At 39.6% G+C, this 122,028-nt stretch overlaps 11 protein-coding genes across 19 annotated transcripts; 4 read left to right on the top strand and 7 right to left on the bottom strand.

The window, feature by feature from the left end:
- Positions 1–6,209: 6,209 nt before the first annotated feature.
- Positions 6,210–14,308, bottom strand: LOC137804623 (circadian-associated transcriptional repressor). The gene is made up of 6 exons (XM_068603962.1): positions 14,178–14,308; positions 11,465–11,915; positions 11,085–11,160; positions 10,294–10,372; positions 8,321–8,447; positions 6,210–7,812 (listed from the first exon to the last, which is right to left on the bottom strand). Exons 2-6 carry the CDS (start codon positions 11,873–11,875, stop codon positions 7,429–7,431), a joined length of 1,077 nt encoding a protein of 358 aa, XP_068460063.1. The 5' UTR covers positions 11,876–11,915; positions 14,178–14,308; the 3' UTR covers positions 6,210–7,428.
- A 17,511-nt stretch (positions 14,309–31,819) lies between these two features.
- Positions 31,820–38,228, bottom strand: fbxl22 (F-box and leucine-rich repeat protein 22). Its single transcript, XM_068602219.1, is given in 3 exon segments — positions 31,820–34,588; positions 37,781–38,132; positions 38,135–38,228. Coding segments are annotated over 3 exon segments (795 nt in total). The 3' UTR covers positions 31,820–34,239.
- Positions 38,229–40,879: 2,651 nt separating this feature from the next.
- usp3 (ubiquitin specific peptidase 3) lies at positions 40,880–51,064 on the bottom strand. Of its 2 annotated transcripts, XM_068602192.1 has the most exons (16): positions 50,806–51,064; positions 50,369–50,496; positions 50,037–50,097; positions 49,222–49,353; positions 48,723–48,806; positions 48,404–48,485; positions 47,986–48,065; positions 46,563–46,676; positions 46,057–46,170; positions 45,721–45,870; positions 45,255–45,361; positions 44,463–44,543; positions 44,246–44,364; positions 44,004–44,117; positions 42,666–42,733; positions 40,880–41,668 (listed from the first exon to the last, which is right to left on the bottom strand). In XM_068602192.1, the coding sequence occupies exons 2-16, from the start codon at positions 50,457–50,459 to the stop codon at positions 41,206–41,208; spliced, it is 1,860 nt and encodes a 619-aa protein (XP_068458293.1). In that variant the 5' UTR covers positions 50,460–50,496; positions 50,806–51,064; the 3' UTR covers positions 40,880–41,205. The 2 variants fall into 2 exon arrangements, with proteins under 2 accessions (XP_068458293.1, XP_068458292.1); XM_068602191.1 differs by lacking the exon at positions 50,806–51,064 and having other exon boundaries at positions 50,369–50,793.
- On the top strand, positions 48,913–71,270 carry ca12 (carbonic anhydrase XII). 6 transcript variants are annotated; one of them, XM_068602197.1, is made up of 13 exons: positions 48,913–48,948; positions 50,383–50,471; positions 56,371–56,763; positions 56,979–56,999; positions 59,384–59,563; positions 60,655–60,797; positions 62,602–62,697; positions 62,776–62,839; positions 63,032–63,189; positions 63,279–63,405; positions 67,327–67,411; positions 69,670–69,796; positions 69,944–69,989. In XM_068602197.1, exons 3-13 carry the CDS (start codon positions 56,700–56,702, stop codon positions 69,950–69,952), a joined length of 1,074 nt encoding a protein of 357 aa, XP_068458298.1. In that variant the 5' UTR covers positions 48,913–48,948; positions 50,383–50,471; positions 56,371–56,699; the 3' UTR covers positions 69,953–69,989. The 6 variants fall into 6 exon arrangements, with proteins under 6 accessions (XP_068458298.1, XP_068458299.1, XP_068458294.1 ...); XM_068602198.1 differs by lacking the exon at positions 69,670–69,796 and having other exon boundaries at positions 69,944–71,270; XM_068602193.1 differs by lacking the exons at positions 67,327–67,411; positions 69,670–69,796; positions 69,944–69,989 and adding an exon at positions 64,032–65,358.
- On the bottom strand, positions 52,136–55,208 carry si:dkeyp-73b11.8 (BPTI/Kunitz domain-containing protein). Of its 2 annotated transcripts, XM_068602201.1 has the most exons (6): positions 55,142–55,208; positions 53,863–54,054; positions 52,989–53,165; positions 52,824–52,868; positions 52,557–52,629; positions 52,136–52,428 (listed from the first exon to the last, which is right to left on the bottom strand). In XM_068602201.1, the coding sequence occupies exons 1-6, from the start codon at positions 55,206–55,208 to the stop codon at positions 52,338–52,340; spliced, it is 645 nt and encodes a 214-aa protein (XP_068458302.1). In that variant the 3' UTR covers positions 52,136–52,337. The 2 variants fall into 2 exon arrangements, 1 of the variants encoding a protein (XP_068458302.1); XR_011080078.1 differs by lacking the exons at positions 53,863–54,054; positions 55,142–55,208 and having other exon boundaries at positions 52,551–52,629; positions 52,989–53,008.
- A 394-nt stretch (positions 71,271–71,664) lies between the features above and the next one.
- On the top strand, positions 71,665–78,300 carry man2c1 (mannosidase, alpha, class 2C, member 1). Its single transcript, XM_068602190.1, has 26 exons — positions 71,665–71,771; positions 72,108–72,233; positions 72,322–72,445; positions 72,525–72,595; positions 72,674–72,851; positions 72,933–73,122; positions 73,490–73,596; positions 73,695–73,805; positions 73,947–74,039; positions 74,136–74,252; positions 74,333–74,428; positions 74,518–74,663; positions 74,987–75,110; positions 75,492–75,613; positions 75,705–75,790; positions 75,873–76,013; positions 76,109–76,188; positions 76,275–76,369; positions 76,466–76,570; positions 76,662–76,818; positions 76,916–77,059; positions 77,203–77,312; positions 77,398–77,477; positions 77,554–77,696; positions 77,782–77,885; positions 77,964–78,300. Exons 1-26 carry the CDS (start codon positions 71,671–71,673, stop codon positions 78,073–78,075), a joined length of 3,063 nt encoding a protein of 1,020 aa, XP_068458291.1. The 5' UTR covers positions 71,665–71,670; the 3' UTR covers positions 78,076–78,300.
- Positions 78,299–82,058, bottom strand: neil1 (nei-like DNA glycosylase 1). 2 transcript variants are annotated; one of them, XM_068602199.1, is made up of 10 exons: positions 81,912–82,058; positions 80,732–81,210; positions 80,534–80,653; positions 79,472–79,580; positions 79,276–79,369; positions 79,049–79,170; positions 78,936–78,963; positions 78,780–78,850; positions 78,511–78,709; positions 78,299–78,406 (listed from the first exon to the last, which is right to left on the bottom strand). In XM_068602199.1, the coding sequence occupies exons 2-10, from the start codon at positions 81,184–81,186 to the stop codon at positions 78,360–78,362; spliced, it is 1,245 nt and encodes a 414-aa protein (XP_068458300.1). In that variant the 5' UTR covers positions 81,187–81,210; positions 81,912–82,058; the 3' UTR covers positions 78,299–78,359. The 2 variants fall into 2 exon arrangements, with proteins under 2 accessions (XP_068458300.1, XP_068458301.1); XM_068602200.1 differs by having other exon boundaries at positions 80,732–81,205.
- A 330-nt stretch (positions 82,059–82,388) lies between these two features.
- On the bottom strand, positions 82,389–85,144 carry commd4 (COMM domain containing 4). Its single transcript, XM_068603355.1, has 8 exons — positions 85,071–85,144; positions 84,712–84,783; positions 84,540–84,605; positions 84,411–84,450; positions 83,782–83,901; positions 83,202–83,282; positions 82,898–83,074; positions 82,389–82,781 (listed from the first exon to the last, which is right to left on the bottom strand). The coding sequence occupies exons 1-8, from the start codon at positions 85,071–85,073 to the stop codon at positions 82,741–82,743; spliced, it is 600 nt and encodes a 199-aa protein (XP_068459456.1). The 5' UTR covers positions 85,074–85,144; the 3' UTR covers positions 82,389–82,740.
- Positions 85,145–86,069: 925 nt separating this feature from the next.
- sema7a (semaphorin 7A (JohnMiltonHagen blood group)) lies at positions 86,070–94,199 on the top strand. The gene is made up of 14 exons (XM_068603616.1): positions 86,070–86,318; positions 86,637–86,770; positions 87,569–87,610; positions 87,741–87,836; positions 88,124–88,226; positions 88,434–88,544; positions 88,833–88,975; positions 90,064–90,251; positions 90,760–90,868; positions 91,441–91,636; positions 91,830–91,942; positions 92,158–92,303; positions 92,508–92,566; positions 92,655–94,199. Exons 1-14 carry the CDS (start codon positions 86,216–86,218, stop codon positions 93,077–93,079), a joined length of 1,968 nt encoding a protein of 655 aa, XP_068459717.1. The 5' UTR covers positions 86,070–86,215; the 3' UTR covers positions 93,080–94,199.
- Positions 94,200–97,114: 2,915 nt separating this feature from the next.
- islr2 (immunoglobulin superfamily containing leucine-rich repeat 2) lies at positions 97,115–101,371 on the top strand. The gene is made up of 2 exons (XM_068603831.1): positions 97,115–97,385; positions 98,088–101,371. The coding sequence occupies exon 2, from the start codon at positions 98,097–98,099 to the stop codon at positions 100,239–100,241; it is 2,145 nt and encodes a 714-aa protein (XP_068459932.1). The 5' UTR covers positions 97,115–97,385; positions 98,088–98,096; the 3' UTR covers positions 100,242–101,371.
- Positions 101,372–101,907: 536 nt separating this feature from the next.
- stra6 (signaling receptor and transporter of retinol STRA6) lies at positions 101,908–113,968 on the bottom strand. The gene is made up of 17 exons (XM_068603426.1): positions 113,894–113,968; positions 112,577–112,643; positions 111,931–112,013; positions 110,679–110,812; positions 109,941–110,107; positions 109,009–109,134; positions 108,187–108,254; positions 107,349–107,428; positions 107,199–107,260; positions 106,908–107,070; positions 106,678–106,753; positions 106,134–106,267; positions 105,652–105,769; positions 105,280–105,381; positions 105,006–105,169; positions 104,192–104,329; positions 101,908–102,863 (listed from the first exon to the last, which is right to left on the bottom strand). The coding sequence occupies exons 1-17, from the start codon at positions 113,956–113,958 to the stop codon at positions 102,625–102,627; spliced, it is 1,986 nt and encodes a 661-aa protein (XP_068459527.1). The 5' UTR covers positions 113,959–113,968; the 3' UTR covers positions 101,908–102,624.
- Positions 113,969–122,028: the final 8,060 nt, after the last annotated feature.

Genomic DNA, 122,028 nt, shown 5'->3' with positions numbered 1-122,028 from the left:
AGCAAGAAGCTAAATATATTGCTGTCAACAGTCCCAATGTTGGCTCAATGCACCTCAAGTCCTTATTAGAGCATACAGAGTAATTCAACTGTACAGTCATATGTTTCTATTCTGTGGCAACATGTGATTTACTGGCAGAAGATGAGATCAGAGAAAACATTTAAAGCTTGCTCGGGTCGCTCGCCTGTATGGACGTATCTCTCCAGGCTGGTGACTGTAAATATTTCAGCCATGTCTCACTGAAATATAACCTGAGTCCTTTGTAGCTTTGTCATTGATAGAGAGTGAGATGACATGGCTTCCAGTCAATCGCCACAGTGAGATACAGCGTCTCATGTAACAGAGTCACAGCTGGTATGTTGGGATCAATTCTCTGGTCGACCAGCGACGGGGTTATGGGATCAAGGGATTCCAGCAGACTTATGGATGATCTGATGGTTGGGTTGTGCACCCAGACAAATAAGGAGCGCTGTCAGAAATCATATGCTACATATAACACAAAACCATGTCCTTTATTGAAGGAGATACAGTTATTGTTGAGGCCGTTCTTGACACGGTGATGTGTAAGAAGGCCATTCTGTAATATGCAATGTGGTCTGCATGAAGCAGATGTAATCCAATGACTGTCATCAGAAATAATATACTGTAAATTAGTGTAAGGCACCATGGTGACTCTTAACATCATATCATAGGCATTTGACACTAACAGATAAACTGATGCAGGGGCACTCATAATCCAAGTTTACTTTTTAGAAATATAAACATTATATATATATATATATATATATATATATATATATATATATATATATATATATATATATATATATATATATATATATTAATGGCAGTTTTTGTAAAGTAAATATGTTTAAATGGTAATCCCACCCTTTTGAGACCATCGCATTGGAAAGTGAAACTTCTTCAGAGAAGAAACTTCTTCATACTTTGGGTTTCTTTCATAATTTCTTTCATAATTGTGCCACCTAGTGGCCATAACAAAGACGTCAGGAGTGAGATCAATAGTACAGGTAAAAGTGATGATTTCTTGCAAGAAAACCATGCAAATAAAAAAGCTGAATGTGAAAAGTAGAGCTATGCAAACACATATGATCATTAAACATGAATGTACCAAGAACGGTAAATGTTGACTTTAAAAGAGAAGAAAAAGACAAAAGAAACAAAAAATGTAACAAATCATATCAAATTAAATAAAAAGCCAAAGCATGCTCCACAATACAATTGCAATATTATGTCATGAAAATCTCATTAAATAGTCATAATGTAGCATACCATAAGAAATAATGACATGGTATTTTAGCGAGAGTGAGATTAACAGTATATGAATAGTCATTAAAAGTCAGCATAAAATATGCCAGAAAGAACTGTTAGTGTCCTATTTTATTCAAGTTGCCATTACAATTTAAAAGCAGTGTCAAATAAGAGCCCAGAGAGTGAGCAATATGTATATAGAGTTGTTATTTTTGCCTATTTTATTTGGCTTCTGTCGTGTAAATATCATTTTCTATCTGTTTGCTCCAATTTTGAGCTTCACAGGGTTTAATGGAGTCAACAGTTTACTCTGGATACATTTCTAAAAGTGTAAGTATATCGTAGCAGTTTATTTTTTAATATGTTGTGACATATTAACATAAATAAATGCAATGCACTTTATTGCGTCACCTTCATGGATTTTGTATGTAAGTGCTTGAACTGTGCCGTCATACCAGCATATAAAAGTAACCTGCTTTTCAAAAGATGTTTGTGTGAAATCTGGTGGTGTCTTTTTCTACCTTTAGAAAAACTAATGTCTGAAAAACTAATGCCCTTTTGAGCATTGGTGTCTGTACTAATAACTGTGTCCACACCTGTGTAATCCAAATCCCACCCCTGTAGGATACGTCCTTAGGAGCAGAGCTGAACTCTTGTGGGCTCTCAATATTACTGGGAGATGCAATAATGGTGCTCTAATTTTGGTCAATAACTTTGTTGAATAGGTCAACACAAATATATCAAATATAATACTTTTCCTTAAAGTGGCATACAAGTGAACCTCTGCATCCTAAAGAAGCAGGTTGCTGAAGAAGAAGCATGGAGGAGTGTGTGTGGGGGGGGTGGGGGGAGAGAGGGAGGGGGGTAGTCTAATCTTTAGACGTAGTCTAAATATGGCCACCCTTCATTAGGTCTCATTTCCAAGAATAGGGGGCAGCTTGTGCACTTGTAGGTATGAATAATGAAAGCAGGCTCCTGGAGCTCATTTCCAGAGAGTGATCGTCATGCTAAAGCATCGTCTAATGATCACACAGATAAAGTGAGAGGCTGGCATTCATGATTAATGCCCTCAGGTCTGTTTCCAGAATTACAGAGAACTTCTGACGGCTCTGTTCACTGAGCACACAGCCCTCGGATGCTCGCGAAAAATAAGAAACACAATGAATCACTGGAGTCAGAAGAGTTGTACTTGACATAATGTCACCATGCACACAATTTGTTGTGACATCAGACATGTCATTCTCGATACAACTGCACAATTTAAACTATATTAAGGTGACATGTGATCAATGGTAAATATATAGAACAAGTCCATTTTAGATTGCTAAACCTTCATATTGTTGCACTTATAGAGCAATCATCATACACACACATGCCTACACAGGCTCAATATAATTACATTATTTCTTTTTTTCTTTCTTTTTTCTTTTGTTGTCTATCTTATGCATTTTTCATTTCATCTTTGTAATTTTGTAACATTTTAGGCTTCAAATAAGCCCAGTTGGCTTTGTGCCTCTTCCTGCACTGTGATATTCATTTATCTCTGTTGGGATTTTATTGTTTGAATTGTGCAAAAATAAACAAAAAATACATTTACCTGCATATTTTCATCTGTATTGTAAATCTTGTTACATACAACACATACTTTGTTTTCAGAAATGTAAACAAGTCTTGACTTTGTTTATGCTGTCAATGCATGTTAAAGTCTTATAATGACTCACTTGTTGTGCTCACATGATTGTATGATGTGCTATGTGAGGGCATTTACTTTATTCAAGTTGTATTACATTTGTCATTACTGACTATATTAAGACATTAGTCACAACTATTGTTATAACATACTATATCATTATGTTTTATGAAATATTGTACAATTACTTTTATGACATTTCTATGACTCTTCTCTTGAAGTACTAGTAGTAGTAATAGTTTGGTATTAAATTAATTAATATTACTATAAGAAATGTTTTCAATGGCATGCTATGATTAGACAATTTTTATAAAATTGGATTATATATATATATATATATATATATAGATATATATATATATATATATATATATACGATTACTTTTTCTGACATACTATATCACATACATTTTCATATAATTTTAATGTTATACATTCCTTTTTATACCATACTATATCAATAAAGGTGTTAAATTATCGAGGAAGGCAATGTTTTATTTTTTTGATAACCTGCTCAGCAAAAGAGCAGATGTAATGACTGTGATTCCCTGAATTCATATCCAAAAAGCTTCAGTGACCTTAATGTTCACTCAAGTATTTGCCATTTGAGACTTGGGAGTTAATTGCAGAGTAATTAATCTTAGTCCGGGTCTGAGATACTAGCAGGTTACAATTTGCTGATAGCAAATCAGATTTGGTTGCTGCATATAATTACAGTTGATGACTTTGGTCGTGACTGCCTTTTACAATTGTAGGGTTAAAGACCACATATGAGTAGGAACACAAATTGTATCTCACTGTTAGTTATCTACCCTTTATTCACAAGACTTTTTTATAGCATGAAGAGTGTTTTATATATCTACTGATTGGGGGTGACTTCACATCTGCCTCTAGACTTGAGAAGAGAATTACATAGAAACGGTACATATAAATAACTGCAGCAGAGTGAAGCAGCACCACCTTGGCTCTGATTCAACACCACGGCACCTTGTCGTTTCACACTCAGCTGGAGCTCAAATCAAGGCCAATTTACAATGAAAGGGTAGCTGGAGAGAATGAAGCTGTATGTATTATCCTTTGCAGTTTTTTTGCAACAGAACCATGGAGCTGTCCTCCTCCCTACTCCTTTTTTCTCTCTCTCCCATTTGCTTTTGAATGCTCTCAACAAAAGGCTCTCATCTCTGCTCCTCCATAATGATGAGTCTTTGTAGTTTGTAAAGCACAACCTCTGTGAACCTTTAAAATGGAAAGCAATATGAATGCTTGTCCATTGCAATATCAGTCTATAATGCAACCAATTATATGTCCCCAGTTGAACACATAATTGATCAAATTAACATAGTTCATCATCACTTATGGGATATTATGGTTTTTCTGTGCACTTGTGAATTTCCTTTTTTTTTAGACCCAGAAGCATTCCTTATCTGGACACATTTCACAATTTTGATTAAAAAAAAGAAGAAAAAATCAATTGTGAGTATTACAAAAAAACATGTTATGTATGGAACATGTCCATATCGTCCCTCACAGCCACACATTTTGTTGAAGAAGAATTGTTTTTTAGTACATTTATAGCTTTTTGTTTTCTGTGCAATTTCCCATAGCATCACATGCTCACCATTGACAGTCTAATCACTGCACAATGTGATTTGCTCTAACTCACTTAGATAGCTTTATGAAAAAGGTCCCTTTTTGTTGCAGCAGCTCTTTCTTACATTTACATTTTAAAACAACGTGTGCCAGCTTGCCCTGTGAGAGGGGATCTAGGATGACAACGCTGACACAATGCAGTCTGGGTAATAATCCATCTACCACCTGCCAGTCACCCCTTTAATCTAGAAAAGGGGACACGTGGCTATTGTATAATACAGAGAAAAATATGGCCATCGTCTTTTAATCTCCTTACCTTCCTGACAGTTTGTTTTCCAGGCCACAAACTTCTATTTTCACCCTATGAATATGCAATGTTCTTACTGAAGAGAATTAAAAAAAAAAAAAAAGTCTGGTATAAACTATGAATGTTTAATCAAGTGCTTTAAATAAAATTCACCAAAAGCAGCATTGTATTGCACTTTTAAGGGTTTTTCAAAAGAGAACAAGGAAAAGTCTGCTTCATGACATGTTGTGTAGGATACATGTGATTCTGATTGCAGAGCAACAACAGATGAACTAATGATGTCTACCTTTTCACCTATAGATGGCAGTATTCAGTTGTATATTTGGTGACAGTTATTTTTTAATTCAAATTGGCAGAAATACTCCATGCCTATATATTTAAAGTTTATCAGAAGCAAAGCAAATGATTTTTTATTGTATCACTCAGAAAGTGTGTGTAACTGCCCGCTAAAAGGAACAAGCAGATCCCATAGTTTTAACTCGGCTGTCTGCTTTGTGAAAGTACATGTATGGGTAAAAAAACTAAACCCACACTCACTTTCTGAGGAATGTGAAATGATACTGAGCTGGTACATATCACTGCACTTTTGTGGCACAAATTGCTGTGCAAAGTACAGAAAATTGCACACTTCCTCACAAGCAATACATCTTATTATTCCTCCAGGAAGTGAGGTCCCTTTGAATATTGCCGGTCGACTCACCCTATAATTGGTCTTACTGATATAAATCAGATCTTTGGTGCTTAATTTAGCTCTGTTGAGACTCACAAGGAGCTTTTTCATAGATCCCTTTCGCTGAGTTGGTCTTTCCTCCTGTCTTAACCTTTAAAAAAATATTTTTTATGTGAAGTGCTGCTGACTATTTAAAAGTGGAAGAGCTGAATACCATGGAATAAAGAGATAGATTATATAATAAGGGGGTAGACTGTGGCTCAATGGTAGAGAAGGGTCGTCCTTCAATCAGAGGATCAGCGGTTTGATCCCCGCCTCCGCTAATTTAAGTCGATGTGTCCTTGGGCAAGACACTTAACCCCAAATTGCTCCGATAGCTGTGCCTTCGGTGTGTGAATATTGTTAGCGATAGTCCTGATAGGCAGGTGGAACTGTATATGGTAGCCAATGCCATCAGGGTGTGAATGGGTTAATGACAACAAATAAGTGTTAAAGCGCTTTGAGTGGTCGGAAGACCAGAAAAGCGCGATACAGGTACAGTCCGTTCACCATTTAATCATGAGAAATTCAATGTGGAAAATGAAACTTTAATGCTCAATCCATGAGCAATTGGTCTGTTTTTGCATTCAGTAAATTCTACCAGTCTGTATGAAGCAAATTCACAATAAAACATAAAGCCATTTTGCATCAAACAAATATAATCACATTTATTTTGAAAGTATAAAATTTCACACTATAAAGGCCACTTTTCAGGGAAAATCGACAACCTTTCTGTAAGATTTACACAGAGAAATACCTTGTCCCTCTCTGCTGGTCTAACATACTGTCCAGTTCTGTGGCAAAATAAAAGAATTGTTCTACTCCACCACAGAAAGCAGTTGACAAGATCTGAATAATTTACTTGATACAGGAAAATGGCAGGAGAGTGAGAATTCCTGATTTGTACATCCCACAGAGGAGCAAGTTTTCTGAACGCTTCTCTTTTTATCAAACTGGCTTACAGGCACAGCTTGACATTACAGGCACTGTTTGCCTTCTACTGGGAGACCCAAAAACAAAATCTGCAGTTGACATTCTTTACAATGGCACCAGTCAGGCCACGACAGCATCCCCATGGAGAGAGAATCCTCTGTTTGTACAAACAGAACGACTCGTCCTGTCAGAGGCCGTTCGGCTCGCTGCAGACGAGGTGTCCAGACTTTGAGTGTAGCGTTCACATTCCTACCCACTATCTGTGACGTGGTGCCCACTGAGGTAGAACAGTTGTACCAAAAGACTTATTTATAAAGTATACAAATGAGTAACAGTCACATCAATAAACTTAAAGAGTGGAGTCATGGGGTGGGGTGGGGAGGGAGAAAATAACATCACATTTCACCCACATTTTCAGCACAACAATATGTAGACCACTGACGTATCTGGATATCTGAAAGAAAAAAAAATCCCTTCCAACACAAACTACTGCTGCAGTTATTTCCCTTTCAGGCATAATGGCGGTTTCACAGATACTCAAATTGTATTATTGCATCTACAAGCCAGTGGGAACAGTTCAGTTGTGAAATGACTAGCTCCGGTGATCTCGGCATGTAAAATCTATCCTTCCCACTCTCACACACGCTATTCATAAGTGCAAACAAAAAACAAAGATAAGTCAACAAAATGGAACTAAAGCAGACACTTGTCATGTCAGAGAGGGCGCATTGCTATACAGAGAGTACAACATGTTCGTCGACACTCCTTCCACATTAGAGTGGTATCTGTGACGTCCCTTTCGAAGGCTCCCGTCTCCCCTGAAGGCTGGAATGGGCGAAGCGAGCTGACTGGCTCCTGGCATGGTGGGCAAGGCTATAGGCTGGGCTGTGCTGCGCTTGCAGCTGGACACCCAGCCGTCTGTGTGGACTAGGACCAGCTGCTGTCCGTCAAACCCCCCGTCCCCTTACGGACGATGATGCTTTCTGTCGACTTGAGGAGCCTCTCGAGACAGGGTGCGTTGATTTTGCCCGGCGGAGGGCCTCTGGCCACCGAGTCAGTCTTAGTGTGGCTGTCTGTGCTGGAGGACACAGCGTTGTCCTGCGTTAGGTCTCTGGGTGACAGCAGGTGCCTGGAGCCAGCCGGGGCCTGCTCTGCTACAGGGGAGCAGATTGGTGATGTGTGGGGCCACTTCAGGTTACTGGCGGAGTAGGCTCCAGAAGTGAGGTCAGTGACTCTCAGGGTTTTGACGCCTGCTGGAGGGTCACTGACACTGACGGGACTCATGACTGCAGTGATAGTCACCGGAGATAGCTGTTGGGAATGACGGAAACACAGTTTAATTTAAATAATCTCATAGCGGTTATTGAGGGACAATGTCTATTGATCAACAAGAAAACTGTAAATGAGCCAGAGTTCTCTTAGAATAATGAATGAAAAGTACTTTATTAATCCCCAAGGAGAATTTTTTTACCTCCAATACCTCCAATTCTACCAAATATTAGGCACATGAAAAAATAAAAATAATAACATCTACACTGCATGACATATAATACACCTTGTAACTCTGTTACAGGCACTGTGAGAAGGGTTTGCAAATTCCCTTAGGAACACACAAAATTGTATTTTCTCCTCTGTTATTGTTCTTAGAAAACCTGAGACTGTAATACCTCAGTAAAAAATAGCTTTTAATCCCCCCTCCCAGGACGTGATTAAATCACAATAGATATTTTAGTCCCTCTGTCACTGCGTCATCACCGTATGTTCTTGGCAGCAGGAGCAGGAGCTCTTATATAACAGTCCTGCTTGTGTACAACTTTACCTTCGGTTTCTTGGTAGGAACAGCTTCCTCTGTCTGGGTGACGGTGAGTTGGTCTTGGAGTTTTACATTAGGAAACCAGCTTTTCAGCATCTCCTCCATTTTAAGAATGATATTAACATATTTCTCCCTGGAAAAAAAAGGAAGATGAGAAAGAAGCAGGGGGTAAGTGAGAGAGAAACATTTACTCAAGCTTTCATGTCTAAATCTGGGTAAGCAACCAATAATCTTGCCAATCTCCGAAATCATATCTCTCAGTCAAGCTCACAGGAAACAGGCAACCCTGAACAGTGGGTGAACACTGACACTCACATAGAAAAGCCTGTACTCTATCTGTGTGTGTGTGTGCGCGTGTGTGTGTGTGTGTGTGTCTCACATGTTTAGAGCTCACACGTGGCCTGCTGTATAATAGCTCCTCTCGCCTCTAAATATAAAACACCAAAGCCACAACGGTCTCCAAAAGCGTCATTGTGAAAATAAACTAATCGCGGTGACGCAGTTTGCGTTGGAGGTGCGCAGCAGAGTGCTGCACCCCATTAACTACCACCCGTCAAAACCAGATGGTGGATGGGGATTAGCCTGTGTCATATGATCAGGACTTTCCTGCTATACGCCATTCAGGGCATGTTAAATTCATGTGAAAGATTATCCGCAACAGTGACTGCTAAAAAAGTCACTTTGATCCTATCTACTATTGTGTTGCTGCAGGGGCTGCCAGCTGGCAACACCGAGCAGGCACCGAGAGCGATGGGGGGAGGGAGGGGTTAGTCCACCTTCCAGCCTCTGTCCCGGCTGTCTGGACGTAAGCTGCCACACCCACTCTTTGTCTCCCATATGAGGGCAGCAGCTGGTGGGTGAGGGCTCCAATTAGTCTGTGCCAAACACAGCAGCACTTTATCTTATAGCCGTATACCTCAATGCTTTGCTTCCCAAACAGGTACCAGTAGTACTGCTGCAAAATTCGGAGGAAGATGGTACATGAAGGTACTGTTTCATGGATAGACTTTCAGTGTTATCATTGTGATTATAATGTGCTATTATGCAATAACATTTTGTCCAATTAAAAGGATCGTTTTCATGGTTTGGTTACTCATCAACAGAAAATTGTTTGACAAAAAAATGGATAATTGCTCATCACTGATTACAGATTTCTCAGATGTAATTGGGTTTTATAATATTGTAAATGAAATGACAAATAAAGCATTAAAGACGTCACATTGGACATTTCGTTACTTTCTGGCACAAGTAATACATTCCGAGAGATTAATCAATAGAAAATATAATAATGGATTGCAGCTCTAGTAAATAATGATTGATTTAAAAGGAGATATAAATAATAAAATAGCTACGTTAAGTTTCTGCTCGACAAAGGCAAAGAGTCAAATCAGAATATACCATTATAGATATTTTGATATTGATTCCAACCATATTATTTCAAGCATATCTTGTTTTCATGCTATTTCATACTGTAAAACAAATGTAGAACCTCAAAACATTTTAAAATGATTGTGTTACAGGGACTAAGACTTTCTCTTTTGAAGGGGTGATATCATACTTCATTATACCGTCTGGCCAGTGAAGAGCTAATCAAGCAGACACAAGTGTGCTGCTCCCACAGAGGAGCCTGATACATTTTTAACAAGATGCCCAGCTATAGCGAGACACAGCCATCTCTGCAGTAAATGTATCCTGAATGTGTGGGGGTGGTGGTTCATCACAGGGCAACCTGCTGTGCACCATGTGTTACCGACATGCTATAGACCACTTTGACCCACAGACCACAAGCAGCATTTACGAGAACTGTATGCTGGGTTGAGTGTATTGTAGTAACAAAGTAAAATACTAACAGGCATTACAATGTTCCTCAATGTGTTTGTAGCTACACAAACATACAGGAGATACACTGAATATTTTAAGATGAGAGAGCTCATCGTAATCTTGTATAACAGCATGTGGGTCATGCTGAGGACACTTACCCCATGCACGGGTTCTGCAGGACACCCATGATCCTCTGGATCCTGTCCATGGCCACGCTCTCCTGGAAACTGCTGAGTCCTGGAAAAGAAGAAAGTTGTACCGTGAGCCACATGAACTGTGTGGACAGCAGGGCCGAGTCTGTGGAGCAGATGGATTGTGTGAAATGTGTGTATGGGGGAACAGACTCCCTGCCTCTGTGGCCAGGAAGTGTTGGGTCACACAAGGATTGACAAAGATCCCAAACGAAGCAGTTTTCAGAGCTTGTCTGAACATGGCGCTTCCAGAGTCCTTTTAATGCCTATCAGACAACTCACAAACAACAGCTGCTTTACTGGAGACGCTGTGGTACAGTATGTTCTCACTCCCCTTTGCCAAGCAACTGATTTTTAATAAGGTCTGAAGCTTGATATTGCTCTAAACTAGCAGAAAACATATCTAAAAATATATTTAAATGTGTTTTTACGCCTTTAAAATTGACATTTTTAAACAGTGTAGTTGCTATGTGGTTTTCTTAAAGATAGACACATACACACACAAATACACAGAGGAAATAGTTGATGGTTAGTTAATTGCCCTGCAACTGTACATGTACATCTCTCAATTCGCAGAGAGACACTGGCGATATTTTGAAAAAGAGTTGCACGCTGCCTATGCAGTCTATTGTTCTTAATATTGTTGTTCTCTGAGACACAGGAAGACAGGAAATGAAATGATTGTGTTAAGACATTATTCATCTACTGAGCTTTTTCTAAAAGACAAAAACAAAACATATATCAAATGATCGACTTACGTTCTCTGTATCTCCCTGAACGAAGGCCATTCAAGATAGATGACAGTGGATGAATGTAGCATTGCAGCTCCATGCACTGAAAACAAAAAAAACGATTAATTTGTAGCTGATATCATGCCATATCATGTTAGTATGAAAGTTGCTGAACATGATTTAGATAACCCCTAACCCCCCGAGTGTTTGACTAGAATGAGTCTGGTTCTTCAGAAGAGCATGACTCATTCTGCTTCTAATTATCAGGTCATCTTTACTGGAAATGTGATGCATTAGAGGCTGTAAAACCAGCAGGCGCGTTGAACACAGTGATAGGACACGCTCTACTTTTGCTGACACTGTGAACCACCGACTGCGGAAAAGAGACAGACGTCAGAGGTGCTCACCTTTCTCCTGAAAATTCGGTTTTTCTCTGCCATGTTGGAAATGAGCTGCCGTTCCCTGCACTCCTCCCCTGTGGAGCTGTGAGGTCTCTTCAGTGCTTGCTGAGTGTTTTTGCCATTTGTTTTTTCTACTTTCTGTGTTTTACACAGTCCAATGGTGCTGGTCCATGTCTCTGTGCAGCCGGGGGGAAATCCCCGGCTGGAGGCCTGCCTGACCTCGCTACAGTTACTGTTGCCCTCCTTCACCTCGCTGCTCCGGCGGCAGCCGCTGTCAGACAGGCCCAGGTGTGGCGAGGTGCTCGGGGATGAAGGAGCCTCTGTCTGGCGGTGCTTTCCTGTACAGTCAGACTCCTGTTCGCTCTCATTGTCACTTGCCAGCCAGTCAATGGAGTTGTCCGAATCTGTAGCAGACATCCTTGGCTACAGGCTTTAAATAGCACTGACCATCACTGACCTGAAAGACAGAAATTACAGAAATCAGCAGGCAGAAGAGTGATGTAAATGATAAACTGTAGCAAAAAATGCAACAAATTTAAGCCGTGTAACAGCTTGAATATATGCAGGGTCCTTACACAAACACTGCAGGTGAGTCTGGATTTTAAAAAAGCACCTCCATCCAAGCAGACATGAATAAAGGCCCAGACACAGCAGAGCAGACGGCAGCGGTGAGAACAGAGTTGTTGAGACCACAATGACGTGTTTGTTTTGCAGATGCAACACCTGAACCACTAAACAAGGACTTGCAGTGGTTCTAAGCAAACACCAAACATTTGCGTGTCCACAATGGTCCAGCGAAGCTTTCAAGCGCTCAATTTTTGTCTCTCTCAGAATTGTTAACATAAATCTCCATATCATGACAAGAATGCATATAATCTACATTTAACAATAACCAGCTGGAGTATTTGTCCCAATTCAGGCTGCATCAGCCGGCCTGCCAGCTGCTACCACCACAATCATTCATACTCATTGTTAGCTTGTTTATTCAAAGGGGGCAGGGGTCTGCCACCATGACGACTAACGCCTCAGACTGCTGCCCTCCCGTCAAGACAAGTGACACTTGTGGGGAGAAAAGGGATTTTACGAAATGAGGAACTGGCACTGTTTGTTCACAACATGAAGAATGCCTTGTGAATAAAAGCTCCTCTGGCCAAATGCTTTTCACGGATGTTTAATTTGTTTATGGGGTCTTTAGATCCTTCCAACATGTTTCCTCAGTGATAAGATAAAAGATAGTGAAAACAGCAATTTCAGCAAAGGGATTATTTTGGTTAACGCCTGGCATGTCTCTTGCCTCCTGTGAAATTTGAGGGTAGGAGAGTTAATTGCTCCCTTGGCCTTTGTCACAGGACGACCACCTTCTGATCTTATTGTTACAGGGCCCGGTGGAGCAAAGGTTTTACAACCTCCAACAAAAAACACAAAGAGAGAAGCTGCAAACATGTATTTGGATATTTCCGATTGCAGGTTATAATATTGCACCAGGTAGACCAAAGTTGACAAATTTGAGTGAGAACTGAACGTTGTGAAAGGAAAACGTTGCAGTGCAGTGGTCAGATTACCAAACAACACAGGAAAAAGCTGAGCTGTAATAAACTGCAGAATTTATTTCATATTCAAATATAGACTAATTGGAATTAAACAGTATCAAGATTCAAGATGTCCACTATCAAATATAGCTTCTCCAGATGGCATGACACAACAGTAAAACAGCAAACTAAATGTAACAAAATGTGTATTTACACATTCACATAATGTGCTGTATATTACATCAAATATCATCGTAATATATGCAAAACTGCATTGTATTTGTGCAAGTGCAAATAGTCCATCATCGAACTTCTGTGTAATATGATACTGTAAGGTATCACATATTTTTAGCTAACATCCTATACATTTTCTCAGCCACACATTTGTGCTTTTCTATAAGGCTTTCTGCAACACACCAACACAACACCAGGGAGATATTAAGCACTAGTAAATATAAACCTGAATTCCCTCTGAGCATTAGTTTGATTTGTGTCGATAAATTTGTGCCGATAAATTTAAAAAAAAACCTTCACATAGCACACTTGTTCAAATAGGCACTTTGAATGCAAAACACAGTCCTGCAGTGTTTCCGTGTTTCAGACATAAATTCTAGTGATTTTCGACTGACAACAGCGTCTTTTATAACATCTGCTTTTAAAAGGACATTTCTTTGTTAAATAGGTCTACCTGTAAAGGTGCGGCACAGAGTGATGCCCACTTCACACATATCCACTCCGATTTAAGAAACGGCGATACAAAGGAATTATATAAGAATGTAATTTACCATGATCCCAGAGATGAAACAAGACTATCATTCTCAAAAAGAAAGCAAAAAATACATATTTAATGATCCGATCTGTCCGCCTTAAGGTTTCAAATCAGTTGGGTAACAGACACAATAGACTTCCTCATCAGACATAGTACATTTGGCAGCAAGCACTGTTTGATCGTTTGAATCCAATGCAGACAGGACTGATTATCACTGTCACACCTTCACCTGAAATACTACATCCTATTAATCATCCTTCACCACGAATGCACGTTTGCTTATTTGCATGTCTGCGCCAAATTCCTGTGGATGATTTTTTTTTTGTTGTTGTTGTTGAAATAAATAAAAACATTCTCATCTCGAGATAATAAGTGATGCTTATCGGGATGATTTAAGATGTGGATCAGAGAAGCCTCGTACCTTCGCGGGATGGAGCGGCTGGTCCGACTCTTCCGTTGTTCAGCGGTAAATCCTGCAGCAGCGTCGGGCAGAGAGCAGCTGATGTGTTGGACGTGCGGTGTGAGAGTGGGGACACGGTTCAGCCTGCGATCGGCCCGTGTTGCTTCTCCCAAGGCAACGTGTCTGGGAGGGCGGGATTAGCGGGCACCGGCTCTCCCATTTGCTCCTTAAATTGCCCCGACCGACAAATCGGCTTCGTCTCTCGGTGCAGCCGCGGAGCGATAGGCGGGAGCCGTTTGCATATGCAAATGACATGGAAATGACACAAACACGTGGACACGCGGATCGGTTTCACTTCAGCCAGCAGCTGGGCGAAAAGTCAACCCGGGGCTAGTTTTGGTTTTCTACAGGCATTCTTCCTCTTCAGTATCATCTGGATGATGATGCCTGACTGGTGACATGTCAGTAAACTGAGCAGCATGGTAAAGGCGCAATGGGCAGTTTCAGAGACAAAGTGATGGTTCATGTGAGAGTTTGCTCAAGGACACATGAGCAGAACACGCGGACTGTCTGGCCATGCTGTCTAGACAGTTCATTTCCTAAATTTAGAAAGAAAGGATTTAGGTCATTTCTCCTAATTTTGTAAAAACAGCAATACCTTTACAAAACGACCAAATGAGGCAAAAAGTAGTATTAGTCATTGTAGTCCCTTTTTTAGTAGTTTAGCATATCAATGCTTAATAGTGTATAAACGTATCATATGTTATGTACGTTTTTAATCTGAAAAGTATAGTTTTGTGGTTAAATAGTTGAGTAAAAAGTACAATATTTGCCTCTGCAACGTACTTGTTTGAAGAATACAAATACAGTCAACAGAGGTCTCTAAATTGTGAGTGAATAAGTAATAAATTACAATGAAAAAGCAAACCAGGCTGTATAAACAACGCTTTTTAAAAAGCTGCAGATTGTTTTATCTGCAGCTTTTTTCTTTGTTGGACACAGTGACGGTTAAGGCGTGACTCACAGGACCTCTGTGTGACTGCCTAAGAGGGCGGGATTAGGATGCTCTGTCAGAGGCCAGACGAGGATCCTGAGGCTGGAGCCAGTGAGTCACAAACCCTCTCGTTGCAATCATGATCACGTGTGTTTAGGAGACACCCATCCACAAAAAGCACAACCGGCCTCTCCTCCTTGTCTTCCTCACTAGACAAGGACAAGCATAAATTAACATATCTACAAAGTGAACCAGTCACATGTGGAAAAAAGCACTGTGAGACATTTACAGAGCCAAACACACTGCCCAGAACGTTTTAACAACTGGGTGTAAATCTGTCTTAAATACAATGCAGAAGGACTTCTTGGATTGTCTTCTGTGCTTTCTATAATGATGGTAATTCAATTGTAAAAGCACTTTATAGTCAGGTGATCATAGAAGAGCACATGGTTATTATTTTGTTTAATCTGCTGCTGTCAAAGTGAGACGGCTGGACAAGCAGCGCAGTGTCCTAACAGGGGGTTTACTCTTTGCTGCTGTGCCTTCAATTACATCCTACTGTGAAAGACGCACCATCACAGACACCAGAGGACCCATAAAGCCGGCTCATGGCTGGACCACGAGCCGCTCATGTTGAATTTAATACTCTTGTAAGCCGCTGCAATCTACCAAACATCCCATAAACATTCTCCTGACGCTCTGTTCCCGAGGCACAGATCCTCCGGCGACCCCAGACTTTGTGACGACCGAGAGCTTCCTACAGATTCCCAGCGAACTCTCATTTCCCTTTTTTGTCTTCAAGGCTACCATGTCACGAAGGAGTACTTTGCATCCACTTCAAAGCACAGGAAACAGACATCTTAATGTTTTTTAAAGGGACACTTTAAGTTGCACAGACACAGTAGAAAATTTAGATAAGTAATGTTTATGTAAGTAACAGATAAGAAGCGACTGCTACTCAGTTATCTTGTCTGGAAAGTTTTTCCTTTTTGGTGGGAAAGCGCAGGTTGTTCTGAATATTTCAGTTTATCTTCTGATCTGTAGGAACATTTATGTATTTACAATAATCCGGCTCCATTCCCTTGCACTGCAATTTGTCAGTCACATAAAGAACAACAGTGAAGCAATTTGCAATCTCCTCACAAAGACAACTTTTTTTTTTATCTGTGCAGTCTCCTCTCAGGATCCGGGATGAGTCACACAACACAAACTGGCACAGAAATTTTCAATTTGTCAGAGAGGCTAGCTGATTCTGTATCCCACGGAGACTGGATGTCTCCCGCTCTCATTCATAAAAAAGAAAAGCCAAATCACAGCCCCACGCCCACTTTATTATAGGGCATACACTGAACATCTGCCCGAACCAACGCTTTTAGAGAACTGCAGCACGTGTGCGTGGGCGAGCATCCGTGCCACACCTCACTCGATGGCCCCAGAAACCTTGGAAGCCTCGGGGCTTATTGAGGGTTTTATGCATGTGTGTACAATATTGCAAAATCTGTTTCTCATTTTCAGATGGGTTGACGTGTATACCACAACAGCCACAGTTAACCTTGATGCTGCATAGCGAGACAATGTGTCTTTACCTGCAAGTATGCAGCGAGCGGATACGTGTGAGAGTGTTTGGGTGCTGCTGACAGGGGCACATGCATGTTTGTGTGCGTCTCGTCTTACTAACAGCTGTCACTTGCAATGAGTTGTGCATATGACTCAGCGCGTTGGACTCTGGCTTCTGACCATGGGCTGTCCTGTACCCAAATCTGGACCCACAGTGACGTGTGTGTGTGTGTGTGTGTGTGTGTGTCTGTGTGTGTCTGTGAGCAGGTTTTACACTGTGCAGTGATTCTATAAATTGGAACACCAATCAGCAGGCTTTCCACAGCATTGCTCACATTATAACAGCTCACCACTAATAGCTGGAGTGTTACCCAGTCACGGGTTTTGGTTTGAGCTCGGAGGGCGGAGAAGACTGACTGGAATGTTCATAACTGTGCCAACGTTAAGTGAAACCACGGCAGGCAACACAAACGTAAACACAAACATGTGAACCATGACAGTGTGCATCAGACCGTGGACACATGAACTGCCTGGACACAACTGATGTCGGGACTAAATATTCAGTCTTTGCAGCGATTCATAGCTTTAAAAGAGATGACATAATACCTTCGGGTAAAGTTTATGGCCTTGAAATACTTCTCCTTTCGTTTTTAACATAAATGATACATGTCTGCCATTTCAATAGCCTATAACATTATTGCACTTATCAATATAGTGGAAACTGAAACTTTGTAGCTTGGATCTGAGACTTGGATCTCAAACATGTTCAGCACATTCCAAATGCCTTTGTTTTATGATGTTCTCCACATATGTTCTACATGACCGCAACAGAACATCTGAAATTCAAGGACAGAATATTACAGTCTAAGCAAGTGTGCTTTGTGCATAATTTGGCGAAAAGCTTCACCGAGTCTGGACCGGTATCTCTTGTTAATCTTGTTAGAAAACGTGTCCTCCACTTCTCTCTCGAGTAGCTTACTCCTCCAGCGATGTCATCCTGTTACAGTAAATGCTGGTTCAGTTAACCCCACCCACGCAGCAGGAACGCGGCTGCACGTAGTGTGGGCACGCTGCAGCAGTGTGAGAGGGCTTGTGTGTGACAGGGCGCAGCCAATAGCATTTAGAGTTTGTGTTAGAGGTTATGCAGTCAAAGCAGAAGTGATACTGGACACATTTTTTGTGACTTTAAAGGGCTGGACATCCGGCACCCCGTCACGTACCCTCCCTCTTCCTTTGTGGCTTCTTCCTGGTCCAACTCCACTCAGTCACATGCGCTCCACTCAGAAAGAAAGCTCTCTGACTATTTTCCACACACAGTTCACAGTTGAGAATGTCTGGCAGCAAATCACTCTCAAATATTTTGTCGCTCTGCATGTGTGTTTTGTGTGTGTGTGTGTGTGTGTGTGTGTGTTCATACTCTCTCTAATGTCTGAGTGGCTGCCAGAGCAGCTCCAGCGACAGTGGGATATCTATCTGCAGGACTGAATGTTACATGTGACTGGGGTGTATTTTACTGGGTTATGTAAGTGCTCCAGCCTGCGCTCTCCACGCACAGATGAGGAGGGCTGCGAATGATGCAGAGGACTGTGAGCTCACCACAAGCATTACCTTTCGCACATTGAATAATTCCTTCACTCGGCTGGAACTTGGGGTCAGTGCGCATTTTATAGGAACTGGCTTTTCAGTGTTGGTTTACACTTAAAAATAACTAGATTGGACACTGTTGTGATTCACAGCAAATGTGTTCATATTGTTTCAGATGTTGTAGCATTTGAGCTGGTAGTATAATCTAATCTCAATGTGAAGGTTAGTTATGTAAGGGGATTTGTGAGATAAAAAAAGGGAACCTTACAGAAGCACTGACTGCTCCACTCACTTGTCTGCCATTGTTAGATTCATCTGAGGGTAGGGTCACGTGGCGTGACATAAGCAGATAATTGAGTAGCCATTACATGCAGACATGAGACAGACACACAGGTTGACTAAATCTTTACTTGAAGCTCTCTGTGGAAAGCTCTTGAGAGTACTGTCAACAGGCTAGCCGCCAAATCTATGTCCAATGTAGAACTACCCACGCTCCCTCTGCTAGCACTTTTATGGGATCATTATGTGGGCGTTTTAGTGTGAGATGCTATCTAGAAGTGATGCGATATGGGCTGATAATTTCTTAGTAGGCAGTGATCCAACCTCACTTGGAGAGGAGCTGATGATCATAGCGCTTTCATAAAAGAGTTTTAACCTTAAACTTCATCACAGGCCAGCTCAGACTTCCTCACAGATGTGTCCTTTCAGAGAATAGAAGAGCTGTTTCATTAAATAACTTATCGTAGGACTATTGGGAATCTCAAATGCACAGGATAGTCTTGAAATCCATTTTCCTTCTATCTTTTTATGTTACCTAACTATTGTCTCGATTAATTGATTATTCATTAAGTCTATAGAAAACATTTTAAAAAATGGCGAAATTGGTCATTAGAAGCAAATCTTTTGCAAATGTTACTTTTTTTGTCAATCAAGCATTCAATGAATAAAAGAGAAGGATGAGACACACTTTTGAAAAGGAAAATTAAAGAATGTTTAAATCAGCTTGCTATATTATTCATCTTGAGGCAAAGTATTCTTTCATTTGTGTGCACATTCAAAATGTGTAGCTGTAAAAGTACATTACGCAGTTGTTTTCAACTAACAATAGGTAATTCTGCACAATAAAGTAAAGTATGTCATTAACATTTTCATCTGCATATTCTTGATCAGCAGTGAAGCCACACATGTTCAGAGTTATGTGAACTGGGGAGCACGGTTGTCCAGGAGGCAGAATGTCAGCGTGCAGTTTCAACTTAAGATACTATATCGTCGTGCTCACAGCTGTAGCAGAGCACCAGACATGCATTAGTCACTCATTCAGAGTTACTTTACAGTTCGGTTGAGAGTCATACCTCAGACATTTCTATCCAGAACAAAACTTTAATAGCCGTTTTTTTGTGGCTAACACGTGTCCTTGGCCCTGCCCCAGGTGTGAGGGCTCTGCTTTCCTCACCAATAGGAACAGAAAAGCTTTAACGTGGGCTTTATGCATTTTTTTGTATCATTATTATTATGCTGCTGCAGTCATACCCTTGCATAACATTGCGAGGCCCTTTTGTTTGGATGCCATCCCAACCTTTTCAAGTGAGAACAAGTACCTGGCATCTCTCCAGTCTTCTTCAGAAGATCAGTGGAGAGATTCAACAAGGGCCACAGAGAGGAGATTGCTTCTTCACCACAACCTCAGAAAAAGCAACACCAAATGGCCCTTTAAGTGTTGACAGTGCCCTATACTTAACATGGGACACATACTGCTGCTCTTATGCATGAGCTGAAAGGAGGTAGCACATGTGCAATGGCCTTCAACATACAGTACATGAACAGAAATGCTATTTGACCATGCTCACTGAGTATAGATATAGTAATTCAAAATGAGAGAAAAGCTTAAGGGGAATGAGATAAGGTTGGCGGGCTGCAGGAGGACAGGTGTCATGGTGCTACAGAAAGTACATGTGGAAGGAGCATGAAAGACCTGAGGGATTGACTTGCTGCTGCTGCTGCTGCTGCTGAATCCAGAGATCGCCGCTGTGCAGCTCTGTGCTTATTCTGGCATACACGTGACACTCTCTCACTCTCCTGCCCCCAACACACACACACACACACACACACACACACACACACACACACACACACACACACACACACACACACACACACACACACCTTCTATCACTTTACATACAGCACTAATCCTGTTCCTGCCCCCTCACTACCCTTTCTCACATTTTTACACTGCCATTCCTAATCTCTAAATCACCCCTAGTCCCGCCCCCTGCCCTCTCTTTCTCTCGTGTCATCCCGTCATGCCCACAAGTAAACACATGTGCACACATCTGCATCCCTCCTTCATGTAATCTTTAGCATGATGACTTCATACCATGAAGCCTCTGCTCTTACTTCATATTCAGTTTGCACAGGAATGCATGATTTACAGTCTTTCTTGCTACAGACATGTCTGGATACATTCTTTTAGAACTTCATTTTTTTTGATGGTAGAAAAGTGTGAGTCTTTTGTTTTTACAGTTTAGACACCATGAGGACACTAAAGAGAATTAATATAACGTGAGCTACAGTGTGCAACAGTGTTTTTTCTGTCAATACAGTATGTGCTTTAGGAACCAGTCAGTCAAGAACAAGGGTTGGCTTATTCAAACAGCAATTTCTGCTGCCACTGGCACTGTGTTTAAAATTATGGAATAAGAAGACATTTTAATCTCTGTCATCTTTATTTTGACTATAATTCCAGGCCTGTGACCCCATATTTAGGTCATCCAGAATTATGTGTTTTAAGAGACAAGATTTGTCATGTGATCTTTTGGCTGTATCGATACATATTAATAATGTAATATTTTAAATGTTTTCTCTACAACATTTTTCTAATTGATAGGAGCTGCTTTTTCTTTTCTCTCATCTCTAATGAGTTCACATGCACACAATGCAATTCATCTTTCAGTAGTACACATCTAAAATTGTATGCCTTCGAAGTTGTGTACATTTGTCCTTGTGGTATTGCGAATGGTATTGAATATTGATATTTTTCAACATGTTACATCACAAAACTTCACTGGGATAGGCAAAGAATAGAAAAGAGCATCTACACACTGTAATCACAGCTCTCTTCAACAGCGACATTTTGTACGACTACTACTTCAGACAGGCTATAAATGTAAAATACTACTTTGATACTACTTTCTGCTTACCCGCAATGCAATACATTGCTTATGAATGTCGAAATACCGGTCAGTAATAATGCAATTTACTGTTCAATATAGAGTAAACTAGTGGGTGTGTATTATTCTATCTGGAGCAATGAATGAGTTCATGAACACGTGTTTCAGACACAACTCAAGATCTTCAAACAGGCACTAATGCAGCCATGATGAGACCTGTGCTTTTCCTATCATGACACCTTTTACGCCTTTAACAATGGCTCCATTTAGTGTCATAGTAACCAATGACTGTGCAAGGGAACTGAACACATGGAAACTTTTCCAAGCCTAAAGGCACCTCGATTATTAAAATATATTAATAATAACTGAGATAACTAAGAAAACTGCTCCTTAAATTCATTTACTTAACAATACTGATTAAAAAGTGTGTGTGTGTGTGTGTGTGTGTGTGTGTGTGTGTGTATTTGTGAGTCACGTGAGTGATTGCGCTGCGTAGGACTCTGCAATGGCTCGTGGTAGAAGAAAGAGATTAGGGGATCATGGAGGCGGACGTTGGCACGTAAAGTAGTCACATCACGCAAAACTCTACAATAGTGGTGAGGCCCGGATTATTTAAAGGGGGAATGCGACACATAATGGAGGCCGCGCTTGACACACCACATGTGTATTTAAAAAGTGACTTGTGTAAGTGTGTGTACGTGTATGTGTGTTACGTAAGACAAAAAAACAAAGCGGATCTTCACTGCAGCAGTAAAGTGCAGTAACTGTAATTAAATCACACAGGAACCCAACTGGCGAACGCAGACAGGTAGCACCACAGCTGGTCCTTTAACTGATATAATACAGTCTACCGACTTTACTCATGTGGTGGATTTTAATACATCAAAGCTCAGAAGTGTGCAACATCACTACTACAACAATTATGTAACACAGCACTGAACGGGAGTCGGCAGGCTGTGATATCTACATAACACAGTTCCAATTAAAAACATCAAACAAGGTTACAAACACACTCTGACCTATCTCTGCCCAAACAAAAGCCTTTTACTAGATCACTTTGTGGTGATAAGTGTGCTTAAGTGTGGTCTTAGATTGGTTCATTTTCAGAACAATATGTAAGCAAACATCAATACATTTTCCTAGGGCCTCGTCTGCATATCAAAATTAAACAAAGTTGTAAGTTCATCACGAGAATTACTTTAATCCTGTCATACTGGCTTTATTGATGATTTCAGCGTTTGAGCAGATGTTAGAGGTTACATTTATAAAATACAGCTTACACCTTAATGGACACTTACAAAAAAGAACATAAAGTAGTTATTAAAGCAAGGACATTGTAAAATATTTTGGGCTAAAGAGATAATGTTTATGTTGATGTTTTTCTTCAGGGTTTTAGTACATTAATAAATGTCAATTTATTGCCAATAGGATGTATTTATCTGCCCTTCTTGTTCTGTTTTACTGGCTTACAACTTATGTATAGTACATGTTCACATTTGCATTCAAGGCGGGACCCAAAAGAGACACTTACCACTCTTGACAAGTGATGTGAAACTTACTTCAAGTTCATATTAGATTTATGTTTACAATATAGAGTCCGTAAACAGAAGAAATGTAATTAAAAATCATTGAAATATCACCAGAATGTATTGAAGCTCAGTCATTTAATTCGGTAAAGATAGTGACCTCATTGGATGGTGACCCCACCGGGTCTGGCGTGGTATGTTATCAAACTGCTGTCAAGTAGAAGCTCTTAACTTTCCAACAAAGTCGATTATATGCCAAAAATGTGCCCCTGTCCTGGCCTGTGAACTGGGTGTGTAAAGCATGGAAAATTCCAGGTTTTCTGGAGAGTAGCGTGTTTACTCCTCCATCTCTCCAGAGACATTAACTAGGTCAAGCGCAAATGAATCTGCCAACAGCCTAAAGAGTAGTGGTGACAGGAGGGAGGGAGGATGTGCGTAGATTCTGTAGACTTTGGGCACAAATCTCATAGTCAGGATGAAACTCAGTTATCTAATTTTAGCTCAAGCCACCCACATGGCCCATTAACTTTCCAAAGAGGTCTGTATTCACGCAGCATCGGTTGGAGCTCAGTTTAGCAGTATACTGGTTAAACTGTTTAATGGTCACACAGCAAATTATGTATAGCCACAAACTAAGACCTATTTTTTTAGGCTAATTTGTGGGTCTGTGCTTCTACATGGTCAGTAAAGTTTAGTGGCACAGATGGCTGTGTGTGTGTGTGCGTGTGTGTGTGTTTGTGTGCGTGCGTGTGTGTGTGTGTGTGTGTGTGTGTGTGTGTGTGTGTGTGTGTGTGTGAGGGGCGCAGGTCAATGAGTTTGTGTTCATCTGAGTGTATATGTGCAAAGCGTACGTGTCCAGAAAAGTGCATTAGTGTGTTTGTATTAGCTTTCCAATTCTTTTAAGAGCAATCAATTGATGGATTTGAAATTGCATAATCTCATTTACAGATGTTTGTCATCGTGGAACAACCAAATTAGGATTAATGAGCACCACCTCAAAGAGGAATGCAAGAAGCACAGCCAGAAATCCCCAGTTGTGCCAGAAATAACAGCTCATGCTGTGCATCTTAAAAACGTCTCTCTCTTGTGCCTGATTCCAAAAGCACTTGAGAAGTTGACTGTGCACCTGCTGGTGCTCAACAGACAGCGACCTTTCATTGTCTTTGGTCTTAGTAGAGCTTATGTGTTCTTCTGTTGTGTTATGAAAACACAAGCTGTGGTCTGAGCTGCCTATGGAACGATTGACATTTCCTTTCTTTTGCTGCAACTTAATGCTCACTCCACATACATGATAAGGACTCGTTCCATTTCAGTGGATATTGGTGACAGTTTTACAAGTAAATGACTGGAATAGGATAAAGTTCATGAGATGATTAAGATCAAGCATTTGCTAGAATTGTCATGTGACAGTTTCCAGCTAGTCAATATATTGTATTTAAAGAAATATTTAAACAATTTGATTGATACCACTCTCATGTCTGCATTGTAAATATACAGTGATATATATATCTATATAATGTAGCTACCACCATTAGCTGGTTAGCTTAGCTTAGCATAACAACTGGAAACAGGTGGAAACAGGTGGAACGCGACCAAACTAAATCTGCCTTTTGCATTTAGAGTACACAAACTCAGCTACTTTAAACTATCCCAGTGAAGACTATAACGCTCCTATTAATAAAAGACTAAATACACAGTAGCTTTAATTCATATGTGGACTCAACTTGTAAACAAACTGTCAGCATGACCAGACATTTGTTTATTGCACTGAATATCTTAAATCTACTCGGTGAGTAATATTAAGCTAGAAAAATATTTTTAATGTTGACACTAAATAACATCCAGTCAAACTACAAGCCTAAAAGCTGTCATTTTTCAAGTTATTGCTTTCTCCATCATGTCATTGGTAAAAAATAAATGATTGAAATCCAGTAGGGTGCAAGTGAATGCAGGGCATAAATAAGTCCCTTTATATTCCATTGAGCTTCTGCAGGAAGGCATTGACACGACCTCCTCGCCATTCTTACAGCGCCTGATCTGACCTTTAGCTTGACCGTTTGACTAAGATGTAACAAGACAGAGTAAAATGTGAGGTCGAAGGCTGCCAGAGAATATTCACGGAGTGACAGCTAAAATGTCACAGCTGAGCCACATATCATGCAGGAAATCATGTGAATGTGGTAAGAGGTCCCAGGCTTCACTATGAGAGGTGTCAGGTTCCTCCATTGTCCAGTGAAGATGAGCAGTACTGGAAAGGAACCAAGTTTCACTTCATCTACATTTCAGAGATAACTAAATGTACCTGACAGCTATTAATATTTTTATATTGTATTATCATATGCTCAGCTTCTAAAACATAATGTATTGTTCACTTACTGAAAACAATCTACCTCTTATCAAGTCATATTTATTGTAAAACAAGTCACCAAGTTTAATTTTCTATATAAAAAGTGAAAAAAGAATCAGCCTGTGTCCTACAAATATTTCACCGCTGATTTTCATCGGTTTTAACAATGACTTTTTCCATAACAAAAAGGAACTGAGGCTGCAACATGCTTCATCATTTCTTGTTTTAAGATAGAGACACTTGCTTTTAGAACTTTTTTTGAAAACAGTTTGAATTATTTGTACTGCTCTGCAAAATAAGGTTTCAGGATTAAATTACAGGCAGGAATGGCTTCATAAGACACAAGATTTTGCAGATTGCATGGCCCAGCGCTTTATAAAGTAGTTGATATCAGCACTACCTCAATGAGCAACAATGAAAAGGTTGCTCAGGTGCCATTCGGCATAATTTTACTGAAAAAAAGATCTGAATACTTCTTCAACTCCTCAAGACAACTATAACGATGATAGTGACGATGATAGTGTTGATCTGGCTGAAACAAAGCTTGCCAGAGACAATAGAGTTTACATTCAAGTTTAGAGGTCTGGACGATAATCATGTCAGACAGGCAGGTTAATGTGCCTTAAGGCTCCAATCACAAAGTTTTGGTTCGGACAGTTTCACAGCTACTTTAAAACAATTATTTTAATAGTCAAACAGTGTTGTAGGCATTGGGATAGTTGTTTTGTCAGTCTGTCTTGTGGAGTTGATTGACCTTCGTCACATGATAGAGAGCACACATGTTTAACGTTGACCTCTAATAGAAAACATTCAGGACCGTGAACTTGAGTGGCAGATTAGTCAGATGCTGCTGTATGCGACAAGGTTAGACACCATTAAGTCTCTCAAAGTTTCTCGTCCTTCCCATACATGTTTCCTCTGCAATTTGAGCGTTGACAACAAAAGAATGAACACATTATGAACTCCAACTGAAAGCCTGTCATTATAGCGCGCTCATGTGCACATGCTGTGACTCAACATCGTGCTTTATTCAACCTCCCACTCCTATCTGCACATGTCATCTGCTGTTCTGTCCTCTTTCCATGCTAACGTCAGAGGAGGCTGGCTGTCCTCCTACATCCCCTGCAGAGTGCGACCAGTTGGATAAGATTCCTGCTCCAAGTGTGCAACCTCCCTGTAAAGGCTGTGATCGACAGCAGACACAGAGGGCCCTCATACTGCCTGTCTAATTACCGGGCCACATGGGGGACAAGCAAAACAGCACACGGTGTGCGATATCAGCTCAGTGTGTTCCTTCACATCCTGCACTGCGTTCTATTACGTCCTTGCCTGAAGCTCAGCCAAGAAGCATCATCAGTGTCTTCACTGTCTTCCCCTTTGGTGCTCCTGTTACTCCCTCACATGCTCTCCGGCCGCTGTTCGGCAGCCTTTGTGGATGCTCTGACAGACGGAAACAGAAATAGCTCCACAAATAGACCCATCCTCTGGCTCACAGGGGAGCAGTAGCCCCACTTCTGTGTCCTGTGTTGCCTCATATTTCGCTTTAGGCCATAACAGTTAGCTAAGAACCACAGGGAAATCAAATTTGGAATTGTAAGATCAAAAGTATCAAGGGAGAAAGAGAAATGTGTGCATAAATACATATTGTTTAGAAAAAGGCAGAATTTTGGAAGCTCTGGTGTCTGTCAATAACACAATCTTGAAAAGTTGATCCAGTGACGTCAATCTAACAGCAGATGTAGGTGGCTGTTGTTGGGGCACTTTCATAACGCGAGGCTTTTTTAAAAATATACCTTAGTAAATAGAGAGACTAACTAGGTCTGTCAATGGGAAAACAAAAGAAGGCATTTATCTCTGGATGACGTGAGAGGGGCGATCAGATTACGTAATTAGGCCTCCCTTTTTAGTCAGAGATGTTACATGATGCTTTCTGGGTGGCAGCATCACTAAAATTACATGTGGAAACTGAGGCTGCACAATGCCAGCAAAATGTGGGAAAAGACAACAACATCTGTATTGCATTTGGTATCTCATTTCACCCATTCACCATCAAATGTTTCAAATTTAACTTCAGCACAGAGTGTAAATTCAGTGCAGCTCACAATCTTGATGCATTTTCACAGCATAGGAAAGTGGGAGGTGAGAGACTGTCAACGACGGAATCAAACCTCCGTCTGTGTACGGATCCTGTGTCTTTTTTTTCTTTCCTTTTTTTTTGGCGGGGGGCGTCATGTTGTGACTGAAACAGACATAGTTTCTTCCCTGGACTCCATGTGTCCTTGAGCCGGCCTTCTGCTTCCACCCTGCAAGCATACCGCTCCGCATCATCCCTCTTTACTTTCTCTCCTTCGGTGCTGCATCACTCATCTCATCTCACCTTACGCAACATCAGAATCTGTGTGCGGAGACAAATCTTAGCTCTGAGGTTTACGTAATAAAACCAGCACTGGTGGACTTGAATGTGCTGTGTTACCACACAAAAGTGATTTTAATTTGACTTATTCGTACTATAAATATAAAAAATAAAGCATGTGTGCATCTTGAATTTCACCAAACGTTATGGATTATATATCAACATATAACTAAAAAAGATTACAGCTCTCAAAAATTCCCAACTGAGGCTTCAAGCAGAAAGCCTTTGAGTTGCTCAAGAAAACAAGTAGGAATAAATTAGGCTGTAGGACAAGAAAGGGGCTTCAAAGGGCCTCTGCTACATTATCAAAATGGTCTCTCCATCTGCAGCAATAACTCGAAGAACACACTAACACCTGCCAGGGCAGGTGCAAAGCAGCACACACAAGCGTTGAAGTGTAAATGCAACAAGCTCAGCATCATAAGGACATTTAAAACAAGATACAACGGTCAGTATTTCTCATGAAACTCTGATTGGAAAGAAATCTGATTCTTTTATCCAGATAAGATTGATTTAAATTTCCATGTTCATATGGGCAAATCCAAACATCTGACAAATAGAAATACGGCTGCATGTGCACTGTGATATATATTGTTATTACTTCTTTTGAATTGGAATTTTTACTCTTTTACTCAAACACAAGGTAAACTACTTTATTAAAACAAAAAGTTATTGAATCACAATCTTACTCTCTGTAAAAGTATAAATGTGTCGTATTTTCATAGGTGTGTACTTAGAATATAATCATTTGATTTTTATGCACTGAGTAGTAAAGGCAAATCTAATTCGAACTACCCTTTAGTCTTTAATGATTCAGCACTTTTATAAAATAATTGTATGTTTTTGTGAAAATTATTGATCTGCAATGGAACTACAGCTTATTAATACATTTGGCGCAGTTAAAAGTACAATATTTTCCTGTTCCCATGTTAAGAAATCAAAGGTTGCAAAAAAGGAAACACTCAAGCAAAGAATAATTTCCTCTAAATATATAAGTTATGTGCTTAATAACATTCCATCACTGACAAATATCAACATAGTGATACAGAAAAGACATATAGGAAAACTTCAGAAGAAGCTATTTACAGTTACAAAGCAGCAAAAAAGTATCTTGTGAAAAATACTTTTGATACAATAATTGTTTTTTCTAAATCAGATTTCACTAATTACATTTGCCAGATCTGATCTGCTTAAGATGTACATGACCTAATGGATATATGATAATAGGTAGAAACTGAACAATGTGTAGCCTGTTTACACCATGTTATATTTAAGATGAGATCCACTGTCTAGACTGCATTCCTCATCTACATTATAGAGTTTTATGTTACAGCCGATACCCTGACTCAGACTTTTACGAGCTAAAGCTTTGGGTTATAAAAAGTAGCATGGTCACTTATTAGTTGCTTCAACCACCTGACTCAGCGTCTGATATCACACTCAGGCTCTGATCTCAGTTGTCCTCTGTAGTCAAAGTGATGGAGATCAGTTGAGCCTCTGCAGGACCTGGACAAGCGGTCCAAAAACACTTCCTCTGTTTCTTTTCCTTCTTCTCCCCCCTCCTCTCCCTCCATGAGTGCGTAATCAGTTGGTGGATACTGGAAATGCCTCTAATGGCTGACCTTATAAGGCTGTCAGGAAACTGCTGATTTCAGGTTTTAGGGCTCAAATAGCAACTCCTTTGCCTTTTAACTCCATTGCCTCGACCCCCGTCGCTCTGTTGCAGCCAGCATCCTGTCCTTATCGGCTCAAATGTCACACAGGGGGGGAAAAGCCTTCTTGCAGCATGGATCTTTAAGATGACATGCTGTATTCTTTGCCTGCTGTCATCCTGAAATCATCTATATATTATATGGCTAATGTTTTCTGCTAAAGGATTACAACTATAATGTACTGCCACAGCCCCACATTAATGTGAACTCTCTGTTGACATTTCATTAGAGCTTAAAGCCACAATCTCGCCATACAGCCAATTTAAATGTTTACCGTCATTTAAAAATGTAACTATGTAAGTTGATACACATACTAAAAATATCACCGATAATAACAGCCAACAAGTAAAAATGTAGTAACAAGTAAAATATGCTCTCGGCTTTCTAGTTTCAGAAACTCAGATAAATCTGCTTTTTGAGTACACTTAGCTTTGTTAGTCTTGACTATATACACACCAGAAGCTGGTTCAGAAATATTTTAAATGAGGTAAATAAAACCGGATATACAGCATAGTTTGTGCATTTTTTAGCAGGAACATACAAATGTAAGTCAGGGATGGTCAGTGTTCAAGGATAGAGGCTGCAGCGGAATGCATTTAAAGGTTTGAGTTATTGTGGTCCAATTTAAAATTATGGGGAAGAGCATGTTAACAAAGGATAATTTTGGATTAAGTTCAACACATGCAACTGCATGTGAAAGAGGTTGTATAAAATCTGCTGATTGTAGCTCAAGACTACATGTTTGAAAATGACATCAAGCTGGAAGTGTGAAGTCAAAAATGAGTGAGTTTAGCAGACCTCTGCAGTCCTCTACTCTTCATAAGGGTTGCAGCTCGAGACTAGAACTACATTCGCTGCTATTAGCATTACACAACAGGGACCAGAATCTTTGAACAAGTCAAGTTGCATTGTGTAAAGGTCTTTAGACAAAAAAAAAGAATAAGCTTACTGTCACCTGCTAAAAAAATTGGTGAAGCAAAATCTAAATAAATACTAATAAGTAAATCAATTACAAACACCACAGATTTCTGTGTTTTGGGATTCACATTAAAATGCAAAAAGCATAAGTTTTCCAAACTAAATGCCAAAGAAAGCCACATGATTAACATCATAGCCTCTTATCTTTCCGTATGAAGCCACTTGTGGAGAGCAGCGCAGCTAATTAAAAGGAGAAGAGAGTTAGGGAGAGTTTCCTTTGGCTTAAATTCTGTAATGAAATTTGTTATTCTGATGAAGTAAGAGTAGCAAATTTAATCAGTTCCTTAGAATTAGCATTTTACCCAATTTTCTGTCAGGGGAACAAAACTTAAAGCTTGCTGTTCATTAAGTTCAGATCTGCCCACGTGCCAGTCCAGAAGCTCCTTCTCTGTTCTTAAAGACTTGCATTTAGTCGGAAGGTAATCGAAATCTGCACATTAGTAGTATTATTAGATGTCCCCATGAAGTACAGGCGTGAGTACATTTAGTACTTTACTAGTACTGTACTAACATGCAATTTGAGGTAATTGTTGAGCTTCTTTATTGTATTACCTCTCCTTCACTGCATTTCACAGACAATTATTGTAATTTTCGCTCCCCTATATTCATTTGACAACCACAGTTATTTAGCAAATTAAGACTTGAACCTGTTGGGCGGGTTGGGTTTCTTTGGCTAAAATTTTAATATGGAAACTACAAGTTGAAGCAAAATTTAAACAATTAATATTTCAGTGGGAGGGTTTTATAATAAAACATCAAAAGGTGAAATCTGACAATGTCACATCCTATAATGCTGCGACTGAAACACTCCCCAGGCAAGTCAAACAAGTCTGTGTTTTTCTCTCTAATGTCTAAGAAGCATATCATTAAGATAAAATGTTTCATCTGGCTTCAACCAGAAACCTTTTGGCACAATATACTACTTTAGTACTTTGAAAACTTGAAGCATCTAGCAGGTTCTTTTCATAAAGGAAGCTTATAATTGAAACGTGTGGTCTGTTTGGAGCCATTAGCTTCAACCTCCTCACTCAGTCTGTTCACTTGAACTTGCTTGAACAAGTTTAAACGGCTTCGCAGTCCCTCCTGGAGACAGATTGTGTGCGTCCATATTTGATCTGAGGGGATTCATATTAAACCAGCTCTCTCATAAACTAAAAAGGATAGTGAAATACTCAACTCAACTTTATTTATACCTTCCATATCCTAAGAGCTTCTCAGATTAAAACAGCACTGACAAAAGACAATTTTGCAACACTAAAGATTACAAAAATAAACAATGAAATGTTGTTATAGAATAAACACATGACAAAAAATAGCATGACAACTAATTATTAAGACTTTAAACTAAGACAACAAAAGTCTTAAGTAAAAACCAGGCTGAAAACATAGTTTATTTAAAAAATGTCCACTGAGAGGAATACAGTTGAAGGCGGCCAACAGTTTTTTTTTTAAATGTTAAGACAAGAGAGCATTGTACTAGTCAAGATCATGATACATGAATGTATTGTTGGGTGTCATCAGTATACTTTGGCATTCAATGTTATGCGTTCTGATGACATCACCAAGTGGTATCTTACAGAGATTAAAAAACAATTGGCCCGAAAATAAAACAGAATGTTCCAGAACCCCAAAACTTAAAAAAAAACATTGACCACCACAATTTGTAATTCAATGTACTGTTCCAGAAGAGATTGAAAGAGAAAAACAGTATACGTATTTCCTGAAATGTTGAGATATGAATCTCAGACACAGTGAGCTGCGTTCATGGTGCTGCACAGTTTAATCAAATATCAATTCACACACACCGCGTAATAGGATGATCCAACGCAGTATTTTCAGATACAAACGTAACACAAACTTATCTTTTGTTCTTTACTTTTCTGGATATATTAACTGAAGGAGCTGCATAGATAAGGAGTCTTAGTACTTGCATTAGTATTGATGAGGTAACATAAAAGCTGCAGCTGCCGCAAACTGAATAGCGTGCGTAGCAATGCAGTGCTTTCAAAGACATGCATCTAGGCAGCAGGTCTTTCAAGTTTGTTATATTATTTAAAAAATGTGTCCCTGCAGTAGAAACAAACAGAGCAGTTATGTTTTTACACGTCTGGGGTTGAGTCCTCTATGCAGCAGGGTGTGCCTCAGTAGTCTCCCTATACCTGGAACTTGTATATTTCTTCATAGTAAATGATAGAGTTTGTCATCCGGCCTCAAAGCAGTGAGCCTCTGTCTCTCTGTGCAACAGCAGGGTTATATAACAGCAGAGTTATATTTATGACGTTGGTCTAGGGCTTTTTGGTATATTGTAACAGCACATGCTATACTATCGTCATCCAGCCTTGAGGCTTTTCTTTTGTCGCCATTGTGTGTTTCATTGAAGGGTAACCAGATGTTTACAAAGCTATCATGGGGAGAAAATGCATAAATAATGTGATTATATCTAATTCTAATGTGTTCTGACTGAATTTGCAAATGTTTGATGTCACTGGAAAGTACTCTTGAATGTAGTCTTGATGCTTGGTTAATGACTTAAAAGCCAAATGGAATTTGAAACCGATCTTGCAGCTGAAACTACTATAAGCACATTTCTCAGCTAATTTAGTTTCATGTAACCAAGCACCCAAACTGTTTGTCCATTACGGAGGGCCAGCAAATAGACTTCATATAGAAATTCTGTTCATTTTGCTTGATTAAGTCCCACAAATCTGAACAACTAGCAATAGAAAACAGAAATACGATATTGTTACTGAATGCAATTAAAATCATTTTGCATAAAGGTTGTGTACAAAATACACTTTACTGTCATTCTGCAATAACGGATTAACACACACCAGCTAATGGATCATTGTTGCCTCAGAAGCGGTCCTGTATTCAAGTTGATGTTTTCTTTTTGAGCGGCAACTCAACAGCATTTATGACCCATTGTATTGTAAATCTAATTAACATGATAACTATTTAAACTGAATTTTCACATTCAGATGGAACGTTTACTGACCCTCACAAAGCAATAGAAATTGTCTTCAACACATTTAATAGATAAACACACACACACACACTCACTGCTTAAATAAAACACATACACACATTAAGTATGAAACAGTCAATTAAAAAAAAAACATTATCTGATTGAAAAACGCCAGGTTTCTACAGTAGCCCGGAACAACCAACCAAACAGTGTCTACCATTACCTGTCTTATCCTAACAGACACACCTACACACCTTTTCTACTGTGTAGGTGTTCATAACTAATCTGGGAGAGATGTGTGTATTATCTTAATCAAACTGTCAAATGCTAATAAAGGAAGAGTTTGGCATTTTGAGAAATGTGATACTCACAGTCAACAGTCAATATGTAGCTGAAACCAGCAGGTGGTTAGCATAGCGTATTGCATAAAGACGGAAATGGGGGTAAACGGCAGGCCTGTGTGAAGCTTAATTTTTAACATTTAGACTGATCAAATCTCAGAAATAAAGCGAATATAGTAACAAACAAATAAAGTAACAAACTATTCCTTTAAAACTGGAATCATAAGGATTATTGATAAGGTCATCTGTGTGCGACTTAATTGTGAGTGTCTCTGAAATTCTCCCTGGTTAAGATAACATGGAATTGAGACAGCCTAAACCGTACATGTCTTTGTAAGGAGGATTCATGTTCAACATGTGTTGTATAAAAAGGTATAAAAAGGGTACAAAAGCACTTCTATTAAATACAGATACCAATCTGAACAAAGGCATCATAGTCAGGTCTTAAAAAGTCAAAATTTACAAAAATGTTGTCCCTTGTGATCCAGCATTTGCATCAGGAGAACTGCAGGATTTTCTGCATTGTCCTCCTGAGTGTCACCCTCTCCTCAGGCTTGCTGTCTGGGATCATATCAGCGCTCCTCTCTGCACTCAGCTGGATGCCTGGCCTCATCTTTCTGACAGCCTGCAGGCCTGCCTGAGTGATGTTCCTGCAGAAGTCCACCTTGACCTCCTCCAGACTGAGCCCGTGAGCCACCACACCCTCCAGGCTGCAGTCGGTGATGCGGACACAGTTCTCCAGGTGGAGGAAGCGCAGCTTCCTGCAGCGCTGCAGTACGGAGATCACATCCTGGTCAGTGATGTGTCCACAGCCAGACAGGGTTAGCCAGAGCAGGTTGGGACACCTGGAGCACAGACAGCAGTCAGTTACATCAGTGACAGGTTAGCACACACATGATGTCGTACAACCAGTGCATCAGCTGTTTTGTGTCATCTTTACTCATCACGCCATAGGGCATATTGTATAATAGAGAGGGATTAGTTTCGTAAGTCTTCGGTAAGTTTTAAAGAGGCGATGCGGTTTGGCACGTGCGTTGTCTCTTGAATAGAATTAGATAACAGATGAGAACATAAAGATTGGGGCCTGATCTGAACCGTGCGTGACTAAGATCAACCGTAAACAACTTCGCTGTGAGGCAGCACATGGTCTGTTTAACAATGGAGCAGCCTAATGCAGAGACCAAGCTATCTTCTCTTTACACACTGTCCTACTGGGCATGTGTTTCCATTCTGTAAAAAGCTTTTGTGACTAAACAAAGTATGTTGAACGAGGATGGTGATGATAAATTACAGCAACGAAAGTGCATTTTCTCATGCTCAATTTTACAGGAATAGGTGATTTACTCCTGTGAAAAAATGCATGTTTACTGCATGTGTCAGGAACTGCAACCTACTGGCAGGCCAGGACCACACAGAGCTTGCAGACAAACACTCTAGTGGCAACAGATCGAGGATCTCATTCACGTTCACTGATGCAGATTACATAAAGTCTTACATAATCTTACCACATGTGAGCCGAACATTTTCCAGTTGCCTGCAAGTGTTGAGGGGGCTGCCCCACTAACCTCTGAACATGGGGTAGCACAGTCAATCCACGTGCCTCGTTGCATTGCTACACGAGGCCAATGTTGGTCTTTATCAGCGGATGTGACGGCACGGGAATGACTTTACCAAGAAAAAAGAAAAAAGAAGGGGTGGGGCTGTGGAACAACAGCTCAAAGCCAGCTGTATTTAGAGATTCAGCAGTCTCTAACAACTGTCTGTCTGTCTGTCTGTCTGTGTCTGTCTGTCTGTCTTATATGTCATTTTATACGTTCACATTAAAGCAAACAGCATGAAGGGCAGTCTGGTCGGAGCACAAGCAGAACACCACACTGCTATCCTGTAATCACCAATTTAATGACCGGTTTGTTATTTTGTCTGGTCAAATTATCCAGTGGACTATAAAAGGAACTGAAGGCATACATTTAACATTATAATGCTTTCGGTCTCTCGAGTTTGTATCAACTATGCTAAACTGAATTTTTGGACATCTCACAACCAACAGTTATTTTCAAAAGCATATCAGCTGAAACTGTGAGCAGAAGTCTAACTTATAACTTAAATATTAGCCCAAGACATGGACTCATTTTGAGAGAGAAAGCTTTCAAATGGTGTATATGACATTTTGGAATGAAACTACTCAAAACTATGTACCCGTGCCAAAGCTTCTTGTGATACCAACACTGGCATGTCGAGCATGTTAATTTATGTTGTATAACTCTTCTTATATAACTGTGACCTCAAGATAATCAAGTCTGAGTTCTTGATTTAATGTAGTCATCTGGCGCTGACTATATTAGTGGAGCTTAACACAGTTAACCCCACTATAAAGAGGCCCGAGCTTGGCGTCAGAGTTTGCTCGGAGTCTCATCGAGGAAGAGGCAGGCAGAGACAGACGCACATGTTCATTCCTCGAACAGCAACAAAGAGCCAATTGTAGACTCCACCTGCCTGCATAAACCTCCAGTCTGCAGCTGACTGGGAGGGAGGGTCAGTGGCCAAATCACTCTTTATCACCCCCACAGCGTCTCCTCGTCCCCTCCTACTTTGTCACGTGCACTTGCTCTCTACCGCCTGAGACAATTTGGGAGGGTTTATCAGTATGCAATGAGTGCGCCTTAAGGGCGTTGAGATACAGCACCCAGAAAAAGAAGGTGGTTCTAGTTTTGAGTGGCCTAACAGCTCTCGTGTCTCGCGTCTCAAATTTCACAATACAGGAAATCCTCACAGGGTCATACACTGAGCCAGTGAGCCAGCCCCTCGTTCCCTCCTCTTGTCCCGGCCAGCTGCGGTGGCCGGACTCCCTCACATCAACGGTTATTACTGCTTCCTTGCAGAAATGATTCAGAGACCTCCTTATGCCTCTCCAGGCCAAGTCCTGTAGGCAGCCAGCCTCGCACACAAGTCCAAAAGCCAATAGAGCTACGTTTCAGGGACACATCAAATCCAACGCCACATTATTTAATAGAGTTTTATATTTGACCACAGTTGTGTTAGAATCAGTCTCATGTCCCACAGATGTGTCCCCTTTCTGCCTCTAGTCGGCTCCAGATACTCCATCTGTTTCTCATGATTTTCTTCCCTGCTTCCTAAAACTGAACATGGTAGTTTCAGTAAGCCAGGTGCCTCTTAATGAAAACCATTTTGTGCCCTGAAGTGGTGTGAATGACCCCAAAAAACCCGGACATTATGTGATTATTCTCAAAACACTCTTCCCAAAATCTTCCCAAAATCTATTCAGATCATTTACTTAAGTACATGTGGCAATTGACTACAAAGTGAAAATACTCAACAAGTAAAAGTTCTGCATTCAAAACTAAGTCAAAGTATCAGTATTATTGTTTTCTTAAATTAGCAAAAGTAAATGTAAAAATGGTTACTGATGTCTGTAAAAAGTTCATAACAATTGTATATTTAGTTTAAGAAGTAGGAGAATGTTCTCAATCCCTAAAGGGACACTTAATCCTTCAGTTCAAAGGCACCAAATCCGAGGTAGATTTAATGTCAAGAGTAACTAAAGTGCTCAGACAAATGTAGTGGAATAAAACATATTAGATTTGCCTCTGAGATGTGATGGTCGTGGTAAAAAGTTGCATGAAATGGAAATACTAGTACCTCTATTTTGCACTTAAGTACAGTACTTGAGTAAATGTACTTTAACACAGAGGCCAAGTCCCACAAGAGAGCTACTGAAAGAGTTAAAGCAGAAAAAACTTTCTTTTTTTCTCAATGTTCTGCTTACTTTTTAGTGAATTAGGAGAGCAGTTTACTATTTGGAGACTCCAAAAGTTTTTTTAGTTTCCAGTAACTAACTAATTAGTTTAACTGGAAGGATGTTATTAAGTATACATTGTTTTGTTTTAAGGTGTCACAAGCCAAAAAGCCGCTGCTTTAGATTAGATAAAATACAAGAGATGTTTTGTTCACCCTCTGGTGGTCTATTTCATCACAGAGTGCACAACAGAGCAGGAGGGGGAAAGCACACAAACACTCACATGCGGCAGACATGGGTCAGGAAAGTGCTGACCCGGCTCTCGTGTTTACTGCAGATGTCCTTCTGAAACGAGCTCTTCAACCAGTCCTCAATGTTGCACACTTGCAGGACCCTGCTGGAGTACCAGCAAACTGTCAAGTAACGCAACGAGGGTCCCAGTACAAAATTGTCCCTCGTCAGCTGACACGGGGAGCTGAAATTGAGGAGAGTCCAGAGGCAGGGGTCCAAGAAGGCCTCACGCAGCCAATGACAGGTAAGGGACAAACTCCTCCGACTGTCCTTGTCTAGGAAGGAGAAAAGGTGGAGGAGACATTCGCGGTTGAGCTGGGTCAGCTGCATGGTGAGCCGTCCTCAGACAGAAAGAGAGGCCTCGTCCCTGCGGTGGCAATTGGCCTGCTGGTAAGCAGCAACAATGCGCCTGCAGCCCGTATTGTGTGGCCCAGATACATGATGCCTCCTCCGGCACATGCTGCAGGCCTGCACATATATGGTCTGGAGTGCTCGCTATTTTGGGAAGACAACTGGCAGTACGGTCAAAGATGGTAGCGTTCGAGCCATACGCTCCCTTTCCTTCTGTCATGGCTCTCAACAGGCGGCGAGTGCTGGACTGATCCAGATGTTTAGACTGTGCTGGCCTAGTTCTCAGATAGGCCTGCAGATACTCACACACTGAGTGACACCAAACAAGAGAATGTATAGACTGAAGTTTGTACAGTCCTATAACAGCAATAATAATTTGACCCTCACTGCAGAATGATGGTAATTTGATTATAGGAGGTGGTTTTCACTTTCATTATTTTTCATAAAGGAGTTGGCCTCGATGCCCTTTTAAGAATCTTTAAATAGATAATTCATTTGGGTAACTATATCGGATTGAAAATAAAGATAGTGTTTCAAATTAAAGGTAGGCTAATGTTTTGTCTGTTAAATATATCAGGATGAAATAAAAATATAATGCAAACATAAATCCAAATGAGTTGAGTTAGCCTCTCTGCACAGCATCAACAATAAACATATGTTTTACAAAGGTAGTGCAGTTTATACATTAGAATCTGTTGAACTCTTTGCGCTGAATCAAAAGAAGACCTAACAATAGATCTTTACCCACTTTTGATTCATATACAAGGTAATTACATAGTCTAATCGTGTCATGACCTAAACATGACAAACCCTTCATGTGAAAGTCACAAGCGCAGTGTTGCGTAGGCTGAAAGGAACACAGCGAACTATGACTCAGAGAGGGTTTCAAATTGATTATTTGAAGCACGGAGGACATAGTGAGATGACGAAAAGGCAAAGTACCATTGAGTCTATGTCATGACCCCACACAACATTACCAGTTGGGTCATGTTCCACTTGTTATTACCAATCTAGAAAAAAAAAACAGAACAGGACATTGGGAAATGCCACTTTTTGGAAAGCCGATTACAGTCTGTGCTGTGACTCAGTGTCACAGTGTTCTTAACCAGACCTCTGATCTGACAAACACAATGCAATGTGAGCGTAGTATTAGCAGCTGTGATCTAGCCTCCAAGAGGATAAGAAGAGGGGGGCAGGAGGGGAAGCACTTGTGTGTCATTAATGGGGACAGAGTAGCGAGCACACAGCCACCTGTGAGCAGGCGAGGAAGAGCAGCTGTTCATCATCATACAGGAGCGCTTGTTCCTGGCTGAACGAGGAGGCTGACTGGCTGGCACGTGTCCCGAGGGGGAGATCTTGTGTGTGTGTGTGTGTGTGTGTGTGTGTGTGTGTGCGCGTGTGGGCGGAGATGTTCGCTAGAGGAAAACAACATTAAAGGCTTGCTATAAATGTGCTCTCTCCTTTAAGGTCGTACTTCTCAAAGGCAGTTTTTTAACAGACACAATTATAGCTTCTTGGACAATAATGTCAACACAATCTACCCTCTGTGTTGTGAAAGGACAGTTCCTGACATGCAAATTGTGTACATATTGGCACTTATATTTCAAATTTGCTATTAAAGTTCCTGAAGGGACATAAACAAACCACTGACTTACAAAAATACATTAAAGGCTACATTATGTGCTGAAAGAATTATTTTGATAACGTTTTGTTGGCCTTTAATTTAGAGCTTCAATCAATTTTCATAACTAATTAATCTGCCAATTAATTCCTTGACTGATTAATGAAGTGTTTGGTCTCATTAACCTTTTAATTATTCATGAGATAAATGTCCCACGCAATTGCTTAGAGCCTATTGATAAACTTGACAAATCATGTTTTTGGTCTGAAGAACCATCTCAAGCCCAAACATATTCAGTTTATGAGCCAGACAAGGACACGCTGTACATTTTCACATTTGATTCTGAAAGAATCATTTCTATTTGTTTTCCATTTTACCCTAACAAATAATTACTTCAATGCAGAGTTGATTATAATAGCTGCACATTCCTTTTCTGTTGAACTTCATATTGTTTCAGCTCAACTGTCCTGCACTTTCCTAGATCGTGTTCTTAATGCTGCTAAGTAACACTGAACACTATAAACTGTAGACAAGTTTAAATATATTTTAACTGTAGTTCATGACTCGAAGGGTGAATCAAAAATAAACTCCCCATGAACTACAAAGGAGATTAATTTCCTTATGAAAGTGTGGTGGCATGATTCTAGGCCTTTATTATTATTATTATTATGATTAATAATAATTCAGCTTCAGCCACTTTGACATAATACTTTACTGCTAAAGAGATGAAAAAACTACCTGGTCTTTCTATAGTCTTCAGAAAACAGTGATCATCAAGATTTTTTTCCACCACATAAAATAAACCACTAATATACTTTGAAAAAAAGTCTCCGTTGTATTTTGCCATGCTGACTTTGTCTCTAAGACTTTTTCAGATAAACATAGCAGGAATAACAAAAGAATTGAGTGATAATTTCCTTTACATTGGTTCTGGTCAAGAAGCTGAAAGAATTTTGTGAAGCCGTAATGTATAAGTATCAACTAACAGAACAAAAAGGTTCTTAAGAAGTAAATTACAAATTTAGAAAGTTTAAAAACAATAGAAATTTGAATTATTGTTACAATGACAGTGTACTGACACAATCAATTTCTTCAGTCTCGGCTAAATATTGGACAAACTGAGGTTTTCCAGGCTACAGCTTTACTTCATCTTTTAAACAATCACAGTTGGAATCTATTACATACAGAGAAGTCTACCTCAACGGAGGAATACAACATCAAGGAAATAAATGCAAATAATCATACTAAACATATCTCAAGCAGAAAATTATACAGGATGTCACCATGCAGGTCATAAAAATAAAATAATATTTTTTTAAAAAAGTACTAAAAGTAGCACATACATTAAACGTGAAAATAACTATTTAAACTCAAGCACGATGAGAAATGTGATTAAGGTGAAGCCAAAATGGAGTGACTAGCTGGTCTGAGGCAGTCTGACAGAATCATTGTGCAGCGGCTGCTTGGCTGGCTTCCTCTGTTGCCGCCTTGTTTGAGGTATCACTATCTGTTGCAGCATCAATTGAAGCAGCGTTGGCTTTATCCATTTCAGCCATGTCTTTAGCCGCATTTTCCAATGCAGCATTATCTAGGGCTGCCACATCCTGGGTATTCATGTGTGATGCTGGCACATCTATCAAAACCATGTCTGTGGCAACCATGTCTGCTGCAACCTTGTCCTGAGCAACTTCTTCTGAAGGACCGCTGTCTGAGGCTGCCGTGTCCACAGCAGGCTTGTTGGTGGCAGTCTTGTCTGAGGCCATCTGTTCAGTCCGCTCCACGTAAAAGAGGATGTAGGCTTTGGCCTTCCTCACTATGTCCTCATTGCTCAGACTCACTGTGCTGTCGTTGAAGTGGTACCATCGGCTCTCGTGGCTGCCATATGCAGTATAATGCCCTGATCCAACCCTGGGAACACAGACACATACATCACGTTCTGCTGTCTGGCTTCTGAGAAGACTGGCTGCTTCAGTGAGATGAACGTATTCTGCTCAGCAGCGCAACATCGCCACTTAGAGGCAAAAGGTAACACAGCAGCGCTTTGACGAACAGCGCTTGGCCAATGTTAAAGCTTTTTCAAGGACCCTCAGCCTAAATTAAAATTGGACACCTCCATCTGCACTACTTGCACTATTACTACCTTTCTGCACTAATATCCAAAATTCATTGTTCATATATATTATTCAATATATATATTGTACATATTCGTTAAATGTTAATGTTGATGCTTTGTTTCTGTGTTTTACTTGGTTGTCCTTAATGTTTTTTAAATTTCTCTCGTTTATTTTTATATAATATGTACGAAGAGAGCAAAGAGTAACCAGAGTCAAATTACACACACACACACACACACACACACACACACACACACACACAATAAAGGTGATTCTGATGCCTTGAATTTTTTTAAACTTTTTTTTCTTTATAAATACAGTTGTCCACAAGGCTCTTCTACAAAGTTGCATCTGAATTGTGTATACTGTAACTCTGTGACTGTTAGCCAACTCTGGTGAGCAGAGCTGATCAGCAGATCATAGTCTTACAATTATTTTCAGAAAAGATGCCTGTGTATAAAAAGGATTGAGCATACGACTGAATAAATGACTTGGATTTTACTGCAGGAGTTGTGTGAGAGTTTGTAAACGCAAGTTTTTGTATAATTGTTCTGTTAAACACCATTCACTTCAATTCGTCAAGAATTTTCTGTTTAAGGATTCTTTGTTCATTGTTAAGGCATGTGAGAAAAACAAAGATTTCTCCATGAATCACACAAGGTCACACAGGGTGACAGCGAGTAACTGGTGAATTTAGGGCTCAGATATTCTTCTAAGGGGAAGATTGAACAAATATTAAATTTCAACTTCTCCAGTTGTGCGTTTAAACAGGGGGTACTCCATCAACTTACCCAGATCCGTGATGCACTACGACAGCAACAAGGTCATACAGGCAGCTTTCTGGTAATGAATTCTCTGGCTGCAAACATAAAAAAAGACAAGAATATTATAATTCCTTACTGTGCTGAACCACAGTACCAAAAACATCATGCCACAGAACGACGGTGAGTTCAAGCCAAACAAGGAAAACCTAGACAACCGTAATGCCCCGATCATACCCGATGATCTGAGTATGCTTTGCAAAGATTTATTTGAAAGCACCCGCACTTGAAGCGACACATCATTGTGTTATCAATCCGAAGCATGACAGACACAGACTACCACAGAAAGAGTGACACCATCACCAGCAAGCGCTACGTCTGGTCATGTATACAACTCACGTACACATCAGCTGTGCAGTGAGTTGTAAAGTTGTGCTTTTGAAAGCTAAAGCACCCGTTTTACATTGTGGTACTGGTAATTACATGCAATACAGCCAAAAGCAAGTAGTACACTTTCAGGCGATCTCCCTCTAACAAAAAAGATTGATTGATCTGGTAACTACTTTCTCTAGTAATGGATTTGTTTTTAAAATGTTGAAAACTCGTCACATATGCACCCCAACATCTTCCACCGCCCGTGTCATCTTGTATCGTCTGACCAACATTTTAGTACCCACAGATAATAGTTAACGATGGATTTTAAGCATCTTTGCTGACCATTTGTGTATAATATAATTCGAAGACAATTCACACAGGCAGAGTGTAGACGCCAACATTGATCTTTCTGGTTGTAAACTCGCAAAATGTTTTTTTTTTTCTTCCTGTAGATATAAATCAATTATCACAGGACTCGGGATGTTTTGTATATAAAAAGACCTTCTCTATATTTACAATTAAAATAGTTTATTCTCCGTGCCGTCTGACTTCTGTTTGTGCCAAACTTGCAATGTAGCCATTTTAGTCAGCTGTCTAGCATTTTACTTGAGATCTTTTCATGGTTTTGAATAGGGTCTTGACTCCTTTTTTAAAGTTAGTCAACCATACCCCTTCATTACAAAGGTTTTAATTTTGCACAAGTACTCAAAGTTCTTGTGGTACGGGGAAGTTTCTGAAAAGTATGACGAGGTGACACCAATAAAAATTCCACTAAGATCACAGTGCCAAACTTCTATTTCTCTTTGAATCTTCCATAACAACAGACACATTAAAAGTCTTTGTGTCATTTTAAAGGAGGCCTGAACTGAAATAAGCAGCCGGCGTCTGACCTGCAACGGTTCTTACTGTGCCACTAATGTGAACGACGAGCAATGCCCATTTCCTGACTAAACTGCAGCATTTTCATTGCATGTTCATCATTTTTAGACTCACCTCAAGTAAGTAACGCCTCATGTCCAGGCCTTTCAGTGGAAACTCCACATAGGTATCCACTTTGTTTCTTAAAAAGGCCGTCCAGTGGAACCTTTTTAGATGCAGACACAAAACCTAATATAGGAAATAAAACCTTCAATTATACAAAATATTGTTCTCACTACTTTACTTTCAGATAATGAACTTTTAAATTACTTAGTTATAAAAAGAAAGAAATAATTGAAAAAGTCTGTGTTTTTGACCTTTGGCAGCTTCTGGATCCAGAACTTCTTTGTGGATTTCTGTCGCTTTTTACACTTATGGCAATAGTACAGCTCCGTTTCATCAAGTTCTTCTAGGTCAGTGAAGCTACGCAAGCAGTCTAAAACATAAACAAACCAATACAAAAAGGAGTACACACTTAGATACTAATACTACCAAAAAACTCTGAGACATTACCTCCAACAATGGGAAACTTACCACGCAAAGTGCAGGTCGGCCCTGGCTCCTGGTCCTTACTTCTCTTTTGTCTGAACTGGCTGGGAATGTCCAAAGACAGATCTGAGGGAGTAATATTTAGCATAAATTCTCACATACAGAGCACTTTAATATAATACCCCTAACTTGTTCAAAGAAAATACTGAACCTTCACAACATGTTGTGGCCATTCAAAAACAAAAGACATGCAGACCCCACAGAACCGTCACTACCTTAAGAAAAGGTCGCCATTTAGACAATATTGTGTATATTATAGACACTGCTTAATCTTTTTACTTGACGTAAACAGTGATGGTTCTGGTTAAAAATTATTTAGATCAAAGTTCAACGCAATAAAGTCAAATTGATGCAACACAATCTATATATGGAAGACTTATCACTCTGCTGGGAGTTTTTGGGACGATAGAAACACTGAGTTGTTCAGTGGTGTACAAAGTGAAGCTTCACTCCATTAACAATCTCTAATTGAGAACAGCACAAACCCCAGAACAACACATTTGTATTTTAGTCTGTCATCAATTTACACAGAATTTCCATTATTTGATCAAATATCGTCCTCTGAGGAAAAAAAAAATCCATTGGATTTTATTCCTTTTAGATGGCTGTAAACATGTGCGGCTGCAGAACTGTTTTGGTCATTTGATGCTCAAATCAAAACAAGCTACGAGTAGGCACGTCACGATTATGATGTGTGTGTAGGGCCATTCATAAATGGAAAAAAGGGGTACTCCAGAAAATGCATGTCAGGCGCTTTCGGTTCGTTTGGACTTTTACCAAGAAATGGATCAAACTTCCGAGATTCTGTTCCACAGATCAGGCAGTTGACTTCATTCTGAAGTATGCCACCAAAATTGGATGTGACAACACTGGCAGTCCCATTTCTGTAAAGAATTAAAAAGCAAACAAAGTTATCAATCAATGTACATGCATTCAGCTGTTCGATCCATTTATTAGCAAAGGGATATGCAAAAATGATGATACGCTGGACCAGTCAATGTTAAGAATGAATAACTTCTAAAAGGCTGAGAATACAAACGTAAAGCTATAATGCTTTTAAAAAAAAAAGAAAAAAAAAAAAGTGCAAAAATCAAACTGTATACCAAAATGGGCTATTGAAACAAAAAGAAATGAACTTATTGTAGGACACATCATGTAGGGTAGTATGCCCTTTTAACCCTAAAATAAACTAAAAAACAGAATATACAAATACAAAAATAATGTTACAGTTGCATGGGCTTACATGCAGCATTTTCCCTCTGGACTGGAGATTCTGACCGCATCTTGAGGGGAGACTGGGTGAGACGACCCGTTGCGACTGTACTGGAGCTCCCTGTGGAGGTGGTCCAGCAGGTAACGCATGAACTCATGTGCATCCTGCTGCTGATAGCCCCTGGACACAAACACACAGCTTTAAATGGCATTGTTCCAGTCCGTGATGCAAAATACATCTTTGATAATAGCTTGACTACGATATGTCCGAGGCAAATTTAATAAAAGCAGAACTGAGAAGGAAACGGTTTACTCCTCAACATCAGGAGTTTAAATCTGGCAAATCATCTGTACACCCTCGGCATACCTGAAACTTGGCATGATTTTCCATATTGCATAAAATAAGGAATCTGGACTGAAGGCTGTCTGGCTTCCTTGCCACAGGGAACACAGGGTTTTTCTGAACTCCTCCACCAAAGACCTGTTCAACATAAAACAACCTGGTTACTCTGTTGCACAACCTGGGACAATACACACCAAAAGCCTGTCCAATACTCTATGGATGTTGTTTTTACAGAGGACACCAAGACTTTCAAATACATGACACGCAAACACATACCCAAACATCTGTCAGACTGCATTACAATGTACAGTGTTTTTCATTCATTGTATAACACAATTTCTGCGCTACATAGTGTGTATTATTCTCGTCTAGAATTAAGATAATTATTGTTGTTAGGAGACTCATCAGGAAAAATTTTGAAGGTAATTGTTTACGATCACTCACAAGTAACAATTCTATAGTTGCTGAAAATAATTGTTAGATCATTGCATTCAAGCCCATAAAGCCCCTCCGACAGAATAGGACCTTACACACTGGTGTCCCCTTGGCTTCGGGTGTGGTACATCCTCCTTCCCGCCGTCTTACCACTGCGTAGAGCCACAGCAGGCAACTCCTTGAAATAACAGCTGAACTGCTTGATGTTGCTGTCAAAGAAACCCATTTTGTTATAAAATGTTTCACATCAAAGAGTAGCACATATAACAGAACATGCAACAGGCAGGAGCATCCATTTGAATTAAATGAATGGTCTAAGAACCACTTCTTGATTAGTTCTTACCATTTACCAAAGAAAACAGACAATAAAACCGAGAGGGGAAGTGCAATAATACGAAGCAACAAACCACTGAGTAGACCATCTGCTATACTGCTTACACCAGCACATACACCCAGTGCATGTGAATAGTCATGTCCTTTTTTAGTTGTGATAATATAGAGGGAGACTATTTTTGAAAACTTAGCTAAACATTTGTGTGGAGAGAGATCGTAGTTTTATAACACCATTTATAGAGCTCAATGACTATTTATATGACATAATGCGTCAATATTATTAAGATATGAATCTTCAATCAATTCCACTCTGCCTACCAGCTTTCTGTTTCTCTATACTAAATGTTTCACCTCCTTGATTTGGAATAATAAGCATTCTTGATTGCTTTTCTCTCTCCTCTCAGAGATGATAAATTATGCGTTTGCATTTTAACTGCAGATCAAATCAAGTCTGTGTTACATTATGGCTGACCCTCGTCTAAATCATGCCGTCATTTTTCATTTATTGATGATATAAAATATTTATGAACTTTACGGGGACACTGAAGTTAAAATACAAATACAACAACTATACATTACATAAAATATATACACAACTAGAAATTCAGTCATGAATCAGCCTCATGAGGCATTTCAAGTTTTAACACGGTACTTATTGTAATGGTATCTAATGGAGGCCTGGAAAGTAGTAAAACAGACACATCTAACTGGTAGGAGACCCCCGGGAAGATCCAGGACACACTGGAGGAGTTATATCTCTCGGCTGGCCCGGGAACGCGTCGGGAACCCCCAGAATTAGTTGGTAAATGTTGTGAGCGAGAAGGAAGCTTGGGTCAGCCAGCTGGACCCGCTACCACCGCGACCCAACCCCGGATTAAGCGGATGAAAGTGGTTGGATGGATACATTTAAAAAATATAAAAGGGGCACAATTGGTAAATGGTCATTACTAATACAAAATGTACTTCATATAAACACACCAAAGAAAAAAAAAACATGTGTTAGCTGTGAATTATTTCCTTTGACCGTGTCTCGTTCCCAAGCAGACTGTAATTCCCTTGACTCTGCCTGAGACTGTATTAATAAAGGATGACTTGTAATGCGGCTCCGGGTGTACAGGGACAGAGCTACTCAACCATGCTGAAAACCCAGTTCCCCACCCACAAACTCCATCTTCAGTGCCTTACCTGAGAGACTGCAGAATGGCATTCATGAAGCATGTGTTTCCTAGGTTTCGCAGGCCAGTTGCACCTAAAGCTGCCACATCCTATTAGAGACACGTAAAATGCATTGAGATGTTAATAATCAGTACATGTAAACAAATATTTTTTTAAAAGGTGTAGGAACATTCCTGACTAAAACCAAATTTTAACCGAACATTTAAAGATAGCATGAGTCACCTAGTGTAGCGCTCTATAAAAGGCTGCTATGACTTATTTAATTGGAGCCGTGTCCCAGAGTGTGAATAAAGGCATGTAAATTGAAAAATGTATTTTAGTTTGAACCATAGTTCGGTATTTTGTGCTAAAACACCACTATGGAGCGGCTCAGACCTACAACTTCTACATTCAAAAGAAATCAATTGTAACATTTTCAGCCACTTACATTGTCTTTCGACAACTTGCTATCTGCAGCTGGGTTTTCCTGAAGTTTCCTTTTTCTCTGTCTGTCACCCATCATTAGTGAGCTGAAGGAGGAAAATATTTGATCAGAACACTGATCTTGTCTTGATTATGATAATGTCTCTTTTGATCAGGCATTTAGTTTTTTTGGAGATACATTTTCACTTGCCTTTAGACAATCAATCACTGTCAAAATTATCAAAACAACCGCTTCGTTATAATGACTTAATAATAAATCATTTGGCAAGTGCAATGATGACAGAGCAAAAGCAAAAATGTCTGTTCTTTAGATTTGCACTTACTTTTCTAAACTCTGCAGATGTTCCCTGAGCTTCTGCACCTGCCCAAGCTTGGTGTCATTAACAACAAAGTCATCACATCTGTAACTATAAAATCCACAATCGTCAAAACACATACTTATTTGAAAACAATGAACTTATTGAGATTCCGACCCATTAAAATATTGCATAAGAAACACTATCATTAATCACTGTGGGAGCACGCACCATTTAGCCATGTGTGAATGTGGTAAGAGAGATTTTCATCAAATACTTCTTAATATAGTTAATACAACTCAGATCACTGTGTTTTGCTTGTAATTAAAGTGTCATCATGTGTGGAATAGTACAATAAAAGTGTAAGAATAAAGTAAATTAAATAGTTTAAATACATTAATGATGGTGATAGAAAGATATTTTGTTCTTGTTACCACACCATAACAATCCCATGACTGTACTTTTGCCAGGTCCCACTGTGAGTAATAGATTGTAGACAGATGTGTTGGTCATGAAAGACACTCACCAAAATACGCTGTAGTTGCTGCAGTCCATGCAGACAGAATGATGTGACTTTTCTTTCTCCTGTTTCTCACTCTTCTTTTGACCAATGCCTTGACTATCTTCAAAGTGTTTCTTTGCATGCCCATTGACATATCTATAAAAAGAGATTATTTAAGGACACACAACATATAGAACGACCAGAAACTGAATCTAAAATTGAGTATTGATCAACTATGGTGGTCCTCGTTGACGACAATCGACGAGAGAATGTCTTACAATCTGGAAAAACATAGTACGTATGCTGTACAATACATTTTAAAAAAAAGATTAGTAAGTTCTGAATACATAACATGGCCTTGTTAAAACAAAGATGCAAACTGAAAATTCCATATTTCCTGGATTATATTTGAAGAGTCTTTGAGGAACTGGAAATGTCTCCAAAACAGTACTCAATTCTTGTCACATGACCTAAGTCTTGCAAAGATATCTAAAGAGTAAAACATGCCAAGCAATGGGATTTTAATGTAAAAGCAGAATTAGGGATCACCAAAGAAAAAACAGCTCAGAAAATGTCTTATCCAAATACTTTTCTCATGGAAGGTTTTTAAAAAGAAACATTTTATACACAGCCATCTTAGTGACCACTTACTGAGTTATGCAGACTAAACACATTAATTGATGTACTGCAGCTTTTACATAAATGTATAATGGATTAGTTTGTCCCAAAGTCAAAATGGTGACCAAAAGCAAAAGGTTTGAGACACATCGGTTGCTAGTGAGATAATGTTTACTTTTACAACTATAACTTTAATTGTAAACTAAATGGCAACAAATTACCTTCCACAATGGACCATCAGACAGGTAAGGCAAATCCATGGACTCTTATTAGACCTACAAGCTGGAGGAAAGAAAAGAGGAAGTCTTAAATAAGATACATTTATTTGTAAAAGATAGTGTCGTTGTGAGTTTCTTGTGAATGGACCATTCCTTCTTGTGTTCACTGTGATCTTATCGTAACTCATGAGTTGGCCCGTTAGCTACATTATCTGTCAGCGTTGGCTGATATTAACGTAGAAGCAAAAGCTGGGGTCAAAATAGCTTTGATGTTTGCATCCAGTAACGTGAGTTTTAGTAGCGTTGGATGAAAGGATGACAAGCACTTCTCTTACCATTGCAACACCAGGAGAACGGAGTGCCGTTTGGGAGCCTGGAGGTGTCGATAGGACAGCTCACGTTGGAGTTCAGATGAGGGCACTCCATCTGCTCACAGTCGTAAGTCAGATAATGTCCACCAACACTACAACACCCACGGGAGCAGGAACCAGGCAGCGAACAATAGTTAGCCAATTAACCGACACTAGCTAGCTAACGTTAGCTGACCAACTACTTCTGCTCGCGAGCACACGTTTTCCTGTCTTTGCTGACGCTTAACGGTTGGATAGCTGCAATATTTCTTGCATAATTTCAAGACACCGCAGTTTACAGATAAAAACGGCAATGCCGTTTCCACCCCGGCATAGTGTTGGTTAAAATAGTAACGTTTGCTAGCTTTGGTGTAAAAGGTACTTGGTAACTGCTGGCGTTTGCCACAAACAAATGGAAATACCTTGAGGAAGTGACGTAGTTTCTACCGGCTCGGCCTTTTGGCAGCGAACGTTATAAAAACAAAGATGAAAAAGCTTCTGGGAGTTAGTTACGTTTAAGTACTTCCTTCTTCGGTTACATTACCCCTGACCGCTTTCCGATACCACCGTGTGTGCCTTGTATTTCAGTCGACGATCTTTTCTATTGCATTTATACCTACTGACATTTAGAAGCTCTGATATTTAACCAAATTAAACCATGTTGTGAGACTTAGTTGTGTGTTTAAAAGAGTCACGCATGCGCAGTGGCCTCGCTTCCGATCGTTGCATATTGATTTAATATGCAGGCTATTGGTTCGTCCAAAAGGGCATAAACCATTGCTTTGAAAGTCACAAGTAAGTCACAAGTTTGCGCCTAAGTCCCAAGTCAAGTCCTGAGTCCTGGACTTGTCCGAATATATTTATTTATTTTTGCCAAATGTAATGCCATTCTAGCGACAATTACGTTAATATATGTATGACTGAACAACCTCAAGGTTAAGAAAGTCACTGTATTATTTTTTGGAAAATGTACTTTAACAGAGGGACTGAAAATTATTTTATTTTCAAATTGATGATGATAATAGTGAATATTTACACCACCTGCAGTGTAAAAAAATACTTCAAAAGAACTCCTAACATGTCCATAAATTATGACATTCCAGTGATGTTTATGTAAAACTGCTTTTATATCCCAAATACTAGACACACAGATAAACATTTCATATAACAGCCACATATTTTAGCAAAAGTAGCCACTATTGTGTTCTGTTTACAGCCAAAAACAAAAGATTTACAAATGCTGAGCCGAAAAAGATAATAACAGAGCAGTGGGCATGCACTTTTCAAAAACACCTCTAAATATATGTCTTGGGTTTAGAATTGGCAGGTGCCTTCACAAGACTTCAGATAGTTTTTAGCAAATATTTGAGCCAGGTGATGGTGCAATTATATTTTGGAAACATTGAAATGCTTACAAGACTACATCGTCAGAAAGCGTTAACTGATGTCCACTGTTTTCTCAATTAATCATTTGGTCCATAGCATTTTTTTTTTTTTTAAATCACAATTTCTTGGATCCCAAATTGTTTTGTCCGGGCAACCCAAGTATATGCTGTCTACTATCACATTAGGCAAAGCAAAGCAAAGCAGAACATCCTCACAACTGAATAGCTTAATTAAAGTAAACAGTTGGCATTCTTCCTGGGCAAAGGACTAACTTCTCAATTAATTGACTAATTGCTGGTTTCTTTTGAATGCACTTTACACTTATCATATTTATTTAAATGAACGTACAGCATCAAGTTTCCAGGAAATAACACAACGTACATCATTTTGCACATGTTGTAGATGAAACAAAACATGAAAAAGAACACAATTGAGATGGCTTTTACATATGTCAGTAAAAAAAAAAAATCAACTTAAAAATTGAACTTAGAAGTTGTAATCAGTTCTGTTTAGTATCAAGACTATTAGAGTTATAATACCAAGCTGACACATATTGCCATGCTATTTTCTATGCCATTTCAATCCCCTTGTCCTGAAGAGGTAAGCTAGACTGCGGCTCTTTACTTTTCCCTTGTGCCTTCGTTTTGGGGCTCTTTTTCCTAAAGAAGAACAATACATATTAATACAATTACAAGAGAGTAGCCATCACATGCAAGTAATGTTATTAGTTTTTAGTTTGAATTATTTCTGTAAAACTAAAAACAAAGAAAAATAGTCTTACTTTGACTGAACGGTCAAGACAATCACAGTTATGAAGATGGCGGCAATGATGACCGAAAGCAGAACTCCACAGATGATGGCTGAGAAAGAGCACAGTTAAGTAGGATAAATATAAGTAAAGCAAACACTGGAAGTAGATAACAACATTTGTATGCAGATAGTTGCCACTAGTAAGAGCCTGATGTAAAATGTGTAAAATAAACGGTTTGAATTAATAAACAAAACAACAAAAACAAAGATCTGTTCTGCTGGAGTGTATTGTGTGTCTACTGACCAATGGGAGTGTCTGGCTCATCTTCCTCGGGTTCCTCTCCGTCATCTTTGAACCAAAACATTAACATCAACATGATGAAACACATAATAATTGTATCATGTTGTTTGTTTTTTTTCAAGTGTCATTGCTAACATTAACAGATAATGGGGAGAGATTCGTGCTCACCGTGGATGCCAGCACAGGTGGAGTTGCAGCTCCCTTGGTCAAAAAACCTGTTTCCGTTTCCAATGCATCCAGACCAGAGGAATTTTTTGCATTTGTCATGAACAGAATCGTAGTAGTATCTCAAATGCTGACCACTGCATTCACCTACGGCCTTTTTAAGGTGGCAAGCTTGGGACACTGTAAAGAGAAACCATCATTCTCATTCAAAGTATTCATTACAGGGGTTGCAGTTTATAAGTCATATTCATAAATATATTTAAAAAAACACAAATATGATTGTTTGTGTCTGAAACTGCTCAGCTATTGATATGGCACAGCATTAGATGATTCAAACATTAGCAAGCAGTATATTATATTATATATAGTATATTATTTCATTATCTTTATTCACATTTTCATCTGTCATGAATTGTCCTACTCTTCCACCACTTGGTGGCGTATTGCTAACACTCATGCTGACACTTGTTTTTACTCTGAAGACATAAAGTAATGAGGGGGAAAGTAAAACTCAACAATTTATGGATCTATTGATGACAAAATCTCATCGACATTGATATTATGTTGATTTTTCCGTCTAATATAAAAAGTCCACTTAGACATAATAATAATTTGGTGGAGGCAAATCTCATGAAGCCCTTCCTCTCATCGTCCGTTAGGCCATAAAACTCTCCCTCGTTAGTCAGTTTCATGTTCCAAAGTCCTAACAGCCTGGAAGAAGGACAGATGTTTTTATATGTTTTTTCTAGACTGGGTTGATCCATGTCAAGGTGGCCTTTAAAGTTACATTTAACATTTTGCTTATTTAAAATAGAGCAGTGAATCAAGATGAATTACATTAATATTATTTCACTAATACTGTTTAAAACTATCTTACCGTCCATGGGGTAGGTTTTCTCTGCAGTGACCGAACAGTTTCTTATGCACTCCCTTTCATTTTGAAAGCGGTTGTCATTTCCTCCTTGGCCTTTGTATATGAAAGGATTGCATTGGTCTTTGATGGGGTCATAAAACAAAGCAAAGATGAAGCTTGAACCTTCACCTCCATCAGGGCCCATTTGACAGAGACCTGTTGGATGATTAAAAAAATAGTGTTAGATATGTTTTGTTCGCAAAAGGTGATGTTGTGGTTTCGTGGTTGAAAGAATACTGGCTACAGAGTAAGATGGTGATTTGACCATTGCACAACTTTTGCCTGAGAGGTGTTTCACCCGGCATCATCAGCATATAACTAATGTTTAACTAATTGCATCACCAGATACCCACACCCTCTTTTTATGACAGCAATAACAAGTTTCATTTAAGGTACATTTTCAGTCCTCCCGCCCTTCATACATTACACTGAAAGGAAGTAGTTTCAAACGGTTTCTGATTTTTTTTTAAAAATCAACAATGCACTTGACTTTTGAGGGAAACTAACTTAGTAACTAACCATTCCTGGGTGTTTAATAATGTGCAGAGCTGTGAAGTAAGATGAAGTTGCAGGTTGACATAGTTTCAGCTCGTTATGCTCAGGCTCAGACAGAAATGATCTCAGTGTTTAAAAGTTTAGAATTATAGAGGAAGGAATTGTCCAGTCAGCTTAGCACAGCGTTGAGCAGTGTGTAAACAACATTTCCAGGCGAGTGAAGGTTCAGTAAATACCGTCTGTTCTCTAAAGACAATCATTGTTGGCTTAATTTGCTAGTTACAGCATGAACATAAAGTCAGTAAAAAGGTCAAACACGATTATATCTTGCTGAGAGATGCAGTCTAGAGTTATACCAGGTACTGAAATGTTTTTTTACCCATCAATTCTATGAATTTCCCATCAACATCACTGTTTTGTATAACAATTCCGCCTAATTAATTTTGTCTTCCGCCAATGTAACCGCCATTTTGCTCTGAAGGGACCAACACCTTTTCTCCTTGAATCAGTTTTGTAAACATTATGCAATGTGAAAAAAATTATCAATTATGTTGAAGATGAAGAAAATACATATAGTTCACAGTTTTGTTTAAGAATATCAGCAATACAGAACACAAACACTTGATAATTTTTCATTAAAGATGAGCCCGTGTGCTAGTTTCCTGGCCTATTCTGAAAAGTACACCTCTGATCTATAAACCTTTCCTTGTTTACAATTTTAAATTAAGAAGAAAGCCGATTGATGTACCTGGAGGATCGGAAAAGCTGATGTAGAATGCAGCAAAAGCAACACTCAAAAACAACAGGTGCTTCATCTTGCTGCTTGTCTTTGTTCTGTCCTTACTGGAATGAGTGAAGGTTGTAAACCTCAGTGGGTTGGCGTGACCTTTGGACAGATGTAGTTCCTCAATAGTAAGAGCTGCAATCGAAACAAAAGTTAACAGCAGGGAAATACATACTCTTCTTTTATTAGCTTGATTGTAAAGTAGGTAAGAGTTGTCAAAACCAACTACTTAAAAATGCACATCATATACAATAACGTACATGGGATAATATTGTTGGATGTTATGTTTAAAACACCTCACGGCTCATCTAGGTGACATTAAGGCTTAAAGATGACTCCTGCTACCCAACAGCCACATACACACATTAGCATAGATTAGCATATTGACTGACAGATGTTTATTTTTGTCATTTTATGGAGCCATTGAGCTTTTGCATTACAAATTAGATTACCTGAAGCAATTTAAATGACTCCAAATGCAACCTAACCTTTTGCAGATGACTTAGAGAGCATTTTTGGAAAGTTGAAACATTTCTGTCTTAGAGTTACCTCAAGGAATTACTCTATCTTCTTATTTTTCATTAGGGATAAAATACTTACTTCAGCTTTCCACTCTCACATTGAGAGACTTTCATCTTTAATGTGCAATGATCCTGATCATAAGCCAAGTTAAAATCAAATCAAAAATGTCACTGATTTTGTCTTCCTTGTCTTCAAAGAATAAGATGGATGATACATGTGAAAACAAACTGCCCATGTGTAAAGCTCAGAGGGAACTACCAATCTGCAGATTTGAATCAATTCTACACAGGACTGTGCATGTATCGTGGTGAAACTTGCACATTGTTTCTGTAGGCATGCTGTTTGTAATGTATTCTTAAATTAGCCTTTTTTTTCACCTGATAATGTTTACTCCATATTGCCTGAGGGGCACCAAAGTAAATTACTAACCCCAAACTTTTTGGCTGGCAGGTAAAGGCAACCTGTTTATCGTTCATTTGACAGTGTTTTGTTCAAGTGCTGAAGGAACATTATGAACGTCAGCTTGTATTTTGACAACCAAGCGTTCAAAGTGGTGACACTTATAGTATTCCACTAGTGCTACACATTTCCATAATGGCAGCTCAACTCAGTTGCATGTGCAGGTGCGTCTTGTAGAGCCTTGACACCTCACTTTTTTTGTAAACCTCCAGCTTCCCAAGTCCGAAGGGGGCACATGTCTCTGCAACAACACGCGGCTCAGCGATTCCCGCATCTTGCGTCCGCCGGCGGCAGGTCGAGCCCCAAATGAGTGACTTCGCTTGGATGCGGTCGCCTCCGTTGAGTTGTCACTCTCCGCTGACCCGATGACTCTGGAGGCTGGTTTTGTTGTCGCTATGACGTCAGCGCGAGCGACAATGGAGCTGGCAACACGAGTAGGCTATAAAAGCGGGTTTGAAGACTGGCGTCCGGGTGCTCCAAGAGCAGGCTCTGCACCGGCTTAACGTCACGCGGACCAGCGCACAGGGCTGAGGGGATCAAGATGCACTGTCTGACCTTCACACCCATCGTTTCACTACTGATGACTTTCCTGGCTGTACTGCATGGTAAGTTCTTTGATGCCTGGGTAAAGTAACCGGTTAGGATGTAAATACTTTGGGTGCACTTTTTGAGAATGCTTCATGGCAGGTGTTTCCAGCCACCTGCAGTTGCTCTTTGTGACCCTTTTTTTGTTTGTTTGATATATAAAATTACTAATATACAGCACCCTTTACTATGTGTGAAAGTGCAGTGAAAAATATATTTTTTATGTTTGTTTCAGGTGCCAAATGGACGTACAGTGGTAAGTCTTATAAAGTTTTCAGAAACCTTTGGTGCATTTGCAGAACTAGTCCATGTGCAATTGTATCATAGAAGATGTTCAAGACATACACGTTATGAGTTATAATATTCTATCCCCACTATTAATAATATATATATATATATATATATATATATATATATATATATATATATATATATATATATATATATATATAAAGCAACTTATTCATGGGATGGATATTAAACACACTTTTGACATCTCATTGGTTAAATCTACTGCCCTTTTCGAGATAACTTTATTGTGTGCATCTCTTTCACATGCACGGAAGGAATAAATCTAAAAAAAAACTACTTCTAAACAGTAATTTTATGATCGAATAATTATAGTTGGAGGAAATTATACTTTATTTAGACATCTGAAAGAGGCTGATACACTCATTTTTTAAACAAAATGGCCTTTTGTGGATTGTATGGACACAGCTGTAAGTTTCCTTTTTGAAAATTCACAAAAAAAACACCTGATCAAGCAACATGAAATTAGAGTAGGATATTTGTATGCGTCAGTTTGGGGTTACTACTTTAACAACGTGGCAAAAAAAGAAGATGATTCACCTGTGCTGTACTTGGCAAAAGCAATTTATATGTTAAAACTTGGATCCTACCAAATATAAGTACAGTGTATTACACTGGATACATTACAAATTCATCACTATTTAGAAAAATCTACAAGTTGAAAGAAAGTCAATATAGAAAGCTTGGAGATGACTAGTGTGTTTGTATATATATATATATATATATATATATATATATATATATATATATATATATATATATATATATATATATATATATATATATATATATATATATATATATATAAAAAATAAACCTCTGGCTTTTTTCGAAGTGCTGCTTGGTGGCTTTCTTTGTCGGTTACAGTCAAACCCTCAAGAGGCCAAGTCATAGTAGTTAGTAGTCTTTAGGACTAGTAGCACTTTCTATTGACCGGGGCACAGCTGAGTCATACGATTTATCTCCACCTCAACACTCCACCCTGTGGCAGAGCACAAAACAGTGAACCGTAACTTGATTGTAAATATATGATGTGGATAGTGACTGTAGTTGTCTCACCCTCCTCTTGTTCTTTTTTTACTCAAACCATTGATGTAATGTTGAACTATTGACTTGTATAAATCTTTATTTAAAATTCCTTGAGCATAGGAAAGACCACATATTTTCTTCTAAAATAAGCAGCATTGTATAATCTACCCAGGACCTCCAAGGGGCAACTGAAGGCCACTGAAGGCCACTGAAGGCCATTATTAAAGGGCAAACTGAGTCTAATTAGAACAGTAAATGAAGTGGACACTGATTAATTATAGCCATAAGAGTAACTTTCTTCTGTATTACAGGGTGGGTTTGCCTAGATTGAACTTTGCTTCAAACAAGTATTCAGTGATTTCAGCTTCATTTGATGCCTTTTGGCATGTCTTGTACAATCAATCCACATTTGTCTGGGAACTGACAGTCGGGTGGGGGCAGGCCTCATGCTGCATCATTCATATTTAACCACGGTCAGCTGGCATATGGTGAATGGTGCATTTTGATGAATTCTGGATAAATAATGAATCAGTGGCAAATATGCGGAAGTGATGTGAGCTCTGGTACATTCAGGATCTTTCGTGTCATCTTCTGTTCTGCTACAATTATGTTATTTCAGATTTGATATGGTCCATTCATTGCAAACCATAAGCCTCACATTCACAGTATTTTTGAAAGGCATTCAGACACTGAATGAAAGATCAGAAATGAAGAGCTTAAAGTGGTTTGCTTCATTTCAAATTCACATTTGATTCTCTCTTGTATCATCTCCATGGCCACTGTGCCCATTGAGAGACGCCTTCATGCAGCTGAGGTCACTTTGTAAACTGCACCAGTCTTTCTGCAATTTTGTCAGTTTTTAATGTCCTGTGCTTTATGGAAACCTTTCATTTGGAGAGAGACGGTGTTCTCACCGTCTCCACAAACAGCCGGTTTCTCACTCTGCTGTAGAAAGGGCCAAGAGCGAAGCCACAAGCCTCTCCCATGCTGCCTTGTGCATAGACAATAATACTTAACTTTGATGACTAATACAATGTTCAGTAGGTCAAGGACAAGCCCTGGCCCACCTTGGAGCCACCCCCTATTCAACTGGCTTTGCACATTTGTCTTTACAACAGAACCGTTTGAAATTTGAAAAAACATGCAATGTATCCCTAGTATTCCGAGGGGAAATGCACTGTTTGGATGAAGGATTATAATATCACTGTACAGCATATTAACAATTACATTTGGGTTACTTTAAGGTGCAGACATCTCCAAAAGGTGTTTTATTGATAGTAACTTGCATTGTTGCTGTTGCAGGGCCAGACGGACAACACTACTGGCAAAAGCACTATCCATACTGTGGTGGAGCTTTCCAGTCTCCAATAGACCTCAAGCCAGGGCTGCTCAGGTTCGACCCAACTTTACGCCCAATTGAGATTCAAAACTACAACCTGTTGCCCAATGAGCAGCTTACACTGGGAAATAATGGACATTCCAGTGAGTATAAATCATCAGTGTTATCAAGAAAAAACACAAGGTACATTATATCAAAATGGATCGTTTGAAACAAATGTAATCACATACAAAACTATTTATTAACAAAGCAAATATTTAAGTTAAGTGCACACTGTGTTGTTGAGGAAATTCTTCACATTAAAGTAATGCTCTGGTCAATGTATTCATAGGAAAAGCTCCTACATAAACATTAAGGAGTCTGTTCTTGCTGTCAATGCCTAATTTATGGGTCATCCTAAAAAGGATAGGAGGATCTTCTTTTGAAATCTGCCATAGCAATTTTCCAGAACCACACTATTATCTTTGCTGCCCTTCCAGGCAAGGAAAGAGCTTCATGTTTTGTCTTGGGAAAATATGAACCGAGATTAGTCATCTGTTCGGAGTCTGATGCATCTTCTAAACAGAAATCAGCTCTGGTTTAATTATTAATGTCCCATTTTTATACATAACGCATATCATTCAGAACATACACAACCATACTCATGTGCCACAAAAAATGCAATACATGGACTACTTTAGTAAAGTATTCCACCCAGTTGAAAATTTATTTTGTTTTGTGTGAAGAAAATAAACCGTTTCAGTCAAAGAAAAGTGAGGTTGTGTGACCTATGGCACTAAACGGTATGCTGCAGAACTGGTGTTTGCGTCTTGCATGTTACTTTTATGTAGCTGCATAATTTAAATGTCTGCGGTAAGCCAAACATGCATGTAATGTCTGCCCTATTTGTGACCATTGAGTTGCTGCAATGCTGGTGTATGTAAACTGTTATGTGCAAAGACTACCAGACAAATGCTTATGTATGCATGCCTGATTATCCTCAACGCCACGAGCTGAGCGTGACGTGTTTCTGAAAAAAAGCTGACAGAGGTTTTTCACTTGTAAACATTCGTCACACACCGATGACCAAGTGGAAAAGCTCCTTGCGCCTCAATACCATAAAGTTAACGTAGCTACACAGCGTTTCCACACTGACTCCCTCACTTTAGATTAAGTTGATGTGTATTGATTCCCTGATGTTCACCTCCTCATGCGCTGTTTTGTGTGGTGGGGTTTACTTTCTGTTGATCCACAGTACAACTATCACTGCCCTCTAAGATGCACATCTCCAGTCTGCCTCAGCGTTACACTGCAGCTCAACTTCATTTGCACTGGGGCTCCTCCAGCAGGCTGACAGGCTCTGAACACACGGTGAACCGTAAGCAGTATGCAGCCGAGGTAAACGAATCAATCGACATTTCTTACAACTCGCTATTGAGGTTATTGGTGCTGGTGGAAAAGTAACAAAGTACATTTACTCTTGTACAATTCTGAGGTAATTGTACTTTAGTATTTCCAATTTTTGCTCCTTCATATTGATACTACTCTATTATATTTGAGGCAAATACTGAACTTTGACTCCACTACATTTAACTTTATTCGTATGTAGTTAATTTGCAGATTTAAGATTTTACAACAGTATACAATATGATGCATTTGTATAGAAAATACCATCCAATATTATAAGTAACACTGTATCTATATAACCGATAAATGGTATGATACATGTAACACTGTATGGTACCATTTTACTTTTGAAACTTTAAGTACATTTTGCTAATACTTGATCTACTGTACTTTTACTCATAATGGTATACTTTACACTGTAGTGTTATGACATTTATTGAAGTAGAACTTAATATTTTGGTTAAAGGTTCATATATGGCTAGCTATCGGTAATTACATTTATTTTACGTACGACAGATGACGGCATCTCTGGCTGCAGACATCTAAAACTTTATGACTTAAAAGGTGGAACATTTGATTGGCAGAGGAGTGAGAGACACTGGTTCTCTTCAAGCCTTTAAGACGTGGCTCAATCTCAAAAGCTCTGCATCTGCACATTACATATATTACTGTTCCAGTTACTTGACACTGAGACAGACCTTGAGTTGACATCTACTTGACAGTCTGAAATTTCTCATCGTGCATTTCATGTGATTGACTGTCAAGTACAATTAAGCGTTTGTATAAAACGCATTCTGATTACAGAGACTTGGACGTTTTCAAAAGTAGGTTGTGAGTCTTTAAAATCTTGACTTCTGACATTATAAAGAGGGGAAAGTTCTGGTCATAGTTGTTTTTTCCACAGTAAATTATACCTATAATATTAGCATATTTCATCACTTAGTTGCACACCCTAGAAGGCAAAGATATAATTCCAGTCAGCCTCCGTCTGTACAGTATGACAGCGTGTCTTATTTCTGCAGGGATTAAAGAGATTAGTGTACCAGACTATTATATGCTTCGGTTTGCAACCACCTCTGAAAAGGAGTGACTGTGTCAAACTCTAAGCAGTTTTCACACACTAGTTTTCTTTATTTACTTTCAAAGTGAAGCAGGCAATAAAGTTTAAACGTAAGTCTCTTTTATGATAGAAACCAAAATGGGACGGTTTCTTTTTATGATTTGGAGACATTTGAATTACAGTGGGTAGAAACAGAAATGGTTACAACCTGTGTGCTCTTATGTAACCATGGCCCAGCTGCAGGCATCCCAGCCACATGTAAGGTGCTGTGGTTTGACCTGCAGTTCTGAGTGGACACGTTGAGAACATGCCTCTTTTTAAGTCTCACCAGACTCCAGAACCACAGTTGCTTGATGACATGTTGTTTGTAGGGATCAAATGATGGAACATTGAACATTTGCCCTGAATACTGCAATGTCCACTTTATTTCAGTCGGAACAAAATCTGTAAATACAATTTCATCATATTTAACTGGAATGACAATAATATGCCTTTGTTGCATCAGATTCGCAGACCTGCTATTTTAAATCCATCCTAAAATACCATATATGGTTTGACATATTTGGTTATTTTTTTAACGAAATATTTGTCACATTATCTTAAATTCTCAAGTGAGTAAGAAAAGCACTAATGAAACACAGTTGTTACCTTCTTGCAACTATATGCTGCGTGCTGGATGTAGATTGCGGTATTTGTTTCTTTCACAGAGTCTTGACTTTCTCTTTTCTGTCACAGATGCATGTTGTACACTTCAATTCAGACAAGTATCCCACTCTGTCCATGGCTGTAGACAAATCTGATGGCCTGGCTGTGCTTGGTGTCCTAATTGAGGTGAGATGTGAAACAAGAGGGATGGCAAAGTGTGAATTTCTTCTGGAGCTGAATCATCTCACTCTGTTTGTCATGTAGGTTGGAGACTTCAATCCGGCCTTTGAACAGTTTCTGAGGTTCATCAACGGTATCAAATACAAAGGTAAATCCAAAGTGTTGACTTTCTTAGAAAGGTTTGAGTATGATTAGTGAACAATCATACTCAAAACTTTTCTCTCGGTTCTTTCTTTCTTTCTTTCTCTCGGTTTAGTAGTCAAGTCTTCCTCAGTCCATTCTGGATTGTACTCTGATGTAAACTGTTATTAAATTGCGACAAATTACTTCTCTCTGGCAGACCAGAAAGTGCAGGTGCCCGGATTCAACATCAGACAACTGCTGCCTGCACGCTTGGATGAGTATTACCGCTACGACGGCTCACTGACGACTCCTCCGTGTTATCCCAGTGTCCTGTGGACAGTGTTCCGAAATCATGTCACAATATCTCGCAAACAGGTGCTCCTAAATTACTTTTCTTCTCAACATTTTAATATGGTTTTACTGCTGTCACCTTAACATGTTTTTGTGTTGTTGTATCTCCTTAGTTTCTAGCCCTGGCAGCATCCCTCTACTCATCTGATGCCCAAGACTCAGCACCTGTGCCTCTGAATGACAACTACAGGAGACCACAGCCATCTGACAGCCGAGTGGTGCTGGTTTCTTTTAAGGAGGGTAAGTATGGTCTTCAAAATTCTTGCTTAATTTTTTGAGCAGCAAGGCAAAGGTCGCATAAAAGCACCCTGCACTGCTTTAAGAATTGCAAAGGAAAGTTGTTATGTGATGGATGTGAAAATCTGGTGCTGTCACACTTGTTTGCTTACACCTGCTGGTGGTTGTGCTTTCACTTGAATGTCTTTCTGAATCATCTTTAAAGTTGATTGACTTTGATGAGCTCGTTTGAAAGTAGGTCATCTTTTAAGACCGTCTCCTGTGACAAACTGACAGACAGGAAAAGTCTGCATCCCTTAAATTATTCTTTGAAGTCTTACTTTTATGTGGTTGACTGGTTAACCACAGTATATGGTATTTAGCTACATGTAGTGTGGTATGAATGTGCATGTTTTTCTCATTTCCAAAGCTTACCGCTCAGAGCTATGCTTATTTGTTTTGAAATGGCAGTGTGGAATCTTCTGCTTTTAGCTTTATTGAGCAGCATTTAGCAGGCGATTGTTGTGCTTTTAGTTTGGCACTACAGACAGTGCTGCTGCATGCTGGCTGGAAAGATCTGAAGTCATTTCAAGAAACGGTGCACAGGTTCGGATTTTTAACAAGCTGTGATTGGCTGTGTGTCGCTGCAGGCAGTGGACTGCAAGGCACAGTCACATCCCCACTCACAAGGAAGCGAATTGTTCAGCAGCTGCTGGTTGGTGACCTAGCAGACCTGGCTGATGATGGGCTCTATAAGCTCCTACCAAGTGGTTCAGAGAAGCTCCATGGCAAGAAGAAAGACCTCAAGAACCAGGAGAGTGAGACTCCTGCCAAAGCCAAACAACAAAGGCTGGACTCATCCATTCAGAAGAAGAGCCAGTCTGACCACTCTGTGGGAAAGTTAGGGCTGGCTGAAGAAGCGCTGTGCTTCATCCCACTGGAGCAGAGAGTTCATCTTCAGCAAAAACAGTCTCACACTGAGGGCCAGCTGGTTCAGGCTCTCAGAGATGTAACTTTCCCTGAACTCAACCTCAAGAGCTACCTGGACTGTAAGTCGAACTTGGCCCTGCCCACTATCCGACACATTCTCCATGGACGGCCAACAGATGAAGCTAATGAGTTAGAACACTCCCTGAAAATGGCCTTTAATAGAAGAAAGACGTCCACGGCGATCAAGCCAGTGACAAAGTATGGCACTTTCCCCACAGCTGCTGTTCCCAGGAAACCACACAGCCCGGGTTATCCACATCCTTGGCTTTTGCCAATGGAATGGGAAGACTAGAGATTCCTGAAATGGTTTGCGACTCACATTGTCACTTTCTGTAGCAGTTATCAGTTGTGTGTCACTAAATGAAAGACAATATTTCAAGCCACACTGCATTTCTCATTTAATGTATTTTTTTCCAGTATGAGCTCAATTATTTATAACAGAACTAGTAGTATGAGTTAATTTCCTCATTGTTTTGCCAACTTACGCCTTTTCATAACCAGTCTCCACCAGTGACTGTGCTCAGTGGTGTAGCAGATTCTCTAACGTTACACATCTCAATATGTCATTTTTTTTTTGTCGTGTAAATCAGCCAAGATGAGAATCTTTTACGTTTTCACTTTGGTCTTCATGTCCATCCATATAATTTTGCCACACCATAAAGTGATTCAAAATAAACTGCTAACACACACACATATTCCATGCTTTAAAATCTATATGCATGAAGCTACATATAGTACACAAAAATGTCTGGCAAAGAATATTGAGTGTTTTCCTGTATGCCAAGTACAGTTCTATAGTATGGTAATTGTGGAACTAGACTAGTAATTACTGTCTTGCACAATATAGAAAGGCAGCTCAAGCTAAAGAATTTGCAAGAGCATAAGCGCTTCGTCACATCTGTCTTCTGTTTGAACAATTTGTCTTTTGTTCGAAATGACACTTTCAACCAGTAATGAAACACCTGCTGTACATAGGGACTATATTCAATAAAAACCATTTTACATGAAGTAAAATATGGCAAATTTCTTCCCTGATGCATTTGAACTTTTCACTGTGAACTTGTATTTAGAATATTGTCTCTTTCAAGAACACACATGGCTGGAGTCTCTGCCAGCATACACTGGACAAAACTGTGCCAAGCTGCCTGGAAATGTAATCCTTAATTTAGGATAGTATTTATACATGTTCCAGTCATATGTACATACAATAAGATTACAAAAGCCAGAAATTAGAGAAGTGATTGTATTTGCTTTCACCAAGTTTTAAACTAGAGACCATATTCCGATGGGATCACATAGGCCACAACGCCAAATCAGTTTTAGAAAACAACGAGAGATTGTGCCACAACAACCGATGAACTACGTTACACCCACACAGGTTACAGGGCTTCCTGTCTGTCTGTGGTTACGTACAGGCTACCACTTATCCGTTTCATCGTGGAAGCACTTGCTTTTCATTTGGGATTAGAACAGCCACACAGTCGTGAGCAGCGCAGCTGCAACCGTTGAACTGTTGTGGCACAACGTTTGTGGTGGCCACGCAAACAGCACAGCTTCTGTCAACCCACAACAGATCATTTTCTAAAATGGGCAACACGAAGAGTCTCTAGATGAGCCATCCTTCATGTGCGTTGAAATGTAAATGTCAGCTTTTGGTTTCATCAAAACAAAAATACTGTGGAAAATAATATTGGGTCATGTTGCTCACCCCCTAAGAGTTCTGTGACTACATCTTTCACTGTTGCGACACCATCGCATTCATAAAATCACACACGCAGACACACACCATTGCTTGGACCCACCTTCAAACACAACCTTCCTCTTGATTTTAAATTTACATCTGTGAAGTCTCGTGACTGCACCTCTTGCAGTTGGGATGCTATTTCAGTCACAAAAACACATACGGACTCATCGGGTGAGAACGATAGCAGCCTCGCTGTTGCGGCTGGTATCGACGAATGCACAGTTTACATTGTTGTTTCTTATTGACGCGGTCTACGTTAGGACCACGGTGCAGTTGATAAAAAAATACTCAACTCTAATCTGAGGTGGAAAGCGAGCATGTGTGAATCAGAGGTGGAAGACTGGTTTCATCTGGAATAAAGGCCCTGTGCTTATGCCATCATGTGCAGTGATTTACATGAGCTTGATATATAATATAAAATTAATATTCATTAAGCCTTACGTCTGCCTAAGTGAGTCAAGTTAGAAAAATGGTGTTCAGCTCATTAGAGATAAAGGTTAAGATAATATTATATTGCAGATGGATAGATTTCCAAATGCTGAACGTTGAGATTAAATGAGGTTAAAACATTTCTGCAGCACCAAGTTCATCATAACTGACTTGAGTTAATCTCTATACTTTCAGTCTGTGCCATGAAAAGACTTGTTTCTTATATAAATGATTCAGTTATACATTGTGTTTTATCTTTAACACTTTTTCCTTAGATGGTACCATATCTGATGTCTATTCCTCTATGAATTTCATTTTCCCCTTCTTTCTCTTCTCTTTTACTCAGTTTACCTTTCTTGGATAAACACTGGTATGTTGCTTTTGTATATTTTGTGCTTCTCTCCTTGCATGAGTTTAATACGCAACATCAAGCATTGCTCCCTTTGTAGGCCACTAACAGAACATTAGAGGTAAAGGGACCCTTTTTCTGTCTTTCAGAAATCATTGCCACTAATTTTAAGATAGAATAGATTAACAAACTAAACCGTCAATTGATATAGTAGAGAATATACCATTACGAATATTTCTCCAACCACTAAAACACTTGATTTGACAAGTAAAGCATTAACCTTGTGGGTTGTATATTTAAATATTGTTTTAATTCACAATTGATGTGCACTTTAAATTTAATCAAACATACGCACATGTAGTTAACCGAATTAAACAGTGTGATTGTAATTATTGCATCATCTTTTCTGCTTGTGTTGCTCCATGCTCTGCAGGTTTACTGGTTCCCATACTGGTGGGATCTGCACTGGGACTTGTTCTCATTGTCTCTTTAATGTGCTTGCTAATAAGGCAAAAAAGGTAAGCGAAGTGCTGTTTTATTGAACTAGACAGCTGGTCAACAGTTTCACTCAAACTTATTCAACACCCATTGCAAATTAGGTTTACTGACTATTTACAAACTTTCAGCGGTTTTAATGAACTCAAAGACAATTTAAATAGCTCAACACAGCTAAATGCTTTCTTCAAATTCAACACAATTACACTTTAAATGATTACAGTGTCAAAATGATTCATCCCCTTCATGACTAGCATATTGGTACTTATAGAGCAGCAGTCCTGAGCAATCTTAGCCCACTCCTCATGAGCAATGGCATCCAGCTCTAATACTTTTTGGGTTTGTGTGCTGAAACCACCTTTTTCAAATCCCAACCAGGGATTTTCAATGGGATTCAAGTCAGGCTACTGCGATAGCTAGAGTCTTCCAGGACTCTTTTGACCAAGTCTTGGTGGACTTTGGGGTATGCTCGGGATCATTGTCTTGCTGGGAGGTTCAATGACGCCCAAGCTTCAGATTCCTCACAGACGGCATGACGTTTTCTCCGAGGATTTCCTGATACTTGATTGAATCCATTTTGGCAAACGCTGCAGGTTTCCAGTGCTAAAAGAAGCAAAGCAGCCCCAGAGCATCCCCAAGACCCGGCCATGCTTCACCGTAGGCCAGATGTTCCTTATGCTTCATTCTTCCTCCTCCAGACAAACCGCTGATCCACCGGCCCGAAAAGTTTCCGTTTTGTTTCATCGCTCCACAGAACAGAATCCCTAAACTTCTTTAGCTTATTAATATGATTTTGAGCATATTGGAGCCAACTTTTCAACTTGGAGCAGTAATGATGTACGTCTTGGAGTTCGACCATTAGCATTTAGTATTACTTACTTACTGTGGAAACTGAAACCTCTGTGCTCGCTGCCACCAAGTCCTGCTGCCTGTCTTTTTGCAGTCACTCAAGGTGTTTGGCCACCTGCCTTCTCAGAAATCTGGTGGCAGCCATTCATAGCTTCCTCTTTCACCTCCAGGTAGTGTAGCCTTTAACATTATCTTGAGGAACATTCAGTACGTCTTTCTTTGTGTTTTGTGAAAGGAGATGATCTCTTCTCTTAACTTTTTTGATGTTTTATTTCAAGCACACCTGATGCAACTAATCAAGGGCCTCATTAGTTGCATCAGGTGTGCTTGAGACAACACCTGCAAATGTGTGCTCTAATGAGGGATTCTATTAAAGGGGTTGAATCGTTTTGAGACTGCAGTTGTTTTTTTAAAAGAGGCATTTTGTGTTGAATTTGCATAAACCATCAATTTTGCCAATTAACCCCAATTTGCAATAGGGGTTGAATAATTTTGAGTGCAACTATATATATATATATATATATATATATATATATATATATATATATATATATATATATATACACTCAACAATTGCAAAGGGTATTTTTCAAGACAGTAGTTTAAAAATATGAATCAAAGAGTTTTAGGGGTGGTGTTCTCACTAGTTAAGATTTAAGATTTTTGGGAATGTAACCTCACCCATGCAACCGTAGATGACCTCACCGCATAAATTATGAGCCCAGTTTATATGAATGGGGTTTTCTAGGACTAGTGCCCTGGAGAGTGGTCTTGGTTTTGCATTACTGTGTGGCTTACAAATACATAGTTTTGAATTGGAGAAAACCTTTGAAGAAAATATAATGGTTCCAGTAACTGTAACTATGCATAACAGCAAACATGAGACAAATCACTGCTTTTTACAGGACTTAACTAGACATGAAAAAAAGAATAGTAGAAAGTTTCCATTTTAGATTTAGATAAAAAGAGGACATAATAATATAGTATTTTAAAGAGATTTTCTAATTTAAAAATAAAACAAGGGCCTTTTGATTATTTCATATTCATAATTTAATACTAAGTGATTACAATGGTGAAATGGCCATATCTCATACAGATTAATAATAAAATATGAGTATTAAGGCATTATACATTAAAAACAAGTTTGTGCATGCTTTCACAAATATATCTGGGGAAAGGAAACATGTATTTGAGATGAAATATACAAATAGGAGGCACTTGGGATGTAAAAAGTGCTTGGAAGCTGTCGCCTCATCACTGGATGGCACTTCTCTGCATTTCATTATGCTAATGATGCAAAATCTGCTTTTGGAGGTGTTAGGCTGAGCGCCAGCTGTATCAGATGGGTTGGTGGCAGGCTGTCTGCATTAAACTGTCAAATGTTCTTCCTATCTTTAAATGTTCTTTTTCTGTCTCTTTTTTCCTTCCGTAGTAATTACTGTATAATCCCATACACCACTGAAATAATTCAGTGGCAATTCTCTGTTCAAAGATGGCTAACCTCTTGCTTGTACGTCATGGAACTAAATAACACACATTGTTTTCAGAGCAGAACAACCGTCAGTAAGAAATTCTTGATGCAATAAATATATGATTTAAGGGACAAGACTTAACTTAAGAATGCAAGTTGCATGTATTTAGAGCATATTTAGATAATGTCACTTATCCTCAAATTCTGACAGCATTATGGTAATTGTATTCCTTAGAGCCTGTGATGCTGAACAGGACAAAGGCAAAGGTGTTGGATACGACAGTGGAGAGAGAGACGAGTACGGCTCCAGAGTATAGCCCGTCGTTCTGAACCTCTCTTCAAAGGAGACCATGAGACCATTGTCCTTTTGCATCACTCTGTCGAATTTGTAGCCCATGGGTCAGCTGTCGAAGCATGACACGTCTAAGTAGATGCATGATGAAGTTTGCATGCAGCTCTAGGGTTTTGGGAAGCACTCCTTTTTTTTTTTCTCAAGCCACATTCTGGACTTCCTTTGCTGTGTTGTGGCGAGCAGAACAAAGTAGGTCTTGATGCTGTATGTTTTATGCTGCATGACTGCTTCCTTAGAGCAAAAGGAACAGATGTCCTCTTTACCCCCCTTTTTATTTATCTGACATGATGTGGTCCATTTTACTTCTTTCTTTTTTTTGGAGGAAAGCGCCACGGAGATGCTTCCAGGCAAACACAGTAAAGCATGAGCTCAACTGGTGAGACTTTGAGGTTTGCTCGTGGCACACGCTCCCTTGGGCTGTCCAGACGGGCTGGAAAGCCCACAGTCCAAACAATAGGGGGAAAGGAGTCGACAGACATCCCTGATGGTAGGGTGCCCTGATGGACTATACCACATTGTTCCACCAACCCTGTACTTAGAGCTGCTCTATGGATGTTATAATAAAAGGATCCATACAAACACAGAAACACACAGATCCTTCCCTACAAATATTGCTGAGAAAAAAAGCCTTTTGTGTTTTCTGGCTGCATGTGGGCTGACCCCTAACCCCTGTCCGCCTGTCTGATCACAAGACTTACTCCTCAGCAATCCTGAGAGCCTCTCAGTTAGACTGCAGCCTGTAGAGTAAACCACTGGACCGCTGGGGAGTTATTACATCATCAAGTCATTCTTACAGGGTTTCCCTTGGCCATTTTATCATCTCTTCTGCCTTTATTATATTCAAACATTTCTCACGGGTCATTTTAGATGTTCAGTGTGCAGTAGGCCGATTTGCATGCTTATGGCGTAGAAGTTGACACTGTTACATTAGACTGAATAAACAAGCTAAAAAATAGTAAATGGTAAAGAGAAGTGACTGTTTCTCTTTAATACAGTGTTTTAAAAAAAGGACATAGAGTGACATTTATCAGTCCTCCAGCAGAAGATTATTTAGCTCATTCATTGCCGCTTGTGGCCTCATTGCACTGTTGATATCCTGTTGCCACATCCCAAAACAACCTGTATTAAACTGTAGTTGCTTCACATTTTATTTGTGCCATGATGTTCTTCAGTTATTACGTTGTGTACAAGTGAAAAAAAACAACCTCTGTCTCAGAATAAAAAATAAAACTAATATTTATGAAGTAAAATTGCATTTTTATTGAATTTTATGTTTCCAAATGAAAAGTCTCATGTCTCGCAGGCTTACTTAGCGCTCTCAGTATTACAAAGTCATATTTTAACCTATAATATAGGTCTTAATAACCCAGATTTAACGAAAATAGGTATGTTTTATGATTCCAGCAATTTGGAAAAAAAGAAGCGCGATGGTGACACCTTGCACAGCCCTTTCTTTTCCTTGACCAGGAGAGAGAAAACCACTTGAACAGGTTGGCCATCTAGTGGCTGGTTACGTACATTACAATACGTTTTACTTCCGGGGTCTTCGAGATTTGAGCGCTCCCGACCACTGTAAACCTACGTGTTGTGTTTTGCTTGCTGTTTTCGTGATGTCTCGCCAGCCTGTGCTAAAAAACAGGCGCACTCTCCTCGAGAGAGCGGAGAAATTTGTCTCGGATATTTACTTCACAGACTGCAACCTGAGAGGACGGTGAGACATGTTTTCATGCAGCTGCATAGACGTATACAGCAATAGATTAAAGTCCTTAAATGCAGAAGAACAACCATGTTTCTGTTTTTTTTTTCTGTGTATGTTTTAAACACGTTCGTTCATATCCTACACGTGCATGCACATTATGCTGCTCAGTGGTTATTTGAATAGCAGTATTAGTTTCAGGTCTGCCACACACTGCTAATCACTGTAATAATCATACAGGGAGTTAAGTTGACATTATAGCACACAAGTAAGTTATACTGGCCTCATCATACATAATGCACGTTGTGATTTTGGGCTCTCTAAATAACTTCTTGAATAATTATTTTGCAGTCTGTATGGAGGCTCCTGCCCGCTGGAGTCCCTCACCTCCTTCTTGTCCTCAAAACGGATCACATTCACAGAGGCCTTTGAGCAGACCTTTGCTCCTTATAAAATTGGTGATACCTTTGGACCCACGTAAGTACAATTGACATATTTTTTTATCACACACATTTTTATATTCCCCCTGATCTTGGCAATAAACCAAGCTTGATGCTTGCTGAAGGTGGTGGACTTGCTGGTTTAAAGTGACCCTGAAGATCCCACAGTCCTGGAGAGGAAAAGAGGTTCATCTTCTGTGGGAAAGCGATGGAGAAGCAATGGTTTGGAGAGATGGACAGCCAGTTCAGGTAACGCAGCAGTCCGGCTCAATTAAAGTGCCAAAATGCAATGCAAACAAATGCTTATATTTCATTGTGACATGTGTAGGGCCTCACCAAAGAGGGCGAGAAGACGAGTTACATCCTGTCAGACTGTCTGAGCGACGAGGAGCCACACAGGTCAGTTACTCAAACAAGAGTTCATTGCTGCTTCTGTTACCAAATTTATACCTAACAATATTTTCTTATGTTCTTTAGTATCATCCTGTATGTGGAGATGGCCTGCAATGGGCTCTTTGGAGCTGGTCAAGGGTCCATGATTGCAGCCCCAGATCCCAACAGGAAGTTTTCTGTACAGAAGGCTGAGCTGGTGGTATTTAACCGCGATGTACGGGAGCTGCTGACTGATTTTGAGATGATGATTGACATCGTAAAGGTGAAGTCACACAAAACAATACCTGTTACTTAACTTTAGTTGAAGTGTTTCGGAAGTTATCTTTTTCCTCTTCCTTCACAGGAACTCGGAGAGGGAGAGCAACGAGGCTACCAGGCACTCTTCATTGTCAATGAGATGGTGAACCTCTGCAACCCCTCTGATCCCAGCTCTTTCTCCAATGCTCACAGTCTGGCCCACACCTTCTTAAGCCAGCGGAACGGGGAAAGCCAGCACACTGCTCATGCGATGGGTCACTGCCACATAGACTCAGGTCTCAGTCTAATGTCTAAAATGTGTCCTTTTGAGAGTGGAAAACTTGGCATTGTGGCCTGGTCCGATTTGTAATTACATTTACCAATAGTGATTTGATATTTACAGATTTAAATAATGCTTTTGCCAGTGTTTTACTATTTAATTTTTTTCTCTGGCTGCTTGTGTTTATCTCGTTTTGTTGAAAGGGAAAACAGTTTTGAAGAAAAGCGTATTTTTATTCTGTATCTGTGGTAGCAAGGCAATACTATAAAACATACTCAACAGGATACTCTGCCTATTTCTGAAGTTGAAACTAATAGAAAATGCACATAAAATCTTCCAATATTTTTTGTCAAATTGGTTAACATTTCTTTCTGTATCTCCAGCTTGGCTGTGGCCCTACGAAGAGACCATTCGCAAATGTGGCCGAAGCTGGGTGACAGTGATCCGTTTGATGGAGAAGAACCCAGACTTTGTTTTTACGTGTTCTCAGGTATTTCCCCACTAACACAGTTTAGTATGAGCCGTAAAGGTTTTTACAAATAGGAGCAGTCCTCCTGAGTTTTGATCTTTTCTTTGTTCTTTGTTCAGGCCCAGCAGTTCGAGTGGGTAAAGAGCTGGTACCCGGGACTCTTCTCCCAAATTCAGCAGTATGTTAAGAAAGGCAAATTCATTCCAGTTGGAGGAACATGGGTGGAAATGGTGAATCTGATCTTGCAAATAAAACAAATTTCATGTATCTTATCAATATAACTATATGAAAGGGGCTGCTGCCACTTTGCACTTTTCTTATGAACATCATATCCTAAATTAAGATTTACGAGTGACATGTTTGCCCGTCAGGATGGCAATCTGCCCTCAGGTGAGTCCATGGTTCGGCAGTTCCTGCAAGGCCAACGCTTCTTTAACCAAGAGTTTGGGATCCATTGCAAAGAGGTAGGGATTCCTAAAACATTTGTTTGATAACCTGCTATATTTGTGGCCATTTGATCACATATGCATACTATAATAATCTTTTCCTGTTCTCTTTAGTTCTGGCTTCCGGACACGTTTGGCTACTCTGCCCAGCTTCCTCAGATAATGCAGGGCTCTGGCATTTCCAATTTCTTGACACAGAAACTCAGCTGGAACCTGGTCAACACTTTTCCTGTAAGTTGTACTGGCTACTGATTTTAACAACATTGGGTTATTAAGTTTTTACTTTCAGTTTTGTCATCTCTTTCCTTCAGCACAACACCTTTTTCTGGGAAGGTCTGGATGGCTCCAAGGTTTTAACTCACTTCCCACCAGGAAATTCCTATGAAATGAAGGGCAAGGTTGAAGAAGTAAGTTTTCGGTACACATAACATGGTGAATGTTTAGTCTGTGACAATAATATTTACAATCCTCACAAAGCTTACATTTCTGCCCTCAGTTGATGAAAACAGTGAAGAATAACAAAGACAAAGGAAGAGCGAATCACAGTGCCGTGTTGTTTGGTTTTGGCGATGGGGGTGGCGGCCCCACACAGCTGATGCTTGACAGATTGCACCGGGTCCAGGACACAGATGGACTTCCCAAGTCAGTTCCTGTCCCACACTTCAAACTCAGCACTCGTCAGTAACAAAAACCCAGCCCAAAATTAGGCAGACATACGTCCCAGAAGTAAATTAGTCATGCGTCTATTTCCGCACTGAGAACTTTCTGTAATATGGTTTGCCAGCAGTGAACTCCTCAAAGCTTGTCAAATGTCAAAGGATATGAGTGTTGTTTACTGATGTCATTGTAATGACGTCCTACAATACTTTTCATTACAGTTGTGCTTTACTCAGAATGAATAACTAAGGTGTAGCCAGTGACGTCATTGATCACTTCCATGTCTAATTCTTGTGTTCTTTTCTCAGGGTCCAGACTTCTAGTCCTGACGAGCTTTTCTGTCAGCTTCAGGCTGACTCCGCTCTGCTTTGTACTTGGACCGGAGAGCTCTTCCTTGAGCTGCACAACGGCACCTACACTACACAGGCTCAGGTAAAACGAGATCTTTTAAAAGATGCTTTGCGAAAAAAAACTACACTAAAGTAAAAAATATCCAAGCACAAATAGGCCAGAAAAGACCATATATATAATTATTGTGTGTGTCTGTGTGTATAAGCACAAGTGGGAGGAAAAGGGTTGTACATGTCCAGGAAATATATATATATATATATATATATATATATATATATATATATATATATATATATATATATACATATATATATATATATATATATATATATATATATATATATATATATATATATATATATATATATATATATATATATATATATATATACATAAAAACAATAAAAGGACTATGATACTATGATATAAGGTTTAATAAAATGCAGTTTTATTCTCTTCCAGATTAAACGAGGGAACCGACAGTGTGAGGCGTTGCTTCATGACATTGAGATAGCCAGCAGCTTGGCTCTGTGTCGGAACACAACTTTTCAGTATCCTGTGGAAAAACTGCAGGAGCTCTGGAGGTCCAGACAAATACATTAAAGTTTGAATAATACATTAATGCCATTTAGTTGTTGCAGTATGAAAATAGTTTCTTTGAATTTTCCCTTCCAGGCTGCTTCTACTAAATCAATTCCACGACGTGATTCCCGGCAGCTGTATAGAGATGGTTGTGGAGGATGCCCTCCGGTATTATGAAGGTACAGTTTTATGTCCATTAAAACCTCAGCCATATTCATGTATTGCTTTCCAAAATAAAAATAATGGAGTGCTGTGTATCAGACATTCGCAGGGATGGCGCTGCACTGCTGCATGATGCCTTTGGAGCCCTCGGGTCAAAAGGCAACTCCACTGGTGTGTTCAACTCTCTGCCATGGGAGCGCCATGAAGTCATCCAGAGTCAAGATGGAGCTGATACACTTGGTCTGTATATGTTTAAATATTGACAATAAATGAGGTCGTTGCCTTACAAAGTATAGCTGCATATTTTATGTTGTGTGCTATCTGTTGTATTGCAGCGCTGGTGAAAGTTCCCAGCCTCAGTTTGTCCCCTGTCGTAGACACACAGCCTGCGGCTGCAGTCTCTGTTACTTCTCAAGTACGTACTAATACAGAGCATTTAATTAATTTAGCCATGTTGTCATTTCATTCAGCTAACTGATACGCTTGGTATGTAATGCACAGGCCGACGGCACCATCCTCATGGAGAACGGGATTTTACGGACTGTTGTAAACAAAGATGGCACTTTGGTGTCGCTGTATTTGATCGGTGCTAACAGGTACTGTCTGATCACGTGGCTACATTTTCCACGACCAATTAACACGGAATACTTTTTACTAAATTAAAATCTGTCTCGCCACTTTGTTGGTTTCAGAGAAGCCATCTCTGACGGCTGTCATGGGAACCAGTTCATCATGTTCGATGACGTCCCTCTGTACTGGGATGCTTGGGATGTAATGGACTACCATCTGCAGACAAGGTGTCCGTCATTACTGTTGCATTCATCTTTGGCCGACTTGATACTCATTCCAGTATGTGCAGGTGACCCTAACTGCAGGCTTGACCCATAGGAAGCCAGTTCTGGAGGTGGTGCAGCCTGCTCACGTCGTGTCCTCAGGTGGGCTCCGAGGCAGTGTCAGCTTCACACTCAGGATTAGTGATAAGAGCACCATCACACAGGAGATTGTCATGGACGCTATGTGTCCTTACATCAAATTCAACACTGAGGTATAACATTTATGATATCTGGAGAATCATTGATCCAACAGTTGACAAATTGTTCAAAACACAATAAATACCCAATGTTGCGTCCATCCAATTTCAGGTGAAGTGGGCGGAGTCACACAAGTTTCTGAAGGTGGAATTCCCAGTGCAAGTCCGCAGCCCCAATGCTACGTATGAGATCCAGTTCGGGCATCTGCAGAGACCCACACACAGGAACACTTCATGGGACTGGGCCAGATTTGAGGTACAACACCAGAATGAACTGTATGAATAGGATGATCTTCAACTTAAGGACAAAAGATGTCAGGATTGCTGTCGTAACAAAAATAATGCTGCTGAAATGCTTTGTATTGTCTTTGCTGTTTCTCATCACGCCTTCCCTCTCAGGTTTGGGGTCACAAATGGGCCGATTTGTCGGAGCACAACTTTGGTGTTGCGCTCCTGAATGATTGCAAATATGGCTATTCGGTCCACAAGAACACTATGACCCTGTCCCTGTGAGGTTTCCTACTGTTCATATGCAATTCAGTTTCACCAAATGTAAATAATCCCTGCATCTAACAGTAAACATCCCTGTCACAGACTGAGGGCACCGAAGGCACCAGATGTCAATGCTGACATGGGGACTCATCATTTCACCTATGCAGTCATGCCACATGCGGGTAGGGTTGAACTCTTATTAAACTTTAACTCTCTCCCCGGAGACCTTGTGATATCATGTTTTGTGTTTAAATATAGGATCTTTTCAAGACGCTTCCGTGATCCGGTGTGCATACAACCTCAACTTCCCTTTGAGGTCGATCCAGTGCACGGCCGACACGGAGCCCTGCAGTGCCTTTTCCGTCAACACTGCTGCAGTCATCCTTGAGACCATTAAACAGGTATACCATTAAATGCTAAGCTTGACATGGCTTGACTTAATCCACTCTGCCATTTAATGGCTGTTTACTGTGTTTTCCGTGTCAGGCTGAGGACAGGAAAGGAGCACTTGTAGTCCGACTGTATGAGTCACATGGGAGCAGCGTGACTGCAACTCTTTGTGCGACCCTTCCAGTCAGGGAAGCCTGGCAGTGAGTATTTATAGATTTACAGCTTTTATTGTTGTCTGGCATCTTTGTCTCCTAAGAACTTCTTTTTTTGCCTTGCAGTTGTGATTTACTGGAGAGACAAGACCGCACTCGGCCGGCCCGCATTACGTCAGAGGGAATCACTCTGAACTTCAGCCCCTTCCAAATTGTGTCACTTCTCCTCATCTTGTAGAAGATACAGCTGGAAACCGACTCTCAGGGTAGTCACAAGTTCTAAAACCTCAGCTTAGAAACTTGTTAAATGCTATAAAATGTAGCATCTGGTGCTGCAGGTTATTAGAAGAATTCAAATGGAGGACATCAGTTTGAGCTACTCATGGATGACAATGTGACAAAAATAAAGTAATTACTTTGCATCAAATCAATCGAACGTTTCAGAATTTATGTAAAAACGTGTTTTATTAAAAATAATTTTGCAGTACAAAAACATATATCCCATACAGTGGTGCCTCCTTTTTATTTACTGTTCTGCCTGGTCACTCTCTCGCTTTGCCTCTGTGGACCTGCAACAAGGACAACTATGAGATACAAATCTCTTTCCAGGAGTAACCCAGTAGATTTTCAGATCATTTCTTTTTATAATTTTAGGAGAATTTTAAAAGCTCACCTGTCGTTGGCTCTGAACTGCTGTTTTTCTTCCTACATGCAGTTTCTCTCTTTTCACGCTGAGTTGCTTTTACTTCTCGTCTGCTTTTGGATACAGCTTCCTTTGAAGGTGCATCCTTTTCTTTTTTTGGTGTTTTGGTCACAGTTTCCCGTTTGATCACGTTCTTCTTTGATGTGCTTACAGAGCGACTCCTGACCGCCTGGTGAAAAAAAAACTTGTTAAGAGTTACATCTATTCATTACTTATAGCAAAACAAAGTGACTCGTTACCTTTTTCTTTTCGGTGTAATCGTGGTCATCTTCTTTCTTGGCTCTCTTTTTGGCCTTAGGTGCCTTTGAATCTATTGTGTGGAAAAGAATATAGATCAGTTTATTCATCGACTATTACCAGATACATTTCATACAAGTTTGATGTATTCAGAGTACCTTTAGGTGTCATGGGGCCTGGATCTCCCTGAAAATAGAGCAGTACATATTTGTGTCAGTGACAAGTGAAACTTTATCAGAGTTTAAAATATTGTATTTTTCTATTAACTCACTTTGAACCACATAGTTCTGTTGTTGTGGTCCCGTATGGATTTCATTCCATCCACGTAGTAACACTGCAGCCACGCCTTAAAGCCAGAGTAGTCTGCTTTCTGGGGATCGTAGCCCTTCCCACCTGGGAAAATAAATCAAAGTCAAAATCAGTTATTTCACAGGAAATTCAATGTGTTATCTCTGAATGAAATCATTATGAATTAGTCTTTTACTCAAAATGACCAACCTAGGTTCACCACCTCCAGCGGCACTGTGTGACAAAGTCTGAGCAGGTCACCTGGCTCTCCTTCCACTTGTTTCGGTTCAGCTCCGTCTGAGTTCTTGTGCACAGAAGAAAGAAAGGGGCACTGTTAGAAAATGTAAAGAGGGGATTGTTGAGGGAATGATCTGAAAAATGTGAGTCTCTGTCTCTGCTCTTTCACCTTTGTGTCTGTGGTCTCATTTTTCACAGCTTTCTTGTTTTCAAATAAATCCTCTGACTTCAGGCCTTCTAATACGGTCCTGGCAGGCACGAACGGTGGGATGTTCAACCTAAAAAACAATGAACCACTCACTTAGGACTCATTCTTTTTTCAAACAGAAAGGCTCCTTTGTTTCCTATGTGCCTCTGAATCAATGTTCTGGGCGTAAGAAACCAAGGAGAAAGAAAGCCATTCTTTTCATATCTGGAGGTAAACAGACCTTGAGTCTGATGAGAGCCGGTTCGGTCTTTTGGTGAACAAAACAAAACATGCAATCTGCCATTTTGTTCGAAACAGAACCTCCCAGGAAAAACACTCATGAGACAAATGAAAGATGTTAGTAGTCTATACTGGCTGACCTTGATTGTTGCATCCTTGGAATGAACAACTAAAGTTACTCCCTGTTGCTTTGTTGCTACTACGTCTCTTTTTAAACTTTGCAGAGGCCTATTGTTAACCAAGGTTTCTTTGTCCCAGGCTTTCTCTCACTTTGTTCTTTGTAGCCACTAGTTACTACATTTGCAAACTAGCCATCAAAACATATATAGTAATATGTATTGTCACCCCGTAAATGAGTAAATACTGTTATGATTAGGGATGCACTGGTCCAAATTTTTCTCAAAATGAGTATTCTGATTACTCAACACAGTTTATCTGTAGATTACAAAATACCAATCCAATGTCAGTGCTTGATATTCCTCAAGTTTCACATCTGTATATGTCTGAATAAATGTAGATACAAGAGGAAACACTGGACTTAATAATGACATTGACAAATTAACAAATTATCTTCAACCATTTTGATAAATGTTTTTTCAAACAATGTCCGGTTCCACCTTTTAAAATGTAAAGATTTGCTGCTTTTCTTAGTGTTATTTGATTGAAACTGAATATGTTAGGGTTTAAAACTGTTTGCTGGACAAAAAAATGTAATTTGAGGTTGACATTTTCATGGTAAATGATTAAACATAACCGTATAATGTGTCATTTGAGTAGTTCTGAGGCTTGTTTGAAGTCCATCACCTGAAAAGGATTTCAGCTCTGAGGTAGTTCCCAATACCGTTGAAGTACTTCTGATTGAGCATAGCTTCACAGATGGGCCTGTCGAAGGCACGGTCAGACAGGTGTGACACTATCTTCTCCCTGCAAAGATATTGACTGGTCAGTGTGACAGTGATACTTTGAGCAGGCGTCTCAAGTTACAGTCTCAGCCTGACTAACCTGAAGCTTTCGTACTCAAACAGGATACACGGCCCTCTGTCAGCCTGCCAAGTCCCATTGGGTTGCCAGCTGCCAAACCTGCGTGTATCCACAAAACTCAGCACTCTGCAGGGCTTCTCTTTGGCGTAAAACCGCAGATGGGCATGTTTGGGCAGCTCATCCTCCGTGGTGAAGCGGAAACAGCCCGACATTCCAAAGCGGAAAACTATCTCCATGGGCTGGTCTGCTTGTTCTGTCTTCACTCTCTTTTTTGAATCATCACTCTTCATGGGCGTCAGCGTGAGCTTCACTTCCTTCCCTCTGGAAGTGGCACTAATGCGATAGGCCTCACAGGTGAAGGGCACATCAGGGCTCTTGCTGACTGCAGATTTTGTGACTGGTCCAGTGAACAAGACTCCTGCGCACATTTTGTTCACAAAGAGGCTGGCCAGGTGGAGCTCTGGTCCCTCAGGCATTTTGTTCGAACAAATGAAGCTGTTCTGCGAAGAATAAAGTGGCATTACAAAACACTCTCCTGAAGGTTTGCTTCCTTATTTTCCTGTGAAAGTTTTTTTTCTGACTTTTGGGGGAGTTTTTCCTGATCCGATGTGAGGTCCTGGGACAGGCACGTCATATGTGTCAGGATTATAAAGCCCTTCGAGGCAAATGTGTTATTTGTGAATCTGGGCTATACAAAATAAACTCAATTGAATTGAAAACATAGAATCAAGAGCTGTAGCTGCCCGTCATGGAAATAGATGACATTGACATTGATGGACGAAATTACAAGTGAGGAGACAGCTTTGAAAACAGCATGAATAGGCCTGGTTCTAAAATGTGCAGGCATAAGGGAGCAGTTAACTGAATGAATAGAACATGAAACACATAAGGATTCCACAGAATAAAAAGTTCCAAAGACTAGAGGTGTGTGTGTTAGGTGGACTTGTGACCTCAATGTAAAATATTGGCCTCTCTGCACACATCCTCCAACCAAACACCCGGACTACACAATGCACATCACGCCACCTCCATATCATGCATGTCCTGACTAAATGTATTTTGTCAGTCTGAAGAAATCATTGTGTTTCTGTTTTGCACGGGTCCTTACGAGGAAACAATAAATAAACTAAATGCGTTACAGTTGTGTCAAAGTGGGCGTTTACATTGAGTTAGGAGGACCACAGGGAGTAAAACAACTCACCCAAAACAGGAAATAGACCACGCCGTTGATAAACTCTTTAAAAGACGTCAACTACAGTTATATATCCGAGGGAGTACTCGGATTTCTCAACTCTCTGCAGGGATGCACAATGTTCAAACCACGGCACTGGAGAAAACGCTTTCACAACATGCGCGTTACAAAACATTCTTCTTCTTCTTCTTCTTCGGTTTAATTGCGGTTGGAAACCAGCGTTAAGGTGCATTACCGCCACCTACTACGTTAGAAATTTAACTATCGTCTTTCCTCAAATTTTCCAATGTGTAACCTTTGGTACCATGGACTGTCCGAAAATATCGCGTGATCTCCATGCTTTCACGCACGTGTGTGAATATTTAATTTTCACTTCATTGAATGAATTTTAAAGCAAACGCATTGTAGAAAACACAATATGCGCAAACAGTACAGGCCCAATGCATGGTGGGAAATGTAAGCTTTGCAGAAACCGGTGAGGATACACATATTCCACATTTTATTTTTGCAATGTATAAGCACAAGAAGGTCAAACACAAATTATAAGCATAATTCAAATCAAAACGTGTGAACCAATATACAATTATTTTTACAAAAATAGTCTATTTAGTATTCTTGTTCAATCTCGACACATTTCCACCAATTATTTTTACTAACGTGGTAGAAAAATACAACTAAATATCAGTCAATACAAATAAGGAATGAGCCATTCACATGACCTTTGAGATGATACATTCATATAAAAAAAATGTAAAGATGTAAGTATGGCACTTTTAAACAGCATCATTTGTGTTCCTCTGTCGATCAGACATATAGGTCTGACTTCACTGTCCACTCTTCATTGTAGTGCATTCATCCTAGTCTGGGCTTGTTTAAGCTCTGTAGAAACACACAGAGGAAAAGATTAATCACAAAATAATTCTGAACAATAAAACTGCTTGAAAATGTACATACTATGAGAAAATAACTGCAATTTGACATGACGCAGAACTAACCTGCAAGCAAGACTCTGAACTTGTCTGCAGAAATGGAAACAACAGTCGTCTCTGTTAAGGCTGACTCTGCTCCTTGTGTCTGCAGTTTAAGCTGAATCATTGGTTCATTCACCTCCCTCAGCTCACTGGAGCTCAGAGTGTAGTCAACGCGCCAGGACACCGCCTCCAGTCGGCCCACTGAAATTCATGACAGGACAGAATTTATGCCATTTCTCAGTCAGCAACCTCACAGACAACAGCTTTCATCATCAGTTATTTTCGTCTTCCTCTTTTAAAAAAAGACAAGACAGACAGAATGACTTACATCTCAGACTCGTCTCTCTTAGTTTGCTTTGCAGCGCGGAGTGCTTGTCTTCATATGCTTTACAGAGCCCCGTTGTGTGTTCTAAAACAATGAGTTTGTGTACAATTAATAATGAAATCAAGATTTATTTTAAGTGGATAAATCACATGACAGCCTTTTCACCCATTATTAACAGAACTATTGTACCGACACATTAATACAGAAGCAACCGATCCATTAAAGCGAAAAGTAACAGCCACAAATATATATCAAACAAAGTGGATCACAACATTTGAAAAACAATATCTCAAGCTGCTGGAGAGTTATTTCTGATAGTTTTATAACCACAATGTGCCAAAGCCCCAAAGCCCCCCCCCCATTCGCCCAATGGATGTCACCTTGGAGTGTTTGCTGACGGCAGTGTTTTATCATATCCTAATGCTGACATTACACCCCTGAAATAAAACAACCATAAACAACCAGTCCATGCTTCCACATGGCACTAATAAAGTAAGGAAAGTGGTCTGTCCATGTGTGAAAAAGGATCAAAAGACATAAATACCATTTTTATACCAAACATGGGGAACCACAGTGGACTTACCTTTAGGCAGACCAAGCTGCTGCAGCTCACTGGACAGGGACTCACTATCAACATCATGCTTCGCTGCACTGGAGAAAATGAAGCTGAGCACTGCCACACTAGCTTTGATATCTCCGCTCTCTGCAAGAAGGATTGATGTTATGAATGAACATTTAATAGCAAAACATGCAATGCAATTATGACAGTTTTATAGGCTTATGTGTTATGTATATTGGTTATAATTAAATGGAGTACCAGCAGTCGTGGAATATAATTACATTACATATATATATATATATATATATATATATATATATATATATATATATATATATGTATATATATATATATATGTATATATATATATATATATATATATATATATATATATATATATATATATATATATATATATATATATATGTTAAAAGTACTCTGCTATGGAATCATTTTACAGTACTGGTACAGTAGAGTTATTAAGGCTCACTTATACTTTTACATTGTTTTACATCTACATTCTTCTAAATAGTCTGCAAATTAAGGTTTTACACTTTATTTTACCCTTGTTTGTAATAGACTATTTATATACTGTAGTGCTGCTACTTTAACCTTTTAATTTGTAAAAGATCTGCAGTATAAGGGAGACTTACCAAACTTTGCATCTGCAGTAAGCTTTGTAACCTTATCATACTAAAAAAAAGAGAAGATAGCTCATATTATTGAGTTAATTGTGAATATGACGTGAGGTAACTCATATAGAAATATGTTAAAATTCTTACATCAATGCCATCCCCGAGCAAATCCTTCAGCACTTGAGCACATAGTAGTTTCATTTTGACACTTGACTGTAATGTTAGAAAGGCAGAAAACCCAATCCTCAATATATTTAACAAATAAAAACACATTAAACTGACCCTGAAAATGACAATATTGACTCTTATAAGTACTCACGATCTTGGCTAATGTGCTTATTTCGGCCAGTACCCAGTCTGGGCAGTCCAAATCTCCACAGAAACGAAACCGCTAGAAACAGACAAGACATCACATACACATTGTTTACTGTGCTGTTATTTGATAAAGTCCTTACTGAAACGACAGCATGTGCATTGACGTTATACATCCATCATTGGAAGTCACCAACTAGCTTAGCCCGCTAACGTCAGCTACGTAAAAGCCAGGTCTAAACATCGATAGTGTTGAAGGGAACAATTAACGTGACATAGTGAATTAATTATGCACCTAAATTGTATTTGAAACCGGCTTCTAAATAAGCAAACTAGAGTAAAACAATACGATTATTGATTGTTTACCATGGCTGTCAGTCGTGAGTCAGCTGAGCAGCGTACGCTGAAGAAATGAACCGGAAGTACTTTCTACTTCCTCACACTTGATTGGACAATGGACGAAAGTGGGCTGTCCTTCAGGTACAGACTACAGTCCCGATCTTGGCAACTCATGTTCATTACAAACACAAATTGTATTATACTATATACATTGTTGTTTGTGCGTGCATGGTCCAGGTCGCAGATACAATCAAATTAAAAAAGTTGGCGTATTCACATTTTTTAGAAATTTGTAAAATGACACTATTCTGGGTGGGTAATGTGTGAGAAGATTCTTTCCTTATGCAGGAGTTTATACGGACTGAGCACCTGTAACTCATTGTTGATGTGTATAATGAGAAAAACATGACGAATGAATGGTAAAATGTTTCAGATGATTTAGTTATTCCAGTAAACATGCCCTTCTATAATTTGTACAATACACCTGAACAATAAATACTTAAGGTAATGGCTTTTTTTATTTTATTTTTTTTACATCAGAGCAAATACCTTTGCTGAGGGTTGTTTGTAGGATGGATCAAGGAGCTACTGTACAATGTCTGACATTATTATGTCATGGGAGCAATTAGATATTAGGGAGTTTCATCAATACGTTTTATTAATATTATTTTGCCGTGGTTCTTATAGTTGCACTTTGGCCATTTATGTTTGTCTTTCTCCCTCAATACAGCCCAAATCACACACGTTTCTCAAATTGCTTCCGCATTTGGCTTTTTGAAATACCTTTCAGCAAATATTGGTGCCTTGCGCGTACCGTGTCTATTATATGTATTAATTAAATTAAATACAACATATATGTCCATTTTTCTTCTGTCTGTTAACCAGCATATTTGTTCTATATAATGCACACTGATGTATTGGTATTAACGTCATCTATAACCGTAATGTCCTGACGCGTTGCAGCGACTCCCACCCGCCCACCACGCTTGTTACGCTCAGCTTCGGGATTGCGCCTGGGCACAGAGCAGAGAGAACTCATCTACAGAGGTTATTGGCTTCAACTCCTCGCTGGATGAGAGGACACCTGTCTGCTCTTTTCTCAGGTCGTCAATCTGCCAACAGACTAAGGGATTGAGGACGGTTTATACCGAAACAAGTATGCTAACCGTATAATGCGCAAAATGTTGCGATTCGTTTTCATTTGGTTTGATCTTCAACTCGTCCTGAATTCACCGACTCTTGGCTCTAAAAACAATCCCAGACTTCTGCGAAAAGGTAACGTTCACTTGTCAATTTTTCACCGCTACGAACTGTAATGTTTCAGATGTGTTCAGAAAAAAAAACATGTCTCAAAATGGTTCGAAGAGTCAGATACAGAGTTAATCCTCAAATCCTCCCTAAACCCGTTAAAAGGAAGATGTAGTTCAATTTAGATCACTCAACTTTATGCTCCAAAGGGAATAACCAGATCAGAGTAGAGTTTACGTTTGATGTCAGTGCATGAGGATACAGTCAATGATATGATTCATACTGACCTTCACATCCCTCTATGCTCCAAGTAAAATATGATAATGTGATGCATTACTCCCTCAGATATAAACAGTGGTGGATTTGAATACCAAGTCCATCAAAATCACAGTGTGTTCTTCTGTCACGAGGAGCATATGTATGTCGGAGGGACAGATTTTGTTCTAAAACTTGATCTGGATGACTATCATGTTATAGAGGTGGGTGTTTCTAATCTTTCATTTATAAATGGATCTGTGTCTTTTGTTTATTTAATCACCTGCAGTACATTTACTTCCTGTATGCTTTTTTAATATCTTATTTATGGGCTCCCAGCTTGATCTTGGTGTGTGTGGTCAATGACGGTGAAGGTGGAGTTTGTGGTCCAGCTGGGGACATAATTAAAAGCTTTACCAGATGGTTGCCACACAACCATTGTTACAGGATTCTGTTTGGCAGCGCCCACTGACAGACGTGGCCTTTCAAAGCCAGCTGTAACATATACCTTTAAGTTAGAAATCGCTGCTGAAGGATGACAAAATACTGAAAGTTTATATTATGTTATAATCCAGAAAAGTCTGTTAATCAGTCTGTTAATGAGTCTGCAAGAAATATTGAATAATGGGCCGATGGTTGTTGAATGTTTTCCAGAAAACAGATGCAAAAAGGTAAAGCAAAAGTTTGTTTCTGACCGTAAGACATATCTTCATTTTACGCTAATGGTTTGTGCCAGAAGCAGCTGAAGCTACTGAAGAAGTAGACATGAGTTTGATTAATTTTTGCCTGAGAAAACATACATAAGAAATAATGTGTTTCAGATCTTTAGTTTTTATCCATCATCCAGCTATTTCAAACATGTCATTGCCCCAAAACATCTGTTTGTGTTATTTGCTTTAATAACAATAAGGTGATACATGGATGTGTGAAATGTAAATTGTCTCTTTTTAGTGTCAAATTTAAAATGAGCCTCATGTGAAAGTTTGTAAATTTGTCCATCTATATATACGTCTCCCTGACAGAAATTTCCTTTGAATACCGTGGAGCAAAAACAGTGCCAAGAGGTCAGTAAATAGAGATTTTTGTGGTCAGAAATGGCTGTTCAACAAATTAACAAATAAAATAAAAAAAATTAATTCAAAGTATGATTATTTCTGTATCATGACTTGGTAATAATAGCTTCTGTTTCTGTAGGGCCAATGTGAAAATGTCATCACTGTGATTGAGACGTTTCAGGACAGCCTATTTGTCTGTGGAACAAATGGACACAAACCACAGTGTTGGAAGCTTGTAAGTGTTTGTATGAATTATTAAATATGTTCCAGTTATTGTCACATTTGTCTGACATACTGCAGTTATTCTGGTTCCAGTTATATCTGGTTAACTTTACTGGCAACCGCAGGGGCAAGTTGATTGAGGCGTGGAGCTTCTTTGTGTAACAGCTATGGTTCTCATTCAAATTCAATCAGCACCCTGTCTGTGATCTCAGTCGGGTGTCGGGTGGCTTGTGTTTGAATATATTACACTGTTACAACTAACTATGATACTATTCTTTTTGACTTTCTGTGGTTCTACAGTTTCCTTCAGTGAACAACCAGTCTTATGAAATAGTGAAGAGTTATGAGGGGATAGGCATCTCTCCATTTGTTTACACACACAACTCTGTGTCCCTCACAGCAGGTATGTTGTATACAGCAACTTGCACAGCTGTGCAGTAGTCCATGTTTTCATATGGTTTCAAAATGTGACTGGGGGCCGCACACTTATGTAACCGCATCATGTCATGTGTGGCAGGAGAGTTGACCAACCAGTGCACTTTCACATGAATATTCTCAATAATTGAGCATCTTTGCTTTTTTTCACATGATGTCTCTCTGCTATTTTTAGAGGATGATCTATATTCAGCGGCGCCTTTGGATAGAGATGGAGGTTCTTTACAATTCAGAAGAAAAGCTGGCAGCAGAACTAATGTCTGGATGTATGATAGCTGGATCTCAGGTGGGTTAATGACAGAAGTTTATTCATAATGTAGGATAAATATAAAACGATAACTTACTCAGGGAAAATCAACAATAATAAATATTACTTCATTATTACAAAGCTGAAATGTATCAGTTGGTCTTGAGAGTGTTCAGTCTTTAACTCATATTGTTATTTGCACTCCTTAGTGCCCTTTCATTATCTCTTGTTTTAGTCTCATATGTCAAGCATTATCTGCTGGCTCGGCCCTTTAGGCCTTTACTGTAAACAGTGAAGCGGTTTGTTGAACATGTCCTCCTCTCATAGAGCCCACATTCATATCTGCTTCCTTGGTGAAGCAGAGGGAGGACCCTGACAACGAGAAGATCTACGTCTTTTTCCGTGAAAAGAACTCTGATCAGAATCCGGAGGCTGACCCCTGGATATCGAGGGTTGCCAGAGTGTGTAAGGTACGCTGGACACTGAAGTGGACCACGCTAACAGCGAGTGAAGCTCTCGTCTTTTATGAGACCGCTACAGAAAATGTTCCGAATTCTCTTCAGACCTTTCAATGCTAGTATTTATATTCAAAACAAGACCTATTATTGACTGGAAAAAAGGACAAGCATGGCCCTTGGGGATGCTAGCAGCGCAATAATGCTTTGAATATAAAATATTGATGAAGCCCTGTAATACGATCGAAAGCACAAGAAGACCTACTTAATGGACCTTAAAGGTACGATTATTTTGTCGATCATTGTTCCCAAGGTTAAGGATACACTTTGACTTTACACATGGATGGAAAAAAGTTATTTCCATGGTGCAGTGGATCAATATTCATTTTCCAAGATAAGCCCACAAGCATAATCACTTTCTCCTTCTAGAATAAACAGACAGTGAATTGTTGGACACTTCAGCAGAATGTAATGTCAGTGTTCTAGTGTTGGCTGTGTTTTCAACAGTAACCCGTCCTGAATTTGCCAAATAAAGAAGACAAAAGGCCGCCATCTGTTATATCAGTGTTCTTAGATGTTGAACAACGGTTAAGGTCGACCACTATTTACAGTATTTGAGAGTATAAGGACACTGATATGCTCATATTGAAAGCTCAGGCAGTCATTTGGTTACCTGACAAGAAATTAAGTATTTACTTGCACTTTGCTAAAAAAGCAAAGGGAGATGACAGGGTAATATCCAGAGGTACGTGAAAACAATGCTGGTCTTTGACAAAGGAATACACATGATTAATGCATTAGTGCATGATCTGCACCACAGTGCTCTCATTTCCACCACCTGCACAAACAAATCAGGCTTCTTCTATTTCCATTAACTAATGCGGCATGCTCTTATTGTGGTGAAATACACTCTTTTCAACAAGCTTGTTATTCAACATTTGTGCAAAATAAGACTTGCCCTTACAGAGGTTTAGTGTTTCATTCCAGGTATCATAGTCCAAGTAAAGTCAGTCCTATCAAATAACAATTCGTCGATGAATTTTAGTCTGTAAGAAAAGTGAAAGAGCGTCTTCCTGGTGTCATTCATTGGTGTCATTTTGCAGGTAGATGAAGGGGGATCAAAACAATTCTTCCAGAACATGTGGACATCTTTCCTCAAGGCCCGGCTTGTCTGTGGGTTTCCAGAAGAGTCGCTCTACTTCAACCGTCTCCAAGACATTTATGTGATGCCTGCTGAGGACTGGAAAGACACCCGAGTCTATGCTCTTTTCACGCTTTTCACAGGCAGCTGGTGAGACACTTTCCCTTCCTTCATTATCAGCAACTAAGCAACAACACAAGCAACATGCTGACAAGCCAAGACAAAATAGCTCTTCCACTTCAAAACAAAACACAGCCTGGCCTATCTGTCTGTCTGTCTGTCTGTCTGTCTGTCTGTCTGTCTGTCTGTCTGTCTGTCTGTCTGTCTGCCTGTCTGCCTGTCTGTCTGTCTGTCTGTCTGTCTGTCTGCTCAAAATCAAAATCTGCTTCATATGTAGCCGGATTTACTATTTCTTCCCACTTATGCGAGGGTCCGTTCATCGTTGTCCGTTACATAAGATGACTTCTCAGTTTAGTCTCACATTAGAAGCAATGTAATATTGCACTGCTTGAAGTGGAGACTTGAATAAAGGTTTGAATAGATTTGAATGAAAGATCTGCTAAAAGTGAAACAGCATCAGGCAATCAACCACCAGCACTGATATACAGATGACAACTGTATTTTTGGTCTAACTTCAGCTATCTAATTGCTCTTCTAGGAACTCCACGGCAGTATGCATCTATTCAATAGGAATGATTGAGGAAATATTTGAGAACTCGACTTTCAAGGGCTACAACAAAGACGTCCCAAAACCAAGGCCAGGAACGGTAACCATTTGTTTTGTTGCTATGTTGTTGGGCAGAGACAAAATAGTTCCTCTTAGGGTTTTATTGTTGTTTCCAACCCTCTTATGCATTTTTGGTGTATAGGCCTATCAGATGTTCCAGAGTAAGACACAAGCATGTTACATAAGTGGGTGGAAACATGGAAAATGTGTGTCTGTAATATTTATACCCATTACATGTGGTTCAGTTTTTCAGATTGTCATTTTTTACATGAAGTCTTTTTGAGTTCAACCCTGTTGAGGAACTAAAGAGGCCCCACAAACATGGATACATTCAGTATTTCCTCTCGTTGTAGTAAACGGTTCACTGACCAGTGAGTAATGGTTCCTTAAAGGAGGCTGACTTGCAGCCACGCACTGTTCCTTCCATCTATTTAGTTTATAGCTTTAAGAAATGTTTGTCTCATTTGATTTCTTTAACGTTGAATGCCTTCTGTTTTGTTTACCTGAAGAGTTGCGTAACCCAAGTGTCTAACAAACATTTAGTTCATGTTCCTCTTCCTACTGTATACAAACTACTAAAAAACTACAACTTTGTGTCAACGTATGTTTCAGTGTGTAAAAAACAGCAGGACCCTGCCACTGGCCACTGTCAATATGGTCAAGGATTACCCAGAAATGACCGACTGGGTTCACTCCATGCATTATACAGCTCCATTTTATATAAGCAACAACAACTACACCAAAATAGCTGTGGACCGCGTCCAGGCAGCAGACCAGCACATGTATAACGTTCTGCTTCTGGCTACTGGTATGTTCTGGTTGGGAGGAAATATGATGTTCCTTCCGTACTTTGTTTAGCTGTTCATGCCTTGTGTGTTTCCCTGTTGATTTGTATTTTAATCATATATTGTCTGTAATCTCTGTGAGGAACAATGGCCTAAAAATAAAGTACCACCCCCAAAATAACAACGTTACAAAACGTTTGTGTGCTGTTCAAACAGATTCTGGGACAATCCATAAAGTGTTGGAGTCCAGGTCAGAACCTTTCATCATCTCTGAAACACAACTCTCCAGCCGTTCAACCATTAAATCAATGAAGCTTATCTCCACAAAGGTATTTTAATGTCATGCATTGTGCAGCAAGGTGTTGTCAGTTGTGTTTTTGTCGAACTATATTTTTTATGCCGCACTGGTTCGTTTTATATATTAACTTCATAAAATGTGTAATATGGAAGGGATCACTTGTGAACCCTAAGAAAAGGTACACAAATATAGCAATACTTGGTCTATCAATGGTTTGAAGTGACATTGTTGTCTCTACGTGCACAGAAAAAGTTAGTGGTGGGTTTTCCAGAGAAAATTGCTATCATGGACCTCCAGAGGTGTCAGGAGTACAACAAGTCCTGTGCAGATTGTGTCCTGGCCCAGGACCCGTACTGTGCCTGGACAAAGTTTGGATGCGCTCCAGCTTTGCCGTAAGTGTGGACAGCATTCATACCAACAACTAACAAGTTAACAAGACTGAAATAGCTGCTATCCACATGTCCAAAGGTAGGAATACATGTTGATGCAAAGATGAGGAGGGGCAAATTATTTTTCCAACATAAAACAGATCATCGGGGCAACACCAAGCTCTCTCAAAATGCACTTGTTGGATCATGTTTTGTTTTTGTTTTCAGTGGGGGAATTCAAAGTATCATTGATGGGAACACAAGTCTTTGTCCTGCATCAGCAGACGGTAACTAACAATCTTATGTGTGCAAACCTGCTATGGACTCAAAAACGTTTGATCACATCTGTATTTTATCTTCTTTTTATTCTTGTAGAAGAAAAACTAGTAAACCGGACCAAACGGGACACAGCTTCACCATCACCAGTGGATTTGAGGACAGCTCACTCGGTCCCCTTGAGTGTCCCTTTCTATCTGTCATGTCCTATTGAGTCCTATCATGCTGCCTACACCTGGGAGCATGGAGGCCAGAGCAGCCCTTGTCTCCAGATGCAGTCGAACTGCCTGCACCTCATCCCTGCCATGGCACACGAGAACTATGGTGGCTACAAGTGTGTTTCCAAAGAGAAAGACTACACCAAAGTGCTGAAAACGTATCAGCTAACAGAGCAAATTATTCAAGATACAAATGAAAAGACTAAGAGTATCAATACCCCTTTCAAGATAAATTATGCATCAGCTGTTGTGTCGCAGAAGACATGGATCACCCTTGGACTTGCTGTGTTGGGGATTTTCAGTTAGGATTTGCAAAAAAAATACTACTCAAATCTAACGCTTCCTTCCTTTTAACATTCTGTTCATCCGGTAGTCATGTATGAAAATATGGCATTAACATAAACCCAGGCCCTTTGTCCTAGTCATTGCTCTCAGGCCAGGATACAGGCAGCATTAAAGGAAATCAGAACAAAGCTAGCAACTCGCCAGTTCAAACAGAAATGCAAACCGTATTTGTGCAAGCGGATATGGAGCTGTGTTTGGCAGAAAGGTTGGGTTTCAGGTCTACAGGAACATGCTGTAGCCAAGTTTATTTTCCAAAGAGAAGCCAGTTGAGTGCAGGTTGGTGTGATGGAGGGAAACCGACAAATCAGCAGCAGACAGAGCACAGCTTGAACGATCTGAACTCTGAAGGGCCCCAATTGTGCCTCAACATTCTTCATGAACTACTGCAATGTTTCTTTGACCGAGTACTTTGTTCATTTTCTTTCTTTTAAGACCAGGAAAAAAGGGAAGATGTAAAATGTAATCTGAAGGATTGTCTTTTTAAAAGGTTTTGTCTAAACCAAGGCACATCTTTAAAGAGTTGTGACCATTAGTGAGACATCTACAGTAAGTAGGTGTGGTGTAGAAGTAGTGTGTGCACGTTACGCCAGGCTCTTTGATCTATTTGATGTCAGAATTATTTTTTTTTTAAGTTCCTGTTTAAATTCCTTGTGTTACGGAACAGTGGAGGACGCCAGGGACCCTCCCTGAACGCCCCTGTTTTGTTCAGCCAGTGGGTCGGAGAGGCATTTTGGAAAATGTGCAATAAAAACAGTTTTTGTTTGACATACAAAAACACAGCAATATTAGCTGCAGTGTGAGCAATAATCATATTAGTCCCACAGTCCACTTGATATAGAACAGATTGAAGAAGGTTGAAGGTATAAGTTTTGCATATACAGTGTGCACATATTTTATTTAAGTTTTAGGGTTTTGGTACAATCTTTTGTGTTTCCTCCTGGATATTTTGTATACGTGCAAGCAATATGTGTCCTTATAATTTCAGAAATAGTATATTTTTGCATAATATTAGCTTGAAAAGGCTACCTGAATGAATATTATTGATTTCCTGCTCACTGAAATAAAAAAATAATGAAGCTGACATTGTTGACAAGGAGTCGTAAAGCCATACCTCTCTTAAATCCACTCGTAAGTGGTTTTTAGAGAATAATTTATACTTCCCGAGTTCATGCCTTCATCAGACGTGGCACCTTGCAATAGTTCACATGCAAGTTGATAAGAGTAACAACAACCAAGGATCTTCAACTTAAGCTGTTTATTCCTGGATCCACAGTCTCAGCGTGTCTCAACCCTGCTAATGACATCAATGATGAGAGTACATCTTGTTTAGGAAAATAAATCACAACTAGACTTTATCTCTCTGGCCATCACTCCACAACAGTCTGAGAGGAAATCCGGCATTCTTGTCAGATTTTATTTCAGATTAGGTAATTGTAGTTTAAAAGCTTCCATAGAAGCTTCAGATCTAGAATTAATACCGATGACACAGACATTGAATACCTTCAATCTCTACCACACCTGCCACATAAATAATCTGATGTGACCTTTCTGTTACTGAGGCAAGAACAGAAAGGAGGGAGCACACTCGTCTAGGCGTGTCAGTGTTTTTGTATGTGACCACACCCTACTGTTACTATGTTGGGTGGTTGTCCTTAGTATATATATTTTTTAAAAGTATATTCCACTACAATGACTTACATGGAACATATGAGGTGAAATAAAAATGGGCGGATAGGCTCCACCAATACCACAAATGATGTCAGTTGTTTTCATCTGAGGTTACAACACAGACTTTTGACAGTTGAGGAAGAGACTGTTGTTTTGTTTTGTGGTGCAGGACACAATGTGACTACAGACGACTCAACTACAATACATGCGTCTGGCTGTCAGGTCACTTTAATGAAGATCAGGGAGTATCTGTTTTAAGCTGGAGCTAACCCAACACCTGACCCGACAGATCAGTGTCGCCTGTGGTTACGTGCCTATGACCTGTAAGTGTCAATTTAACCTGTCGGCTGCTGAAAAACATACTCATAGTTAAGGTGGAGCTGTAAAATGTGTTTTCATGCATCTGTGCTCCACATAATTTGTTTGTGATGTCTGTGAGTCATTGCTTAAGACACCATGTTTAATTCAATCCAGACCCTCTAGGCAATGTGGCTTAATCTACCATCACTGATATGCTTTTATGTAAGCCTACTTTGAGACGCACTGACGTATCAATGTCAGCACCTCTAAGTCTGGATTGTGCCACATTGCAGTCTCAACTGTGAGATACGGTGACCGTGAGATTCTTGTGTCTCTGATCTGATATGAGTCCAAATAGACCTTGAGCCCCAGAGGATCTGGACCACAGTTTCCATCTTCTTGTTTTCCTGCTGTGCCTCAGGAAAAGGAAAGTCTTCTGAAAGACCGCGAAAGATAAGGAAATATTGGAACAAAAACAAACAAAAAACACATGTTGTATCATATATTAAAAACAAACTGTATTTGCTGAACATAACACATACAATTAATATTATCCTAAATGTGTTTAATATGTCTAAGAATAAACTGTATAATTTGTGTACAGGGTCGTTATTACTGCAATTATTCTGCAGGATATGTCTGTAGTTACAGCATTTTGACACTAGAGGTCCCTGTTGTATTAACTAACAAAACAAGAATAAAACCAAGTCTTGAAGTTTTGACACAGCCTTGAACCATAACTCAGTGGAGACAGAGACCAAAACAGGTTCATAAAATAGAAAATATACTGCAAATTTACAAATGAAAATATATCTTTACAAGAAGATGGCCTTGTGTTACATTGTATCTCAATACTTGAACAACTGAGGGGGGTTGTGGTAACACAACTGAGCTGTACTTCATGAGGACTACCATTGCTAAGCCAACTCGTAAATCCTGCTGAATGTCAACCTTCCATCGGTTTATTTTCTGTTGAACAGTTTAATGTGAGGCTTTAGTTAAGAACATTTCTAAAATATCGGAGCATAACAGACTGAAATATATTTGAACACAGAACACAATCAATTAGTTACTGAAAGTTCCATGAAGCGCATATATACTGATCTAATTAAGCTACAAAAAGAATTTCTGTTTATTTTAAGTGAAAAATATTAAATAAAATATAATTAACTTTGAGGACAAAACCATGTCTGAAGGCAGAAGATATCTCTAGATGCATCACAAATGTGGTAGTGTGTACACATTTTGCATTGTTTAGGCCAAGTGGTTTGTTGTTTGAACTGACACTGCCTTCCCACAGTACACCAGAAGGTGGCAGTAATTGAGCAGGAAATAAATCTCTTCAGACAGAAACACTAATCCATATGACTCATATACATTTAAGGAACACTTATGACTTATTATGTTCATTTACAAATAATAAGCTTAAAGTCATAGGCGACCACATGCCTTTAAAACACACCAGTGGATTAACTGAAAACTATTTCCGATTAAAAAGATTAAGAATTACACGTTTGTATTACCTTAGAGGTCTCTAATCTATTACCTTTATATGCCACTTCCGGTTGTAACACAATCACTGAAGTTTATTTACCAATTTTGGCATCACATCACGTAACATGACAAAAAGCCACCAACTCTTCTTCATCTGATGTAGGTCAAGATGTTGTGTCTTAGCTCACCAGAACCCTCTGAATACTGCTTGTCTGTGTATTTGCTTGTTTGTTGTTGTCATCATTTAATATTAAAGACCAATTCATATAATGCAGTGATGGTTATTGTGTCTTTAGTAGTGCTCCCAGCACAACTTAATTTAAAATCTGTCAGTGCGTTTGGAAACTGTCGTCTGTGCTTTAATTTAAGACAATGGGCTGCAGCCAACCTGAATGAGGTCAAAGATTAGGCTTGGGTCGGGATAATAAATTAAACATCTGATCCTAAATTATTTATATTGTTTTAGGGTGGAGGACCCAGAGCATCTGTATCTTTAATAGTGAGGAGAGAGATGGGAGAGGCTGCGCGTTCACGGCTCCATTTCTCGCTCCGTGGCGTCGGGCACGCGCAGTGAATCCCATAGCTGGAGAGGAAAAAAGCGCCGTCGGACCTCAACAGCGGCTCACCGGGAAAAATGTTCCCTCCACCGCCCTTCATCACCGCTGTCGATGTCTGCAAAAGTCATGTGAAAGGATCTGCAACATATGAGGACTCGAGTTTTTTGGACCATTAAACTTGTTTGAGAGGATTGTAAACTCCAGGAAGTGATTGATAAGGCACAGGAATTGAAGTTAAAATTGGACAGGTAAGATGATTCAGTGGTTAATGGAGCAGTTACTGTGAGTAAAGGATGAAAAAACAAGCATCGCTAAGGAGGAAAAACATCGCCCTATACCTTAGTTGTAACTGATAAAGGGCATCTGTTGACGTGTGCAAAATCTACCTCTGTATAAACTGACATTGGAAGTAACGCAATTCAGCTTTTGCTAAAAGGGACATGTGTTTGATTAACTGTACAAATCAAAGGTTTAACCACGATGAAAAGCGCCAGTTTGTCCGCACAGGATTGTGGAGACGCGCTCAGAGCAGGAGAGACCACCTGACCCTGCTATTGCATGCGAATATGACTCTCAGCCTATATGTGCATTTATGCTTTTCTAAGGTGCTCAGACTTCTAAACATGTCTTTTAGTAAAGTAAATTGGTTAAAATACCATCAAACAACAGGAAACTTTGCATGGTATTTGTGTTGAATCATAGTGTATGACAGTATTCAAAGGGTTGTTTTTGTTTTCTGTTTCTTTCATTTTACCAATTTTGTAATGACATCTTAAGCTGCATTAAAGTGCTTTGATGCCCTTTTAAAAATAACAATCTAGTGAAACATATTTGAGTGGATATGGAATGTAAAAGCTTCCACATTGCATTTCCGTTGCTCTAATGGATGTTATGTTATTGTCTGCAAAAAATGTGACCTTCCGTTAATGTCTGATAATTGATGCTTGCAGGTGCAGAAAATGGCGAGACGTCTCCTGCAGCTCCTTGCCTTGTGGACAGCGGTGGTTGGCAATGTGCAGTGCTGCCCAGAGCTCTGCAGCTGCCAGGATAAATTTGCCCACCAGTTTGCTGACTGTGCTTACAAAGACCTGCTGGCGGTGCCCACGGGGCTCCCCTCCAATGTTACCACCGTGAGCCTTTCTGCCAACAAGATCAAATTGCTGAAAAGTAAAAGCTTCATCAATATCACACAGGTCACCTCACTCTGGCTGGCCCACAATGAGATAGTTACAATAGAAACGGACACCTTGGCCCCCTTGGTCCAGCTCCGCAACCTGGACATCAGCTACAACAAAATCGTGAACTTTCCCTGGGAGGATCTGCTCAACCTCACAGCCCTGCAGCTTCTAAAAATGAACAACAATGAGATGGTGAACCTTCCAAAGGACGCCTTTGCCTCTCTCAAAGACCTGCGCTCGCTGCGCATCAACAACAACAAGTTCACTACCATTGTGCAGGGTACCTTCAGTGTTCTCTCCTCCATGTCGCACATACAGATTTATAACAACCCCTTCACATGCTCCTGCAGCCTGGAGTGGCTGAGGGATTGGATCACAATCACTAAGATTTCGGTCCCCGAACCAAATTCCATTGTATGCGACACCCCTGAACACCTGAATGGTACGATGGTTTCATTGATTCCCAAACTGGACTGCTCGGCCCCTCTTGTCAAAATAACATCCGAGCCTAACATTGAGACCACCGAGCTCTACGAGGGATTCATGGTCATTCTAAATTGTGAGACAAAAGGAAGCCCCACACCGCAGGTCAGCTGGGAGGTGACCGCAGGAAATCAGAATTTTCTGTTCCCCCTGCCCTCCACTGGAGAGATTAATGATGTGCCAATTAATGATAAAACAACCAACAATCGATTCCTGGTCTTTAGAAACGGCACTCTCATCGTCCCTCGGATGAGTAAAAAGGAAGATGGAAATTACAGCTGCTCTGCGGTGAATGATTTAGGCAAGGCAGAGAGCAGCATTAAAGTGGCTATGGCAGTCACCCAAAAACATGGCACCGACTCGAAGCTCGATTCTACGCTGGACAAGACCCGTCCAACCGTTAAAAAGCCTACAGAGACCAAACTCTCCAAAATCAATGTGATTAACTGGACCAAGCCCGACGAAAAGACAAAGGGCAGCCCTGAAGGTTCATCAGACAAAAATGTCGGCACTGGGCAGGTCGGAGGCGTTTCAAAGGCCCCCACCTTTGCGAGCAAGTGCGGTGTGAGAGAAAGCAGTGAACACATCTCCAACCACGCTTTCAACCTGAGCTTGGACGACATGAAGCAATACACGTTTGATTTTGGTGTTATTGCGTTAGAAGTGTCAGAGACGGAGGCCAAAGTGCAACTGAATCCGCTGCAGCTTCCCAGCAGCAAATCTAACCTTCACTTGAGTCACACTGAAAACCAGGAAACAGTGAATAAAGAGGCCTTTGGTGTGTACCAGTCCCCATCCAGTAAAACCACCTTGGACATGCTCTACCTCTGTGTAAACACAGGCAATGGACACTCCATGGTTCAGTGGTCCAATATAGAGGAGGGGGTTAACGCCTACCGCTTCCATGGTTTAAAGCCTGGCACCAATTACACACTGTGTCTCACCTACGGGGGGCAGGACTGCCAAGTCCAAGTGGTCTTCACCACCAGGAAGAAAATACCCTCCCTGCTTATCATTGTGGTAGTTAGCATTTTCCTCCTGGGTCTGGCTACTGTTCCCTTACTGGGGGCCACCTGCTGCCATCTGCTATACAAGTACCAAGGTAAGACCTACAGGCTGATCATGAAGGCTCAGAATCCGGATCAGATGGAGAAACAGATGACAGGAGATTTTGATCCCAGGGCGTCTTTCGTGGAGTCAGAGAAAACCTTCGACCCCAGCGAGTTAGGCGAGGGGGAGGGAGAGGCCGATGGGGAGGAAGGAGACAGAGACGGGGAGGCTGAGGGGAGCGTGGTGACAGAATCCATCCCCGGATCTTCATCCAAAACCAACCAGGAGGAGTTTGAAGTGGGCTCGGAGTACAGTGACAGGTTACCGCTGGGAGCGGAGGCAGTCAACATCTCGGAGGAGATCAACGGCAACTACAAGCAGCCAAGCCGCTGAGCCCCGCTGACGTCTGCGATACTGTCACATATTTTACTTTCAAGCAGCCTACGTTCAAGCCGGTAACTCACCCACTATTACTACACGTGAACAACGACGGCTTCTCATACAAAAAAAAGGTGGATATTTACTCTCTTTTTTTTTTTACCTCAGAAAGTAGTCCGTCAATCACTTGAGATTGTGAATTAATTCATGTGACATTTGTAGTCTACTGTAAGGTAAAATTAAGCAACACAACGCAAGCACAGATTTCTACAGTTTGTAAGACCTTAAAACTGACAAGAAAGCAGCAAAATATTCCCTTTCTACAGGACAGGCGCGGCACGGGCGCACTTTGAAAAATGCGACGCGCAGAATTCAACCAAACTAAAGGCAACACAATATGTTAAAATGTATTCACCGTTTGTTTTTTTTAGAGAGCATACAAAACAAAAACAAGTGCCATATTTTATACAAGCCATTTGAAATAAAGTGACATCAGGGACCAATTTTGCTCTTTCTTAACTGCGTGCGTCTGTGCATGCATGTGGATGAGAAAAACAGTCTCTCACTATTACAATGTCCTCAGGTGTGGACACTTGACTCGTCATCCAGATTAGGATGGGGAAATTTGATTAAGTGATAGATATTTGGTGCTGACCTGCCCGCTGTCCTGTGACACCAAAAAAAGGGATATTTCACTTTCAACTGTGTTGTGCTTAACGGGAAATCCCAAGTAATTTACCCACAAAATGTTGTTTAAACGTATTGTAAGGCTTTAAAAAATGTGCGACTTTGACCTCTTAATTAACGGGTGCTTGCTTACTCTCGCTTTTTACAATGAACGTGTCCATGGCATGTCACGTAGCCTTGTGTGCTTTTTATTAGTGTAGTCTAGAGGACTTTAGATGTTACTGTCAACCTGTGATGTAAAGCCATGTCAATTGAAATTATTATGATTTTTTGTACGACGGTCAGTTTCTATGAAGCCTTAACACTGGGTGTCTGGCGGCGTCACTGTCTTGTAATTGGATGCCTATAGTGAGTTTTTGTGAACTGTTGTAAAACCAAACGAAAAACAAAACCCGTGATCTTTTACGATTTTTTGATATAATTTTATGTAAGTGGAATTAATAAAACATGAAACTATACCGAATATCTTCCGGGTTTGTCTTTGACCTTGCGTACTGAATTATGTCAGGTAAAAATTACATTTTCAAAATGTGTCCGAAATAAAAAAAAACAACCTACATGTAATCAAACTTGCAGGCTACAATTAAATACCTCCAGTTTAAGTTGGAAATCGATTCAGATTGCAGCGCAGATAATAATTATGAATGGATTTTTTTTATTGTTTTGATGCCTTTTCATTTTGAAGGTTTGGTTTGATGTCTTTGTCATATTTTTCTTTTGTATTTTATGAAAAATACGAGATAGTAGACAGGCTGCGCAATTTTGGAGAGCGTGTTTATGCAGAAGGTAGAAAACTGCGGCGTTTGAAAGCCATGATCAACACAAAGCCTTCCTTTGTCTACGTTTTTCTTTTGGCCCTGCACAGTTCAATCCGCTGAACACAACAGCATCACATGCATTTAAATGAACCAACTCTAGAAGGATATTTACCAATCATTGAAACGATTAAAAAAAAGGGGGAAACTGTTGTATAGGTTTTATTTACACAGTAATTAAAAGGAACATTCAGTTGTTCATATTTTCACTTAAAAGTCGACAGGATAATGCTGAGACAAGGATGTAAAGTTGGAGAATATCTGAAACAAGAAAAGACAAAAAATAAGAAAACGCTGGTAGCAGCAAATGGTTTAGGATGAAAATCTACAAATAAAACAGAAAATGCATAGTTTAATTTGTCTGATAGCTCCTATTCCACAGGTTATTGTTAATTAAACAAACTGTGTACAATGGAAAAAATAAATGTATCTCTGAAAACACCTTATTTTGTAAAGTCATAAATAGTAAAATAATCTACACATTAATACCCTTGTTAAAAGGATACTTCAGTGGAATTCGACTCCATTAGTTTGGGCGACAACAAATTTGCATTACCTGCACCGAAGACAAGGTAATGGAAAATGCATGCGATTAACCTTCAGGTTAAAACATGAGGCAAATTAGTGCCATCCCAAAATAAGCACATCAATGCATTGAAAATTTCACATAAGGAGTGTGTTCAGTTGGGTCATTCAGTCTCACATCAGACTGGAGACGGTGGCTCTCTCATAAACAATTTATCATGAAGAGCACAAAGAGGAGGGACAATCTCCAGACAGGAAAAGCTCGGTAAATATCTCTGGACTATAAGTGCACTTATTATGGACAAATAATATGACGTTAAAACTTGCCCAAAACCAGAAGAGGCTTTACCAATCCTTAATTAGGGTCATATTCAGTTGCTGGCGTCCGTCTCTGCCTCCTGGGTGGCTGCCTCCTTCTTGCTCCCCTCCTTGGCGCTGCGGTTGAGGCTTCCGTTCACAAAGCTCTCTGCTGCCTGACGCAGGAAGTGCTTCCTGGTTCCCACCAGGGAGGGGTTGTTGACCAAGGTGTAGAGGAGCTGCCAGTGCTGGCGGGCTCTCTTTGCGCTGGACACTTTGAGCTGTTTCTTCTCCTGATTGACCAGCTGGATCCCTGAGGACATTCAGACATCATGATAGCACCAATGGTATGTCATACATAAGTCCTATTGTCACAAGAATAACATTTTTTTTAAAAAACATTTTTATCTTAACCGAAATGGGAAAAGACTTTCAGGCCTCTGAGGACCAGCTTCAGAAAGAGTAATAATAGAAAGCAATCATATTCTAATCCTCTAAGCATGGAGCCAGCATATTGGGCATACCATTAACACACTGAAAGCTTAAGCCCCTTGGGCCACATGAATACCAAAAAGGCAATTATCGTAGCTCATCTGTGTAATCAGCTATTGGAGAACTAATCTGTGTAATACAATAGGTTATTTCTGATAATGCATTGTTCTGTGGATGGAAACAAGCAACATCTGCAATGCACATGTGTAGTTGGACTCAACTGTGACAAGAAACCAGGCGTTGAATGATGCAGTCTCCTGCTAATTTGTCACCATAATGTATGTCCTCTTGTCACCACCCACCATTTGAGGCAAAACCATCACTGCAGAACAGCAACCAGCCTCAAGGTAGCCGTTTATATTTTGCATGAATTACATTAATGATACATTGGTTGAATAATGTGTATAATGGCAACACGTAGGACTACATGGTCTCTTGGTGACAGAGGATGAGGGCTCAGACGAGTGTGGGCACGCCATAAAGGACAGCTGATTAGTTTATGAAAGATTTGATTGAGACCAGCAGCAGGACTGTAAATTATTCCACAGTGTGACTCAATTTTCTTCTGGCATATTAAATCAGAACGGCTAAGCTTTCATATCATCTGCGCGTGCAGGACAGTGTTATGATCTGATTACGTGAAACAGTGACCTGCCACTAAATTCTCAACCTCTCTGGAGAAATTAAAGACGCTGCGCTCAGTTTAATGTAGATATGAACGTTTATCTTTCGAGGACAAGACGGCTGATTCTATATTTTTATTATTGTCAGGAAAAGACCAAAACCTAATACATCTTATGTATCTGACCTCAGCTGTCCTCCAACAACTATTAAAAACCTCATTAGCCATATTGTTGCATTCTTTATTCCTCTGACTATAGTATATTTAGAAATAAATGTCCACATACAACACCCCAATTGTATCAATACTCAGTAAAACACAACATATTTATTAATGCTATATGAAATTGTCCCCAACAAATGCATGATTTACCTCTATTTGAGTAACGTTTGATTTATCTCAAGTGCCCAGCTGTTTCTGGAAATGATTTACCTTTTCTTTTTAATACAAACTACATATTTTGTTTTCTTTTCAGTAGAAATTAAAAGGCTTGTGTAGTGAAAAGATGTGCGCTTTGTGCTACAGACCCTCTTCAGCATCCCGTGACCTCTGTGAAGCATTGCTCTCCTGGACCATGGACTGCAGCAGTATCCCGCAGAAGGCCTTCATCACAGGGTGCGACTGGCTCACCTCAATCTTTAGATAATGAGCATAGCAGCGGTAGGCTGCAGACAGACACAGGGAGGGGGATCACTCTGACTGGGCAGAAGCAATAAACACATAGGAGTACACCCCATGTTGGCTTTGAGGCAATCACACATAATGGGCCATACAATCACACTTCTTTTTTTCTTTTTTTTTTTAACCACCTGCTTTTTCCGGACAACAGATGTCTGAAATCTGTAGCCATTTCAGAGATCGGTGTGCAATTACAGTCCATTGCACAGAATACAGATATCATATGAGCTGCAGTGAGCTGCTAGCATGGTAAAGTGGAAAGGAAACACATTTCTGACCTCAAACTGGGATCAGTAAAAGTGCATTTGCTCAAAGGAAATTGCTTCATTTTAAGCCTTCACAGGAAAAGCAGAAAAAAAGCACATGATGTTAATAGCAATTAATATGTTAACATTGTGTGTCTGAGGCTAATAAAATGTACATTATAATTGCGAAATAAAGCCAAATACATTGACTTGTTAAGCAACGCCTTGCTATTTAATTTGAGCCCATATAAAATGCACCCAAAGAGTTTAAGGTCACGCTATCCTGAAAATCAAGATACATTATTAATGCAGGTGGCATTGAACTTGACCTACTGCTTTGGCCGGGTCAGCATACCAGAGAGGGACATTATGGCTGTGCTGATCACCATCTGTCCTCAGAGCAGAATATCCTGCTCACCTGGGTCAAACGCTTCCACATTGCGGTTAAGAAGACTGATGTCCATGCGTCCCATGTGGACAATGTTAAACAGAGCTGTGATGATCATGCGCCACACTGCCAGTAACACCCCGATCAGAACATTGACTGGAAACAGCAGGTACGTCAGCAGGAACAGACTACCCCTGTAAAACAGCATAGGATGCATTAAACATAGAGGACAATGATGCAATTATATTATAGTCAAAACATAAAAGAGATAATACATACATTGGCTTGGAATATAGTGACTCACCTGTTGTCCAGGTCTCGTGTGCCTGCTGTCTTTTTGATGAAGCAAAACCTGCCGGTGATATGTTGAATCAACACGGCCAAGAGAATCATCAGCCAGAAGGGCCTGAAGGGGACACAAATCAAACAATCAAACATCTCCTGCAGTGATAGAAGAAAGACAGAAGGCACAGAAATCATTTTGTAACTAACAGAACAATATATGACATAAAACCATTACTGAGCAGCATAGAGTTCATGGAGAATGACGTTGCTGTTGATTGAAAACCTTTCCAGCTGTCAAGTTTTCAGGAAGTAAGAAAGCAGCCTCAATTCTATATTAACCAATATGCATGTTTTAGTTATTCAAAAGGTGGAAGTGAGATGCGACGCTCACCACATGCTCCAGAGAATCTGAAAGAGAATAAGATTCTCTCCGTGCAGTACAGGCATGATGATGAGGAAGACGGCTATCAGAAGGCAGAGGAAGAATACCATGGTTTGAACAATCATGCCTGCAGAGGAGAGATCAGAGCTTTAGGGCCTCACAGAAATCACAGTAAAGAAAGAGTTAAGCAACAGTTTCTCATGCAAAACCTCCTAATACTTTCATGACAAACATAAAGAGAGTTATGAACAGACAGGTTGCTAATAATGACAGGTTTTACATTTTTTGTTGTTTGTCATATCCATTGTACTCTTGTGGGGGTACAGTATGTGCAGGTACTATAATACACAACATCTAATGTTACCTGATCACATTTCTGTAGCAATAAAACCAAATAAAAAACAACAAAGATCTATAAAATCTAAACATACTGGATATGGTTTTCAACAAAGGATAATTTATATTCTTGAGTATCCAATATGAAACTGTACCGATGCAGATGTGCGCTGCAGTGAAGCTGGTGTATCCCATCCAGCAGACCAGTGCTGGTCGTGAAGCCCTGATACTTCTCTGGCAGTTGTAAACATTATAGATATCTCCTCTGTACAGCCCCTTCAGGTTTGACCTACAGATGCAGAAACACTATCAAGACAGTGCAGCACGATGCAAAACACAAACTGACTCATCCATTAATGTACCAATTACATCCTTAATTGAAGAGGTAATTTAGCATTGGATACGACCGGAATGCAATTCAATACTCGAACGACGTAATTTATGTTAATGGCACAGTATTTCATTTCTTATCTTAATAGCCATTTTCAATTCTAGCGGCAGTTAAAGCAGAGTAAATCTTATTCTGTCTGTCCGCATGATTAGTACTCTATTATGTTATAATAACTCCTCTGTGAGCCATCACATTATAATGAAGGAACAAGAATGAGAAGCACGGGCGTGATTCTTGTAAACTGTGGGAAGAAAATAGAAAAAAAACAAGGAAAATTCAACTATTGCACTGTTCTCTTTCACACCTACCGATGCAGAACCATGGACCGCATGAGCATGGCCAGGTTGACCAAACCAGACAGGGTCATTGCTGAGATATAGCACACTGCAGGGAAAGGAGCACACTACATTCAGGTTGTTCAGTGTAGGAGGGTGTCATTTATTAACAATTAGCAATGTAATGGGACTGAATAAATACATGAATATTCTGCATCTCTCAGATCACTAAATGGCTGCTTCTCCTTTCTTGTTTCACTTACCTTCTACACACCACATGTAATGAATCACTATTTTGACCACTACATGTTTGTCTGGTGACAGTATAATCTTGAAGCCAGCTAAAACGTTGGCGATGTCCTCATCGACACCCAAACGGGCAATCTGGAGATGCGGCACCACTGCTGAGATCAGTAGAAGACCCACCTAACAAACCACAACAAATAAACAGGAGTTACTGGAAAGGAAAGCATCAACCAACCAAGTCAGGTGAGGGCAGTGTGTAGCACCTAGAGTCTACTGACTGTATTATGAAGTCTAGATGTGGCACTCACCTGATACAGTGTAATAAATGACACCACACCAGATATAGCCAACTTCAGTGGAAAACGGAAAGCTGTTTGAAACAAAAGAAGTAGTTTTAATTGAAATGGCAAGACAACACTCGAAAGCATAACCAGAAACAACACAGGCCCAACCTTTACCTTCCTCTGGTGTATAAATATATGACTTTACAGCATCAGTTATTCTTTGGGGGAGCTTTGGCGTCTCTGAGCTCGATGTGCTAAGGTGAAAGGTAAACAGAGGCACACATTTACACTTCAAGGAATCCATGAGCCCTTTTTACATCATCCTTTTACACATCAAATACAAATAAAACAAATGTTTCTTTGTAGGTAGTCATATATTATCTATAAATGCAGGACAAAATACAATATTTGCTGGTGCTCATTCACCTACATCCTGTGTATGACACTTTAGTCATTTGCATTGACTGTATGTGGAAATATTAAAAACAAATTCCAAGCAGCAGATATAATCAAGTTATTGACAAAAATGCTTCTCCTTTACTATTGATATTTCAATTGTAATAAATTTATTTTGCACGGATACAAGTTTATTTTTCATTTGGTCAAAGAAGGATTGGCTGGCTGTGGAAGTGGTTAGTTCATCCATTATATAACTATTTCATTTTACAACCCTAAAACAGTTTAAAATTAGCATAATCCAGGATTATGAATGTTAGAAATGGAACAAGAAAGTGGGCGCATTTCACTATTTCGGTGGAATTATCAATTTGAGATGCTAAAAACAATCTCAACCAGAATCCCCAGAATGTTTCCTTTCAAGAAATCACTCAGTAACATTAAAGCAAAAAAAGTTACGTGAATCCAAGTCTCTTATTTTAGGAAAAAAAAACACCCACTCTGTCTGAATTTAGCTCAAAATAATACAAGGCTCAAAGTGTTTGTCATCTGCAACATTTTGCATACATTTTTAGCTGAATAGACATCTAACAATGCAGGAAAATTACATTCTCACCAGATTTTGTTGGGCTTCTTCTCCAGTATTTTCTTCACATAATCTTTATAATAGCTGCAGCTGAGATCCTTATTGAAAAAAATAGACTGCAATCATGAAAGGAACCAAATAAGATTGTAAATAGGTTAAGATAGTGCTGCAAAGTTAAATAATATGATTTCATAGATTTTTGGGGTCAGGCTTCAGTTAGGCCTTCATAGTCCTGAACTCCTTTGTAGGAACGTGGCATTAGGGAGTGTTTAAATTTGAACTTTGGAGGAACATGTGGGAACATAATCGGTCACAAAATAAGCTTACTTAAAATAAGTTTCCGTATCTGTGCAAACTTATGGTGTCAGGTATGTTCTTGTGGAGGGGACGGGGGTGAGTGACACTCCGGGCAGTTGCCTCAGCCTCGGCTTTGTCACACCCGAACTGAGATTAGCGTCATATAAACACAGCATTGTGTCTCCTCAGTGAAAAAACAAGGCAACCTTTTCATAATCTGCTCAAGAACATAACGTAAACCAACGTCAAATCTTCTTAGAATGATTAGACTGGCATGCTGCCTTGGACTTCAGATTTTCCCTCAGCCTAGACTGTATGAGCTTGATAAGCCCCTTGATTAGAAGGTGGCTTATAAAGGTTTCTCACGTGCACAGATTCAGAAGAAATGTGCGTCTTAGAGAGATTTTTTTAATTGTTCTTGCTTAAGTGAACGTAGAAAATCCATCTCGTATCCAGTTTGTTGCGTAAACAGGCCAAACGATTAGTGCTATTCAGGGCTGTACAACCAACCTGAAGTAGACATGGCAAAGGAGCTGCACTCAGATCAAGACTTACCTCTGAAGCATTGTTCTTTTCGGTGCCCTTTAAGCCCTTGAATAGGAAAAGGGGATACTGGAAACTAAGGAATGCCAAGCAAGCTATCTGGGGCAGGCTGGAGAAAAGGGAGTAGTGCTTGTGTATCTGCAAAAGAATAAACAAAGACTTTAAATCACCGAACAATATTGTATATTGATACAAAAAGGGGACACATTAGCCAAATGGGATTCCCACCATATAACACAAACATCTGAGACTTTCGTCGACCAGATATTAAAGAAAATGCTCACATATTTAAAAGTTTTGACACCAAACGTGATAGAATTGTGTGTGACTTGTATAATTGCCTTGTTTAGAAATACATACAATATAATACTACACAAAATATATTGTTTTGTAAAATGTATTCTGTTGTCTTTATGTTGGACTTAGTCATGCAGATGAGCTCAAATGTTCCCCACAGCGTTTTGTGTGCCAGCTCATGGTGGCACACAAAAAAACTATTAAAAAAAAGGCAAACCATCTAAAGCATGGGTGTCTCTCTTCCTGACACACACTAAACAGATTAACTGTGACAAAGCTCTTGATTAAGACCAACAGACAGTGGAACTAATTATTTTGAGTCGGAAACATTCATCCAAGAGAAAACCCAAAGAACGTGGACAGAATCGGAGATTAAGGTATGTTAAAAACTCTAACCATGTGTCCATCTGAAAAGCCGGATATTCATCTTTTCAAATCACATCTCTTACATGTACTACAGAGCAGCTTTGTCTGTCAATTAATGGGTTTCCAGACCAGAACAAACCTGTTTTTTCTCTGAAACAACCCTTAAACTCAGACAGATGACACATTGCTAAGGAAATTAATCCAGTGACAATCTCGACAATATAAATGACTCTAATCCCCATTTCTGTCACAAAGCAGCCATGGATGCCATCTTCACTTACCAGAGGTGTTCTGGGACAGTCGATTTTCTGCCAGACCAGAACACTAAAGTGGGTCCAAGACAAAATGCTACCAAGTACATAGCCAACTTTATTATGCAAAGTGCCACATGCCAGGAGAGGGTAGTATAGTGCGGGGTAGTAGAAGAGTCCCAGAATCACCCAGTTCTCTGCAAATACAATAAAAGTGTGTGAAGACCAAGCAGCACATTAAAAGCAATACACAGTCATTTTGATTTACTAAAGAAGCAACACACAATTCAAAGTTTGAAAAACAAATACTTGTGCTGCAGTTATACCCTTAAAATCCCTTTTCTCAAAATGTGTGGAAACTATGAGGGATCTAATCTAATTCTGCTGCATAGTCACAATATGTTCTACTCTGCTGAACCTTGTACTTTTGGGGATTGTGTAAAGTAGCAAGGAAGTGACTCCTTCGAGTCGATTCCTATGTAATGTCAGTTCAGAAAAAAAAGCTTCTTGTAAAGTTTAGTTTAAAGTAACAAGAGACACATTGAAATAAAATAATCTAATTAAATAACACAGATTTTCAATACAATGTATGTTTATGTGTGTCCATTTGAGGCTGCCTCATTATCCTTTATCCACTTGTTCAAAAGAGGCGCAGTGACACATCTTAACAAATTAAACAGTAAAAAGTGTAAAAGAATTACAATTGGGGTAAAATGTGAATGCAAATGGTTGATGCTCTGACAGGAAGAACCAAGACGACTTTCTCACGTTTATTCTCTGTGCCTGTTGTGAATGGGAGGGGGTTTGGCGATATGATCAGGCCCCACAGTTTGCACAGCAGCACTCCAAACACAGCCACTGCAAGACCCTTGTGCTGAGTATGATCCAGGAAGTTGACCGGACTGTGAAATCAAGCAGCAGGTATTTAGAGCCCACATGTTAGCAGCCTCACATTTGAATGGCACTGTAGTATAATCAACTATGAACATTAAAACTGTGTTGAGATGGAAACATCCATCACAGTTTTCCACCTCAATTCACTGAGCATGAAAACTTTCATCAGCCCCAAAACTCCACACTTATTCACACCTGGAAGTTACCCTGTATGACCACGGCGCTATCTGTTGGCCATTGTGCAACTCCAAAACTTCCCAAACTTCAATTTGGGTGCTATTGCTCAAGGGACGTCAAACGATGTAATTAGTGCAGAGAACCTTTGTACTATTAATTAATATTATATTAAATATGAAATGAGTTGCAAGTACACAATGCTTTAAAATCGGGTTGCAGTGCTTTTGAGAAGCACCAGTCATCCTTCACTTGAGAATTAGCTAAAAGTTGCCTTTATACAATGGTTATTATCTGAACATCTATGTTTCCATAGTGTTTATATTCTAACAACATGTAAATGCAATGGCGCCCAACAATCATTTCATATCGTGATAACAATATATTGCATATTTTCTGATAATTATGCAAATAACTAATTTACCAGGTGGTTTTATACACTGTTGTGTACTTGGTAATTGAAAAGTGATGAGTATTTTCCTATTTGGTCAAGAACTTTAGTGCAAAATAATCAGTTTACATTTTGTGAGAAATTTGAATTAGTATTGCTCATTATTATTCAATTAGACTACGTACCATGTATCATGATATCTGAATATACAAATCCATCGGAATATTATTTAAATAAAAAACAATAAATGATCACATAATTATTACCAAGCATTACCCTGCAGTATGCATCTCTTATGCCAAATGTTCACTCAACCTACTCAGTGTTTATGTAACATAATATATTGAAATGAATGGAAGCCAATGAATGACAAGTAAATAGAAAATCAATCTATAAATCGGGTGTTTACTGAGGACAAAAATCAATAACAATGTAAATGATATGTAAAGCTACGAGTATGGTCCTATAAAAGCAAGTAGTTATTTGATTTTACATTTTACCATGGTGATTATTGCCATTAAAGAAGAAAAAGGAGAGATAGAAGTTAAAACACAGGCTCACCTGAGTAAACCTGAGAGTCCTTTCTGTCTTTCGCCTACCTTCACGCGTCTGGCTAAGATGGCAAGGATCAGCATGACAACGAGCTAGAAGGACAAGAAATGTCAGTTAGCCTCATCTACACAGTAGCATGCAGCTGTGGGTTCCCCAGGGTTTAGTCCTGACCCCGCTTCAAACCTGCCAAACACTAGTGTCTCATTAGTGCTCCCCATGGATGCGGTTTGAATGAATCGTCATCAGTCAGGATCACTGACCAGAGAGAGTTCAATGATCCGTCATGACCTGTGACATATTTAGGAAACATAAGGATGACTGCCTTGCTCTCAAATGGGACAGTCTGGACCGACTACAGTCTTTAAAGCAGACATCAGAAGGTGAGAGACTAACCTAATGGGAGTGAACATTACTGGATATCAGGGGTTGGAGCGACAAGATTAGTAAATCTTCTGCACTCATGATCACAAAACCTGTACCCAACTTTTTGAGATATTCTATTAATAGTTAAACAATGAATGAAAAAATGAGACAAGGCTGACTTCAAAAGCCAAACCATGCATAACTTTCTCACAGGACAGAAAATCATCATATCTCTATGACCAACCATAACACATGCTAAATGTCTGACTCACATGAATCCAACAGAACTTACAGATATCGCAGTGATGCAAATGTGGTAGAGCTTGTCATCAGCCGTAGGGTCACATGGAAGGATTATTCTAAAAAAAGGAACAAAACATACACACATGAGCAAAACAATCCAACTTAAGACTCGAGGATTTGAGTCAGTGAGCAGACCCACACCTATAAACCTTCCACACGTCACTGTCAGGACCATTTGTGGCTGGAAACTTTGCAGCTGAAATCCCACAGCAGAGATTTGCATTTAAACGGATTGGTATCAGCGTGACACGGGAAAACAACAAATGCCTATGTTCAAGTTCCCGTCCACTGGAAGGGCAGGAATGCCTGGTCATGGGATAGTTATTACAACTCTGATATTCAGAGAAGGCTTCATCCATGATAGATTCTAGGTTCGGAGACATATTTAGGAACATGCTACACTCGCTGTGGTCTGTGAGCATAGAGATGGCAGCTTACAATATTAATGTTTTGACATTTTTCACAACAGTCTCTAACCTGTCCAAACAATGTGGGAATTTGTGACATTGCATTCAGATAGCAGAGCATGTCTAAAGTTAAGACGATGTCAAAACTCTCTTTCAGTTGGCTGGAGGAGGCACAGTGGAACATTTTAGTGTTTACAACGCAGCTAGCTAAAATGTTGTAAGCTATAGGGACAACATAAAAGCTTTTCACGTCACAACTCAACATGGTTTACACAACAACCAGACAGTTTAATAGCTTAACATTGTGATTAATGACACTTGTTCCATTGTATTGCTGTTCTATTGCTCATCTGAGGCCATATTAATATTATATTAATCAGCTGATGACAATGTACAAATGGAAATGCAATTTTGGTGTAAGAAACAATCCAAAAGGAACTAGACATATCTACATTTGTCCTGTTGTATTGTGGGATGGGCCAGGCGTAAAGCATGATGCGATAAGACTGTCACTTTCAGCTTCACACTGTACATCTTACTTTGTGTGGTACACTACATCTTCACTTTTTGTGGTTGAAAATATTGATAGTAAAAACTTATTCGGGGTTGAATGTACTTTTGTTGAAACTGTAGTACTTTTTCTGGAGCAAAACTTAAAACCTGCATTCTGAAAATAAGGCAGCTTTTACTAAAGTGCTTAACAGAAACAAAACCGCACATTAACACTTGGACTATAGAAATGTGCCAAGTGTCACCTAATATCTAAATGAGAGCTGGATCTTAAATAACTCTAAATGCAAGTTAAATAATGAACAAACTGGACATTTTGAGTTTTAGACAAATAAAACTAAACTAAGTTGACATTTAAGCCTCCAATAAGACGAAGAGATTGTACTTACTCTGCTTCAATTATGGACGGCAAAGGATCCAGATCTGGGTACTCATAGTCAACTGGAGCAGCCATTGTGCTGTCTCTTTTTTAAACAGGTCCAAAGTCTTACAGGAGGTTGTAGTACTTTTAACCGAAATCTTTGCTGACACACTGCTGCAATCCACTTGACTCAAGAGATAAAAGTGTTTCCAAGTTGGACCCAGTTATTGTTGCAGAGGCGTCCTTGCTTCCCTGTGTTTGGTCTAGCCCTCACTCGGACTCAGTTACTCTCCCTCACAGTCTTTATTCAGGTGTCCTCGTCCCACTGTGGAGCTGAGAGTAATGTGACAAGTCCTGGCTGCAGCGTGCTGCCTCCACCCTGCAAAGGCCCTATTTCAGCTGAGGGTTACCACCACACTGGGATCCTGGGGAGAGAGTGAGAGGGGAGCAGTGTGTGAAAAGAGGGAACAAGTGGAGATCTGGGCAGCCAATCTGGAAGGCCACCTGCGATTTACAGGGATTACATCTACTTTTGGGCTTGTGTTATTGGACCTGAGGCCGATAGTTGACGGGGTCAGATATGCAGAGTTATAAAAACTCCAGCTACAGTAGGACAGTGTGAGTAGCTGGGAGCGATGAGCCTTTCCTATCAGAGCCGAGTTACACATTGAAACAGGGAAATTCACATGTTGTTCCCCTCAGTCATGGATCAGTTACATTTGTGAAATGTTACCTAGTGGAACCAAATAAAGCAGGATGGATGAACGGCATGTTTTCAGGATGGCCAGTCAGATCACATCTCACTAGCTTAATAAGGATAAAGAAAGGGTTCATTCAACCCAGTACTTTGTCTTCTGCAGATAAAATAAAATGAAGACGTCTTAGAGAATATATTTATGTGGAAACCGTTTTCTAAACCAGATACCTGCATCTCTAATTTTCACTGGTACCAAGATATTATGTTGTTTAAAAGAAAAACATGGTTTATACAAAATGTGACAACTGGTGATTTCCAAAAGGTAACAAAAGTAATTCTGTGAACAACTGATAAAGATCAGAAAAAGAAGGGTACATCTATGATTTTAACATGATACGAGTACATGATATGTGACTGAAATGGATTCAACAATAGTTACAGTCATACTGCCCGAGGAAAGGAATTTCATGGTAGCTTTTGTCTCATAACCATGGTGTCTTTTGTCAGCTCATAAGGCACAAATAATGTCCAACAATAAACATGGACAACTCTCCATTGTATGGACTTACAAAGGAGAGGAGACTTCAGAATATCAGCCTGAGAGAATAAATGCAATTTATGAACATCAGAGTAAAATCTATTGCACTGTTGATAGTTACATACCACTTATGACTCTCCTACTTTCCTGTTCATAAACATTAGTGTCAAAAAGGTTAGTTTGATAGCTGATATGGTGAGCAACAAAAAATGTATCTCGAATGGATTTGATCATTCATTTGTGAGGATTTGCATTAACCAATGGGTTATGGCCGTTGTTGAGAAATTGAAATGGGTTATTTTTACTGTTCTCTGCCACTTTTTGACCCACCGATTGAAAAATCAAATTAAAAAAATTACAGATTGATTAATAACCTCAATGATTTTTGGTTAAAACTGAATAACATTTGATGTGTTAATCGTAAGAAAGTGTGGCCTGGCTCATCTCTTAATATATACATTAATTTCTTCTTTTTTGTATCATCTTTCCTGTTTTTGTGAGAAAAAAAAGATCTTAAAAACGGAAAAATTGGACAGCAGGTGTTTCATTTTGAATTCAAGAGAATGGATGGCAGCAGCAACAGTATAAAGAAAGGCAAACGGATGCAAAGAGCCTTCAACGTTAGTAAAGCACAAGCATGCAAGTGCTACAATGACAGGCCGCGGTCAACGGTCACGGCAACACCCCGACTCGAATGATTTTCTTGCTGCAACAAGTTGCATGCACTCAGTCACATTTCTGGAGTTTGTTACATGTACAACAGGTTGAATATCTATTTTGCAATATGTCTGCAGAGATCAATTCTGCATTCAGATGCAGCCGGCTGAGACTAAGTCAGTTTTGCAACACTGCCTCCATGTCAGCATACACTCATTACGCCAGGATTACCGTCACACAACTTTAAAAAGAAACAAAACGTCCCTCCTAACACTCCTGAGAAAACACACGTTCTCAAGCATAGTAAACCACGAAATCAAATGTGCTCCCGAAGAATAGCAGGCCAGCAAATAAAGGGGTCACTGAACAAAGAATGCTTTGAACAGTTATAATTACATCACAGAGAGGCACAGTTTTATTGAGCAGGACAGTTCTCTTGTATCAGGTTTAGGGAAGTCTGCTCGAAAGCCCTTTAGGTGGAAATATATTAAACATGAGAGCTTGAAAAAAACAATCATAATTTCATCACTGATTTACTCATCTATTTCTAACCATCAAGATAGCCAAGTCAGGCATCCACAAACAATCTAATGTGGGAGACTCAGTTAACAAATACTTACAGTGCTTAAAAAATATGTTAATACAAAAACATAAATATAGAAATTATTGACGGTACCTTTAAAAGTTCTTTACCCACCCCTCCATGACATTCCTGCTGCTAAAGCCCTGTCCGTTTAGTAAGATGCTCTTCATAACTTTTCATGCTGACTTTCATATCCACAATATCACCCTACGGGTAATGTAATGAACCCAAACTGTGTTGAACTCGCAGGCAATTATGAAGTTACACTTTCATTTATTTCGCTTTATTTTATAACATCAAAGCAATGAAGCAGACAGACTACTGTCGTCCTGCTTCCCACCGCGCAGCATGCGTGTTCCCGTTTTCTGTGAAAGGCAGCTGCAGTCCGGTCCTCTGGATTTTGTTTCACACAGACATCGTGGACAAATGTCATGCCTTTGAAGTTGAGCCTGATCTTCCGACAACAAAGAGACGTTCATCTCGAGAGCTACGACAGGTAACTGAATCACCTGTGCCTCTGTTTCACGTGCAATGGACTAACTTATTTGCGACTTCCATGATTAAATATTGAGTTTTTTTTAATATGACTTAACCAGCGTCACATTGACTTTGTTTCATTTTAAGTGTTTTAAGTGTTTAAGTGCTAACTATGCAAATCACTTTGACGCACTCCAAGATGCTAGGAGATGCTAGGCTAACATTACTTACCGACCGCCTGCAGGTGTGCTGCAGCACCAGGTGGGCGTGGACGCTGGATTAATGTCAAAGAGGGGCTGCTGGCACCGACAGGTCCATTGCATCAAGCGCCAAGGAAGTATACTTTTTTTTAAATTCTTTTTTTTACGTTTTGTGAATAACCTGCCCGTTGTTAACACTTAAATGTCATTAAACATGTCCACACTGCGGCCCATAGACAACTAAATACTCTACAGTCTGAAATCAGGATCTTACCTCGTGTTAATTGTGTTGCCTTGGCTTGGAGGTCTATTGACTTCTTTTAGTTTCCATTACTTTCCACCATACACCCACCTCGGAGAAGTTCAACAATTACATAAACAAAACAACAGCTTGACAGCAGCTTGTCTTCACTCTGGACACCTCACATGCGGTGTGTGGTGAGGACTTTGACCAGTCTCTATCTTGTTGTGGCTGGAGCATCATAAAAGAGCTGCTGCATGCAAAAGTTATTGTGAAACATAAAGAGGTGACTTATAAGGTCAAGTTCATTCATTTCTGATACACACTGACAACCTTTGTCACCATTTGTTATTCAAGATTAATTTAATTAGAAACACAACATTCACTTGAAGGCAGAGGCTCAACTTGTAAGAGGCTCGGATAAACACGTTGATGTCAAAGTAAGAGATTCACTCACATTGTGGCCTCGATGCCACTTTCTTTTGATGCACTGAGATCAGTCTGTGTTCACTGTGTTTCTTCATGAAGTCAGACCTGTTGTCAATAACATCACTAGCGTGTTTTTGTGGAGGAAAGTGATCAGTGACTAGAACCAGATACCAGAACAGTTTTGGGGTTACAGCAACACCACCCAAATCCAGCTCCATTTAACTGGAGCTGTTTTATAAATGTCACTACTAATATAAGCTTCTTATGGTTTTGGCGTCATTACATGAGGATTTTGTGCATAAAGATGTCCTTCACAAATGTATTTTTAGCCACAACGCTCAACTCTTTTCACTGCCTCATTAGTGACAGTGCAGGGAAAGATATTGTCTTTATTGACTTCTGAAACATTATTCTATTTATGTTTGTATGAACAACATCATTGTATTTTAGGATTTTACCTTCACGGCTCACACAGCTGGTAAATGTTTGTCCATTAGTTTGAATTCAAGAACTGTTTGTTATTCTTCTCTTGATTAGCTTCCTGCCTCCGACAATGAAGTGGAAATCTCAAGTGAAAGCTTTGTATGCACCCAAAGAGTCCCGACTTGTTCCTCTACACACCAGCCGAAGATGACCTTCCTTTGACCTTCACATGAAATCAAGTGAGTACATCCTCCTCTTACTGTTGCTTTCCCAGTAATTTGGTCAAACAGACTCAAAATAACTCCTAAGGAAGCAAAGTAACCGTACCATAAGGCCTTCACAGCTGTCCTAATAAAGATAAATAATTAGATTATGTGGTAGACATTATGTAGACATTATTTGAAGATGCCTCAGATGAATGAAACAAATCCAATTGTATATGCCTTGAAATTCCAGCATTTCATTGTTGGCAAAATTGATTCAAATTAAGTGATATTGAGAAATATTGCCTCAATATTAAATCATGTCTCCTGAAGGCCTCCTGGGTGCAGGGGGCTAATTACCAGGGATATTTTTCTGCAGCTCAGTCGGCTGCACTGCCTCTGTCATAATCAATGAGCCTTGTAACACTCAATTAGAACATAATTGGATTTGTGTGTGTTTGAGGCTGAAAAACATGTACGTTTGAGTGAACATGAAAGAACTGCTTATCTCTGTTGACAGCTGTAATGAAGGCCAATTGTACATTTCATAAAAATTCAGTCACCCCCATTCTGCGACCAGATGCCTCAAATTTGGCAAAGTTAAAAACAGCTTGGATTTATATTATGATGTTGATTAATAATTTACACTTGGGCCCATGGCCAAAATACAATGAGTGCACTTGTAGCGTACACATTGTTGTATAAACAGTGTGGTTGAGGTGTATGAGAATTACAGTTGATGGTAAATCTACTAAATAAATCACAACCATGCATTTTAAAAGTAAATGTAAATTTAAATTCCTCAAAATTTAAATTCTTCAAAAATTCTTGTGTGAGGAACAACATCAATGCTGCATCTATTGTACTTACCTTTTCAAACGAGGATGAAACTGTTTTCGGACATATTTGTGTCAGCGGTGTCTAAATTCAAGCCTTTTGTTGGATGTTGACTGACATTTGAGGGCTGCTGCTGCTGCTGGGAGACAGTCTGTCATAGCACGTCATACACATACATTGATGTAAAACCCCTTTTTTCAAGAAACTTTTATAGCGTTAGTTATGTACCATTAGAGAATTAAGACTTCTAACCCTTTTACAATGATCAACAATCAAAAAGGGTCAAAATAAACACAAAGGATATACAGTATATACTGATGATATTTTAGTTCAAACACTATTTTTATTTTAGTTTGACAAAAGCAATCAGTGTGATTATATCTGGACCACTTATCCGGAGCGTTTCCCTGCCCGAAAATGGTAATAATCTGTGGTAGATAAGCTTTCGTATTGCATTTTGACATGTAAGGTTGATTGAACCTTAACGGCAACTAGAAAAAAAAAATCAATTTCAGTCTTACAGGTTGTTCGTGTTTTGATATATTGCTGTTATTGTGGCAGGCTTGGGATGTATAAATGTATTTATATACAAGGAGCTTGTGACAAGTACAAATCTTCCTGATAGTTATTAAAGTGGGCATGATCACTTTGCCGCAGACCTGCCGGTGTGCAGCGCTCAGTCTGTCACGTTCCTGCTGCGACTGCCTGACAAGCGGCTTGAATTTATAGCGTGGAGACAGGGTCCTGTCTGAGTTCCTGTGTGATAATCCTCTTTATATAACCGTTTGGAAAACACCTCGGCAAACACTCCACACACACTCAATAATTAGATTGGATTTTTATGATCTATTTATGTTAAATGACAGTTGATATTCAATGTTTTTACATTACTAAATACGTCATGGACATCCTGTCGTAAGTATTTATGCTGATTTGCCAGTTTGTCGGGTACAACTATAAGGTTTCTATTGTGTGTAAATAGAGCAGATCTAAACATTATCTTAATATAATGTAAATAAATTACAAATGAATTGATACTTTCATAACACAGCGTAGCTAAACCTGTGTAATGTGATGTAGTGAGACAAATAGGATGAAACAGAATTCATAAATTAGAGAAAACAGGTATTTTTAATACGTATCGCAAGGTATATGTGTGTCTTTGTGTGTGTTGTGTGTGTCAGTGTGATAGATGATGTTCTTGCCATGGCCTCTAGTGTGTGTGTGTGTGTGTGTGTGTGTGTGTGTGTGTGTGTGTGTGTGTGTGTGTGTGTGTGTGTTAGTTGTTGTTTGGGTGGTCTGTGTGAGCGTACATTTAAAGGCTTTGGCCATGTGGGTCATGTGTGCAGTGGATTTTGGTTTGCTATTGAATTTTCGGATGTTGCAGTCTAAACTTATCAAATTGGAGTGTGACATTCAATCACATTGATATGTTTTCATGACCTCTATTGTATTTCCTGAAATCAGCAGCACATATACTTTTGTTTACTTATTTTATACTTTGCTCTGTAAGAATGGTATTTCATTATTTAGGTGTTCACAAGCTTTTAAATCAGGGACAACAACAAATGTCTGATTATAGGAAGAAAGACAGGCACTGTCATCAGTTTACATTAAAATTCAAGGACTTAAGAATATGTTATCTACATTATGCAAAACAGAGTTGCACAAACAAAATACAGTTTTAGCCCATTTGCTGCACAAAACAGCTGTGCATTGCAAAATTGCAGTGTTTGATTTTGCATCAAGAAGGATGTGAAATTATCCCAGAAAACATGCTATGAATATGGATTTTCCCGTCAAAACAACATGTCCGGTGTTTGTCTGATGAGGGCTAGCATTTCGCACAACTGAAAAATTTTAATTATAAAATTAAATTTCAGCTCAGAATGCCTCAACCAATTGCTTTCAAAACTGAAATATTTGCCAAATTGTGCCAAAAAGTGTGTGTGTGTGTGTGTGTGTGTGTGTGTGTGTGTGTGTGTGTGTGTGTGTGTGTGTGTGTGTGTGTGTGTGTGTGTGTGTGTGTGTGTGTGTGTGTGTGTGTGCTTTCGATATGTATAGTATGTTTTTATTTATTCATTAACATATAAATACAGTGGAGTTTCTGCTTGTATCTGACTTCATGTGTGCTGTATACATTGGAAATCGTCTTAACCTTATTTCAGTGGTTACTCTGATCACCACTGTATTCAAAAGTAAAAACATTTAGTGCAACACTGGATAAAACAAAGGAAAGTATTGAACATGTTGTGTATTTTCTATAGCTAGAATCAAACCACCATTCAGTAACTCCTTCATGAGGTTTGCAATTCCAATGTCTGGCAGAGCATCATTTGTGCCACAGGGCCTGAAATTGACCAGTTTTCATAAGAGAGAGTGCCCCCCCCCCCGCCCTTCCCAGTTTGCAAGAGTTAGATCTTTCTGATGAATAATGTATTCATAGTCTGAAGCTGCAGACGCGTCTCACTGTGTGTTCAGAGACGCTTGACTTTCACACGTCTCTGCTGGAATGAGGCTGAATTGAGAGCTTGTCTCGGATGTGAACAGCTGTGGGGAATATCCTGCTATGTACAAAAGATAGAGAAGGAAAATATATGTGATGCTAGAATATTTCTAGGGCTACACCAAGAGGCTGTATAATGGCGACTGTAACACCCACTTATCGGCCACACATGTGGCACTGTGACTGATGGATAGATTTACATATTTGTGTCTTCATTCTGAAATTCTAGTTTTTTAATTCATATGTGTTTGCTCATCTTGGGAGAGTCTTATACCTGCAACATACATTTTTCTGGAGTGTAAGACTTCTGGTTTATAGCTGCACTGGATCAATATTAAGGATCACATTGCTTCCATGGGGCACAAACAAAAT

Source organism: Clinocottus analis, unplaced genomic scaffold, assembly GCF_023055335.1.
Source record: "Clinocottus analis isolate CAN_PGR_092001 unplaced genomic scaffold, fCliAna1.0.p SCAF_6, whole genome shotgun sequence".
NCBI lineage: Eukaryota > Metazoa > Chordata > Actinopteri > Perciformes > Cottidae > Clinocottus > Clinocottus analis.
The sequence above is the reverse complement of the archived record's forward strand: the minus strand, read 5'-3'. Positions and strand labels throughout refer to the sequence as shown.

Bases quoted from the DNA above. Each gene is read 5' to 3' on its own strand.
- LOC137804623 (XM_068603962.1), bottom strand. From the start codon at position 11,875: ATGTCTGCTACAGATTCGGACAACTCCATTGACTGGCTGGCAAGTGAC. The intron at 11,161-11,464 runs GTGAGCACCTCT...TTTTGTTTTCAG, and splicing joins ACCGAATTTTCAGGAGAAAG to TGCATGGAGCTGCAATGCTA. The intron at 10,373-11,084 runs GTAAGTCGATCA...CTTCTTTTCCAG, and splicing joins TTCAGGGAGATACAGAGAAC to GACTCAGCAGTTTCCAGGAG.
- usp3 (XM_068602192.1), bottom strand. From the start codon at position 50,459: ATGGAGTGCCCTCATCTGAACTCCAACGTGAGCTGTCCTATCGACACC. The intron at 48,807-49,221 runs GTGAGTGTCTTT...TGGATTTTATAG, and splicing joins AGCAACTACAGCGTATTTTG to TTACAGATGTGATGACTTTG. The intron at 44,365-44,462 runs GTAAGTTTCCCA...TTTATGTTTTAG, and splicing joins GCCGACCTGCACTTTGCGTG to ACTGCTTGCGTAGCTTCACT.
- si:dkeyp-73b11.8 (XM_068602201.1), bottom strand. From the start codon at position 55,208: ATGAAGCACCTGTTGTTTTTGAGTGTTGCTTTTGCTGCATTCTACATC. The intron at 52,869-52,988 runs GTGAGCACGAAT...TTTGGTTCAAAG, and splicing joins CACCTGTGCTGGCATCCACG to ATGACGGAGAGGAACCCGAG. The intron at 52,630-52,823 runs GTCAGTAGACAC...GCTCTTTCTCAG, and splicing joins TGAGCCAGACACTCCCATTG to CCATCATCTGTGGAGTTCTG.
- ca12 (XM_068602193.1), top strand. From the start codon at position 56,700: ATGCACTGTCTGACCTTCACACCCATCGTTTCACTACTGATGACTTTC. The intron at 57,000-59,383 runs GTAAGTCTTATA...TTGCTGTTGCAG, and splicing joins TGCCAAATGGACGTACAGTG to GGCCAGACGGACAACACTAC. The intron at 59,564-60,654 runs GTGAGTATAAAT...GTTGATCCACAG, and splicing joins GGGAAATAATGGACATTCCA to TACAACTATCACTGCCCTCT.
- man2c1 (XM_068602190.1), top strand. From the start codon at position 71,671: ATGTCTCGCCAGCCTGTGCTAAAAAACAGGCGCACTCTCCTCGAGAGA. The intron at 72,234-72,321 runs GTAAGTACAATT...TGCTTGCTGAAG, and splicing joins GGTGATACCTTTGGACCCAC to GTGGTGGACTTGCTGGTTTA. The intron at 75,111-75,491 runs GTAAAACGAGAT...ATTCTCTTCCAG, and splicing joins CCTACACTACACAGGCTCAG to ATTAAACGAGGGAACCGACA.
- neil1 (XM_068602199.1), bottom strand. From the start codon at position 81,186: ATGCCTGAGGGACCAGAGCTCCACCTGGCCAGCCTCTTTGTGAACAAA. The intron at 78,851-78,935 runs GTACTCTGAATA...TCCACACAATAG, and splicing joins AGGCCCCATGACACCTAAAG to ATTCAAAGGCACCTAAGGCC. The intron at 78,710-78,779 runs GTAACGAGTCAC...TTTTTTCACCAG, and splicing joins ATTACACCGAAAAGAAAAAG to GCGGTCAGGAGTCGCTCTGT.
- commd4 (XM_068603355.1), bottom strand. The intron at 83,283-83,781 runs GTAAGTCCACTG...TCATTGTTTTAG, and splicing joins GCAGCTTGGTCTGCCTAAAG to AACACACAACGGGGCTCTGT. The intron at 82,782-82,897 runs GTTAGTTCTGCG...GTGTTTCTACAG, and splicing joins GTTCAGAGTCTTGCTTGCAG to AGCTTAAACAAGCCCAGACT.
- sema7a (XM_068603616.1), top strand. From the start codon at position 86,216: ATGCGCAAAATGTTGCGATTCGTTTTCATTTGGTTTGATCTTCAACTC. The intron at 87,837-88,123 runs GTAAGTGTTTGT...GTGGTTCTACAG, and splicing joins AACCACAGTGTTGGAAGCTT to TTTCCTTCAGTGAACAACCA. The intron at 92,304-92,507 runs GTAAGTGTGGAC...TTTTGTTTTCAG, and splicing joins GGATGCGCTCCAGCTTTGCC to TGGGGGAATTCAAAGTATCA.
- islr2 (XM_068603831.1), top strand. From the start codon at position 98,097: ATGGCGAGACGTCTCCTGCAGCTCCTTGCCTTGTGGACAGCGGTGGTT.
- stra6 (XM_068603426.1), bottom strand. From the start codon at position 113,958: ATGGCTGCTCCAGTTGACTATGAGTACCCAGATCTGGATCCTTTGCCG. The intron at 107,261-107,348 runs GTAAAGGTTGGG...TGTTTCAAACAG, and splicing joins TATTTATACACCAGAGGAAG to CTTTCCGTTTTCCACTGAAG. The intron at 106,268-106,677 runs GTAGGTGTGAAA...CTGCATCTGTAG, and splicing joins CGGTCCATGGTTCTGCATCG to GTCAAACCTGAAGGGGCTGT.